General features: G+C 40.4%; 8 protein-coding genes across 9 annotated transcripts; 6 read left to right on the top strand and 2 right to left on the bottom strand.

Moving 5' to 3' along the window:
- The first annotated feature begins 278 nt into the window (after positions 1-278).
- On the top strand, positions 279-49952 carry LOC129101794 (phosphatidylethanolamine-binding protein 4). The gene is made up of 7 exons (XM_054611720.1): positions 279-395; positions 3909-4012; positions 4303-4435; positions 23394-23492; positions 42569-42614; positions 43666-43782; positions 49861-49952. The coding sequence occupies exons 1-7, from the start codon at positions 279-281 to the stop codon at positions 49950-49952; spliced, it is 708 nt and encodes a 235-aa protein (XP_054467695.1).
- Positions 49953-56186: 6234 nt separating this feature from the next.
- Positions 56187-61651, top strand: egr3 (early growth response 3). Its single transcript, XM_054611312.1, has 2 exons — positions 56187-56349; positions 58884-61651. Exons 1-2 carry the CDS (start codon positions 56196-56198, stop codon positions 59960-59962), a joined length of 1233 nt encoding a protein of 410 aa, XP_054467287.1. The 5' UTR covers positions 56187-56195; the 3' UTR covers positions 59963-61651.
- A 4520-nt stretch (positions 61652-66171) lies between these two features.
- On the top strand, positions 66172-94718 carry bin3 (bridging integrator 3). Its single transcript, XM_054611712.1, has 9 exons — positions 66172-66288; positions 72559-72607; positions 73779-73819; positions 78718-78779; positions 80426-80562; positions 84638-84678; positions 89481-89622; positions 90713-90847; positions 93235-94718. The coding sequence occupies exons 1-9, from the start codon at positions 66212-66214 to the stop codon at positions 93379-93381; spliced, it is 831 nt and encodes a 276-aa protein (XP_054467687.1). The 5' UTR covers positions 66172-66211; the 3' UTR covers positions 93382-94718.
- A 128-nt stretch (positions 94719-94846) lies between these two features.
- Positions 94847-107171, bottom strand: acsl2 (acyl-CoA synthetase long chain family member 2). Its single transcript, XM_054611711.1, has 20 exons — positions 107133-107171; positions 101927-102177; positions 101713-101827; positions 100965-101029; positions 100758-100859; positions 100016-100115; positions 98996-99174; positions 98853-98885; positions 98612-98663; positions 98380-98453; positions 97976-98053; positions 97763-97897; positions 97535-97669; positions 96853-97021; positions 96677-96765; positions 96483-96599; positions 96246-96389; positions 96049-96150; positions 95886-95957; positions 94847-95784 (listed from the first exon to the last, which is right to left on the bottom strand). Exons 2-20 carry the CDS (start codon positions 102173-102175, stop codon positions 95644-95646), a joined length of 2151 nt encoding a protein of 716 aa, XP_054467686.1. The 5' UTR covers positions 102176-102177; positions 107133-107171; the 3' UTR covers positions 94847-95643.
- A 1133-nt stretch (positions 107172-108304) lies between these two features.
- prkg1l (protein kinase cGMP-dependent 1, like) lies at positions 108305-114924 on the bottom strand. The gene is made up of 19 exons (XM_054611327.1): positions 114735-114924; positions 114514-114637; positions 114153-114319; positions 113657-113770; positions 112399-112504; positions 112113-112176; positions 111706-111783; positions 111416-111510; positions 111202-111267; positions 110400-110477; positions 110197-110293; positions 109943-110082; positions 109769-109858; positions 109435-109576; positions 109190-109353; positions 108972-109094; positions 108645-108707; positions 108485-108551; positions 108305-108388 (listed from the first exon to the last, which is right to left on the bottom strand). The coding sequence occupies exons 1-19, from the start codon at positions 114922-114924 to the stop codon at positions 108305-108307; spliced, it is 2052 nt and encodes a 683-aa protein (XP_054467302.1).
- Positions 114925-116891: 1967 nt separating this feature from the next.
- On the top strand, positions 116892-121175 carry ubl4a (ubiquitin like 4A). The gene is made up of 4 exons (XM_054611108.1): positions 116892-117069; positions 118957-119062; positions 119190-119398; positions 120487-121175. The coding sequence occupies exons 1-4, from the start codon at positions 117022-117024 to the stop codon at positions 120592-120594; spliced, it is 471 nt and encodes a 156-aa protein (XP_054467083.1). The 5' UTR covers positions 116892-117021; the 3' UTR covers positions 120595-121175.
- Positions 121176-121359: 184 nt separating this feature from the next.
- Positions 121360-128579, top strand: si:dkey-32e23.4 (dynamin-1-like protein). 2 transcript variants are annotated; one of them, XM_054610508.1, is made up of 17 exons: positions 121360-121448; positions 121900-122017; positions 122187-122328; positions 122886-122932; positions 123032-123103; positions 123199-123285; positions 123451-123613; positions 124255-124375; positions 124519-124857; positions 125222-125342; positions 125491-125646; positions 125753-125842; positions 125937-126035; positions 126238-126354; positions 126447-126556; positions 126675-126834; positions 126972-128579. In XM_054610508.1, the coding sequence occupies exons 2-17, from the start codon at positions 121916-121918 to the stop codon at positions 127026-127028; spliced, it is 1983 nt and encodes a 660-aa protein (XP_054466483.1). In that variant the 5' UTR covers positions 121360-121448; positions 121900-121915; the 3' UTR covers positions 127029-128579. The 2 variants fall into 2 exon arrangements, with proteins under 2 accessions (XP_054466483.1, XP_054466484.1); XM_054610509.1 differs by having other exon boundaries at positions 121430-121482.
- Positions 128580-134095: 5516 nt separating this feature from the next.
- disp3 (dispatched RND transporter family member 3) lies at positions 134096-141510 on the top strand. The gene is made up of 20 exons (XM_054611579.1): positions 134096-135083; positions 135193-135412; positions 135574-135710; positions 135819-135953; positions 136191-136351; positions 136527-136666; positions 136785-136876; positions 136998-137162; positions 137514-137675; positions 137768-137914; positions 138004-138140; positions 138254-138423; positions 138523-138653; positions 138948-139132; positions 139245-139371; positions 140033-140178; positions 140279-140438; positions 140575-140688; positions 140816-140988; positions 141154-141510. Exons 1-20 carry the CDS (start codon positions 134096-134098, stop codon positions 141508-141510), a joined length of 4047 nt encoding a protein of 1348 aa, XP_054467554.1.
- The last annotated feature ends 2669 nt before the right edge of the window (positions 141511-144179 follow it).

The raw sequence follows: 144179 nt of genomic DNA, 5'->3' as shown, positions 1-144179 counted from the left end.
GGCAAAAACAAACCAGATCACTATTCTTTTTTATGTGTTGCTTGATGAGGCTTGTTAGCACACATGTTTCCTGAGTCCCTCAGTTTTATGATTCCATCAGCTTTATCACTGTCATCCTGAAAAACGACACACGATGGATCTTAGAGCCTATGGCAGCATTTCCAGAGCTGAAGCGACCACGTGTTCATCATGTGCACCATTCATCTGTGATGGTGTGTTTGACGTATCTGACACTAGTGGAGATTTGGCCAGGAGATCAATCTAAACCCCCTAACGGCATGCAGGAGGCCTCCTCATGCCTGGGTGAAGTCATCCCTACTCTTCTACACACCTCAAGCACCTTTGGACTCTTCTCCACAGAGACAACCACAACAACATCCACTAGCAGCATTCTGGTAAACGGCACTAAAGACAGTATGGTGTCATCATGGCACGCGGCGGCTGCAGACCATGATATTTGAAATGTTTGTAAAAAAAAAAAAGATGATTTGTTTTGCACACCTGAAAATATATGTTAAAGATTGTTATCTACTGTTGTACTTGATTGTAGGATGGACTCCAACGTTATTTGGATTTGTAAGCATGGTGCTCAGTGAAGATTGGTAGTATTGTATAGAAAATATCATATGAACTGCAATCAACTTGCATCACTCTCATGTGCTGTTACCTTATATTGTGCACTGCAGGCAGTGAGCAGAATCGTACAGTATTACTGGGTAATACATACACTGAATATAGACTTGACTTGCATTTAGTTACTGTGCAGCTACATACTGTTTTTGAAAATATCTGAATACTCATTGTGCTGACCTCCAGTTACATCTATTATATACTGCACAATAAATGCAAATTACAGGCAGTTCAAACAAACAGTTGACTTTTAGCGAAATAGGATTACAGTACAAAGTAAGGTAGACACATGTTTGTGTAAATTATATAGTTAAGAGTTGGTACATCCATGAGACATGTCATTGTTATCAAAAAAGTCTGATGGCAGCATATGATAAAGGAAGGCTAGCTTTATTCCTGCATATGATTGGTTAGACTTTTCCAAACAATTAATGTCGAGACAGATATTTGAGCCCAACGAAGAGCTTAAAATGATTAAGTCGTATGAATCAATTCAGAGACAAATTCAGTTTCTGCTTGTTTTAACTGACCTAATTACTACACTGCATGAATAAGGCTTGCCTAATTCTCATTTAAAGTGTTAGATATAGATATAGAGTAGTTGAGCTGGTGCTCTAAGCAGTAGCTTTGACTTGTTGTCAATTACATTAACTTTGGTCTATTGGTAAGTAATCATGATAACTGACATTTTAAATATCTTAATTGTTGACGCATATGATCAGACATTAGGCCGAAGGATGAGAGCCATCCTAATTCTGAATGTTTTAATTTATTAGACCATCTGTCTAATAACTAATAATGTCCAGTTTTCAGACAAAATTCCTTTTTTTCTGATAGTTTAACAGCAGGAGGGTGTATATTGTTACCTTAGTGGTGTGATTGATACATTTCATAGACATGCATTTCATTCCTCAGTGCATTTCATTTCTCACGAGTCCTCTGCTGATGTTTTGCATCAACAACACCTCATGCCTTAATGTACAGTGTAGTGTATGGTATAGAATGTATAGTAGTGTTGCTGTGGTCACTGGTCTGTTTGCTCTATGTTCAGTAATCATGGTGCTCTCTAGGCTATGTGTTTATCTGTAGATGTACATAATCTTTACATAATTTGGACGTAATGCAGTCGATGTGTGATCGATGCGATGAGTGTGCTTAACTTTGAACACTGCGGAGGGTTTCTGCCCTTTTAAAGCTGTAAACACAAAACTAATTAAAGACTCAGACCACCAAGGCCACACTAGACTAACATAATGACAAACCATCGATTTCTGACATTTATCATGAAATGAATGCAGGGATTTCAAATCTGTTCCATTATTTTAAAGTCACTTTATGCTAATGATCTCCAATTTTGGAGTCTGTATTATTACAAAATGCTGAGACAGGGTGGCATTTGGAAGTTAGATGTAACTCAAACATGTAAATAGAAATTATGGGATGACTTCAGACTTAGCATAGCAATTGCTAAAAGCTATTGCTTAGTTTAACGTATTAAATGTTTTTGTACTATGCATATTGAAATGTCTGACTTTGAAATTACAAACTTGCACTGCTTTGTAGCACCAGGTTCTATTCAATTTGCATTAGATGGTATAGAAACATCATTATTAGATATGTAGACAACATCAGGTAAAAAAAAAAGAAAAATAATTTGGTCATAGATTACAAAGAAGTTGTCAGTGGAGCCCTTTTCCATATGTTTGGGTGCTAACTTCACGCTGCAGAGAAGCACAAACCAAAGGGAGCTTTAGCAGCACCAGGAATATATTATATGCTGCACAATCACTACTGCATAGTTTAAGAGGCCTTGTTCAGAAATGGTTGAAATTAAATAATTAAAAAAGAAAAAAATTATGGAAAAGAAAAAAAACTTGAATGTTTTCTCAGTGTCCAAAACCTGGATGACGTTTTCTTTAGTCATCAGGTGTTTCTGTTCTCAAGAGCTGTTTCTATTGTTTAGAGCTGTCAGTCTGGAATCCTGTAGCATGTGTTCTTGAAGATGTGTAAATACTATTTACTAAATAAAAGAAGGAGCAATGAGTGCAGAATGATGTGTGCAGTCTTTTTATAAAACCCTGTCAGTCATGTCACATGAAACGTTTGCGGAGAGGCGGCCGTGCACCAGAAACAGAAACCTGCAGCAGAACACAAGAGGACAACTTCTGAGAGATGGTAATGATTATCACAAATTAATATACCTAAATGTACCTAAATGTACCAACGTTACCTACGAAGACTGCAGTGTACCTGCAGCAGCAGTGTGTAATGTCTGGAGGGACACCTGCTATAACGCTTCTGTGTGGACGTGTAACGTGTAACTTGTAACTTGTAACTTGTGACTCTGGATAAATATAAACACAACAGGTGCAGGGTCACTGTGAGCTGAGTGAGTGGTCGTTGCTTTATAAACGTTTCTTTTCACTATAGGTGGGTTAGTTATGGGACATAAAATAAGCTTAATGCAAGTAATGACGTAAGAAAGTGCGTGTGTGCATAACGTTATGTGATGGAACGTCCGACAAATGGGTTTATGCAATGTCCAGACAGTTGAAGTATAATTAAGCATACATATTTAAATATTGTAATTTAACAGTGACATTTAACACCAATGTTGTCAAGTATATTAGTATATTCTTTCATTTTCATTTGTCTTTTAAGGAAACCTTCCCTTATATGTTCTGGCTCCAACATTTCAAATGTTGAGATTCCCTTCCCCTTTTCTTTGACTTATATTATTCATTCATTATTATTGTCAATATAATTACATTTTAGCATTGCTATTAATTAGTTCAGAATTGCAGTTCAGACTAAATAGCATCTTTAGAAAGGGCATCTTTAGCTTAGACATTTCTCAATTAATCAACAAGGTAATTCAGCCGATAGACAATTATGAAAATAAATAATTGTTAGTTGCAGGCCTACATTTAAGCAGTAATTAAGAGCTTGGTTTCAGTTATTCTCCACGACTTGCAAACACAATTTTTATATACCATTCAAGAACTATACTGCTGATTGACAGATGATTGACATGTAACTTAAACTGTTACTAAACTGTCTTTCATTAGAAACGACACTGCTGGGAAATACTGTGACTCTCTTCCCAAGCTGTCAGTGTCGACAGGCCTCCTCTGACCTCAACTGTCAGGACATAATTAGCTCTTTTTCAGACTATATTATATACAATTTGAATCTAACAGGTAAACATAAACAAGCTAAACTCATTTGTCTGTTGAAAGTAATTACTCCATGACTAACTGAACGCTGCTGTTCTCCAGGCTGTGCCGGCACCGTTTCTGGTGTTATGTGCCTGTGTTTTGGGGTTTTATCATGTGGAGGCCACACCAGACAACATGAGCTCTCTGGATTCTTCTTTCTGTCAGTAAGTAGCCCATAATGCATCAGAGAGCTGTGATCATAGTACAATTGCAATGATGGGTAAACAGTACATTAAATGATCACGGCAAAGACAGAAGTATCTGAACTGAAGCTTAATCTGCTCACTCAATGTTGCACTTATGCACTTTTTTTGCTATTAGCAGTACTTTGACCTTTTTAAAAAAGCTGGATATGTTTATTTCAGGATGTGAGCGTGTTCACTTTGCTCTCAGTACAGAATATAACACAGAACTGTACAGCCTGAGTTTCATATTTTATCTCTCTTCAATAAAGTGGTGAACTAGAGGTCATCTATCCACAACTGGACATTGACAAATGCCTCGTAATTCCAAAGGACCTGAAACTCAGAGAAATGGTCAGCACAGTTTGGAAAGCACCAAATATTTCCTTCTCTGGAGCACACAAGGTAAGAGATGTGTGTGTGTGTGTGTGTGTGTGTGTGTGTGTGTGTGTGTGTGTGTGTGTGTGTGTGTGTGTGTGTGTGTGTGTGTGTGTGTGTGTGTGTGTGTTGTGTTGCTTGGGGGCTGTTAGAGTAATTATATTGTTCTAGTGGGAAGGTATTTACGTGTGCTGTGATTTTAATTCCACTACTATGGTTTATTAAATAGTTGACTGAACTGGCACAGATCACAAATATTTTACGTATTATAAACGAATATACATTGCTTTATTGGTACGTCTTTGATACTAAAGCTACATGCTGCAGATCTGAGTCAATTTTTAATATAGTAGAAAATTGTCTTCTTATCATCCCCTTCCGTCAAACAAAAGCAAATTTCTTAGACAAAGAGGTTTGAATATTTCTTGTTTCTTGGGATTTGTTTTTTCTTTGTGTATTTCATGTTCTATGTCATTTACATGCAATGCTTTTTTTAACACTAGAGTGCAGTAATGAATAAAGCCAGCTGCATCTTAACCTCAAGAGAAGAGTTTTATTCACAGCATTGTGAAAAAAAATGATAAGCATGAAATACAGTTTGAGTAATATTTTAAACATGAGGCTGCTCTCCCGTTTTGGGCTTTTATGTGACTTGTATTATCGGCATTACCTGTGCTGATTACACATACACTGTAGTTGTCTTTGTCACCAGAGGGTGGTGCTAGCACTTCATTCTTGTCCTTCAATGAACAACTGAAGGTAATGTCCTATCGATAGTTTGTACTATTCAGAGTGTCAGATGATATAAATTGTAAAGTAGATAATACTGTCATTGAGTAACTGATTTTGACTGATAGATCCTTTAATCTCTGTTTCATTCTATTGAAGCTACAGACATTAAATCTCCATCTTTGATATGGTGTCATTGAAGATGTGAAATTGAATTGCTGCAAACAGCAGCACACACTGCTGTGCGTGCTTTAGAGGACCAGTTTATGAATCAGTACCATTAAGTAGTAACTCACGTTTAAAGAAAAGTACCTGCTCATGTTAACAACTCAAACCATGACCCTAAGACTAAAATAGAGTACTAATTGTAATTTATTTATTTAAAGAATCTGGCTGTAATTGAAAGTAACACAGTAAAACTACAGTTTGAAGTTTGAGTGTTTTGTAGATTTTGATTAGATTTAGTTTAGACATTCATACCAAGCATGTGCTCAATATGATTAAAAATATACACATTGCAATGTCAGAATGATATTTGCTGATGATAAAACAAAGGAAATGTTTTTTTAGAAGAGATGACATCAACATTACAGTGCCTGAATTACTTTTATACCTCATAAACGGAAAAGAAAAACATGTTTAGAAAATGGGTCGACATTACATGAAGTAGAGCTTTAATGACATTTGATACGTTTGTCCAAACAAACTCACTCTTGTTGTCATGCCAGATATTAAATTACCAAAGAGATTCATTCAGATGTCTAGTATATTTTTATTTATATGTTTTTTTCAGTGGATCTTGTTCTTTTATGGTTGAGCGACAAATTGAGAGAGACACAGTTCCCAACACACAGAACCTCTGCTGAAGTTGACAATGAAATTGCATCAGGCGCACACCAAATCCTATATCTGTAAATTGAAAACTTAGATTGAAAGCCACCTCGATTTAGGAGGTAGTTTATGAATTCCAGAGCTAAGCAGTCTGGCTTGAACATGATCTATTGCCCTTCTCTTGCCCAAACTCCATTTGATCTATGGTCGTATTATCTATAATGCTGTCTTACATGATTCTCTTTTATTGCCAGAATCAGTGTCAGACAGCAAAACAGATTACATGTTGGATTAAATCAATACAAACTTTATTTACTGGGCTTTGAAATGTAATTTTTCTGTTTCTCCTGACACTTAAGTAAGCACGCACTATTGAAGGATGATCAGATTGTTGCCTGTGGTTCTGTGGTTGTTCTGTTGGTCCACCACGCTTTCTGTCACCGTGCCACGCTGCCAGAGCTGCTGCTATTCTCTGCCACTCATCACTTGTACCCAGTAGCAAGAATACAGAATAGTGGCCGCTCAGTTTCAAATCCACCCACCTTAACACCCACTTTATTACTGGGACGGGATGCATGCCTGCTGAGTAATTGTGATGGAGCGCAACGGGCAGTAGTCCCATAAACCCGCCTCTAAATAGGTGCTCATAACCAAAACAAAGGCAAAGGGCAACAGAAACTTCAGACCGGCTATTCAATATTTGAACTTATGAGTTAGCAAAACCTGAAGCTATTTTAGAAATCTCAAAAGCCTCAAAAGAAAAGGGGACATGTTTGGGTAAATGGGACTTAACTAAAACACGACTTGGTTACAGTTAGTCTTATAAATAAAGTTAATGCAAAGTCGTAATGAGAACAACAGTAGGAATGTAACTGTTGTCTTCATTTCCTGTTAAAGGTTTTTATATACTGTACCACAATTGAACAATAAGCTTTGAGCCCATCCAGTTGAAAATCTCTGAACTTTTTCAGAAAGGTGCTGTCACTGCTTTTCTCCCAGAGAAAGACGCTTTATGGACACTGAGTCAAAGAAAAGTTTTGCACTTAAGGATAAAGCCTGAGTTTCAATGAGTCTGTTTAGACTTTAGCTTCACTAAATATTAAAAACCAGTTAATTCTCTCAAACACCAATTAAATGAGTTATACCCAAGCAGAGGAACAAATGATGACCATCAAATGTTAAAATGAGACCCAAAGCTTTTCTTGACTTTAGTCCTAGGTTTAATGTCCAACATTACAGCGACCTCATGATTAGTTTCTTTGTGGAAATTAAGGTAAATTCTCGAGTTGCAAAACTTTGCCTTTTGCTTCAGTCTCACAACCTGATGCATCAGGTCTCTGAGGTCAGTAAGTCAGCTCACCTTTGAATCACAGAAACAAAACAATGCTCATCACTGATCATCTCAAATTTCACTTGTGTTAAAATCCTGATGCCTTTGCAGAATATCTTTTTATACGTTTAAACCACGTTTCTGCTGATTACTAAATTGTTTAGTAAAGATGCAGATAAATATTGACTACTGAAAGTAGTTTCTAAATCTGTAACAGACTTTTGAATCCACTCTTTGTCCTGTTTAAGATACATACTCTTAGTTTCTCAGTTCAACATTAATATCTACTGTAAGAGCCAAAATGCTTTTAGGATTTTTTTTTCATGGAAAGGAAAAGCTACATCAGTTTTTTTATGTTGGTTGAAGCTCTTTGGAAAACCAACAAACTTGGCTACATGACAGAAAACCTGTCAGATGCAGCTTTGCCTGCAGAAAAGAATAAAAGAACAGTGAAAATTAAGACGATTCCAAAAATAACCAAAGAACTCTGAACTAGAAAGGATTAAAAAACTGTGTATATATTTGGCTACATGGCAGCATATCCAGGTGTGCTTTTGGCAAATCAAAGAATGTTTGAGTGAATTTCCACCTTCTTAAACCATTGTGATTAATTAAGCTCTTAATTTACTTTTAGAGCAGCCCGATTACATTTTTTTTTTCACTTTCACTACATGCTAATAAGATAATATTGACTTTATTGTCCCAGTGTCAAATTTGCTTTGGACATCACAGTTTCCGCAGTATAAAATCACAGCAAAACAACAGTGAAAAAGACCTTCTCCTCATTGAAAAGTGATGTCTCTATTAGCCTTTTATTAAAATAACTTCATAATTAACCTGTTTATTTCAGAGGGCAGAGAGTTGGGTCTCATGTGCATCCATGAGAACATTGTTATATTTGAATTCTCAGCTCACTGACATTAATTTAGGCTACAGAGTCTTGATTTTGGTACAGGCATGCTGGTCATTCCTCGATGCAGTCGGTGTAAACAACACAGGCCACAGGAGCTATCTTTACCTCATAGTTACCTAAAGTGGAGACACTTTTGGAGTTGTTGTCTTTTTTTGTTTGTTGTAAGGACCGTAGCCATAGGGTACATTCTTAGACATGGGGGATTTCAAAACCTTGTTTTTGGGTAGACATTTCTTGCATCTGGTGGATGGAATGAGGGTTTAAACCATTACTGCGATTAGAGCTGCCTCACTATGATCTCTTGAGCTTGCTTACTGCTGCTAATAGCTGTTTCCTCTCTATTTCCCTCTATCTTTTTCTTTTTCGCTTTCTCTCTCTCTGTGAATGATTTTTATGCTTTGCTAAAACATGTGGGGGCGTTGAGAGAGGATTTAAATGCAACGATCCCCCTCCTCTTTTTTTTGGTGAATCTCAGCGTTCTTTTCTGCAAGCCTCTGATGACGACAGGGCAGCTTTAAGCCTGGCAGTGCCCACGGCAGGCTGCCGTCTCAGCGCTGCCCACTCTCCTCTGTGTTGGCATGCTGGAGAAAGCGAGGGTGGGGTTCCTCTTTAACAGACCCTGTCATTCCTAGGAAAGCCTACATGTCCACCCATGCAGGATTCCTGATGGGTCTTCATGTTGGGGATGTGAGAGTGCAAAGATAGGGATTTTATTTTCAGTAAGCGATGGTCTTCACTCAGCAAAGAGTCAAGGGTGTATATTTAGATACACAGACAAGGCACTTCCTTGAGCCTTTCCATGACAGTGAGGGTCAACAATTGAAACATGTTCTGTAATATCCATCTAATTGCATATTCAGTGTCATCAGGTGGGTGTTGTTGGCTCTGCTGGATTAAATAAGCGTGTTTGGCCGAGATTCAGGGAGTTTATTTCCTTAGCTAATGTTCCCCTTTGTCATTATAACACCCTGTTAAGCTGACCCGTGTCCCGATTCATTCAGTCATTGCCCATTACTACACAGCATATGTGATTCATGCAAGCCTCCTGAAGAGGAAAGAATTACAACCATCTGCTACCAGGAAAACTGGATTGATTATGCATATTCAGTGGAGTCAAGAGAGGCAATAAACCTCCTAAGCCACCTTTCCACACAGTAGAAGAATAATTTGCGCCTTATGAAGCATTGCTGTGGCAGGCTGACCACCGCAGGTGCAAGAAGAAGTACTCAAACAGATGAATGTGCAAATATCTCTCATGCTTAAGTGAGATTGCGCCCGACACATCTGTATCTCATATCATATCCTGACCACTATTTTCCTCATTTCTCTCACCTCCTTTTCCTGTTTTCTTCTTTCCTCCACTCACCTTTGCATCCACTTGTATAATGACAGTCTATTTTATTTTTTTTGGAACCGTTTGTACCCTTTTGTTGCACTAGCACAGTATTCCTTCACCTTACATTTGGGTGAAGAGCGTAGGCAGCAATACTTTTTACTCTGTGGCTGTGAGTAAAATATGATTTCAATTACCATGAAAATGTATTGTATTATCAATGGGAGGATAAGAACAGATTAAGGAAGCTCGGGATGCTCTTACAGATGACAATGGTCAGGTTTTCTATGCAAGCAGCGGTATCGGAGAAAGTGATAGATTTCCACAGCCTCACAAAAGCTCAGAGACAAGGAGGTGGTTGAACGTGTAAAGCCGATTCAACAGACCCTGGTATGTTTAAGATGAAGTTATTTGTTTTAATACATGGGAACTTTTTTTTAGTATTGATAGAAAGGTCAACCTCACTTACAAAGCCAACTAACGTTAATTTCCACATGTTGAAATGGGGCAAAATTTCCAACACGAAACAGTACATGACAATTCTGAAAATTTCAGCACAGAGGCAATAACAAAGAAAGGCTTTAATAAAAATACCAACTGAACCTGTGCTTCCTGATTATTATGCAGTATTCACACAGAAATTCTATCTTGTCAGTTCATATACATTGACGGCAAGATTGTTCAAACAGAGATTCATAATCTGCATGGGAAGTGCATCTGCTGCTGTGAATACTTAGACAAACATACAAGATTAAATTTCTATTTATATGAGCCAAGGAAACCTAACATTTACTGGGGAATCGTTGTAAGATCTTGAGAAGACCCGGTCGCACTTTGGCACATTGAGAAATTTGAATAATTTATTAATGTGATATGTCCAGCAGGGAGATGTCTGCAGCCTCGTGATCCCAAACATATCACCTCTAAAACATATTGAGCTGCTCTTTGCCGCTTTTTGTCTTCTTGCCTTGAACAATGTAAGAAGTTAAAAGTTTTTTAGTTTTTCTCTTTGTTTTCAAGCTTCTTCCTTTTGTGAATAAGATCAGGACAGAATTCAAAATGTTAATTTTCCAATATATGCTATAATTTATCTTCAATAAAAAGAGCTCACTGCAGGACTTTACGTGCAGGATTACTGTGATGCTTATGTTTGAAACTGAGGTAATTTACTTTTTTTTATTGACAGCCTCTTTTCTTTTACAGTGAAGTAATCTCAAAGTTAAAAGTGATGATTTTGAAGTTTACTTAAGACCCAGATGCTTGGCTTAGTGGCATTTTGCCCAAAATGTTTTGTGCTTCTCATTTGTGGTCCGGTGCAGGGTTTAGTTACAGTTGTGTCCCAATCCTCTGATTCACCTTCTTTAGGAACAGCTTCAGGGCTGCTCATAATGCTTAACTCTCTATAATGCCATCCCCTTCATCTCCCCAGTGGTCTTATTGTCTTAACTCTGGAGAGACAGAGTGTTAAGAAAAAAAACAGGTTAATACACGTTTGGCAGAGTGAAAGTAAAGTATCTTTTCAAAGATGCACACAATTCAAGTTTTTCTTTGGAGAATGCATTTCATCAGATGATGCCTGTTTCTCCCAACTTGTTTAGTTACCTCGTGGGTCTGTTTTTACAGTTGTTTTAAAGATATATTACCAGTGATTCATTTTGCTTTTGACATTAAAAGCTTGTCGCTCACTAATGGTAGCAGCAATCAGGTCCATTGATGCTTGATTGATCTGAGAACAGGGGATAATAAAACTGCCTTCCTTGTCATTTCCCTGATCCTGTAGTTTGGAAGCAGAGAAAATCAGAGAAAATGTTATGCAAATGATTTGTTAATCCCTTTACATTATTTGTTCCATTTCTCCCTTTCGCTTTCACACTCAATTTCTAGCACAGCGAGCTGACAGGCGGACACCCTCAGATTGCTAATTCTTAAGATAGAAAAAAAACCTCACCCATCCATTTTTCATTTAGAATATACTTCTACTATTAATTAATTTGATTTGTATAATTTACCTGAAAAATGACAAAGAGATCCTGAAAACCTTCAAGTACTTCACTTTAGAGACTTTCAACTTTAACCTCTATCTCTTCTTCTTTGTGTTTGAGTCTTAAGTCTAAGCCGAGAAAGCAGTGGCACATGAAACTGTGACCAGTGTTGTTTTTTTTCTACAGTTTTGTTGTCCCAAAGGTTGGTGTTAAAAATAATAAGAAAGAGGTGGGATGGTCTTAGATTCAAGAAGCTTAAAATGCAAAATCTCAAATAAGCCCAATTTCCCCCAGCCAATCGCGTTGCATTTCGGTGGGCTTGTGTTGATCGTCTCAACTGACTCACACACCGCCCCTCCCCAAATAAAAACACTACAGATTTACGTGGCTTTTCAAAAAAAATTATCTAGACATTTATCCAGCTTAATCTTCTTAACATATTAAAGTGATTTGCTTTACCCTGAAGTGGCTGAAGCTGCGAGCTCACCGCCCTTCATGGCACTAAGACCTGAGAGGCATTGTGGACATCTTTCCTTCTTGAATAAGAGAGAGGTGGGCAGAAGTCAACCTGCTTCTCAGCTGTGGAGCTGTGGCTGTCCCCACTGTGCGTCCATTTTACATTTTTTTGTTCTGTTATTAGTCCAACTGTTGCACTCAGTCAGTGTTCTTAGGCACATGGCTCTGCCAGAACTGCCCACACTGTGGTGTGGAGGTTTGGAGCTCTCAGCTTTTGAGCTGAACTGAAAGAGCTCTCTCACAGAGTAGGTGTTGGCAGGATGCTTTGTTTCTTTCTGTGAATGTCATGAGAGGTATGGATAATGAGAAAACTGAAGCGCAGTGATGGCAGGATTTATCTGAGTGCCAACTTAATGCCTGACTGCAGATCTGGGCATTTTCAGATAGATGATGTGCTTAACCTTTTCTTCACACGGGACACAAATCTGAGAATCAGTAGTGACGGTTACAATGTGTTTTATCCTTAAAACACCACTTCACAGGCCGGGCAGCTAAAAGGTCTTGATCAAACTCAAGCACTGCTAATGTCTTTATTTGGCATAATGCTCTATGGATGTGCTTCAGGGCTTTAGTTTTGCCAGATCGCATCAGTAGAACTGTTAGTGTAAAAGTGGAGACATTCATTGTAGCTGAAGCCTGAGTCCATTTATTGTCTTCGTGGTATTTAGCTTAATGTTTGTCAAACTTAATTCTCACATGAAATGTTCAAAGTAAGTGGTGATGTGCTACAAGTAAAATTTATTTTATTTGGATAAGAGCTTAAAGAGCTGCCTGAAATATAAAGGTATTTTTGAAATTATCTTTAAAATGACCCTGTAAATCAGTTATCGTTTGTTTCGTGTGATTGATAAATCTGTTTGGTTTAAATTAAATTTTTTGGTGAAGCAATCATTCTGACAAGTCAAATATTCACATTTATCTTCAATGTGCAACGTTTCTTGTGTTCAGTAGCTTACTCACCACCTACTGCAGCTGTTCATAGCAGGTTTTCTAACTTTTTCAAGATGTTTTGCTCGATACTGAGATATTATTCCACTAGCGCTCTACTTAGTGGCTTTAAAAAGCTGCAGGGTCAAACCAGACGAAGATCAGAAATAACATAACAGAGCAAAATATTTCAATAATACAGCTGTGAATTTGCATACTTAATGCATTGTTTGTCATTGTTTTGTCTACAAAATAATGCTATCAATCCAGAAAATCAATAAATTGACTTAAAAGTGTACTGTGATTGTTGTCTTGATTTAAATCAATAGACTTATCGTATCAGCTCTAATTTATTGCACTGACTCGTCAATTATGTTTTTCTCATTTCATTCAGTTCCATCTGAGGCTGTTTTGAAAATACATGTCAAAAGAATATAATGCTGTCAGCATTTGACTAAATAATTGTAGTTGTTTTATTAACAAATAATTAAACAAAATGACAAAATGAAACAAAACACATACTTATAATAAAAACAACAGTTATTGAAATGTTTTTTCCACTCGGCATAGAGGATAGTCTAGTCCCTCACTTGTGCATCACTAAATCTAAAACTGTTTATCGGTAATTTATTAAACCTTATAAGAAAAGATCATTTACGCAGCATAGCTGAGTTTGCATAACATATAATATTGTTTGCAGTTATCCCTGTCCTATATGTGCTGTACCATAATGTTTTAAAGGTGCAAGATACGAAGGGAGCATTTTGATTGCCTCTAAACGGCTCTCAACATGGAGCTGCCGGCACACAGCTAACAGTGCTAACAGCTAACAGTGCTAACAGCTAACAGTGCTAACAGCTAACAGTGCTAACAGCTAACAGTGCTAACAGCTGTAGCCTTTGTATGAGAGCAGTGCAGAGCATCGGCCGTGAGCTAACCAGTTGGTTTCAACAAAGCAAGGAGAAGGTTGGATAAAACAACACAGTCAGAAGGAGAGGGCCTTCATTGTCTCTTCAGGTTGACATTACCTCACTATATCTTTACATAGTGAATAGTTGTTTGCTGCTATATTAATGTTCAGAATGTGAAATAAAGTTCCTTTAAATATGATGTGTTTCTGTCCATGTGTACGCATACGAGCATACCTCATGAAATGAAATGTTGTGTTTTGCTCTATCCCTTCTCAAACTGGCAGCTACTTGACCTCTTGTACTTGGACTGAATGTCTGACAGGTGTTAAAATCATACACTGAGGCCGTCCATACAGAATGTTGTTGAACGCAGCACAGCTCCACTTCAAACAAACTATGAGTGGTTGCTTCTTTTCATATCACAGAGAATAGGAGAAATTGATTGGAACTGGGAGGCTTAGGACTGGATTTTCCTCAACCATAATATTTTTTCTTTAACAACTGCAGCTTAAATTTAGATTTTTTTCTGGCTTTGTTTTTTATTTCTTTGTCCAAATCCTATCGAGTGGTGCTTCAGGTTTTTCCTTGAGTAAAAAGTTGATATTGTTGTGGGGAGGGAGAAAGGACTTTTTTTCATGTGTGCAGGAATGTAGATTTCTTCCCCCCGTGAAATCCTAATTGTGCCTTGGAGGGCTGGTAGGGTATCTCTGCTCGGCTCAGCTCAACAGGATTTGTGTCTGTGTATGTTAGAGTATGTCTCTTAGCTTGAATGCGGATATAACCCTTTCATTGCACAAGCTGCTGATTTTTTAAATTTGCCGATAGGCTGATCCTGTGCATCTGTAGCTTTTGTAGAAAACATTCAAAGTTTTTGTTTAGAAAGCTTACATATTTAATTTCCATTCCCTGAAATATTTGATATTTGTTAAGAGTTAAAGCAGATAACAAGTGGACCTCTTTCTGTGGATCAACCGTATATGAAAATTAAGCTCCTGAGTGCAGGTCTTGTCAATAGTGTATGGTCAGATTGAGAATATATCTTGGGTCAAAACTACATCTGTCCCGTGTGCTTCTTGAATTATTGCTGTGCATTTATCTATGCAAATCCAGGATAAGATCCTATCTGCCTGCAGCGACATATCCCCCTGGATTTGGTCTATGAGAGGTAGGCAGGTTATGGTTGACAGTCAAAAAGGAATTGCAACAACATATATGCGAAGATTATTGCTGTAGTCATTAATTGTTGCTTGAAAAGGGATTAGGATTACCAGTCCTATAGAGCACTCTAACACCTGTCCTTCCCCGTATCTAACAATGTTTCTTCAGTTTTCCTTATTTCAGTATCAGTTCAAGTTGGCAAAATAAAAAAGGCTGATTTATTCAAATGAATCATCAACGCTGGAAATGATTCAATATGTGCCACATTCAGATGGGTGATATATTATTCCCTTGGGGAGAGGCAAAGATGGAGCTGTGGAGCTGTTTTATTTGTGCTGTCTTTATCAGTGTGTCAGGCAGAGAGGCTGAGCTTGTTCTCTATGAATGGACGAGCCCTTGAACCATAAACCTGTACCTCCTCTGATAACAGTTTTTGCATTGTGATATAAGTGCCATTCTCTGTGATGTCCTCTCTGACAGCGCTAAATATATCAACATATACAAAATGATCTGTCAGACGAATTATTTTATTCCAACCACTTCTCCAAAACTAAGGATTTTCTGTGCTGCGTGCACCGTGTGTGTTTTTGAGGGCATATTGTGGATTTTGTTAAGGATTCAAATCAAAGCTCAGCATTGTGGTTGCATTTCTCCAAGCTTTGCTATTCATGCTCTTCATGTTTTGCCTGTAGGTGAACATCTTAACTGTTCTTTTTTTTTTTACTCCATACCTTGTGCTGTATATCGTTTTATACTATTTCTGCTGCTGGAACCTCAGACTGCTCTGACGTCTGAGATTGCCACATCTTCTAAGGTGATAAGAGTGCTCCCTGAATTACTCAGAGCCCGTGTGATGACATGGCCCTGATTGTCAGACGGGTGGGCTGGTGACACTGGAACACAGACGGTGCTTGTCTGTTTGAAATATTCTGCTTCAAGCTTCCAAGCCCTGGGCAGTCCTCTCTCCCAGCCTCCCAACACCCAGCTTCGCCCACTGAAACAAGACTTTTCCATACTGGAAAATCTGGCCCTGTCAACTGGCAGTCTTCACTAGGTTCAGCCCACATGCCAAGCACCCCCCCACCACAAAATCCACCCCTTAATAGGCACTAGAGTTTGCCACCCCATGCAGATGCCTTTTGGTCGCCATCCATGAATGGCGTCAATAGCATCTTCCTACACAACAGTGACTGAACGGAGGGCACAAGAAAATGTGGGAATAATTTACACTTTCTCACTGTACTACCATCAGAAACCATAATTAATCATGATAGAAAAAATGTGGAAGCCATCTTGGCTGGTGAGACACACAGTGCCTGTGAACAGGCCTGACACCTTTAACAGCTCTGATGGCCAGATAGGAATGAGTGTCAGAGTGCTTACAACTAAGCTCCCGTCATGGCAGCATGTATCCCGTCGTCTTCAGAATTGTGTCGGCTGCATGATGGTTCTTCATGAAGTGTAACTGTTGTGAGCCTTTCATATATGATATTATATTATAGGCAGTCCTTAAAGTGTGGCACTAAGTGTGAAAATACATCAAAAATGTTATAATAAATATGTCTTTCAGTCTTATCACTCCAAATAAAAAAAACCAAACAATTGGTTTCCACAACAATGAAATGGCTGCCAAAATAACATGTAAAGACCCAGATAAAGTTAAATGTGAGCTTTAGCGTTGTGTACAGATTTGAAATTTCATGTCAACTTGCTGTTTTCAGTTTCACATACTGAGTTCACTAACCAAAACATCCACTAATCCCAATAGATCCTTAGTATTTCCTCTCTTCACTCCGAAATTACCCTTAGTACTTTTAGAATCAAAAATAGTTGATTTAGATCCCCAAATGCTGGTGAAGTAATTAGAATGTGCTCACCATTAACTTTTATAGGCTGCACTTGGTGGTGGAAAAAAAAGCAAATCTATGACTTTCAGTCTTTGACATGCTTGACAGACTAATTATGGATATGAGTCCAGTGCTGCAATTTGCCCTGTGTGACTGTGTTTGTTCTGAGCAGCCAAACTACATGACAAAAATATTTCCCTCTTGCCTCATTTAGCCCGGCTGCATGCTACTTCAGAGTACCTGTTAGCGATAGTTTCTGTGTTTGAGCATGTGCATTTGCAGAAATGCTTTCATGGCAGTGAGTAGGTGTATGTGTGTAAAGCCACCACTAGAAAGTGTTGAAAGCCTCAGCTAGCAAGATCGCATCCAGGGTGACTAATAAGCTTAACATGAGCACGGCTGTGTTGCAAAGCATGGTGCGGTGAAAGAGGTCTTCAATGTTGAGAGAAATGCAGAAATGCTTCCTTAGGCTGCTACTAATTCCTTCACCCCCCTCAAGCTTCAATCAGACTGTGAACCATCTTACTGTTAGCTATGGCTCCATAGCAGCTGCAAACTGCACCACGGAAGAACAAGGCTTTGCAAGCAGAGTTCAGGACAGACTGTGTTCAAACAAGTTTATCAGAGAGCTGTTTATTTGTGGTTCTTTTTTGCCAAAATGAATGTCTGTTTCAAGAATTTGCAAGTGACACACAGATTCATATTGAATGTGCAGAAACTATAGGGAATGAGAAAATATCGCCTTGCCTCATTTTAGCATCATGTGTTATTTTGATTAAAATGCAGCATTGCAATCCATGTTTTATATGTCCAAACCCCAAAAGTGTTGAAGTGATAATTATGTGTACTTGCTGTGATTCCACTTCCACCGCTGCGTCCTCATGCCGTCGCTCACTCTTGTGTTTGTCTACCTAGCGGGGAACTAGTAGCTGTGTTGTCTTTGGGCCTAGAATATGCGTCTGTATCCACATGTGACTTTCCTTTGACCATGAGGCTCCTCGAAGTGTGGATTTATAAGCCACTTCACACTCCACTCCTGTGTGGGAGGGAGGCTGAGTTAAAAATAGGCAGGTTTGGAGGTAGTGAGCAGACTGCACTGTGTGAGGCGCTTAAGAACACACTGAAGAGTATTGGCATTCTCTTTACATATCATTTATATGTGTCAATAATCAATCTGAGTGTTAAACCAGTAATTGTAGTTGTTACTGGCTCTGGTGAAATATCCCAAATCATCCTGTATAATGGTCTCAGAAGCATCAATAGCTCGGATGCTGCTACGAAGTGACAAGAAGCGCTGAGATTATGTGTTGTGGGGATTTTTAATACATAGAGCAGTGTTCTCTGCTGATTTACACAGAAGATATCCAGTAGCTTCACTTAAAAAAACACCATCTTTGACCTGTTGACCTTATGTGCATTTGTTTGTGTGCTACTGTACAGTATGTGTCAATGTATCTACATTTCTTTCAAATACCATCTTAAAGGGCATTCCAGCCATTTAGTATTTGGCTTTTTGTGAAGTTGTGAGAGAGTCTGATTTTTGTGTGTGTGTCAAAATCAAAGTAGGTGGTTTGGGTGGATGATTGGCCTATAAAGTGGAGGACTGCGACTCTGGAGACTGCAGTTAGTATCCTGAGCACCTTGTGTGGTTAGGTTTAGACAACAAAAAACACTTTGACTAAAGGTAGCTCAGTGAGGTTTCAGTTAAATGTTGAGGAAGACCTTGAACTTTCCCGAAACTTCACCAAGCGCTTTGTGTGCCGAAACGTAACCGTAAAGGTACCCGTTGGATTTCAGAACCACTAGTAGCAATGTTTAGCAATGATTTAACGAGTGGATCCCTGTTTTGTTTGTATCGTGCACGCCCACACAGCCGCTGCCTGCCATTGGTTTCACGCTTGTCTGATGATTGACAGTTCCTGGTGATAGAGGTACAACAGCAATATCGCTGTAGAAGAACAATGCTACCAAGGAACCATGGATGTCAACAGTGCACAATCTGAAATATAAAAACATCGGCTTAGCAAATGTTTTAATAAGAAGGAATGCATTCAAAGTGTTTGTTCGACCTTAATGATGCACAAGTATTTTGGTGTGACACATGTTATGTAAACAAGAAAACTCCACAGCAACAACAGTCTCAGGCCGAGATTACTCAAGTGATTTCCTACTATCATTGTTATGTTATCACTTGTTTCACAGGCTGAGTAGTACCCCAATAAATTAATTTTCACGTGTAAATGTGGTGGAGCATCATCTCCCATTACATGTTTTGCAGGCATAAAAAGCCTTCCTGCTGTCTACATTTTTAAACCTGCAGATCATTCAACAGTAGTAGGTATCTAAGATGACATTTGTATCTATGTCTCTGTAGTCATAAAAATACCTTTTTATAAGATTTAAGTTTGACAAAATTCTTCTTTTCCTTCACCCAGTCCCTCTGTGGCAGAGAACCCATCAGCCCTCTATGACTGCCAATGAAGAAGGTTTTATAATGCTGCTTGCAGTGCAGAACAGTGGGATTTCATGGGGGGGGGGCGACTATTATAAATGACCAACAAGGACCTCCTCACCTGTAAGGACGGTGACCTCTAGGTGAGTGCCACAGACCCCCTTCCATCTCCATTTCATTTTTGGGTCCACAGCCCCCCACTCTCTGGTCAGGATTCAATTACTGCTGTCTGGCTGACCTTTGACCTCCACTCCAAAAGGATGAACCTCCTCCTCTGACCCACTGTTTCGCTTCATATCACTTGCTCATCTGCCCCTCTCGCTGCTATCTGCCTCTGAAATGAGACCTTATTACTCTGTCCTTAGTATTAAAGTCCACATGTCTTTTCTGTATGAATTCACTTGATAGTAGATTATATATTGAGTTTCATTTTGAATCTTTTTTAAAATACTGTTTGGCTGCAAAAACTATTTTTCAGTATTTCCAGATCGATCTTTCAACCTTGTTCTAAGCTGCAGTCGATGGTTGTTAAGCCATCGCCGTGTCTTAATCACAACACAGATACCTGTTAATTACCAAGCGAGTTCAAGTATTTTTGCTACTTAAACAGGGATTTAGGATCGATGCGTTGCTTTGCCCCGGGTCGAGCGTTGAGCACAGTTGACCATTTAATGAAACGTTGTGTGTTCTTTTGTGCAGAGTCTGAAGGAGAAGAAGAACAGGGAGGATAAAGCACTGGGTATATTAATAGGCAGCTGTACGGATGACACTGTTTGGTATCGGGTCAGGGATAAAGCATGAACTTGTAAACTCACAGAGGGGCCTCTCCTCCCTCCCTCCCTCTCGCTAACTCACTCTCGCCCTTCGTGGTGTCATCAGTTAGCAGAGCTGGGCTCGATAGCCCGGGCAGCTCTACGAGAGCAGCGATAAGACATCTCTCTGATTCTCATCCCCAGCAGAGTTCACTCAAAGGTAAGCCAGTAGTTTACATCCTCAGAGACACTGGTATTCCTCCGCCTTTGTTCTCTGCCGTCTTCTGTTTTGCAAAAAGTGTATCTCCTCGATGCTATTGGCATGTTGTGGGAGTTTCATGTCATCTCTTCAAAATACACAATATAAAAATGTTGTTTTTTTAAACTGCACCTGCATTTCTATCATATATAATCATGAAGAGGTTTTTAGTGACTACCCCATCAAACTCTATAGGTGTCACTGAAGAGAGCACCTCCCCTTCCCCTCCCTTACCACTGACCAGTAGCCATGACAGAGACACCCAGTCACCTGAAGGGTTTATCCCAGCCGACTAGCGTCTGCGGTCTGGTCCCATTGGGCCGTTTTGCTGTGATCACAGCAGGCTGTGGGAGGTTAATCCCAAGAGAATGCAGGCTCAATCTTCCCCACCTCCAGCCTACACCCAGGAACCTCCTGTATAAAGGCCCTATGAAGCTCGGTGGTCTGTGACCGACACCTACCCAGAATTTCTGTTCCGAGCTCTCTGATCGTTTCTGACTTTAGTCCTTTAAATATCATCACAGAGCGCAAGAGAGTGGGCAGCTGACCTCTCGTCTCTTTTACAATAATGTAAATGAACTAGATAATAAAACATTAAACCCAGTGTGTTTAAACAATTCCTCAATATTAGCTTTGTGTGTCCTCCATCAGTGAGAGATTTGATTAGCTGCAGTATGAAGCAAATCTGAATTTCAAATTATCATCAAGTCTCAAATGTTGCAAATACCTCATTCGTATTAGCAGTAAAAAATGATTTAACATATTTTTGGAAAATGTGTTCCCTCCAGTATCCAGCCATGAGAATTAGCCACGTTAAAACATGTTTTGATATACATTTAGTTTGTTCGAGCCACGATAAATTATTTCAGATGGCACAATATGCATCTGTTTTTCCCTGGAGTCCTTCACACATATCTGTGCGTAATTAATGTGGATTTTGACAGATGGAGAAAAAAGTGTTCTCGTAAGAGGGAAGGGTACATGCCACAATGTGTGAAGTGCAAGCATGGAGGGAGCCTCTTGTATTATATGCTGCCCGTGCCAGCTGGACCAGCCAGATTCTTACAGGTAGAAATCCGAGCACAAATTATGTGCAGAATTCATGGAAATATGGTGCCCACCATAAATGGGCCATGTGTTGGTTGTTACAGTTAGAAATGAATGTGAAATTATCTCAATGTTGTTATAAATTTGGCTTTAGGAAAACTAAGCCTGTCCTATACAGTGTATCTCCATCCATGGTAACTTTCGTGAAATATCCAATAAAGTGCTATTTCTTTCAATGATAATTGGGACTGGAGGTGATTTTTAATTTAATTGCCTTTTAGTTTGTGTGTGTGTGTGTGTGTGTGTGTGTGTGTGTGTGTGTGTGTGTGTGTGTGTGTGTGTGTGTGTGTGTGTGTGTGTGTGTGTGTGTGTGTGTGTGCTGTTATTTGAAACCATGCTATTTCTGAATGCATCAGGGTCTGACTTAAATATTAGTGTAACTACATTATCACAGTGTTTTTGCCTGGTAGCAAACATGTACAAATGAGGATTACAACTCTTGAGAAGGCAACAGGTCATGGTTGGTAAGCTGCCCGGGGGGGTCACTGATATAGAGTCATTTTTGACAGGCTGTGGAGGAGGCTCTATTGTTGCTGGTGTGTCTGGATGTTACCTGCAGGCGCTATCGCTGAGACTACAGTATTATCCTATTATTAGGCTTAGTTGTTTACGCTTATTACTGCTTGTCAGGTAGGCAGAGAATCCTTCTGAAAATGAGCATCTGCAGAACGATACATGACTACTTCTTTATCTCATTCAAGTACATGGGCTTACGATAATTTTCAGAGGCCTTTAAGAATGTATTGATAGGACACAACAAACAGAAATGTAAGGTTTGTGTTTACATGCGAGCATTTGATTCTATGAAATGTTTCGCTGCACCACAGACAGTGTTGTTTGGCAGTCGGTGTAAGAATGTAAGAAAAGCTGCATCTGTTTTATATGTATTAAGGCTGATATCATTATGGTCTTGCTTCAATTGAAAGTACATACACAGTAAGAGGACATCATGGATTGAAACACTCTTGATTAATGTCTCTGTTTGTAGAGGAAGTGAACAAAATAAAAAAAGCCCATCATATGGTCTGGCAGATTTTGGGCACAGGACCAGGGATGACAAATGTGCTCTTGCAATAATTCAATCTGCTCTCATAATTCTCTAACTTTTAGGGACAGACAGAATGAAAAAATCTCCGGCAGTTTAGCCGCCAAGTCAACGTCCAATAACTGTGATCGAGTGTTAGTTAAGATGCTTTTCCTCTCACTTTATCTATTGACAGATTGAGGGGGTACAAAGATACTGGGTAAGTGGCAGAAAGTTAATGTGAATATGTTAACGAGAGGATTTGGTACCAGATCCAAAAATGAAAAAAACATTTTATTGATGTCACAGGAATGATATTAAGTTTAAGGAAAAACCGAGCTGTACTTTTGCAATCAGAGTGTACTGCAGTAGGTGATTAGCATGGCTACAGACATGTTTGCATATAAATTGCTGCCTTTTATAACAGTTTGTCTTGTGTAAAATATATTTTTCTAACGAACATTTTAGCCTTGACAGCTGAAGTAAGACTGTGTTAAGATTATGTGTTAAGCCAATAAAAGGAAAACCCGACCCTCTGGTATGAACTGTGTTTGTCAGCTCTGTGTACGCAATTAAGTAACATTATAAAAAGTAAAAAGCTTTTTTTATGAAAAGAGTAAAATAATGATCAGAATAAAATGAGCTCTTTTTAGGTACAGTAAATTAAGTATGAAAGTAAAGTGAAGATTCTGTTTTGAAGTATTTAAACTAAGTGTTGTTAGCTGCAGAGATGGCTGTCAAGCCTTGGGCAGTTTGATGCACAAACAGCACATGGTTGCATTTAGAAAGCGAAAGGGATCAGGTACCGCCGCTACTGGAACTGCCTCTGGGCCAATCTCAATGTGTGTGGTACTGAAGTAAAGCACGTTATCTGTATTAAAATAGTAATATATGAATCCCCTTCTTGTTTGCAGAATAAGAAGTATGTTCTGGTGATGGTTGATCCTGATGCTCCAAGCCGAGCCAAACCAACATCCGCTTACTGGAGACACTGGCTGGTCGTGGACATACAGGTAGAGTAAGTCTGCACTAACCTCTGCTCTCACTTAAAAACAGCTCCCTGTGTTTTAGTGATGGGGACACAGACGTCATTTGTTATTGGATTAGGAGCTCGTATGGTACAAATTTATGAAGGAGCGTTTGGATTTTTTATTTTTTTTTAATTGTGCATTTTCATAATCTCGGGGTCTCACTTGGCATGTCATGTGTTTACATCTGCACTGGGGCCGATCGCAAGGCTGAAAAATTATGAATGGTTTTAAAGCCTAACTTGGTGGAAAAAGGGATGCCAAGTTCAAAAAATGTAAATTCTTCATATCATGTATCTTGTGCAATAAATGCCTGTGACAAAAGTGTGGGAGTAAGTCTTTCTAAATGGCTGTGAAAGTTTGCAAGGCCCTGTCAGCAGCAATTTCCCTCTGCTGCAGAGAGCCTGGGACGTGTCAATGCAGGCGTGTGAGACTGAGATTGAGGAGAGCAGCATGCGAGGCGCACACTCTTTCTCCCATAGAGCTCCAGTCCCTCAGCTCCCCCTCCAGTGGAGAGATCTTGGCAGAGTGTCCTCCCTTCATCTGTTCCCCCAGGCAGAGCAGCTCCCCCAATGATCCACACTTCTCCATATTTTACACCCCCAAAATGGGCACCGCTCCGATCCCCTTATTTCTCTTCATATTTCACTCCTTTTTATCCATTCGTTTGTGTGTTTTCACATTCTTGCATTCTAAAGCCAAATGCGTGTTGAGTTGTTGATTGCCTCAAATATTTGGAGGTTTGCAGACAATTTATAATCCCGCGGGAACCGGGAGATCAACCCAGTAGATTAAGACTAGTGGTCTGAAAAACAACGACACAAAGACGCTGCGGCGATGTATCACTGCTCCCGTTTCCATTTTGTAAGGCGTAGTTGTACACTAAAGTAAATGCCACATTGATTCGATGTGATGTATCTGGTATATATATTTTAGTAAACCTTTCAATGGGTATGAATTCAGGATTTTGTGATTCAGCTCATCGTTGCTGCGCTTTAGAGATGATTTATGCAACCACATTCCTGCCTGTAAGGATGTTTACCTCATATCACTCGCATCCATAAATGATATACAACAAAACAAGTAATTTCCACTTTCTAAAATTGCATTAGGCATCACCTTTGCTTCTTATTTTTAAGCCCATAAAGTCTGTCTGGTCATGGGACCAGCTGTAAATAAACAAATGTCTTTCAAGTGCTCAGACACACCGCATTCTCTCTAGCAATTCAATTTCCTGTCACTCGTGTGGGTGTTGACCTGCGTTGTTCATGTAGGGATTGGCCAATGTGATGGGATGTTTTTCTGATTGTGACTGGTGGTTGGTCAGAAGGGTTAATGAGCCTTTTGAGTGATGCCAACCTGTAGTGGGAGGTGTTTAATTGACCAGGGTGACTAGGTCACATCACACAACCTCAGTTTTGTTTTTTTCAAGTGTCATTGTGAATGTGTTGGTTTTTGTTTCAGGGCAGTTGTGATTTTGATAGCAATGTATTTGAATTCAGAAATTCAAATATATATATATATATATATATATATATATATATATATAGCGTGAGGGGGGAGAGATAGAGAGAGACTTAAGTAAGTTACTATTGTAAGTACATTTAAATAGCTTTTTCTGGCAGTGTGTTTGATGGTAGATTATTTGTTAGCCAAGTAGTTTCTTTAGCCGAGGTCAGAGGTCAAGCCTTCAAATGTCAAAGGGATCACTGTTTTTGAACCTCATACGTCAAACCGCAGGAGTTGCAGCAGCCATATTCTTGTTGTATATATATTCATTAGTCCAAGGTCATGCAGTCTTGCCCTAGTTTGTAGATGTGCAATAATTAGTGTGTATTCTTTATCCGTAGCCAAAGCTAAGAAGGTAAAAGATTTCCTTAATTCAGCTGAGAGTGAAGCGAGGTCAGGCTGGACTGAGCAACGAGGCACCATAGATTTACACTGATTCTTCAGCCGAGGTCTCATTAGAGAAGTGATGGCAACAGAACAAGGACACACTGGGCTACCTTGTTTATTATAGACTCATCATTCACCTTGCTTTGAGCTGAATTATGTATCTAGCTCTTCACTTATCACAACATGTGCTGAGGATCTCCTCACAATGAGTCAGCCATGCCAAAACCCTCTTTAACCACAGAGAGAGGTGTTTGAGAGCCTGATATTTGTAGCCACACACTGTACAGTGCCACATACTTATAGTATTCCTCCACAACTAGTGTGGAGCCTTATGTGAAGCCGAATTAAGCATTATCTATAGAAACAGGCAGGTGTATTGGTCTTCCTGAAGAGAAAAGGCTTTATTTGTTACGATTTTAACACTATCTAACAATGATTATGACAACAAACATTTTGTTTTCCTAATACAAAGAGTATAGTGCGCCTTAGCCTGAGCTGTTGCAAACTTTGGGGCTAACCCAAGCCCCCAGGAGGAGAGCCAGGCTTTGAAGCCAGTTTTACATAGTGGCCAAACAGAATGGAATTACAATTTATGGGTCCGTCACGTGATGCCATAGGGCCCAAAAGAACACATGAATAGCCCTAATTAAATCATTAGTTCCTTAAAGTTGTAAAATGCACTAAAAGCTGAATCTTTTAGTTATTTCCTCTGTTTATTTGAATCGGACTGGGAGCTTGGCTGGACCAAGGGCTGGGAGGCGGGGTCAAAGGAAACACCAATGCGCTTGCTCTTTGGGCCCCAAAATGCTGAAGATCCAGGGATTTTCATATTCATTTTATACTCGGATGTCGAACATTTTTTGCTTCACCTTCAGCACCTTTAATAGAAATGAATGTAGCGCAGCCTCCAACGCTGTAGTATGCCAGACAGTTTTCAAACTGAACAAAGGATTCAATGCCTTCATTGAATGACTTTTTAGAATGATTACTTTCCAACAATAAATCACTGATGTAACTACGACCTAGTTAGTTTGTATCTTATTTATGTGGGTTAACAAACTAAATTGCAATTAAAAATGGTGGTTCATCAAATCTACATTATTTAAATACAGGAAACCGCTACAGCTACTTCTGTAAGGGTGGATATAAAGTACATTTAGTTTTATCCATGGCTAGCGGTAGATGTTTCACCAGAGAACTTTAACTGGATTTTGCTTTCTTGCTTGCTTTTGTTTTTAGACGTTTACTTGTTATGCATTTCTGTGGCAGAACGTTTTGGTCTCTTATAAGTCTTTGTGGGTTCGGCATGCATACCGACTAACTTTAACTAACTTATTAACTATATCTGTGTTCTTAAGTTCATTCATGTAAGAATCAACACGTTTTAAATATGCACACTAATCACTCTACTAGACATGTCAAACAATTGTATTTTATAGTTATTGTCCAATGTGTAATCTTTGATTTAACGGGCTATATCATTTATCACATAATTTTATTCGACTGCCATGAATAATTTAGTCCAGCAGTTAAGTGTAAACTGTGTGGCTAGGTGTCTAGTCTTCTCCCACCAGCTGTCCACTTTCTTTTAAAACTCACATTATTAGATGCTCTTTGTGCATTTTCATCGCAACTGCCCATTTTAACTGACCCCACGAGCTACAGAAACAGTCATTAAGAATCTTCTCCAACACACTCTGTGTTTTACATCAATTATGGACAATTACCAAAATAAGCATCAACAGATTGTTGTCTAGCTCTCAAAGTCAAATTCCAGATTGTGAGCCTCTCCCTCCCTCTCTCTGCTCTCCCAGAGTCTAAACCAATGCAGATGTTCTGGTATGGTCTCGCAGCGATAATTACTGTAACAAGCAAATCATTAGTATCTGAATAGAGGCAGCTTATATAAATACAGCACTGGGTCTTACTTTTACTTGCTCATACTTATACGCTCATTATAATTTTAGTGGTTTGTGAATCGACATGATGCAATATGAACTTACAAAAGAGTTCCCCAGCTAAAGCTCTTTCCTGCTCTGAGAAAAGCCAAGGTGTTCATTATCGCTATAAAATCCCATTTAAAATAGCGAAGTATAGCTTTAGGTTTTCTTGGATTTGTTTTTATGAGTATATAGGATGTTTCTCTTCCCAGGGTTTATCTCAATGATAGTGTCTGTACCTCAAATTATTTTATTTCTAAAATGATTCTATGAAAAATGAATTTACACAGTATGTATATATCCATCAGATGCAACTGCATTTAGGCTGTCAGCTTAATGTTGTTTGATTTGATTGGATAGCAGTTTTCTTCTTGAAAAACAACATTAGGTTAATTTTCAATAAGACCACACATTGATGATCCATCAGTATCCATCTTCATGTCAGGACTTGTTCATTTCCAGATTCACTTCAATAAGGTCTTTGGATTGGAAGCCATCATGTGTTTGGTAACTTCCTCTCCCTGGCTAATTGAGGGCCAGTTGGACAGTTTAGCACACAGTGTGCTGTGCTCATTATTATGGTGCATGAGGGATATGCATGCTTTAACATCCATCTCTGTTGTAGCAGCTCCCGAAGGGGAACAGAGCCTGTGTTCTGCTGCTGGTCAGGCAAATACAAACAGTGAAGTATTGTGACTGTATCAGACCAGCTGGCTTTGTGTTTGTGAATTCTGCAGCCTGCAGAGATCGTCTGCTCCACACCTCAAGATGTCCTTTAACTGCAAACTATGAGGCGTGTAACCCCTTATTGCATTTAAGAAAAAAAATGTTTTAACACTGTTGTTATTTTTTCATTGTTATTATTAACCACTTACCTCAGACAGACCAACCCCCCCCTGTTTTTTCCCCATGCAAACAGTATCTTTTGTGTAGCTTTGATCAAAATGAAGAAATACAGGGTGCCAATCATTGTGATGATATAGCTCACAGGAAGAACAATAGTGCATGTTACAGGGGAACAAACTATATCAGGTTGTCAAGTCAAGTTCTACAAAAACTGTCACACAAGCCATTAGTGTCTGAGCTGCAGTACATTATAGTACTGAGTGCTGAAATTACATTTCTATGCTCTGCAAAAGTCAATATTCAATATTGCAAATAAACATACACAATTGCATTGTTCTTTATCCTGTAATTATCCCAACTGTGGCATGTTGTGATTTAAGCATTTCTTTTTTGACAGACAGCTGCCCCCATATGGAAGCCAAAAACAATTTCCCAAAGGCCAGACAAACCATAGCTAGCTTCATTGTGAGAACAAAGAACCATTGGTATTATTCATAATTAAACTCTTATTGTGTACTCTGCTGAATATTTCCATTCTTCTGCCTCTCTCCTGCTCACTCTCGTTTCCCCTCACCGTACTTTGCACCTCGTGCTGGGAACATCTGTCTGGCGTCAGAGTGGAGCCTGGCTGTGCAGATTGGAGCAGGTAGAGGAGCACATTGTAGCCTAGCTAATGATGAGAGTGTCTGCCCTCTCTCTTGGAGGAGACGCAAGCTGCTGCTTCACGCTCGCTCACTCCACTCATACGCCCAGGGAAACAGATTTCCAAACATATGCAGTATGTTTTTAATCCAGTTGAGCACTTCATTTCCCAGCAAACACAAATAACCTTACGGGACATCCATATCTTATGACAAGGGGGTGGGCGCAAAGGAATTGAAAAAATTTCCTTTTTAATGTGACTTTTTTTTTTTCTCCAAAGTTGCTAAACATGCTCATAACCCAGGTTAACAGTTTGCTTGTTTATGGTTTCACAAACTTTTACACAGACGTGCCTCCTGGCTCCAAGTCATATGAAGCAACTTTATCCAATCTCAACTCCACTTGGTGCACCTGTTGTCATCCTTTGTTTAAACTTATACTGACAGCATAAACACATGTTCTTTGTGAGGAGTGCCTTAAAGAATTTGAACAGATTGGAGTAAGTAAACTAAGTATGTGATTAAGAGTTATGCTAGAACTTATAGAAATGTTTTAGTAAATTACGAAGTCAGAGAACAGCGTGTGTTTTGTATTACACATTTCATATTGCAGCTGGAATTACTTTGACCCTGATAAAGTTTCCATGCAGGTCATTTATCTTTTTTTTCCTAAATATCCAAATGCTCCCTCAGTACAAGTCAACAATAGCCCTAAACATGGAGGCTCAGCTGGAGGTGCTTAACATTTAGAGCGGCGCTCATCCTGCTGTCAGCTACAGCCAGACAAATGTCAGAGGTGGTACTACATGGAGTTCAGCGTGTGGAAGTCATTCCCTCACTAAACCTCATCAGACTCCCCTCTCAACCTCTCAGCAACATTAGGATGCTATTGTTTGTTAGTTTTGCTTTTTTAGATTTAGCTTCTTTTTTTTTTTTTTTAAGCTTTTTGACCTTTTCTAAGGTTTTCCACTTTCATGTAGGTTTGCGTGTGTGTGTGTGTGCTTTCTGCAAGCACGGATGTGTGTGCATATGTTAAAGAGTTTAAAAGAGGCTCATAGAACCGGTACCACTGATTAGTGGGGCCCACTTCAAACCTGAACTTGCTGTCACTGTGGCTCTGCTACATCTGGACCCCCCCCGGTCTTGCGTGCAAACACCCTGCAATAATACGATCGATCTTGTCTTACTTTCAGCTTATTAACAAACACGCTCTTCTTCTTCAGTGTGGGCTGCTGCTCTCACTGTTCTCCGCCACCTAAAGGGAGAATTACATAAGAATCCTCCGCTCAATTGTCAGCTCCATCCCCCGTCCACATATAACAAACACACATATACACACACACACACACACGCACACAATACTGTAGCTGATACCCTACCAAGCCTTGCCATCTCTATAACAACTGACCTCCCTGCTGTGGTTGCCGTGGTGAGATGATTGAGGAGGTTTCACTGCATGAAGAACGTGAGCTGCTATGGTTTCCTATCAGAAGCTGTGAATGCTGTTGGGCCAGCGAGGGAATTATCACCCATAAATTATAGTTTTCACAAGTTGCTTAATAGTTTTTCTAAGAAAACTAAATTCCTATTGATTTTACCACATGACTTTAGTCTCCTTCTTGGGGAGAAATACATTCATTAACTTACAGATTTATTTTAGTAAGGAGGCCTTCTGTGTGTCTGTCTGTGTGCTACATTAATGTGTTCCCTGCACACCGTCTTGGGTAAATCATGATTAGTCTCCAAAAAAACAAGGACAACCTGGAAAGTCCCCTTTGATCCAGTCTGTCACACTATAGCCTAGAAGGAAGAAAAAAAAAGAACAGATTGGACCTTCTCCATGCAAATGCTGTTTAAAACCAGTAGCTCTGCACACATAAAGGCGCTTCTTTTAATATGTGCCCCCTTTCTTCACACCCACGACCATTGTGTATAAAATCCTGTTTTTCCTGAAAAGATTTCTAGTCGCAGCCGCAGACAATGTTCCCCCACACAAGCTGTCGTCTTTGTCATACACACACCCCCCCCAACACACACACACACACACACACACACACACACACACACACACCCTCCACTTCAGTCAGTAAAGCAGGATCTCTGGCAGTCAGCCCCGCGTGCAAATTCATGTGTTTCAGGGTACAGGTGGGGGGCTTGCCGGAGTCTGCCTACCTGTTCCCCTGTAAACTGGTCAATTTTGACAGACATGGAACAGGGGGAAAAAGCAGACATGGAAACCAGAAGGGGGGAGAGAGGGGCGGGTAAAAGAACAAATGTCAGGGTTAGTGGGGGGTTGCTCGGGCCGCGGCTGTGGAAAACGCTTCCTCTTAGGGGTGTCTCCTGGTAGGGTGCAGTGAAGGGGAGTGAGACATGCTGATAAAAACAACTCACTAACAATTATGCTCACCTAAAATAGCCCTTATTTAAGTATATAGCATGCTTGCCAGTTAATTGTACACAAAAACAAAGACTTCACAAAAGACCTCCTGCAGCCAATGTATTTTCTATTATTTTGGCATGATAATTAAGTGTGACAGCTATGAATGCAAAGTTGGCAGATATTATAGTGGCCTGTCTAACTCTACGTGCTGATTAGAAATTGTTTGAATTCCAAAAGTTATACCAAACTACAAAATTAGAAAAACTGCAGTATAGGTCAAAGAACTATATTGTGTAATGAACAAATAATTAGAAATGGTATGGCATCTCAGATTTTGCATAATAAAATAAAGTGCCCTCACATACCAGAAACAGAGCAGGTGAAATCTATCATGGTTTTATAAAATACTCAAAAGTCCGGCCATCATTGTTACCAAAGCTTAGTGATGGAGGTTTGGCAATTATATGTAGATGTGTGCTCAATTTATTATTTAATAATATTATTTCTGTATATTTTTCAGCACTTGACAATTACAAAAATTGCACGAGGGATGAGTCCATTCTCTGCAGATTACAGCCCATATCTGTTCCTAACCAAGCAGCTGACTGCATGGGATTTAATGACAGTGTTCCTAATATTCCCAGGAGATAATTCTTTTCATAATGACAAGCGAAATGCCACCATCAATACAGTGCTTTCAGTAGAAGCCAACATTTTATCCGTGTTACACTTGAATAATTTGTGTACCATTACTGCATTTCCTCTGAATTGTTCTCTGGATTTGTTCAACTTGTTCTTATTGATATGCTGTAGGACTAACAACCATAAAATCTACCAAGACCTCTGATCTGTACTATTGACCATTATCATAGCCAAGAGGTTTGTTACAATGTGGTATTTTTATGCTACACTTGGTGAGAAACCTGTTTACATTCCAGGGTGCTGTATAGTTCACTTCTCTCCGCAGCTCAGTCTGATTCCAAAGCACTGTATAGATTTCTTTCAGCTGATGAAATTAAAAAGACAGCAGTGTGTGTGTGGTGTGCCTTCCAGCAACGCGATTTGCCTGTGAGTTCATGATACGGGTTGAGAGGGGAGTTCCTTTGGGGGGGATTAAATAGCTCCCTCTCTTCCTTCCCTCCTCCCCTGCCCTCCATACTTGCAGAACACAAACAGCTTGCAGGGCTGTACAGTACTTGTACAACATGTTATCCACAGTGCTGCTCACAGGTAACAATAAGCCAAGGTCAAAGGTTAAGAGGGATTGTGGAGCTCAGATTCTTGTGTGTTCCTCTGGCAAACATTGTGCGCACAGGAACAGGAAACAGTGCCCATAGTATTGCTGGGAGAAAGAAAGAGTGAGAGACGGAGAGAGCGAGTTGGCTCAGAAGAGAGAGGGGGTATCAAAAGGAACAAGACCAAGGCCGGTTTCATGAAGATATGTTAGACTGGTCTATAAGATAAGGACAGTCTTAGACTAGTCAATAAGGTTAGGACAGTCATAGTTTTGCTTTTTGAATAGTCTGATACCAGTTTCCATTGTAACAATCGCACCTAACCTGAACACAACTGAACTATGGAGTTTTCTCATCAGCTAGTATGAGTTACCTAAAATCAGGAGTGGAATATGTATTCCAATAGCAAGACCACAATGTAAAAATAGTCCCATCATAAGCCCTGCATTCAAATTGTACTTTTTTCGTGGAGTAGTAGTATAAAGTAGCAGTAAATGAAAATACTCAAGTAAGATATTCATAGCATTAATATAGCAGCGAGAAAAAGAGTTGTTGAAGATGCTTTGATAAATCAATTGTCTGACTCTCCCAGAAAGATTTCCATGTTTGTAATTTAGAAGAGTCATAATGTAGCAAGTTTTACCGATAAAAAAAGAGAAATGTTTTCACCTAAGACCTTTGAAAACGACACAGCTCTGAGCAACTGATGAACTTGGCCGTCTATCTGAACTGTTGGTTAGATTTAAGCCATGGTGAAAGTCTATCTCTGTGAAACCAGATCCCTGCCTCCGTCAGGCTTTTGAATAGGAAGGAGATTATCCATTTAATCTCTTAATCATGCATACTGTATACATAGTTGGTCCTGTGCCTAAAACCTCTGTCCTGGTGTATCAACGCCACCTTTTGCGTTGGATCCCTCTAACCCACAGGCCCAATCAGGTTAGCGCAGACACTGTTGCACATGTTTCTCTTCAGCTGTCAGTATATTATACCCTTGATGCCCTGTTAAAACGCTATCCAGACCAACGTTGCATAAAATGGATTGTGGAAATATGTAGATTTTAAAATACAGCTTTTTTAAATCCCTCATTGCCACAAATGTATTCAGAATAAAGGCAGATGTTTCATAACATGAATTAGGTTACTGTACATTTTGTGCAGTATATGTTCCCTAAAAGTAGGAATTAATCATGAAGATGCTTTTTGGCCTGAAATTGCTATTCAAACAATTATGTACTTAGTTTCTTCCAACAAATGCATTCCACATTATTGTTTTGCCTCATAGCAAAGCACCCAAAAGACTAAAACCTTTCATTTCAGCAAAGGCCGCTATTGGTCACCGTCAATAAAAGCATAAAAGCATTTATTTCCCACGTTTGTCAAATTAACAGCATACTCCATCTCCCATAGGACTTGTAAGGTTCATTAACCTTTCTGTGAAGTGGGACAGGTTTCCAGCAGTTACCATAACCTCTGTCTCGCTCCTACCTCAATTATAATAGAAGAATTAAACATCCAGCGATTCAAAACAGTAATGCTGCCTCTTAAATCCCTTTGTACCAGCTCTCAGTTGTTAATGACTAAAGACACTGAATGAACTGTAGAGTTATCAACAGACAGAACGGCGGACAGAAGCATGTGAAATGGCTGCTCTTAAAAGCAGGGATTACTGACTACAGTTTTTTTTCGATGGTCAGATTTGACTGTTTTTAGAATTAATATTCAGTTTTTAAATGGTATGTTGCCTTTGTTTTCTATGAATAACACCATATTGCAGTAATGGTACATAAAACAGTTGTACATTTGAAAAACTATGCCATGTCTGTGTGGAAACACAGACATGGCATAGTTATGGCATGTTAATTAGTCTATTAATCATTGCAATTTCAGGATATTTCGGTCAAATTTTGCAGTTTTGTTGCTCTATAGCGCACCGTCTTTTCAAAGTCAAAAGAATAGACTGACCTTGAACTAATTAAGTGGTCAATTACACGCCTGTTGATCTCTTTTAATTTCTTAATAATTAGATTAATTGTGTGGGCAAAGAGTTCGTTCTCTTGTCCACCTACTCCTCCTTCATCCTCCACCTCCATCTCACTTTTCTTTCTCGTCCTCCATGTACGGGCCCACAAGGTTTTCAATACTCATTTATTTTGTGCCACCGTTCACACTTAAAAAAAAAACTGTTTTAATTCTATGCCATTGACTTTATTAATAAGCTTAATCTTCCTCTTACTCTCCCACCCCCTTACATCTCCCCCATCCTCTCATGTATTAATCAAAATTCATAACCTGCCTGGATGTATTTGTCTATTATAACCTATTCATTTACTGTCTCCACTGTTTTTCTGTTCTTTGTAGCCATGGAGCAGCAAGGCCTCGTGTTTGTGTGTGCGTGTCTTCTGATGCTACTTGTAGGCAAGCTCAGTCTGGGATTTTCCAGTGCCACCCCCGTCAGTGGGAAGCCCTACATGGGGACATGTCAGCGCCTTGTTTGCTTGTTGTGCTGATGAAGCTGGGGGTGGGGCGAGTGGGCAGTCGTGTTCAGGTTCCAGGATTCCCTTCAAATGAGTCAGCCAGCCCCCACTCAAACCGACTGTTACCTTGGGAACTCACGCTTGGGCTTCCCTCAACAGTACCAAAGTACAGACTCATCAGCACCCATACTCACTAACACACACACACTTACACAAGCTTGTAAGGGCTCGGAAGCAGCATCCAGGTTGGAGGAAATTATCTTATTAAAACGCTCTCACTGTGGCCTCCACTCTGCCCTGTTAGGCCCAATCTGCTCTATGAGAATGAGATGACCAACCCAGCACGGCCGCTTTGTTGAGGCAGATTTGTAATTTATGCAAATTAGACTGAATAGATGAGTGTGATAATGAGTTTGGGTGGCTAGTTTCTTAAATCAGTGATTTGAGTAATAGTATGCTTCCCTACTAATGAGCCCGACCAGCGTAGTGTAGGTTTGGTGCATCACAGTGTGTCGGCTGATGTCACTTAATAACTGGACTGTTTATGTTTCCAACTCAGTTCATTACCAAAGCCAAATGAGTTTCCTTACTAAAGCCATTAGTCCAGCAGGATATTGATAAGTGGGTTAATTTTTTCATGCAATGAAGCAGATCATGGGTGACTCCCCCACTGGCTTTCACCCTGTCCTGCTGAGGCTGATCCATCCCGCTCAGCTGATCATCATTAGGTTGCTCTACCAACCAATCAACTCAGACTCAAGCCCATTAGGCTTTTTCAAAACACGGGCTCATTGACCGTAGACTCCAGCAAAAAAATATTTTTTGCGTTGTGTTTGATTTAATAGGGGTCAATATTATCAGTTTGTTTGTTTTTTAAGGAAATGTAGCTGTTTATTTTTATGATTAAAAAATCACATTAACAAATCTGTGATAATCAGAATCAAACCAATAAAGTATCAATAATTTTATGTGTTAACTGTGGAAATTAACTATATTTGATTCATTGATATTATTATTTTCTCCCTATTTTGATGGGAGGTGGTAGTGGGGGGAGCAACTACATCAATTCAGTACTTTGCAAAACATGAAAGAAACATACCTTGTGCATGCTATAACTGGCATACACATCGACAAACTGCTCAACCAAGAAGTAAAGTTTGCATTGCTAAAAATACAGCCTGACATTACTCCCAGTTCAAGTAGCACTGCGTGTCATCTTTAAGAATATGGCAGGTCCCAGCTCGACGTAGGCTGCAGATCAGCTTTTGAAGGGAACAGGTAGAGGAATATGATGTAGCTTGAGTTTGCAGTGCAGTTGAAAAGGTGAAGCCATCTGTTAGCTGAGCTCTGATGCCATTCATCAGCACCTGGTTCAGTCTCCTTATATATCTATAGAAATGGGCTTGATGCCCCTTTCCTTAGTGAACCCACAGATGAACTGTGGGCCGTTTTGTAATAAAAATCAGCAAGCGACCAGTAACTTGAGGAAGTTGTGACCAATGCTGGTTGAGTCCACAGAGATAGCCTCTATGAGTGAAAGTCATATACCGACCACCAAGTGGTATGCTACACCACAGAGCTCCGTGTAGATGTGGTCTCTGAAGTGCTCCCAGGTCCTGGCTGGTAGGAAGGTGGCTCCTAACAATATCCTTAACGTGTCTTTACCACACAGTTGAACCGTTTGTTCAACTTTATGATGCCTTGGTGACCCTTGTCAGCCATGATTTGGATGCATGCTTGTCTGCAGCTGGCATCAATGGTGCAGACTCACTGGGCCATATAGATTTTACTCCAGCTTGATGTCTCATGTCAAACCTGACTGTCAGCCAATGTTAGGGAGGCCCGATAGACCATAATCTGACTGTGGACACTTATTCTACCTATAGCAACTGCTTAATAGCAGAACTGCAGTTTCACTGCACAAGTCGTTACTTGCAAACATACACAACATCCATAGCAGTCGTACTGTACAACAACCATACATTTAAAGGGATCACTTTTTTTCTGTTTAGGACAACTCATACTGTTTTTTTGGTGCTTTAGACGAACCAGCGTCTGAATTGGAGCACAGCTTGAAATGTTAGACGTGATGATTGTGACAAAACTGGCGGATGGCATTCATATGACAAATAACATATGAGGAAAATAACATGGAATCATGAGTAACTAAGTATTCTCAGTTGTGATATAAGTAGATCAATCTTTTGTCAGTAAATTGATGCATACTATGTTTTTGTTGCATACTTTGTAAAACTCAAAAGTAAGGTGATCTCAGGTGGTCTCTTTTCAATCCTTTTACTAGAAAATCTTTTCACCCACTCATTTTAAATTCTCGAGTGGCAGATTTACATGGAAATCCTAATAGAAATTAGGTCGTTACGAACAGAAATTCAATGTCTTTTCATCCTCAAGATAACTGAGTCTACTCGTTGAACAGTGATGTGATTCTCTGAGATTTTTTCTTACTAGAAAAAAACTGTGTTTAACCTGTAAACGCTGAGGTTCCTTGTGAGACACAGACTTTTAATTCACAATAACCCTGCAAATGAATGGGCTGATTACTGAGGCGAAGATAAGGAGGCAGTCATAAGCACTTGGCTTGAGTGGAATAGGCGAGGGGGTGGGGGGATGGGGGGGTGGTGGCTGTGGCAGTACAAGTCCAGCCTCAGAAATAGAGCTGTGAACACCATCTGTCATGCTCTCTCTCCCCGTCTGTTAGCCTGACTGCAAGTAAAAGGGAGAATGATGCTCTCAGAACTGCATTAGAAGGACGTGGGTGCTGATTGTCGTAGGTGTGGGTTTACAGGGTGTGCAAGGGAGGAGGAGGGAAGTGGTGTATATACAACGAGGTGCATGAGTAACTGACAAAGGGAAGCACTCACCCACACAGAGAAGGAGAAGGGTTGTTGGACAAGTGGGTATTCCTGGTGAAACCGCACCCCTGCACCTTCTCACCACCTCCTCGCGGACTCCTACCTCTTGTCAGAGGATTCCCAGTGGAAGTTATGTAGACACATTATACAAACACACTGCTCATTTTCTCCTCTAAGGCCTAGAGGAGTTAACAATTTATGTATAATAATAAGCTTGATTTCAAAAGTTTAGCAAGTAGTCCTATCTGATACCTGGCCACTCTCCGATCCAAAGGAGGTGCAGGTTGTCCCATCAAAAGGCATGTTTTTATAATGCTGCTATAAACTCCAAAAAAAATCCTTTATCTGGTTGATTATGATAAATGTGTTGGTCTGGATAAACCTCTGGTGTGTTTCATTTGGAACTGAGAGCAGGAGTTGTTTGTGCTGAATATTGGTGGTTGGAGTGTCAGGCTATTACGTGACCCGCAGAAAAAAGCTCTGGTGCATTGCTTTTTTCCAGATTTTCAGAATTATTCATTGCTCATAACGTGTAGGTTGTTCGGGATCCTTTCTGCTTTTGTCTGAGTCATAGTGTGAAATAGAGTCAGTAAAACATGAAGGCAAGCTGGGCCACGATGAACAACAGGGAGAGGCACGATGAAATGTTGGTAACATCGCAGCTGGACTAACGTTAGTTAGATCTGCCGTCTGAAGTGGTGGATGGCTGCTACATTTGAACAGAGCAGAGATACATGAAGAAACCTTCAGTGAATATAGTTTTGTTAATGTTTAGGAACAAAGCAAATATTTAGCTGATTGTATTGAAGGATTATGACATTTAAATTTTGATATGTAAGGGTGAATGAACAACTGAAACCAAGTCCGGTCCTCCCCCTATTTCAGGTGCCTTAAGTCCTCTCCCACACTGGTTCTTAGTCTCTTACATCAATTGCTAAGCTCTCCTCTTTAAATAGTGACAAACCTTTATGCTTCCATGAGTATGTTTTTCTTCTATTCTGTTAAGTATGGAAAATAGTTAACATCCGTTTTGATGCTCTCAGTTTATTTCACTGTCAGTTTCTGCCTCTCCCACACTGCTCAGTGTGTGATTCATTATCACAGCCACAAGAATGGGTATTCCCCTTGTATGAGATGTAAAAGACTAGTCTCATTTTGTTTGACTGAATAACTCTCACATGAACTCAAACCAAGTAATTTGTGTTATTCTCTGTTAATTGTTATAGAGTAGAATTGTTATTCTAATTAACAGTTGAATAAAACACCTATTATTGTATAATGTGACCTTGGTATATGATACTCTGTTTATGTTTGTATGTAACTTGTATACCTATCAAACAATAAGAGTTTAAAGAGCAAACATTCTACTTTTGTAAATATTTGTGTTTGGTAAAAATATTAAATCAATATGAATAAATGAATATCAAAGAATAGTGCAGAATATTCCAAAATATCCAATATGATCACAACATTAGGCGGTGTTGTAAATATTCAGCTCTATGATTGAACCTAGAAGACATTATGTGACTCATAGGAATTTAAAATGTAGCGCCTACATGAGAAAATATGTAGAAACACTGGTAGTGGGTTCCTTGGTAACTGCATAGATAATGAATCAGTTCCTAGTGTTTTTCAACTTTCAGCTGTTGAAATGACATAACTTGCACATTTCCAACAGTTGAAACACTGACACAGCAGCCGTGAGTACTCTATTGGGCTCTCGTGGTAAAGATGCACTTTTTAATATTCTGCCATTTTTCACTTGAGTACTTCAGATTAAACAAATTACTTACAGAGACAATCCGTGAATAGTGGATCTATATCTTTATATGCTATGCCTGCATCTCTGTTATGAGCAAACAATAACATTACAATCGTCCAAGATACTGTTTTCTCTGACATCGGCCTTATGTAATGTAACTTTTATCCTCAGCTTTAGGCCAGCACGCATGATCCAAAAATAAAACTGTTTACGGTTGATCAGTACCTGTGTGCTGTACTGCAAAAGTCATACTATTTAGTGTTTATATGTGTGATACTTTCTGAAACGGATGTATAATGTTATCTTCTTTATTATATATGTATTACATATATTTATTGAACCATGACTTAATAAATCTTTTTTTTATGACATTCATCAAGTTAAATCTTTTGGAATGTCTATTGTCACTAGACATTGTATCCATTTAAGATAGTTATCCTTAGTGTATAAATTGTTGAAACAGTTTTTTTTCTTTTAATCGGTAGCTTAACATAGTGTGGGGTGATGAGTTTAAATGATTTTAGCTAGGAGTTTCATCCTAGCTAAAATTTCATTGATTACCTTCATCAATGCGCTATGTGGCTTTTGATTCCCCCTAACAAAGCTGTAATATATTTACCATTCTGATTCTGATTCTGTTATGAAAAACTTTTTTGGGGTGCAAGCAGCCACGACATCCATCGTCCATGCAGCAAAACTGTCGTTGCAATAACATAAATGAGAGACCATAGCTTGTTTACCAGATCATTGGTGGGTACAACAGACAATGTGTGAGCCTTCTAATCGTGTTATAGCATTAATCTATGACATCACCATTCCCAGATTTTGCAGGGGTGGGGTTAACAAGAAATAATTTACGACGATCGGTTTGAATTACATATATTTAATTAAGTCAAACTACAATAAATTCAAACCGCTCAAACGATGTGCTGTTGTTGCTTTTTATTGAGGTCCACAGATGTTTTTGTGAAACTTAACATTTCAACTTTGCACTTGGATTTCTAATTATAAAAAATACTGCAAGAATAGAATTATACACATATTAAAACCCACACTTAAAGTTGAACCTTTCTTAATACAAAAAACACAATTAACACAGCGAGCGGCTGTCAATCATTTAGTGGTCAGAACTTTTCACGCTCTGTGTCCCGCCCCCACAGCAGGGTCCCTGAGGGAGGCCGCCCACCATGTGAGAATGTCCTTTAGATTAGTGTGAGCAAGTCCGTCACTCCCCAGTGAACACCAGGAGTCAGCGACCTCACACTGCCCTGCCCTGTCACAACTCCTGTGATACCAGCTCTGCTCGAGAGTAGTTAAACCTCCACAACCACTAAACTGATTACTTTTTAAATGTTTCTATCTTGTGAGTATTAATATATGTTTTTTAATGTTTGGCTGAATTTATATTTTGCATTCATTTGCTGTTGTTTTTACTCTATGCATTGTATTTAAATTAAAAGGGCAAAGGGTGACATGGAGAGCGAGCGAGAGGCGAGCGTTAAGATGTGGGAAAATGTTGCATGCTCAAATGTTGACTACCTGTTGCTATGGCAATGGGTTTGGATCCTGCAGGCTGCAGGACTCTTGCTATTTCTAAATAAAGCTTTTTTTCTCACTGATCAGTGGATGAAGAAGATACTCACAGTTGAAACTAATCTTCTGAATTTTACCAGGCTGTGTAAACACTGGTGCTCTGCACTCTTATACTTACTGCTAAACCTGCTAAACAGCAGTTACAGAATTATAGATACGATTATGTACAATCAAGGACTCATGCTTGGCTGCTGCTACATTTATTAACTAAAAGACTCAAATATAAATGATACAGTTATGATTCATTACAAATTGTATCACAGTCATTCTGGAATGGATTTATGGACACACTATGTACTTAAGACAATAGAGTTGTAACATTTAATTGGCACTATGTATCAAGATCAACTCCAAACCACATTTGTGATCCGTCCAATTTCCTAAACCTCCACATATGACTAGAAAGCAAGATCTTCCCATTTCCTTGTCAGGAATATAAACTAAACACTAATACTGAAGTTATTTATTGAATTCCTGAGAAAGGGGGATCAAGTGGTCTTTTCAACAGTGTAATATTTTCATTCCCTATTTAAAAAAGATCATAATTGCTGAGTGAAAAATGTGTTTGCAAAATCCCCAGGATGGTACTTTACAAGGAAAAACTACAACATACCATCATACGATCTGAGTTGCTTGAATCCACATCCCTGAAGAGAATGTGGCTTAAGGTTTCTACATCACTATTAGCTGTATTTGATACATTTGAGAAGCAAAAGGATGGGAAAAAAACTGTCCTGCGTGTCTTTTGTCCTTGCATGCTGTCTAGTATCACAGTACCTTCGTCACCCTGTGGGGGGAGCCTGTGCGTGGAGAAAAGGAGGACAGAAATAGGTGCTGAGACCAGATATTTGATGCTTTCGATGGGGACTTCCATGCTTACCTCAAGTGGGTTTTGGGCCATTTCACAGACAACATATTTAGTCCCTTTCCTCCCACTCAAGGATGCAGCCTTCTTGCAATAAGCAGCCAAGTCTATTAAACAAACATTCCTGTGTGCAATTTGCAGTGCGCGGTACTTGACTGTGTGCTTCCTGGGGATGAGGGAGTTTAACCTGACAAATATACAGTAGAAAATGCTTATGAAAATATCTGCGCTTCACATCGGGTGACATGATGTCTGTTTCTAGGCAACAGGAAGTTAATGTACAATTAATAATATGGGGAATTGCTACCTGGAAATCATCTCAGTGGTTTAATTTGCTTGGGAACTGTCTTTTTTTATTTTTAGATACTAGCGACAAATAATGTCTTTTTCCAATCATCACCGACGTCTCAATGTTTTTATGGTCTTTTTTCTTGTCAAATTGAGTTTTATTTTAGTTTGTTTTTTTATACCTAACAGTGAACTGACATTTCTATCCATCATTGATTGATGTCCCACATGCTTTGCCTGACAAGCTCTGTGTCTGAATTCCCAGGGTAATGCACTGAAGACAGGACATGTACACGGGAAGACCCTCACTGGTAAGTATGATTTTCAGTTGACCATTCAATATATATTGGTTTACTTTAATTATATAAGCTTGTCTTAGTCATTTGTGTTGTTTAAGCTTTATTTTTGTTTGGTTAACATTAGTTTTAATTTCACCATCACTTTCAGCATTTTGCCTTAAAGTTACTGTGAGGAACTTTTAACTGTTTATGTAACAGTCTCAATTTAATACTGGGGCCTCTTTATGAACTACCCGAGTTAACAAGACATCAGCAAGAAGATTTTATATTTATACATAGAGTTATTCTTAATGCCTGTCATTGGTGCCACCGGGTCATATTCCCCAAAAAATCAAATGAAATCATGCAGGTTCACTATAAACTTCAGCTCAGGCTCCAGGCCGTATTGCTTGACCTGCTGGAGGGAAGAGAGGCCAAGAGAACCCGAGCCGGGTGTGAGCAGGGCAGACTGTCAGGCCCTGCTGCAGTAAAACGTGGTGTTTGGAAGAAATACCACTGCCGAATATAACACAAATTGAAAATTGCTTGTAGTAGCTTTGAGAAAAATGTTTTTTATTCTATTTGTTGAAATCAAATGATGTGACAAAAAAAAAAATCTGGCATCTGTGGTTCTTGTAGGACTCCAATAACCCCGTCCAATCACTTCATTTTGGCTGAATTCGCATTTGTGAGGGAGTGTAATGGGTGGAACAGCAACAATAGTGTTGAGAGTCAGATTTGAACCCTGACTGACTGATTTGGGATGCGTTATCTGTCCTTCAGTGTCAGTGTTGATTAAAGAGGATTTATCCAAAGGAAAACTGTATCCTACAACCCATTCCTAGCGTGGCTGAAGAACGCTAGGAATTAAGGGTTACAATTTTATGGATCTACAGCTACCATTGTTTTTTGTAATCTAGAAAAATAACCCAGATGAATGCAGAGGATGAAGAATTAGGATTTCAAAGATTAAGCCCAGTGTTATATTTGAGTTGCATCATTGTGATAATCGTATACTGTATATTGCTATATAATATCACCAATCTCTGCTCTCCTGATTGTGATTCTTTGTTTTTCCACGCAGACTATCATCCTCCAACCCCGCCACAGGAATCTGGTTTTCACCGCTACCAGTTCATGTTGTTTGAGCAGCTTCCAGAGGCACCAGTGTCACTCAGCGAGCAGGAGAAGTCATCCCGCGGTAATGACTCACCGTCACCTTGAGTTCACAGCACTTCTGGCCCCTGCAGGATCATCTATCATATACCAACACTGATCAAAACAACTGCCAACAGTTAGTTGTTGAATCAGCAATAGACAGATTGCACAAAGGAATTTAAAATCAAGGCCCCAACATTTCCTCTCAAATGAACCACATTCAAGTTTTTTGTGTTTTGCCGACCTTTATAGGCTACTGCAGGTATTTGGGAGCTTGAGCAAGCTAATGATTCTAGTTCCTGACATACAGTAGGAAGTTTTGTCGTTTTACTACATTAGATTGATTTAGACATTGCATCATTTGTTTGAGTGGGCTTAATCGTTCATTTAGGATTGAATGTTTCCATATTAGGAGACTGAAGCTGCTAGTATTAGTGATTTGATTTATTATATAATGTCCCAAGACACTCCAGCCAGACACCATCTAACCACCTTTAAGCCCAGGTTTTGGTCTGTGGGTGTGTTTTCTCAGGACATATCATTACGCATAATTCTAAAAACAATCATGAGCATTTAATCAAAGCATTTGGAGTTGCTTTAGAAAAATCATTTTCTCCAAGTACTTGAACTTAACAAGGGAAATGTTAATGAGGTTAGTGCGTAAGTCCGCTACAGTTTTAACGCCTGCGGGGTCAAGAAGACAAGTACAGTTGGCTCCCACGCACACCTGCACGAGTCTGCCCGACCTCGTCTTGTTAGCCTAGTCAGTACACATGAACTGTGTACCTCAACTTATCACGTTGATTACTGTTGACGTTATCACCAGATCATTTTCTGTTGGTCTTTCAAAAGACGGCACTGTTTGTCTGGCAGAAAGCAGAGCTATTGTTTTCTTTATACTTCATGTTTCCTGACTTTTCCTCCCAACTGAAGAAAAGTCTCTTGGAGGTGGGCAACTGCACTTGGGTGTACAGTCGGTACTTCACAGGGGGGCGTGCTCGTCTGTCTGTTCTACTCGGGTCACAGCCAGTGATTTGAGGGGAGATCGGGGCGGTGGGAGACTTCAAGCGTTGTGGCCGTGAATGAGTGGAGCTGCCAGTCTCTACTGTTTGAAGTTTTGACAGCTATGTCAGCAAACAATCAGGGCACATTAGGCTGAGGTCTGTTTGATGTTGAAACCTCTGGAAAAAGAAATGTCAAAGATGTACTTTGGAGTATTTTACATATCCAAACTCAGATTTGGGAAGGTATTGTTCTAGCATTCACTGTGTCAGAACGAGTTAAGCTGAAGTAATGGAAGCATGAATAATAGCCTGCTTTTTGGAATATTTTAATATATTTTATTGTGCAAGATAAACTGGAGCATACTGATTTTCTGCAACCGGCTCCAATACAGAAGTTGCCCCCACATCATGAAGTGATTGAAATGAGTGGATCCACCCATCCTTAATCTACTGGATGAGTTTAACTCCTGCTGTTGCACATCCTCTCTATGGCAAACTGTTCTGTCTATAATTCAATTAAGAAATTCACTCTTGGATAATCAAATGTCTCTTTTGATGGGTCAATTCTGGAGAGGATAACTGTCCTTGTAAAGAGGGTTATTATGGAAATAGACGCCGTGCGACATATCAAGAATGAAAGCCTAGCTGTGGTTTATGAATAGAAAAACATGACATTTTACAGTTATTATTGGTTTGCTTGAAATCAGTGGTGTACCTGCTGTATTATGGATGGCCTTCACTTGGCCATGAGCACGGTATTCCCGCACAGACAAGAGGAACGGAGGGAATCCCATGTCTCCCCACCTCCTCCGTTAAGTATGTTCACTTATTAGCGTCTGTCCTCCCTCCATGTGGTATGACACAGAGAGCATTTTTCATAGCCCATGACATTAATTGATGTGATTTGCAAAGGGAGAGCATTTAGACGTGGGTGGGAGACTCCTAATGATCGTTTTCCACTTCCAGTAGCGCAGTCATTGACTCAATTTGATCGCAAATTTGACGTCTTTTTTCTTTTCATCTCTGACCATCGCTTAAATAGTAAAGGGGCAGAACAATGAGAGGTGGAGCGGGGCTGTTGTGCAGAATTGTGGGAGTCTGCTGTGCCTCCTGTGATAAGGTTATGAATGTGGGTCAGTGAACTGATGGAGACAGCTGGTTTGTTACACAAGGAACTACAGGGGGGCTGCGCTCTTGGCACCAGGCACAGGGGCGTGATCGTAGGGAATCCCCTTCACTCTGGTTGAGGAAGGCTGTCCCTGACTGGAGGCTGCCCCTGTGCCAGGGTGGGGGGCAAGCGTGGGCACACAGACCCTTGTGATACTTGTCAGCCACTTGGCAAGCCCTCAATATGTCCTGCTACTGTTCAGTGCCGCCGAGTCAGTTTGTCAAGGGAAACAGTGTTAGCGTTTTCCGGGCAGGGAAACTGAGGCCTTGAGAGAGGCCATCTAGTGTTGTTTCAGCCTACACCGTCATTGCACATGCACTGTTCACACATCCAGGCCCTTGTCTCCTGAATGGGACCTCAACTCTACGTTGATCAGAAACAATGGTCACAAGAAGAACAACATCAGAAATATTGGCTAAAAATAAACAAATTATCAGTTCTCCTCTTTTTTTTCACAGTTTGTAATTACAAAGCAGAGGATGTACACGATGATCATGTTGTGTGAATGAACGGATCACAGTGCAGTTAGCTGCTGGATGGTGTATGTTGCTCATCTTGCCTCCTAGAGCCCCTACTGCCAGCTCAGCACACTCCACAGTAATTGAAGCCATTTGCAATGTTGCAGTGTGGTAATGGGCAGATCCATGTCTACCACCCACCCACAGCCTCTACCATTAATCAGAGCTGCGTGGAGTCAAGAGAGCCAGGATTTGGTTGCTACAGCAGGCCTGAGCTTCAGCCAGGAGTCGGCTGCCTTAAAGGAACACTTTGACGTTTCAAATTTTGGCTGGTTGTGTTTGTTGTTTTTTGAAACAGATGCTTGTTGGGTCGAGGTAAAAGTTTCTTAATTTTTCCTCAACTTCGATCATCCATGAATAGCTTTATGTTATTATTCACTGATCAAATTAATAATCAAAGAGCTGAAACAGCTAATCAATTAGTCGAGCCGCAGGGAAATATCAGATTCATTCATTTACAAAAGAGACCAATATTTTGTGGTTACAGTTTCTGTTTTTTTTTGTTATATGTGATGGTAAACAGAAAGTAATTTTGTTTTGGACTGTTGGACGGATAAAACATGGAATTTGATGACCTTTGACTTTAGGAAATTGTGATCATTTTCACTATTTTCTCACAATTTATCATCCAAATGATTACCAGTATTGAAAATAACCATTAGCAGCAGCAGGAGCTGAAACGGTTAGTTGTTGAATCAATTAGTTGATCAACAAAAAAAGAATCAACAACTATTCCGATAATTGATTAATTGCTTCGGTCATTTAATCATTTATCGTTTTATTCCCTACTATGTGACACGTGATGAATACTAACCAATTAGAAATCAACATGTGATATATCTCTTTAAGATTGAATATGCAGTCCTCGGTTAGCTGGCAGTATTTGGTAACGAGGTAGGCTGCTATATTGATAGCCGGCTGTGAGCTGAGAGCGTTTGCCAAACAGTGTGACACCGTTCGTCGACCCAGGTCCTTCCTCAGCAGTCATATGCCCCGCTGAAGCATCTCTGAGTGAGACGCATCTCTGCTCCAGAGGCACTGCTATGTGGCTGACCCCTGACCTCTGACGCCCACAAATAATTTCCCTCTCATGACATTAGGATAGCATAATTATGACTATGAATGTTCAGTTAAGCTCTTACCCTGATATGGCTCCTCTTACTCTACTGCGATGAACAGGATCACTTGGTTTTGAGTATTTTCGAGACACTATAAGAGGTTTAACAGGGACACCGCCCACACCACTAAATGTAGCAGTTCTGTGTCACCTCACAGCAGTCCTGATCTTCCTGCCATACCCAGACGGAGAAGCAAGGTGGAAACAAAAGGGGAGGCAGGAAGACTTTAACATCGCCCTCAGGTCCCACACTATCTGTCCTTTCCATGAGCAGGCAGATGGGAGAGGCAGAAACGCGTTTCTGCACTACAAACAGACAGACACCAGCCTATTTTAAGGTCACTTGTAAGTCTAGGCATTTGCAGGGTTCCCAGCCGGCGTGATAGCACCAGATATTGTGAATTTGCCTCACTTTGGATTGCGCCCAATGATTGCACAGCTTTAGACAGGATTATCTGTGTAAAGCCTTACAAGCGGCGCCTGGTTTTGACTCTCCGTCTGATCGTTACTCTACAATAAAATGATCTTCAGTGTGACATTCTCCATTGGAGGAAATGTTGCCGAAAACTACTATACGGTTGGTGCTTCCTCTGAAAAGGGAAAGAGAAAGTTTGACATTTAATGCATGACTGTCATGCATTTCAAATCTGCCACATGACTCGTGGACTTCACCTCTATATTCAGTATAAAGTTTGTTGCCTCAGCCCTCAGTTTTCCTTAGAGGTGCTGCCTCTATTGGGTGAGGGACCTTGTTCTGAACATGCAGGGGAGTTTGGGGATCTGCAGAGGCGGTACATTATCTCCCACTGAGGCACAGGCCAGAGGGGCCACTGGGGCCATGCCCTATCATACAGGCAGGTCACTTGACTCCATTGCCCTCGCTTGATTATTGGAGCCCTTTTCTGCAGGCAATCCTCATTCACAGAGGGGACCTGGCAAGATTCAGGTACTCATCTGCTCATCTCCCAGTTATTATTCATCATCTTCCCCAGCTGAGCTCAGACCCTGACCCGACCTCATGGCAAACCCGGACACACCGAGGTTTCAGTCTCATGAGCTATACATGTAGTGAGGATCAGGAAAGGTGCGTGAGTCCTAAAATAGTTGAGTAATGATTTGGTAATACTGTAATTTTATGTTTCAAACGCTCTAATAATTTCATGCGCTAAATAGAAACTGTAGTTTACGATTTTATAGGATTTAAATACAATAATATCTTCCGAAAATAGTCGGAAAAATGATGGCCTTGAATAAGACTTTTTGCCTGAAATGTAACTAAATCCTACAGATTTTTTTCTGCATTGATTGGAGGTGCACTTGATGTTAGTGGTGGCGGAAAAGTGTATTTCTTCTCCCAGATCCCCTCCACGATACTGCAGGATACAAAATGTGTCTCTCTGATGGCGAAAACAGCTACAACAAAGGCCTGTAAAGCAGCTGCAACGAGAGGTGAAAAAAAGTAACGTTTCTATCCAGGCAGAGTCTGACTCAACGTCAATGTGAGACAATTCTCTCTACAGATTTGGACCATTTTAAATAGTTGGCTTTCTTTTCAAAAGATTAACTTTCCTACCCTATTCTTGAGCAGCTGTTAATATATTTACTCCACATACGGAAATACCATAATGTCAGTGATTCCTTGGATTGTGGAGCACAGCATTGTGGTATGTACAGTCTAACATGTGAAGACACAGACGGACAGATAGACAGACACTCGCTCTCTCTAGAATCTGTTGAAGTTTGCAAGTTTTAAGCACACAGGGTTTTGTTGCCTTGGAATCATAATTGTGAATTTGTCTTTTTTTTGTAAAGGGAGGGGAAGCTGCAGGGAATCAGCGGTTGTCAAAATCTTAGAAGTGATATTGTCATACCAGCCGGATGGCCGTCTGGTGTTTGTTTAAAAGGGGAGGGAAGAAAAAAAACGGTCCAGGCGATTGAATCATATCTTCTTGCCAATACGTCCTTGCGTTCCCACCTCCATCATTACAGCAACATGTTTTATTTTCAGCAGTGCTGTTCTCTGTGACTCACATCCCAGAGCCATGTGCTGCTCAGTTAGGCCTCAGATCCCTGAAACATGGGCCGAGCGGCCATGAGAAACACTCTTGTGATGCACCAGAGATTGCTCTCAGTCTGTACTAAATTTATGTACGATAAAAAAACATGTCTAATACATTTGTGAGGTTTAACTGCTTACTTATTTTGATTTATCTGCAAAACTATTTTGTATCAGACTGAAAACTAACCTGTGTTTTATGTACATTTTATTTAAATATCTGTAAATACTAATACAGTTTTTTTGCTGCTCCCACAGGTAAATGGGATCTTCAGGCCTTCATCACAAGGTTTGATCTGGGGGAGCCTGTGTCCACTCTGCAGTTCCTCACCCAAAACTACAAAGACTGAAAGATGCTCAGATGCCTGAATGAAGAGTCTGTCAGTACAATAACAATAAATAAGATGTTTAACACTTTCCGTGAATTGAACAGCATCATTTCTTCAAAGCTTGCAACAGGTCAGCCCCTCTTTGCCTCTATCTTATCGTTCAGTTAGAAAGAGATTTCCTCTTTGTGTTACACCAGCTGTTAGGTTTTGATGTTGCCCTGTATCTCTGTCACGTGGTCTGAAGCGAAGGATATGGGAGATAGATTTTGACCTCACTGGGGATTTCTTATTAGTTTCCAAACACTGTCGGCAAAAGAAGGAAGACGGCCTGATATCACAACTCGTTGTGGAAAGAGTTTATTCTAATTCAGGCACAGAAACACGTCAGGGCCAAAAAAAAGGAAGTGGGAGGTGAAACCGAGACCGCAACACAGCCGGATGCTGCAGTGGAACTTGAACCAAAATACTCTACAGAGACAGGGCAGGGGGGAGGGGCTGCAGAGCCTGTGGTGTGATGGGTGTAGGGAACTTGCTGTTTGTGTCATTGTTTATCATATTTCCATTGACCACTCTCACCTCAATTGGAAACATTGAGGTGCTTTTCAGGTCCTTGATTGTATTTTTTTTTTTTTTTCAAAGTAAAAGCTGCTCTAACAGTTACACTGAAGTGTCCTTGAATGTAACTTTAGGACAATGAACCCGTCTTGAACTTTGTACAGTTGCATAAGAGGCCTACCTGGCAGGTCTGTAGAGGATTGGTGTGGATAAACTTTTCAACCCGTTCACGAGGAGATACTTAGATACTTTTCAGACTTCACGGGTCTTTGTAGAGGGTGGGTCAGAGAACCCCCCATGAGGAATATTGGTTTCTAACCAGCAACTCTCCTCTGGGAGGGGTTTGTATCAATACCCCAGATGTCTGGAAAAGGCTGGATTTACATGAGGGACTTTGATGTTCTGATGATCAATCTTTAGTTGGTGGTTTCATTGACCCTAATTTGGTGTCTCATCAGTGGGCTAGGCAGGAGTAGGTAATGGAGGTTTTTGTTCCTTTGGTGGTTAAGCCCGCCTTGGTAAACCCCTATGTGCCCTCCCAATGAACTCTGGGAGATCATTGATCAAATTGTCCTGCATCTGCTTTGTTTGCTTCCCCGACTTAGCAGTCAAAGCAGCCGCGTCCACAAGCAAAACAACCAAAACAATGCACATCGGCACACAGTTAGTCAGACAGTCCATTGCTTTTGATAAATGTTAGTATCCGTCAGTTGGAATATCGCACTTGACCTTGATTTACTCATCTTATTTGACTTATGAAATCACATTTTTAACAATTGGCAAGTGTAGTATAATTCCACACTCATTGTGAGGCATGCCAAGTGGGAGAGCATTCTTCCAAAAACCACCTACATGAATCCATCAGTACACCATTGAAATGCCAAGATTTGTACTTCCAAATACACTGTGCATTTTGTTTTTCCTTTATATCTCAGAGATATCCTGCCCAAACAGCTGGGTTTTGCCACTCGGCTTCCTTGAATGTGTTTATTTTTACTCCAAATGTCAGGAGAGTTGAAATATTCTGATTAAGAAAACTGACAGCTGTAGTTCAACTGTGCACAGTATATTGGCTTATCTGAAAAAAAGCAACCGTTCACATCCCCTGATAATAAGGGAAAGGCATTTAATATTTTCTTAATTTATTCAAACTTACATTAATTAAAAGGAATGTGTATAATCAATTCAATTGCCTAACCGGCACTACATGATCTGAAATGCATGGCGACTGGAGTTTTCATTCTTCTTTTCTTGCTGCTGCTGCTGAAGGCATATTTATTTCACTGGAGACTTCCTGCCGTTTATCACTTGTTGTTAGCAGTGGCAACATGGATTTGAGTGGGACATCTGTCCAATGCATGTCAACAGTGTGCTCTGCTGACCACTTCGCACATGTGTTTCTATTGGCAGAAATGGAATATCAAATTAATGTTTGTTTTTTGTAATGTACAATCAGCTTAAAATAAGAATATTGTTTTTGTTACCTTAGAATGAGCCGTTTATTTCTACCTACAGAGCGGGTCTTCTTCACGGAGTCCGTCATGTTTCTACAGTAGCTCAGAACGGAAAAGAACAAACTTTTTGGCCTATTGCATTTTTGTGTCAGCCGCCATAGTTTAATTTAGATCTGTACCCTCACTGCTAGATGTCCAAAACTGCACCTTTAAATGCTTCAGGGCAGTGATTGGGCAGAAGCTTAATGATGTTCAATTTGAACGATGCAAACTACCGGACTTGATAGGAAACTGAGGAAACATAACTTTACAGATGATTTGTTGATGAAATGCAACAGAAATCGTCTGCACATTTTGATGATCTGCAACTCAGAAATGTATAACCATTACACTTTTTAGTCAAGCATGATGTCATGTGAAAAGCATGTTAGTCTTACTTTAATTTACTTTACTTTGAATATTCTAAACTTTATGACTTCAAAATTTGATGCTGGTCACCTGAAATTAAAAAAAGCTGTTGATGAAATGAGGCATTTTTGTTATCATGCCGGCTGATTTAACCTTATTACTAAACCTAGATAAATAGAAAATACTTCTCAAGTTATGCTGTCAATATTACAGTTAACTCGCTCGTCATAACAAACGAGGCATTTGCTTTAAAATTTTAATGCAAAAAAAACAAAACATGTTCAGTTACTGTTGGTATAACTGGGAACATTGTATCTCTCCAGATCTCTAACAAACAGCCAGGAAAAACAGCAGTTGTAATCTTCCCCGTTAAGCCTGGAAAAAACAAAACTAATTTGACTATATATCCAAAGTGCCAGGGCAGTTTTCCACTGTGCTTTAAAAAGATGTGCTGCCTTCCATGGAATCCCCGTATGCAAAGGAGCCTGGACGCTGCAGTCAATGAGATCTACCGCCGCACGCTGTCGACAAACACTGCAGGCCTGCCTCACAGCTCACAGTGGAGGAAATAAGCCTGCAACAGGTAGGTGTTCCAGCTGGGCTGGCCCAACTCTCCAACCACAGAGCCACACTAACACTTCCTCGAGGAGACACACAATAGCACAGTTAGTCCTCAAACTGACCTACGGGGATTCTCTCATTTGTTTGCATTCATAACCATGACAGTTACACAACCTTTTCCATGGTTCTTGCACTACATTGATCAACCTGTGCAACTTCATGGGCTGGACAAAATAAAAGGAACAACAGACAATATAACCCAATATGATGCAATAACCCTGCTATAAATACTGCCTTTTTTAAGCTTATTATAATCTCTATGTTTAAACTGTGTCATTCATGAGGCCATAGGTCACGGCATCGTTCTGCATTACATTAAACTGTAGTCCAAACCAAATATATCTAATCGATTCCTGGGTTTGTTTAATTATTCAATGGTTAACAAATAAGGACTGGATTCACATGTTGACACATTCAATCTCCAGAGATGTGGTATTTGTTGCTGAAGTCAATTCAGAAGGCAGCTCACTATTTAACATTTAAATATTCATTCTTAACTATGTGAACAGCTCCAACACAGGGCAGTGCTTTATTCATTGATGGTGCCTTTGACCTGGACTACTGAGCAAAAAGTTAAACAGAGAAGTCCAAGTGAGTCAGTATAAGGCAGATGATTAGGTCAACATAGAAAATATATCTTTGGGCGAACACAACAGTGTTAAAGTTTGAATTAAGTGCAGCAGGATCATTTTTGTCTATTTTGTGGATCCAAGGCCCAAGTCAGGGAAGAAGCCAGAGAGGAGGCTGTGCTGCCCCTGGTAGACTGCTGCTCATGAAACACATGCAGACACCCGGAGGAGGACTTGTGTGGCAGAGACACAGCATCGAGTGGCTGCTCTGTTTGTGTGAGCCCCTGAACACAGACCATGATTCAGACTAATTCTCCCACACACTCTGTTTACACTTCTGGTTCATTGAGGTACTATTAATTTCTCAGGTCTGAATATTCTGGCACTGACATTTCATTCAATATTTTCTGTGAATTTTGCAAAGGCCTGTGTGTTTTCTTTAGTTACAGCTTCAGCAGAAAACATAAAGGACATACCCAAACTAACCAAACCCTCACTGCACTGTAAGTAAGAAGAGTAACTCGGCTATTAATATGATGTGAAGTAAAGGGAATGACCCCAAAGGCTCTCAGCTATTCTTAGCTGATTGTGTAACCAGCCAGATCATAAAGGGAATATTTGTGAAACATCATAAGGTAACCACAGTGTATTTATATTGTTCACAGGTTGGCATGTTGGCATGTTGGCAGGTTGGTAACCACAGTGTATTTGTATTGTTCACAGGTTGGCAGGTTGGTAACCACAGTGTATTTGTATTGTTCACAGGTTGGCATGTTGGTAGAAGCCATGACGCTGTCCGCTGACATCTCTCTGAACGTCTGTGGCTTCCGATCACTTTTCCACTTCTACTTCACCCGGAACTCACATGTCCAAATACAGACATGAAGGGGCGTGGCCGGACACTGCCTTGTTTGGAGTTTCCACTTAAGCGGTCACTTGTGCTCCAAGTCAAAGCAAGTCTGGTGGATTTACCAGCGATTAACTGCGATCACTGTGTTTGTAAGTGTTGCTGCATGAAACAGGGTTTCAACCAGAAGAACATTAAAGCAGAAACGTGGTTTTCTTCTGTCTGAGGTTATTCAGACGAAAAGTAAAGAAAAGCCACAAAAGAAACATTTTTATCAGCATTGGTAGAATGTGAATAAACAACACTCAGGCCTAACTCGTGAAATAAAGGAACCTGTGTTCCGAGAGGCAGCCACCTTCATCCAACACACTTTCTCTCTTTCTTTATTTCTCTCTTTCTTTCTTTCTTTCTTTCTTTCTCTTTCTTTCTTTCTTTCTTTCTTTCTTTCTTTCTTTCTTTCTTTCTTTCTTTCTTTCTTTCTTTCTTTCTTTTCTCTCACTCATTTATTTCTTGGTCTTTCTTTCTTGTCTGATGGTCCACTCATCATTGTCTGATGGTCCACAGTGGACATCACATTATATCTTATTGTCTGATGGTCCACAGTGGACATCACATTACATCACATTGTCTGATGGTCCACAGTGGACATCACATTGTCTGATGGTCCACAGTGGACATCATATTACATCACATTGCCTGTCAGTAACACAGGTAGGACGCTGTGGAATCAGTGTGAATCTTTCCATCAGGACAGGACGGAGGGGAACCACGGCTGGTGGCTCCCGATGGAGCAGCTGGAGAGAGCTGGAGGAGCTGGAGGTAGATCTGGTGACTTTGTGCCGTGTATCTGTAGATCTGGTGACTTTGTGCGTGTATCTGGTGTATCTGGTGACTTTGTGCCGTGTATCTGGTGTAGATCTGGTGACTTTGTGCCGTGTATCTGGTGTAGATCTGACTTTGTGCCGTGTATCTTGTGCCGTGTATCTGGTGTAGATCTGGTACTTTGTGCCGTGTATCTGGTGTAGATCTGGTGACTTTGTGCCGTGTATCTGGTGACTTTGTGCCGTGTATCTGTAGATCTGGTGACTTTGTGCCGTGTATCTGGTGACTTTGTGCCGTGTATCTGGTGACTTTGTGCCGTGTATCTGGTGTAGATCTGGTGACTTTGTGCCGTGTATCTGGTGTAGATCTGGTGACTTTGTGCCGTGTATCTGGTGTACTTTGTGCCGTGTATCTGGTGACTTTGTGCCGTGTATCTGGTGTAGATCTGGTACTTTGTGCCGTGTATCTGGTGTAGATCTGGTAACTTTGTGCCGTGTATCTGGTGTAGATCTGGTAACTTTGTGTTTCTCCTCCACTGTAGTTTCCACCGACTGACGCGTGGAGAGCCTGTGCTTGGCGCTCTGTCCATATATGGTCATCTACGTCACGCAAACGTTCCATCCCCCTTTTGAATACAAGCAGGCTGGAGTCCCCCATCCAGCTCCACCAGCTCCACAGAGCAATAGAGCTGCTCTGTGCAACCAACACCACCTCCTCCTCCTCCACTGATTCACAGACTTCACATTCCCCCACAGCAGCCCCTCAGCTCCAGAGAGCTCAGATTAATAACACACAGGAGGAGATACCTGTCGGGACACTTGGATATCTACAGCAACAGGATCCATCCTGCTCCTCTCTCCTCTTATTGTTTTTTCTTTGTTTTTCACGCCACACCTGTGTTTTCCCACTTTGAGAGCACGCTGTGTTTGTGTAATCCTTGGATACCTGCGTTGTCCTGTTCCTAAATGTCGGACTGAATATAAGTGCTATGACAGGGAAACTAGCGGAGAAGCTCCCTCTGACGATGAGCAGCTTAATCAACACGATCCCCGACAGTCTCTACCCAGAGGAGGACATCCCGACGTCCATGAACATCTTCACCAGTACGGAATCTATTAACCACTACTCTCAGATGAACACAGGTAAGACTCTCATCTTCTTTGTGTTTGTAGTGTGAGTTCTGTTAAAGTGTTCAGACTGTGAAGCAACAGTTGTGTTGCTCAGCACCTGTTCGCTGCACGCTGTCCACGGAGCTCCTCTTCTTCTTCTTCTTCTTCTTCTTCTCTCAGGTGAAGACAAACACTGTCCTATGAATGAGATCCGTCCTCACAATGAAGACCTTTAGGTCGGCAATGTCATTGTGTTTATCTTTTATTTTATTCCTTGTCCGTTGCCCAAAAGTCAGGATTTTAAACACAACGCGTAAAAGGCGACTGTGCTCTATAAAATAAAACTTTTTTAAGCCATCAGCTAAGATATTATATATATATAATGTGTAGTGGTTTTAATTCACCAGATCTGAGGCGTACTGGAGGAAATGAACGGATGAGGAAAAAAAAATCATTTTTTATGCAAAGTCCACTTAAAACGCAACCGGCTCCGATTGAAACTGAAATCTGGAGGTTGTGAGAAAATCTGTCCATTTAATGTGTTTAACTACAAATGCCAGTGATTTAATGATGTGACAGATATAAGATATAAGGGAAACTTCTTCAGACAATGACTTCCATTCACACTCATCAACATGTCGGATGGTTTAGTCTGTTTAGTCCCCGACGTGATGCTCAGAGGAACCAGTTTCTGCGAGGCCGGAGATATTGATCGATTTGTTTTCCACATTAATGTATATTTCTGATTATTCAGACGCCTTCATACAGATGAGCTGCTGGTTCTGCTCAGTGTTAATAAATCAACCACTAATTGTACAGACTCACCTGCTGAGCTGATGGTCAGTGCTGCACGGACACATAGCCTACTAAATCTAAATCTAAATACCTGCGTGGTGTCCATATGATGGAGTCCATATGATGCTGTCCATATGATGGAGTCCATATGACCGCAATTTAAATTTTGTTCATTAATCAGGTTTTTATGTTCAAGTTTTTTGTTCACAAATTTAAAATATATTTCAGTTTGAATTTTACCCGAAATATGCTCCCCTTCTTTACCCAGGAAGTGTGCGTTTTTTATTATCCCAGGTCTCATAAATAGTATACTTCATTTTGTAAATACGTGAATTAAATATAAGCAAAACATATGTGACAAAAGACATTTCTCTATAATCACGGCCACAAAATGTATTTTATATGATCTCTGAGAGAAAATATTTAAACAAATGAAATGAAGCTGAATAGAAAAAAAAAGGTATTGCACTACAGGTGTGCGTTGCTGTTTTAATTATGTGTGTTTTAATTATATTGCTCATTATGAACTCTAAAATTTGTATATATGTTGTGTTTGCATGTTTGCTATTTTTGGGGCAAATTACAATCGTACATTTTAAAGTACCATGCTGTCATTTTACAGGTGGAGCAGGTGTCTGACCTAAATGAAAAAAGGGATGACTTTATGTGATGCCCCTCATTCAGTTTAATATCCCACAGTTCAATTTACCTCCAGAAAACTATAGATTTAGAGTAAAATGCATTAATATCCACTCAGGCTAGCTTTCTAAATGCCATACCTCTCTCATAAAAAGCGTGCCACAAGTGTCATTGTTCCTATGTACCGTGTGTCACAATGCTTCTCTACGTAATTTAGCTTTTGTTGTTTCATTATGATTTGCCTTTAGCCAAATTCCAGCAGGCTGCAATTTCTGGGAGTGAATATTTATACACCTCGAGTTTGATTTCCTGCAAATGAAGAGAGCGGTCTATTTTAACTTCTCCTTAAGAAAGAATTCTGTTCATATGTCTCACATTAAGCCCTCAGAGCACGATCAGTACATAAACGTATCTCCATTAAGCACATCTGCTTGTGATGTTTTTATGGCATCTTTGGAATAAGTTAAATGTGTGTGTGAGTTTGCGTGTTCAGTGTGAAGTGTACAATTCTGTACAATTAAAATTTTAATCTCACTAACGCTGAGATTGGATTGGAAACACTTAAGATTTTTACCCCCGTTATTTGCAGATGTTCTATGCTGCAAATGTGTTTTGAATCCTTGAGCGTGATAGATGTGGCGTCTGCCTCATAATCCTCCCTGCTGTAAAGAAATCAGATCTTGCCATTCAGTTTGGCTGTCCTCCTGAGGGACACAATGACTGGATCAAAGGGGGTGTTTAGGTCTTGATTTATGAGAGCTTGTGGGATCTGAGAGAGAGAGAGAGAGAGACACCACTGTCTCACATGCAGCAGTCACTCACTTAACTTACAGGTCTGACAGTGCTCACATTTCTTCATGAACTGAAGTGGACTTCTTTTATTTTTGATCACTTTTTGGCAAACTATTACAGAGATATGCAGAAAAGCTGAATTTCGGATCAACCGAGGACTGCCACATCAAAGTTCATATAGCTTGACAGAGTGAATTTTCTAGATTTTTTTCCTCAACTTGTGCCACATAATCAATTTTGCTGGCTTTTTTCCCCCCAACTGATTGCATTTCATATTTGTGTTTGTGCAACCATGTGGATGATTTGTTCATGATATCTGTTTTTTATTTGCGTTCATCCAGATAATATCATGGATCTGGGCATGGGAAGCGAGAAGGCATCCGGAGAGATTCAGTATGGATCCAGCTTCCAGTCCAACCGCAGCGGGCAGACGGTCACTTATCTGGGAAAGTTTGCCTTTGACACTCCTCCGTCAGGTGGCATCGGCGGCTCTGGCTGGTGCTCTGATAACAATATCATCAGTCTTGTCAGTGCGGGGATCCTGGGCGTTTCTCCATCCCCCGGCAATGTAACCACACAGACATCATCCTCTGCAGCCAGCATGGGCGGACAGACGTCAGATATGGAGCAGGTTTACGGTCCCCCACTGCCTGCCTACTCCACCTGCAGTGACCTGTACCAGGACCAGGTCTCCTTCCACCACAGCCCTGCCACCAGCACGGCTCTAGCCTACCCCGGCAATGACTATCACTCCACATCCAAAGCCTCCATGGATGGCAGCCTCTTCTCCATGATCCCTGATTACAACCTTTTCCACCATCAAGGCGAGGTTGGCGTGATGGAGCACAAGCCCTTCCAGACCATGGACCCCATCAGAGTCAACCCTCCACCCATCACACCCCTGGAGACCATCAGGGCATTCAAAGACAAACAGCAGATTCACCCAGGTTTCATCGGCGGGCAGCAGCATCCTCCTCAGCACCACCCGGCACCACAGACTCTCACCCTCAAACCCATCCGACCACGGAAGTACCCCAACCGTCCCAGCAAAACCCCCGTCCACGAAAGGCCGCACGCCTGTCCAGCGGAGAACTGTGACAGACGCTTCTCACGCTCAGACGAGCTCACACGCCACCTTCGCATCCACACAGGTCACAAACCCTTCCAGTGCAGAATATGCATGCGCTCCTTCAGTCGGAGTGACCACCTGACCACACACATCCGCACACACACAGGCGAGAAACCCTTCTCCTGTGAGTTCTGTGGACGCAAGTTTGCCAGAAGTGACGAGCGAAAGAGACACGCAAAGGTTCACCTGAAACAGAAGGACAAGAAGCCAGCTGACAAGAGCAGCGGGGCAGCTGGGAGCCACAGCTCGCCACCCAGCTCCTGTGGGGGGCCAACAGTGGGAACGTCATGACCGTCACTACGTGCACTTGGACTGGACCCTCACCATGCCTCATAAAGAGACTAAGGAAGAAGGGATCACATCCACTATGAGATAAATAGGTGACTCTTTTCTTCTCTTTTACACCCCCTACTCTTTTCAGTTCCTTCTATTTACAGACGGATGCCTTTAGTTTAAGTAAGAGGGGAAAGGCTTCAACGCCTTCTCTTTCAAGTAACTCAGAGCCTCAGCTACTGTAACTCAGTGCCCGCACAAAGAAGGGCACCACGGCATATTTTGTCCACAAGGTCACCCCATAGGTTTTCGGGGTGGATACACTTTTGTAAATTTTACTAAGAATTTTAAATTGGAAGGAAGCCAGAATCCATCATTGGAGTCAAAAACAGACACAATTACGTTATGGAGTTTAGTTAAGGGGCAAGTTGTCTGGGATGTATGCATTAATTTTATTAGGCTATTTAAAAGTGCAATTGGTTATATTTGTGTACTGTCATGGATACCTTATTAGTGGCACTTGGCTGTCTTTTTGTTGTTTTTGTTGAGGTGTCGTGTTTTTTTATTTTCTATTTGAATGTTGTTTTCTCAAAAGAATGTGCCAAATGTATTGTGGTGATACAGCCAACCTTGTTCTTATTATTGTGCCTGACATTTGCCAAACATAGCAGTGGTATCAGCTTAGCACACACGTTGAGTTAAAGGAAAGATCAGATTCAAACAGCGGATTTCAGATTTAGATTGGTTTGGTCTAGATAATGACTGAATGGGTTACACAAAGCAAACCGATGTCTTGTCCTGTTACCTGTACTTATAAAACAAACATGCCTGCAGCAATCAAGGCCTTTGTCAATACTTATTTATTTGCAGTCACTGAGAGACACTGTGTATTTTTTTATTTTGCCTTTTTATATGGTGGCTTTATGTGGTGTTACCAGATATATTTCAGATTTTTTTTTTTTTAAAAGCTCACCAATACTGTTTACTTTTCAGTTTTCTTGATTTCTGCAATTATATGCAATATATTCGGGACATATGCCACCAACCCATAAATAAAATAACTAAGAGCACAGTTGCGCATTCTAAATTACTTACAGTAAATAAATGACACTGGGTTGCAAACCAGCAGTATATGAAAGCAAAGATGAATGAAGGATACACAGTGTAAAAGGTCTAATCTATGTGGTTTAAATTACCAAACGATGAGCAGCATATGGTGGGAGAAAAATTAAAAATGTCCAAATCCATGTTTACATCTTTTCTAATACAGAGGGACTGAGACTGAGTTGTAAACTAAGGACTTGTTGTTTTTGTACAAACATGTATGCAGGTAGCTACAGTAGAAGTTACACTTTTGTACTCAAATGTCAAATGCACCATAATTCAGTATTAAATTGTGCATATATGTGCATGCCTTCATGCACACTATGTAAATACAAAATGTCTGCATAAACAAGAACTTTCAATTGACTGGATGCTTGTGCAGAATGTGTCTTAAAGCTTTTAGTATTGTAGTTATAATACAGAATTTTGTTGTCATAGGTCATTGCAAACATTTTTGCAGCACTGTAATGGTGCCAAATATGGTGTATTATCTTCCATAAAAGAAAATAGAATAATAGCATTTGCACCATTTGTACATTTTTAAAGTGGTAACTGGTTAAAGGAAGCACTAATGTGTTCTCTGAATAAACAGCAAGATTTTTTACATTTTGTTTATCTCCATTATAGTCGCAATCAGTTATTTCAATTAACACATCTTCCCCATTGCAGCGATAACTCTGTTTGTTCTCCGATAGACAGGACACTAAATGATTTGATGCTTTCTTCTACTAAATATATTTCAGACATATGCCCAAATTTTTCACGTTCCCTATTGATCTTTGTCCTGATAGAAAGAAATGGTTCTTATTTCAACGATTAAATATTTTGTGTAGGCTCATATCCCCATTAGCTTCTATGTGATCTTAAATGTGTCACACCAATGACCACATTTGATTTAACTTATATTCCCATTTTTTAAATAAATATATTTGTTTTAACTAATATCAGTAAGGCAGATTCGCTAAGACTGCATAATGGCCCCAAAGAGCGAAATTTGAGGTGTAATTACCATGTCAATGTGCTAAGATAGTTTCTGATTTTATCACTCTAATAGACGATAAACCTCTCCTTCTTCTTTGACTGGCAGTATTCCTGGTAATTGGCTGTGGTCTCTGAATATTAAGGAGTGTATCCTGTATGCGAGGCAGCAAATTTATAAAACAATGTTTTCAGCTGGAAAAAAACATATTGTACATCATATGTCAGAAGACACGGCAATCAGACTTAAAGAGAATATCGACTTACAAATGCAAAGGCCAAAAGAAAGGTTCAGAAAACAATGCCACAGAGAAAACAGAGCATACACAAACAAGCTTCCAAGGCCACGCTTTCCCCTTTCCTGTAACAACCAGTTTTCACTGCTGAGCTTCCTGGCAAGTGTCCACTTATTTTCCAATTAATTTGGCCTCAGAGATTCTTTTCTCAACTCATCCATGTGGTTAAATGAACAGACCTCCTTGCACTTTTTCAGATAGTTTAAAGATCCACACACCCTGTAACTCGATAGTTTTATATCATTAAATACAATATTTTATTGCATGGATGGTCATCAACAAATTAAACTTTTCTGAGCTTATACACTAAAATGCATATGACTACCAAACTGGAAAAACTGAAAATGTAACTTCTTACATATTACATTACAAAGCATTCCTCAAGCTTGATCCCAGATAATTAGCTCGATAATAACCAAGATTCAAACATTATATTTCAGTTTCACAAGTTAAATATTGCTATGAGTAATGGCCTCTAATGTAAAAAATAATGTAGCAGACAGCCTCATTGAGTCAACACAAAACAATATATATAGTATATGACGTGATAGGAAATAACATTTTTTTTATCTAGAATAATTTGATGTTACCCACAGTTCATTATAGACTCTGAATTACTTTTAATTTATTTGACCAAAGTGGTGCTCTGTGTGCTCTTGATTTGACACTTTGTTGGTGAGAAGGGACATATTTAACTATAATATATAGAATGTGGCCTCCTCTGAGAGAAAACTGTGTCTATGTTTGCTTTGTGTTGAGGAATGATGCAGAGTAAGGCGGAGACTACACCAAACTATTTCCATGTCTAAATGAAGCCATGTAATTAGAACTTTGCAAACATATATATTTCATCAGTCATATCCTCTAACTGTGTTTGTCACTTTTGTTCTGTGACACTTTTGTAATGGACAGATACATTTTGTAAAATGTATCTGATCCCCTGCATCTCACTCTGTCAAATAGTTCAGTGGTTTAACAACAATACAGGCTGCACCATGTTCTGCTCAACAATAATCCTTCTGTGTAATGTGTGAATGCTATAGATATTTGTCAGTGACTTGTTATACAAACTCGGAAATAACCCCCTCTTATAAATGCTTCTCCAAGAATAATTTATTTAATGTTTTTTTATGTTTTATTATCGAGGGGGGGGCTGAATGCTCTGAAATTGGAATTTGCCTCATCCTCTCTCTGCTCCACGTTGGATCTGAGCCAACATCAGCAGCCATCTTTGTGCCAAACTGGGTTGCAGGGCTGGCTGATCAAAAACAATATGAGATGAATACTCCACAGGAGTAACAAATCATAAATGTGACCTCAGTCTGCTTGCAGTTGAAGGCAGCCCTGTGCTAATGTTTGTGTTTAACTGTTCAAATTAGTCTCCGTGAAGTTGGCCTTGGGCAGGGCAATAGGCTTGGGCTCTTTTGTGACAATAAATAATTACGAGATTGTTTTTTTAAAACCCTCATGTTTGAAGAGATTTCAATAATGTGTAGATATTATAGGCTACTTGTGTCTTCTTATGGACTACATGGTGGCTTCAGGGATTTTGTGGTCTTCAACGGTGACACTATGGTGTTCAGATGGAGTCGATACACACTGTTTTCTGTTGTGTTGTGTTTTTATTTTCATTACAGTATATCCTCATGTTTGCATGTGCACGGAAATGCTACCCTCAGATGCTGTGGGTGGTGCTCATTTCTTTATTATGCATGAAATAAGTCACATTGGGTGAAATGGGATAAACCCAACAACAATTCAAGATAGATGATTGAAAAACACACACTGGGATAACTGTTCTGTTTTTTCTTTCTTTTCTTTCTTTTTTAAAGAAAACAAGGGGTCTTGTTTAAAATGTTGTGGATGTCTTTAGCCTATTCCATGTTTTATTACCTTATACTAAGGTAACTCTACGATGAGCTGAATATTGAAATGAATTCTACTATATCCTTGTGATGGGGAGATGTGCTCCCGTTTACTTGGCACTTCAGTTTGTTGTAATGCAATTGTTTTGTTATTTCTATGTAAGTACTTGAATAAAGAAAAATATCAATATCAGCCTTCAGTTTCCTTAGATCTCGACGTGCACACACACACACACACACACACACACACACACACACACACACACACACACACACACACACACACACACACACACACACACACACACACACACGCACACACACACACACACACACACACACACACGCACACACACACACACACGAATGTTTCTGCATTTAAAACACACACATTTTACATTAGAATGTTTAGATAATAACATGAACGCTTCATGACGCGTGTTAGTATTTATTACTCTTGTTAGTATTTATTACTCTTGTTAGTATTTATACTCTTGTTAGTATTTATTACTCTTGTTATATTTATACTCTTGTTATATTTATACTCTTGTTATATTTATACTCTTGTTATATTTATACTCTTGTTATATTTATACTCTTGTTATATTTATACTCTTGTTAGTATTTATACTCTTGTTATATTTATACTCTTGTTATATTTATACTCTTGTTAGTATTTATACTCTTGTTAGTATTTATACTCTTGTTAGTATTTATACTCTTGTTAGTATTTATACTCTTGTTATATTTATTACTCTTGTTATATTTATTACTCTTGTTATATTTATACTCTTGTTAGTATTTATACTCTTGTTATATTTATACTCTTGTTATATTTATACTCTTGTTATATTTATACTCTTGTTAGTATTTATACTCTTGTTAGTATTTATACTCTTGTTAGTATTTATACTCTTGTTAGTATTTATACTCTTGTTAGTATTTATACTCTTGTTAGTATTTGTTAGTATTTATACTCTTGTCAGTATTTGTTAGTATTTATACTCTTGTTAGTATTTATACTCTTGTCAGTATTTATTAGTATTTATACTCTTGTTAGTATTTATTAGTATTTATACTCTTGTTAGTATTTATTAGTATTTATACTCTTGTCAGTATTTGTTAGTATTTATTAGTATTTATACTCTTGTCAGTATTTGTTAGTATTTATTAGTATTTATACTCTTGTTATATTTATACTCTTGTTAGTATTTATTAGTATTTATACTCTTGTTATATTTATACTCTTGTTAGTATTTATTAGTATTTATTACTCTTGTTATATTTATACTCTTGTTAGTATTTATACTCTTGTTAGTATTTGTTAGTATTTATTACTCTTGTTATATTTATACTCTTGTTATATTTATTAGTATTTATACTCTTGTTAGTATTTGTTAGTATTTATACTCTTGTTATATTTATACTCTTGTTATATTTATTAGTATTTATACTCTTGTTATATTTATACTCTTGTTATATTTATTAGTATTTATAATCTTGTTAGTATTTATTATTATTATTTTTATTATTTATTTATACTCTTGTTAGTATTTATACTCTTGTTATATTTATTAGTATTTATACTCTTGTTATTTATATTTGTTAGTATTTATTACTATTGTTATATTTATTTATTATTATTATTTATATTATTATTTATTTATACTCTTGTTAGTATTTATACTCTTTTAGTATTTGTTAGTATTTATACTCTTGTTAGTATTTGTTAGTATTTATACTCTTGTTAGTATTTGTTAGTATTTATACTCTTGTTAGTATTTGTTAGTATTTATACTCTTGTTAGTATTTGTTAGTATTTATACTCTTGTTAGTATTTGTTAGTATTTATTACTCTTGTTATATTTATATTTGTTAGTATTTATTAGTATTTATTACTCTTGTTATATTTGTTAGTATTTATTAGTATTTATTAGTATTTATTACTCTTGCTTTAATAACAGTCCTGAGAGGAAGCGGCTAATCCCCGGACTTCCTGTTGAATCCAGTGTCTGCTGGAGGGGATGAAGATCACAACACGACCAGAGACCAGGAACACAGGAACACAGGAGCTCAGGAGCACAGTCCTCAACATGAGCTGGTACGTACCTGCACACGACTCACCTGGTGTGTCTGATGGAAGCTCAACGTGAGAGGATCTAGTCTGAGGACACTGAACGAGGAAACAAAACACGGGCTCCGGCTACTTCCTGGTAGCGCTAACACAGCAGCAGCTTGTTATTATATATATTAGTATATATATAATAATATATAATAGTAATATAACCTCGACACGGGTCACAGCTGGACAACGTGTCTGTGGAGTAAACAGTAAGTTGTTGCTACAGAGAGTCACTGGATGAACTCCAGGTTAACTTGTACAGTAAGTCAGGGCCCGTCTGGTTGCTGGAACAGTAAGTACACAGAGGCTGTGGCTATAGCCTGGAGAGTGTAAGTAGTGAGGTTACTGGTCAGGTACACTGAGGCTGTGGCTATAGACTGGAGAGTGTAAGTAGTGAGGTTACCGGTCAGGTACACTGAGGCTGTGGCTATAGCCTGGAGACTGTAAGTAGTGAGGTTACCAGTCAGGTACACTGAGGCTGTGGCTATAGCCTGGAGAGTGTAAGTAGTGAGGTTACCACTGAGGCTGTGGCTATAGACTGGAGACTGGAGACTGTAAGTAGTGAGGTTACCAGTCATACACAGAGGCTGTGGCTATAGACTGGTGACTGGAGACTGTAAGTAGTGAGGTTACCAGTCAGGTTACTGGTCAGGTACACTGAGGCTGTAAGCTACTGGAGTGAGGTTACCAGTGGTCACACTGACTGGATAGCCTGGTGACTGGTGACTGGAGAGTGTAAGTAGTGAGGTTACCAGGGGTCAACACTGAAGCCATTTAATTTAATTAATTAAGCCTTTATTAGTCCCACAATGGGGAAATTATTATTTCTCTGCATTTAACCATCCGGACACAGTGGGCTGTGGCTAGCGCCCGGGGAGACTGGGGTTAGGTGTCTTGCTCAAGGACACCTCGGCATACCAGTCAGGAGAGGCTTTGAACCACCAACCTTGTGGTTACGGGACAAGGTTACCAGGGGTCAACACTGAAGCCATTTAAAGGGATTTGTAGTCCTCTGCTACAAGCTAACATTAGCATTTGTACATGCAACAATAACAAACACAACCACTGTTAGTTGTTGCACTGCTGTGTAGACAGACTGTTGGATACTAATCTACAGGGTTGAAGGTCTCTACTGGAAGCCGGTCCTTGTTTATGTTGGTGATTGTGAGGTTTGGGTTAGTTTGGTACTGTGTGTGCAAAAATATTCAATTTTTGAGATGAAAAAATGACAATAATGGAATCAACCCTTATCAGCAAGGAGTATGAAAGTGATGACAGTTTCATATATATAGTATTATATAAACAGATGTACACCTTGAGACCAAATTGCGTCCCTTTTGAACATTTGGAAGTTTTAGTCCTTTCTAGTGCTTTGTCATTTTCTGTGGAGCCACCGATGATTGATTGTTGGAAGTACAATAAATGAAGAGCGCTGGTGTGAACAGTTGGTTTTATGACATAGTCTGCAAGTCTTGTCACCAGAGCTCTTCCATCCAGCTGGTGACGTCCCTGAGAAAGTAAACAACAGCAAACAAGGCTGTGCTATCATTTTCAGCCAAATGGCGATAAGAAAAAGCATTCTTCTACAACAGAATATGTTTTGTGCATTTCTGATTCTTGACTTTTCTCTCAGATTTTTTCCAATAATATCTCTATATGATACACAATGTATCAACGGGCCTTTCAGGCCCTCATCCTAGTTCCTGACCCGACCCAAGTTCTCTCAGAAGAAGAGGAAAACAACTCCCCAACACCTTTGCTTGTGATAAAAAAAGTTCACTCAAGGGTGTCTTAGAGTTTATTTATAATTTTCTCTATGCTTTTTGTGGAAGTAGCTATAGTTTGAATCTGTAGGATTATATACTGTGTTTACGTTTTGTTCACGGGAAAATATAGAGGGTTCAACCATATACAGTATATGTGTGTGTATATATACAGTATATATTGTATAACAGTATGTATTTATTTTCTTTTGTAAGCCTTTGTTTTGTGGCTGTAAATTTAAATTGATATGTTTCTCAACATTGTCAAACTTTTTGTTCATTTTTGTTAGTCATAACTTTTCAGTTGTTTGACAAAAACTCGAGACTAAAACTGTTACTACAGTAATAACACATTCGACCCATCGTCCTTACATTTTAGGCCTTTAGACTATGAAATAAATAAAGCTGGACTGTTTCTCTTGTACAGATTCTAAGAAGTTTGCAACCCAATAACATCCATAATGATTGAATTCTGTCCCGTTCTTTTAAAAAATGTTTTGAATTTCATTGCATCGTTCAGGATTCAGTTCTATCTATCATTGATTTTTATGGGAATATAAGTCTGGGAAGGTTTGTCATACAAGTCCTCGGTCGTGTGTTGCTGTTCATGAGCTTAAAAGAGGCCTGAATAGATACAGAGCTTGTTTCTCACAATTCTTGACTGCAGTTCAAGATGAAATGCGGAGAACCAAACTCACATTAGGTCTACAACAAACTCTTTCAGTACGTCTGTGATGTGTATGTACATTAACTGCCTTTTGTGATATGTTACATATCCTCAGCGTCATTTTCAGGGAAGACAGTAATCTAGGAAGCAAAATGCCGTCACACATTTCAGTCAGACAGTTAATAGCTGGCAAGCGACGCTTCTACCAGCACGCACCGCCAAACACAAGGTCAAGAGTGGGGGGCTCGACCAGTGAAAAGAGTCCTTTATGGGCCCTGCTGACTGATGCATTCCAGTAGGGCCTGCACACTTGCCTCTATGACGTGAGAGGTTTGACTTTGGGGTCACCATCAGAACAATTCCACTTCCCAACATCTTCAACTAGCCCTCTGTGCTCCATGGAATATCCAAGGTTGAATGATGCACTATCCCTCTAATGGCGTACACATTTGCAGTTTTACTGAAAAGCCATTGGTTCTTCCAGTCGATGCATAATGTGTCCCGGATAGAGAAGACTGTTGTGTCTTTGTTCTTGCCTACGTGCATGCTCGATGGCAGTGATGTGTAACCTATTACAGCAAAGATCAGATAGCCCTGTAAATGCAAGCTGACCGTCTTGCTGATGATGACAGCAAGTGTGTAACTTTTTCTACTGCATCTTGGCCTCAAACTGGAAAATGACCAAATTTGACCATTAACCTCTCTTGTCACTGAGATGCTCCAAAATCATAGTTCTTGAAACTATCCCATTAATGTATCACTTGAGTTATTGGTTCCTATGTACTTGTGTGAGTAAACGTTTATAGTTTATGTGAATCTTTGGATTTAAGTACTGTATATGTACAAATACAAATTATTACTTTAAATAACTATTCATCAAATTGTAAGTATTTTGCATTAGATATCAAAGCAATATTCACTCAGTTCAACTGCCCACTCCTGCCATCACTAGGCTTAGATTTCTTTCAGAAAAATTTGGACCAAAGCTGGTGTAACACATACGCTTTCTGTCTTCAGCTGTCTTCGGTCAGGCCTCTGCCATGTCAGACGCTAGTTCTGGGTTCACAGGACCCAACTTACCAGTGTTTATAAATGTGACAGCCCCTACAGAAAGATGGCTGTGAGAAGAAACATTAGAAATTATTCTCACAGTGACTAACATCCTTCCTCATTTTCTGTCTCTGGTTGCCTGCTACATTTTCCCTCTCCCTTCCCGAAGCACACTTCACTCTGTGCTTGCCAGTTCCCATGAGCAGTTGAAGAGAGTGACCACTTTCCTTTGGCTCTTTGTAGAAGTGGATACTCTCTGAATCTGTAACATTAAGGACTCGCTTCAGTTCCCCCCCCAAATATAGCGAACATATCCTTTGGTGCATTCAAGGGAAAATCCATCCTAAACCAGTTACACTTGGACGGGCTCTCTTGATGTCATCGAGAAATTAATTCTGTCATGGTCAGCTCTGACAAAACATGATAACAGTGAACATTGAAAGTTAACATTTAAATATATGTTGCATGGCACATTGATGGCTGTTTGGAACACTGTAATGTTTTAACTTAACTCTTTCATTGTTTGTTTTTGCTTTGGATGTCATGATTTTCTCACCGACACACCCAGCAAATGCAAGAAAACATCAAAAGCTGTTTTGCAATGTTGGTAGAAAACCGATTGTCCAACCAGAAAAAAGTAAACTATTGCGAAACCCATTTAAATGCACCACATGTGCTCTCTATTTAGAAGCGAATTTATAACAGCAAATCACCAAAATGACAGTATATTTGTCCATTTGTTTTCTTTACATACAACCATATTGGCTGCGTTTTAACACTACAAACAATATGTGTCTTTTTATTACGTACGAGTCATTTTATGTACCCTGAAATTTCAGTTGTTAATTGTTTATTTTCAAAATGAACTCTCACTGCTATTGCATGTATTGGTTAATTAAGTTTGAATTATTCATGAAGTCTCTTTGAGATGAAGTTCTCTTTTACAAAATAGACCTGAGACAAAGTAGTTTTAGTTTTTGGCTGAATAATATCGTTATCATTCATAAATACTGGAAAATGATATCGGTTAAGTTCTCGCAAATCATGAGGGCATATGCCAAACAAAGTAATGCTGCATTAGCAAAAGGAACAGTTGTGAAAAAAAGTAGGTGCTCACAACATTAGATAAAAGGTTCATGGAATATGTAAATTTCACAATACACTAGTGTTTAGTGAGGCAACTTCTGGGTAATGGTTGGTACGAGTTTGACCAGGCTAAATTTAAAATGTATTCTAAAGATTTTTTTAGTTAAATCTCAAAATCAAAACAGTCGTCTGTGTGAGACTGGTTCTCGTTTTTTGTTGCATTGAGAGAGCACTGATCTCCAGTTTACATTCAGTTAATTCATTTAATCATGCTGCTGTTGTATTTTGGAAATATAATTCATACAATTTCAAAGACGGTTACGTACGTAAGTTCTGTACTTAATGTGACGTTCTAGTGATATGATCAGGTAATTGAAAGGTGAGTCACATAAGATGGTGGTGAGTAATTTCTGTGGTTATTTTCCGTGTTGGCTCACCCGAATGATGACACAGTGGGTGAAACTTCTTTCCTGAGCCAAAAGCAACAAAATATTTTTAGGCATTAGTAATCGGTAAAGATAAACAAAATTATTTGTTTCAAACTCCATTCAAGAAGGACAATTGGTACTTAATACAAACTAAAGCACAGCACAAACACAGAGCCAGCTAATCAAAATAAATCTTGATACCACTAGTGAAACCTGTTTTTTTGGGGGGTTTTATTCGAATAATCCTGCTGTTATTTGACCATGTTGAGTTTTGTGATTGAGCTGTCATCAAAAGGATCTTCCCCACACATCAGTAGCATTCCCTGGTTGCACAACGAGGCCCTACATCACACCCTCTCTTTTCCATCTCATTAGTCTACACACCTTTCTTTTGACGCAGCTGCTGCCTCACCCTGCCTGTCAGCAGCAACTGTCCATCATATAGCTTAGATTTCAGGCTATTAGTTCCACATCAATGACAACCTACAGCCCAGCACATTGGAACGGCAGTTTTTTTTTCTATCTTATGCTTTCCCAAAGCAGTCTGATGCTCGGCAACAACTTATTAAGGCAATGGCAAGGTTTTGAAATGTGGATAAAAGATTGTGTTTTAACTAAGAAGAAACAGGTTTCTTTTTCTTTTACAAAAACTATTGTCAGAAAGTCAGTGTATTTGTCTTTCACGACTGAAGAAAAGTTTGTATTTCATCCTGAAAATAGGGGGCAACTACTGCACTTACACTAAACCACAAGACACGTTTTGTTTTTGGATTAATTTGAAGCAGTGGTCTGGAGTTTAATTATAAAAGCAGGTCAATGTCCTGGCTGTTCCCTTTTGAGTCCCAATATATCAGGGTGTCTAGGCTTACTTGTTTTTCCTGATAGACAATAAAGCCTATGCATCTGTGTTTGATTACCAGCTGGGGTCATGCAGTACAGCCACTCTGAGAAGAGGGACAACCACCTCTGTTTAGTGATATCCGCCTGCAATGGGAGCCAGATGTGTTTAGTGATGACATGTAGTTAATATACATGGCTTTGAGCACACACTCCAGAGAAGCAGGAGTTAACAGCTCCAGATTGTTGGTGTCAGGGATCTGAAAGATGCGCTTGTTCACCTTTGCACCTGTGCCAGCCTCTTGTCACCCATCATGCAACTGATGACAATCCAAGCATTCAGTAGTTCCACCTTTTAGGTATTTCTTTTCTAGTTGCTTATGTCTGTCACCTGTCATTTGCTTTTGTGTCATTTCAGGATTCCCTTCAAGATCGGACAACCAAAGAAGCAGATTGTCTCTAAAACGGTAAGTAACTGACTAGAACAAAAGTTGACTGAATTCACTCATTAATGAGAAAGGTTTAGTGCATGAAATTCAACCAAGTCTATTTAAATGAATAAACGAAAAACTTCCTTAAGCCTTTAAGGAAGTTTTTTCGTTTATTCATTTAAATAGACTTGTATGAATTATTTGTAAAAAATATAAAACAAAACAAAAAACATGTTTTTGTGAAGGTTTAACTTTAGTTGTTGAGCTTCACAAATGGTGTATACAACAGGAATAGAAGTCTAAATAATGTCATCAGAGTGCCTCACCCAAAAGAGTGATGTCCAATGTTAGGGTGCAGAGGTGGTTACCTTGAAGTGACAGTGAGTGGGTGATCTCCTGGCTGGAGAAAACCACTTCCTCTGTAATGGGTCTGTGGCCCGGTAGTCACTGTCGGACTGGGTTTCCAGCTTCCTGTGCCATCTAGGCAAAAAACAGTGAGTGGGATAGAGGCAGCCCAGTTAGATGATCCGCTGGTGACAAAGTGTCAACTGCCCTCCTCGTTGTTTCAGCCACTGTGTTTACATCCAGGAGCCCACAGAGCCGCAAGACAGGAACCAACGCTGCCTCTGTAACCTGCTTGGCATGTTTTAGAGACATGGTTAGACAAGCTGTCTTAGCCCTGGTTGACCCCCTGGGAACTTGGGCACTCAGTATGTTACCCGCATTTCAACCCCTGGAGCCCACTTGAGTTATAATTCCTTAGCTGTGGTCTGTGCCCCCCTAAAGTTTCCATTCCAAAGAAAGCACATGGCCTTGGAACTATTGGCATAAAGGTAAAGGGGTAAACCGTTGAACCGTGGTTTAGGGCTAACGCAAGCCTTGAGACTCCAACAATTTATGTACATAATTGAATCAAACTACGAACAAGCACTCGTTGTTGCTAGTAAGTGTTCATCTGAAACCATGTTGTCGCTTCTTAATTGGTTATCAGTCTCATTTAAACTAAACTTTGCTTTATTCTTCACTTCAGATGATGCGAAAATGTAAACAGGAATCGTGTTCCAAATTTTGAGAACATGTTTTTCCTCAGATTCTGTATGATGTATGTATACGATTATCGTGTGCTCATACCTTGTGATAATCCAATTGACACAGGTTGTACATTTTGAAGTCACAGAATTTTTACATGAATTGTTTTCTTTTTTAGGTTGAAAGAGACTTCGAGCGAGAATATGACAAGCTCCAAAAGTAAGTCTTCATTTTGAACCAAAGTCTATATTATCATAGACGATGAAAGAGTTGTCCTATATGTGTTATTCCTGTCTCTATGGAGGTTTTGTGATATAGGATTATAATGAACTCTAAACGTACTTTATGTTTTGTCTTCTAGAGGTCCCATGCATGCATGTGTGTAAAAAAAGTGGTCCTTTAGTGCTTTCACTTTGAAGAAATTATTCGTTTATTTAAGTTATTTATAAATCAAATGAAACAAAAGTAATAACATGTGAAAAAGTGTTTATCATTATTTATCATAAAATTTGGAATCATTATCGTTCATTCCCTAGTCAGAGAAATATGTACCAGACACACTGTCAAAAAAAAGCTGTTCCAAATTTTGGAAACATTGGAAGATCTTTTCAGAAATGTTTGCACACTATCCCAAATTAGATAGTTGTTGTGTATTATACAATTATTTTATAAGTTTACAAGTAGGTATTTTGGCTTTACGTGTTTACAAAGCACTATGAGAAACTCAGACTTAACATGCTCCTCATTGTACTCACACAGTTTCTTTGTCCCACACAATTTGCCAATCCCTGCTGCGTTTGGCCACCCTTTTTTCTCAACATTGAACTGTGAAAGGACCCACATTTGAGCTACGATGGTGTCTGAAGAAAGAGAGAGCTTGCTTTGCTTTACATGTTTCCCTCAACCACTGATTAATTCAAATTAAAGCTTGAGTTAAGGTTACAATCTTATGAAATTACCTGTATATGTGCCATTAGTGTTCATACATTCATAAATAGTCTTAAATAGCCTAATATTTCATTAATTTGTGGATGTAGACATTCTTAAGGCCTTTTACAAGTGACTCAAAAGCCTCAACTAAAAGTACACTAAAAGTACAACAGTTGACTGTTATTATTTGATGAGCCTAACTTGAATTGAATAACATGATATCAGTGTTTCTATGAAACAAAGGAGAGAGGGGTTCAGAGCTCTTAGGCACCCAAGACCAGAGAGCTCAGTACATTGGGGCCTTCTCTTACTGCAAGGCTGAGGTTATAGAAACTCCCTGAGGGCCCTGCAGAATGAGTGGGAGCACCATTTTCCTCTCAGGTTTTGTTGAGTAGGAGGGCCCATTATCAGGAAGGTGTGGTGCCAATAGACCTTATAGATGAGTCAGAGCAGCAGGCATGTACAGACTTTTAGGTTCTCCACCCTAGAGATCCATATCAACACACTGTGGTGCATCTGTGGACTAAATATACTTGGTAGACTTTACCATGTTCCTGTTTTTGAATTAAATCTGCCTGACAAAATATTTTGTGTTGCTTTGACTTTGGAGTTTGTTGGATTGATGATATTGAATCTAGAATAAGTAACCTTGCCTGACAGATACAGGGTTTTGGAGACCATTCTGATATCAATATGAAGCCTGATAACAATATCTTAGTCATTTGTTTTTGTTTTTTTACACAAATGCATATTATACAAAAACATTTTTGATAGAAAACCCTTCAATTTCTTATGAATAATTTGAACCAAATATGTAGGGAGCTAGACACTATAGTTTTGAAAACTACACTTGTTGGTGATCTCTCGATGACAAGCTATGTACCAGCATGATTTTTTTAAGGAATTTTCTCAAATGACTATACACTGATGCAATATATCTGCAATTTGCATGTATCCCCTGATCCTTTGGCTATTTAATTGGCTTAACTGCATTTCCTGACCTGGGGTCTCATTTATAACTGTTGCGTATGCACGAAAGAGGGCCTGAAAAAGGCGTACGCCATTTCCAATGCAAAAGTTGTGATCTATAACGGGAGAATGTACGGAAACCCATACGTATGGACATGGGACAATGCAGATGGTGAGGTGGTAAGAGAGATTAAATGTGAGAGGAATCCTTATATGTACATTGATTCCTCTCACATTTAATTTCCTTCCTATCAAACCTACTTAGTTTGTTTTTATAGAGCACAACTTTTGCATGGAAAGTAGCGTACGCCTCTTTCAGCCCCCGTTTTGTGCGTACGCAACGGTTAGAAATAAGACCCCAGTATTTACCCATAAGGAATCTGGTGGCTATGGTCAAACATGGTTGTAAGGGGTTTGTGAGTGAAAGTCCTATAAAATGCAGTCCTACCAGTTTTCAATGGGCAATGTGGCTCGATGATTGTGGGAGCACAGGACCAACGTTGGGGTATTGGAGCAAGGAGCAGCAGCTGTTCCACTAGGCCGCTCTATTAGCACCTTTTGGAAAGAGACTCCAGGCTCACCTGGCACTCATCCAGGATGGCTCTCCCACTGACAGTGCTGACTGAGTAGGGAAGATGCAACCGCATTGTGCAACACATTTAAAAGTAGGAGGTACTATCTGGAACAAGAGTTTCACGTGCACAAACGAGCACTACAAGAACACACCATGAGTGTACAGGCGTTGGACTGAGTGCGTGCTAGTTTGTTTACATAGTGAGATGCTTTCACCCACCATCCTGCAACCCGTTCTCCATGATTGGCAGGGTTATACTGTTATTTTCCTCATTCCGTATTTGCCTCCTTTCATTACTCTCAAATGTTAACTGTGTCAGCCAATTTACAAGACTATTTATTTTAGTTTGAGTTTGTTTTGAATGATGCCCTCAATTGACTCCACTGGCATTCATAATTGCATTCAAAACAAAGTTTTAGTTATGTAGTATGTTTTTTCTCAACGGATTCTACTTGCTGGCATCACACAGACAAAAAATATTCTACACTGACCATATATCAGTATTTCCAGATGTCAAAGGTGCATTAACATGGACACGATTAACCTGCTAATGATCGTTATTGGCTCTTTCGTTGCCAGATTTTTTTTGTAAACATCACTGTGTCAGACAGCGCAAATAGTATGCAGAACTGAGTAACCAGATTACTAGCAGTCTATTTAACATGTATGTACAGGTTACTCATGTCGATGTTAACAATTTGTTATATAAAAGCTGCATAGAAATATTGCCTCTTAGGTGACCTTTTAAATTCTCTTTAGATGTTGTCAACAAAATAGAAACGCTGTGATTGTCTGATCATACTCTACACAGCACATTCATTGTCCAGGCCGACGTGGAAATGTATTTACTGGGCAACCTATGTTATGGAAAAAGGATAAGCCCTCTAATTATTATACTAACTAAATCCTTCCTGAAGTATTGTCATATTGACAATAATTTGAGTATGCATTTGCTGCATTTAGAAATGTCTAATGTCTTTCTAAATATCTTTAAGGTATTAAAATATTTTGAATGCTTCAGAGGACGGCTGATATGGATTATGAGACCCAGTTACATCTTATTGGCAAGAGAAATGAGAGAAGTTACTGTGGAGATTGTTCTGACAGAGTGCTTTTTTAATGTGGTGTCAACAATAAGGGATGAAGTTACATCATTTACTGCAAATGACATTTTTGGAACAACCTCCATCTGGTCTATGGCGATTCAGTGCAGAATCTTAAAACACGTCAAGACAAACAAAAGGAAGTAGAAGACAAGTTATGATAGGAAATAATTAATGATTTTTAGTTACCCTTAGACCCTACATCCTCACAGTTTACTAGCCCTTTGTGAGTACGACAAACAAATGAATAAATTACATTGCAGTTACAGATCGTAGTCTAAAATCAAAGCTATTACAAATGCAATCTGACATGGCTAATACCATTAAATGTTTCTACTGCTGTTGTTGACAGTTGCCCAGAACACCACATGCTATTTTACTGTATGTGATTCAGAAGATTTATAAAGTTACATAGCTTCAAATCTCTTTGGATTATGTTGCAGAAGCTGTTTATTTTAATTTGATTATAACACAGTTCAATATTTCCTTAACTGTCCTGTCACTTTTCTTTTTTTTTTTTTTTAAATGAAATGGAGCCATGTCATTGTGTGTTCTATGGATATATTAAAAAGTTTTATTGATCAGTGAATAATAATAAATAATAACACTTTTATCATGCATTATTCCTTTAAAGCCAGACTCCTTAGGTTTAACAGCAGATAACCAATCACATTCATGTTTGGTTTATGTACCTGTGCTTATACTGCAATAACCCACTATTAGTTCATTTTCCAGCTGCTGAACAATAAAAAAAAAACAGCCAAAACCCTTTATTTGGAGACACCAGACTGCCATTTGTGGGTTACCAGTGTCCTAAATCTTATGGCCAGTGGCCATAGTGCCCCCACCAGAAATCCTTTGGGATTACACGGCTATTGTCTTCCTTGTTAGTATAATCCCTCAAAGCAGAGAGGGAAATGAAACCACCACATTCCCTTTTTCATCAAACAGGAGAAATGATATGACAGCAGTCTCAGGGGAGATTCTAAACCCCTCGTTTGCCTTAATTGATGTAATGAATGGCGTGTGTTTTCAGCCTCCATAGTCGGGTAATTGCCATTTTTAACACCCATCAATGGAATATGAGCAGTGGAATGATTGAAGACATTAATGCTTTTCAGAGGAAATGTAGTTGACAGTAACAAGAAGGTTTCCCTGAATTATTAATTAGTTAACGGATGTTGTAATAGCATTTTATGTGGAATCAATGAAATGTGTAATTCCTTCTTGAACCATGTTTTTTATATATACTAATTTCCTTTTCTAGATTTTTGGTTTGGATGTTTTCTTGTCAACACGTCTTGAATGGATGGAATAGATTTCGAAAAATAGATAGATTTGATTATGATTCATGATGTAAATTGTGGCGACCGTGTATCATTTTGCTCAGTTTTATTTTTTCCTCTTCTGTCTCTGTCTAATGGCATTGTTTCTTATGCATTTTAGCCCATCTTTCCCATTGTTTTCTCAGTGTTGCTGATGCTTTACGGTATTGCTAGACCAGAAGCTGGCTTATAATCATTCTCCTTCTTGTCTTACAGGCTGGAGGATCAGACGAAAAAGCTTCACAAGGACATGAAGAAAAGCACTGAGGCTGATTTAGGTGTGTTCTACAACCAACGTGTGTGTTGCCGCCTGGTGCGCCATTGATCTCCACTTGTTCACCAACATACTTGATGTTGCTTGGCAGGTTTTTCAGGGCTAGAAAGACTCTTTGGTTGTCTTGGTTGTTTGGTGCTGCATCAGTTCTCTGAACGACTCGACAAATGAGACGAGACAGTGCAGGCCTTTGCCTCAATCTTTTATAGGTTTTTCCAGGCTATCATAGTGTGGGTTTTGGATTTATGAGTGTAGGGCTCAATTTGTCTACCATCTCTGCGCTCATTTATTCAAGCAGTTGTCGGCCACAGAAACCATGTTTACTCTACTTTTTATTTGCTTATTTGTTGGTTTTGGAGTTGTGTACTTTTGGAAGCAGCAATAGACATGGCCTGTGGTAAGTAGTCAGTTGTGGGGGTGGAGGAACGGGGACGGATGGAGGAGTGAGAGACTTCTTCATTTCCTCTCCTTTGTGCTCTGGAATATGGATGTCTGCATCATCAAAGTGTCGTAGCTGTCAGGCCCTCATTATCGTTAATGGATTCCATCTGTTGCACAGGTCCCGTCTCCAACAACTGCTTCCAAACAAAGAACTGGACCTACTCTGCATGTCAGCACTGCATTTAATACACTGCTTTCTATATCAACCGTCATTTATCAAGTCAAGGGTGGTGATTTGCAGAACTCTATTGAACTCACTTCCAATTAGCCGGTGAGGGACGATAATATCTTTTAAGGCTTGCTCTGGTTCACAATTTCAATTAGACTAAGTAACAGAAGGCGAAGAAAGTGGCAGGGATAACTGTGCTTTGCATACTGACGGATTGTTCATTTGGTTTCAGTCCCATGTCATTACAAGAGACTTGAGCTTCACTTATTTGCACCTTACTAACACACATAATTAAATCACTACCCTCAGGTCACCTTTTGCTTTTCATGACCCTATAATAAACATGTCTCTCAGTCACATATCAGACAGGGCCAAATCAAGCAATTTGTTACCTGTCAAATGGAGAAAGATGCAGAAGTGGCACACAACTGTAATTGATTGGTTGAAAATTGGTCTTGAGAGAATCCTGGGGGAGTGTGAAAAGAGTCCAATGACTGTTCCAGATCTCCATAAAGCTCATTTTCACCACAGCCTCTCCTGTCAGCTTGTAACTCCTCAGTGAAGCTCATTTATCTTGACTGTGAAGCCATAATCTGATATGTGCTCTGTGTCTAAACAAAGTGGCATGTGTGCAGATTAACAGTAATTGGTGCTGTCAGGATAGAAACATTGCAAAGATTTTTGGTGCTCTGGTGAATATTCAACACTGCAGCCAGCCCCACCAACCCCTCAGACTTTTACAATGTGGGCAGCACTGTGCCAATTTGCTCTTTAGTTCTTTCCCAAGAGCTTACTTTTAAAGACCCCTCCACAAAAAACAAAGATACAGATGAAACATTTAGAGTAATCCACAAAAAATGTTTAAGAAAAATACCAAACATCTGGTTGTTAAATTGGATTAGAATATGTAGATTAGGACCTCCTCCGTAACCATTTATATGGCCTGTAGTCTGCATGATTGTCTTTTCACCAAGTTGTTTAACTACCTTTTAACAATATCCTCTGACTTGTGTCTGCGTTTGTGTGTGTCTGTTTCCCAGCCATGTCCAAAGCAGCAGTGAAGATCTCTGCAGACCTGCTGAGTAACCCGCTGTGTGAGCAGGACCAGGCCTTCCTGGATTCCATGACCGCTTTAGATACAGCTATGAAAAGGATGGACTCCTTCAACCAGGAGAAGGTAAAACCCATTCTCTCACAAATCTCTCACCCTTCTCATTTTTAGTGTGTTATCTCACTCTTTTGCTGTTTTTCTCTGCTTTGTTTCCTTGGCACTTGGCATTGGCACGGATACTATTATATTAGTATCGGGGAGGAAATGTCTTTCCTCAGACATACAAAGTAGGAAACTAGACGGGTTTTTGTTGAAAATGCATGTTTTCATATTTGTCAATATTGTGCAGCCTGTGGACTAAAAACTATCCGTATGCCTTTCCTTCTGCTGTTTTTGAAAAAGCATCTGTGGCATCATCCTCTATAAGCTCAAGCTACTGGTTATCAGCTGTGAAGATTGATGCATTTGTGACTCACTGGTGTCTAAAATAACTCATACAATGGAAAGGCCTTTTTTTTAACAGGAAAAACTGTATGTCTTACCACAAAATCTATAGAAGGGAACAAGTCTATTGTATTTCTTGCATTGCATATTAGGCAGATTCTTTCTGTCATTCCCATCCAGAGCCACACTGCCAGTGTGGCTAGAATATGGTCCATAACTTCCTTTACTTGTGTTTTTCCTCTTATTGCACTTTTTTGTGTTCTGATATTTAGAGTATTTGTTATTTGCAGTGTTTTTCCTGTAATCTTTGTTTGCTTTCAATCTTGCATTTTTATATCCTAAGGGGCAACCGCAGATAGGCAGACAACTCTTTCCAGGACTGGCTATCTCACAGCTGTACTTTGTGAAGATCTTTTCTTTGGCTATCAGGCCTCTTCAGATTATTTGCCGGGTGCACTTCAGGTTTTTTGATTAGAATCATTGCCACGGGTAGTTATAAAGTGAATCATAGTGGCAACGCATGTGTGCATCCTCAAGGCACTACACTGTGAAGGGTAGAAGAGGTTTAAAGAGGAAAAAATACAGGAGATCACACTAAGGCGTATACCGATTGACTTTTTTCCATCTGTGTTTTCTTGACTCATTGCCCTGCTGTTTGGTGTTTTGGGCTTTTCACATTTGTTGCCTTAAAAATCCCCTTTTATTTTTACATTTAGTTGTACTAAAATGGTTTCATAAGTCCACAACAATGATCTAACATGGTGAAGAAAAGGAATACATATATTTTAAAAGTGAGTAATTATTTTTATTCCTTGGTAAAATTCAATTTCGTACCTCTGGAAAAGCACACCATTTAGATTTGTTAATCGGGTTGACTTTGTTGCGAACTTTCATCAACTGGACTCAGGTTACATTTTCTATGGAAACTAACACATCACCAAGATATGTGAGTGAAGCAGTGACCACACTACAACCACGCTACAACCACAACTCCCACAGAAATGTCTCATTATTATAACTTTTGCCACTTGGATTAAAATTATATTTCAAAATGAATGTTATGAGTTAGTAAGTAGAATACTAGATTTCGAAAATGTGCAAAAAAACCAGAAAGAAAATCATTGGATTGAATGTATATAATATGCATAACGTGTTAAGTGGATTATAAGCAACTATGCTGCAGCAGTGCTGTCACTTTTTTTTCTTTCCTTTCTTCTTCAGCTAAAACATACCAGTCTTTCAGACTGCCTTTGCTCACAGCTCATCAAATTTTACAGGAGCCATTTTGAGTGACTAGACAAAGTAGAATGTGGGTTGGATTGAGCGTGTGGGTTTGTGACCCGGGATGTTCCAGGACTTGGCTTGGTCGAGCGCCCAGGAGAGCAATCGTGCCAGTTTTACTGTTTTCAGTATAGAGTAACTTGTACATTCTTCAGATTTTTATACTATATCAAAAAGAATTTGGAACTGAAGAAAATGTTTCACCACTGCTGCCACACACACTTGACTGTCATTGGATGAATGATGTTTGGTACTCTAAATCCTCCTCTTTCTTTCCACTTCATTTGCAGACCAAGGTTTGAAGAGAGACTCTTGCTCTTGCTTACATTTTCCTCCTGACTAAAACTGTAACCTTTATCGTAACTCTCAGTCATATCATGTGATTTGTATTTTCACATTTTAAGCAGTTTTTAGTAGCAAAAGGCATAACATGTCTTTATAGTGTATAGTTTTGGCTCCATGGTGTGTAATTTTCTTGTTTGGCTGGGACGTGTTTGACATTGATTCAGCTAGGCACTTTGATTCCAACACAGTTTTCTCTCATGGAGGACAACAGTCACCAGAGTTATTGACTTGGTTGTATGTTGTCTTTTTTTAAACACCCTTTCATCCGGAGTGGATTTTGACAGCTAGGTCACACCTGATTTTCCCTGCACATCTTTCAGTCTTACTAAATAAAAATCCTTGGCTTAACACAATGTTCAGTTCCGGGTTTGGGCAGGGCTGTGTGGCTACAAGTGAGCTGAAGGCTAGATAGTGATTGTGAGCACTTTTTGGTCAGCCTGCTATGTGGAATATCACCCCAGGTTTGCTAGGTGTTTTTAAAATCCAGCACAGCTCACTGGAACACTACTGGAGCTTCTCCCTTCAAGCCGACTGTTGATTCTGACGGCACCAACAGCAAACCCTATTGCTCCTGCAAAACAGACACAAAAGCATCCACCCTTTGCTCTTCTCTCCGCGTTGAGACGAGATGTTCTGCCGCGGGGCCCGCAAGTGAGAGAGCCAGCAGATAAAACGTGCAGCGATAATGAAGGCAGCAGTGGCCCAGGTCTGTGTGTTTTATTTCTGGGGCTGAGGAGGGCGCACAGCCCCGCCGGCACACTGCTGTCGAAGCTGAGCCCCAGTGTAGATGGCGGCAGCGCAGTAGAGGATGCTCCGTTTGGAGGGATATTGATTTCCTCTGCGATCTGTGTGTATTTTTGGGAGGCCTGTGTGCCGGGATGGCCTCTGCCCCGTGACTCACTGATGGAGACTACTGCTTGAGCGCCGGCCTCAGGCTCTGCAGGGCCTCCAAGGAATAGCTCCCCCCCCCTCCCTCACTGTGGGAAGGGGCAGAGGGTAGAGGGCACCAGCATGCTTAAGCAAATCTGCCGCTGTTGTTCTCCCTCCTCGCTGCATGCTCTCACCTTAGAAGCAGCGGCGCAGCTCAAGTCGGGGGGGGGGAGGATGGTGTGAATATGTAAAACAAAGAAAATGTGAATTCCCATGTACTTATTTGTTATTGGCTCTCTGTTTTCCCTCAAACCACAATCAACCATTTTGTACTTGGAAATGTGCCTGTGTGAAGCAGTGAGTGCTGCTGTATGTTCTCATAGATGGTCAGGGCATTTTTACAGAGCACAGCTGCGATCTTGCTTCCTTGTTGTTGTGTGATTGACTGTCCTTCCAATAGCGAGTGAACATATGATTAGTGGAGCCGCTCACTGTTTATAATGCAGCTGTCACTTCATATCTCGCTGCTTTAGATTCTCCTTCACTGTTCTTAGCATTTTGCCCTTCACTTTACTCAATTGCCTGGTTAACTTAGACATTCTGTCATGCGCGGAGATCTAGTAGTAACAGTCATTTTGAATCTGCAATGTAAATGACGCTGGAAACTTTATTAATTGTGCGCCAACTTCTGTCGATGAGACTTGGTGCCGGGGCTGGAGGCCTCGGGATGAGATGTTCGTTTACTTCCATTTAACACCCCCTTTCCCCTCCTTCCCTCCCCTGTCGGTTCTGGCAACCAGAAGGAGAATGCAGAGAAAAATATAAACTGTTATTGTTAAAATGTTTGTTTGCAAAGAACTTTCATCTTGTAAGGCAGCCCACCCTTCACAGGATTTGAAATCAGTTGGGCTTTGCTTTCATGTCCGTCCCCTGACAGTTCAATCCTTTTGTATTGCAAGCTCAATGAATATTCAGGGTTTTGTCCTTAGGGCTTGTGTACAATAAAAGAGTCAACGTCACGGAAGTTTCTTTGCAAGCCCCCCTCCCATATTTTCTTGAGTGCTCTGTTTGAAATATACACAATTGTTGATGTTTGTGCCGTGGCATTACTTTGCAGCTAATGAGCATGCGATGTAGATGCTATTTTGTTTCGAGTTTAGTTTTGATGTAACTCAATTTGACAATGCATAACAATTTGAAATCTCTCTATAGAGGTGCTTATTGCTTATGTTGATATCTTTTTTTTAAATTTTTATTACAGGTCATTCAGATCCAGAAGACAGTTATTGACCCTCTGAAAAAGTAAGTGTCTGTCTTCATTTCTTGTACTTTGATTTTTGTTAGTTTCTTCTATATTTTAAGGGTTGGCGTTAAATAACTCTCTCTTCCAGACCAGGGTCAAATAGTAGTTGCTGCTGACAAGTTCAGCATTTGTTTGGATTAAGGTTATAGAGTTCTTCACATGCATTATAAAAAACACAGGAAAGTATTGTAAAGTTGTGTTTTTGTGGCCTAATGTTCCTGGTGTGGTAAATCTATATGACACAAAGGGCAGATAAGTCCAGTGCCTTGTAACGTTTTTATTATTGACTCTGCTCTTTTACACTGGTAGAACTGGACCACAGGAAGCCCTGAAGTGCAGTACAGATTGTAAAAATGAACTAGGGAGTGAGTGGGGCTGCTGTGATGGAAGTGCGTCTGGAAGGTTTATTTGGTTCTCATTCCTAATACTCGCCCCCTTTTGAGAAGGCGGTGAATGCTATTCCATTCCTTAAGCCTCACTTTTACACACACACACACACACACACACACACACACACACACACACACACACACACACACACACACACACACACACACACACACACACACACACACACACACACACACACACACACACACACACACACACACACACACACACACACATGCAAAGCAGAGGTACTGAAGGGAGTGGTTTGACTATCCCACCCTTCTTCCGGAGCGCTTGTTAAGGTTTTGCTTCCTCCTCTTGGCTCCTCCCAGGAGATTGATTGTACATATGCTGGTTATGAGAGTATGTACATATGTTTCTTTTGCAGGTTATGTTTAACCCTAGAAGCTTGTTAGTTCTTTTTTTTTTTTTTTTTCTTTATAAATAACCAGGGTGAAGAGATCCCCTGTTCAACAAATAGGTTGGGTTAGTGTCTGTTTGTGTGTGTGTGTGTGTGTGTGTGTGTGTGTGTGTGTGTTAAGCCCCGTCTTCCTTGTGTGCTCTGGTGGTGGAGCAATGACAGGATGGAATGGTTCTAATTTCCTCTTCCTGGTGGGCGGAAGGCGGACGTGTGGGCAGGCTCAGAATATGGCAAAGGGCCCAGCTTCCTGGGCCCAGAGCTGTGGATTGGTTGAGGAGGGGAACTGTCTCAGGACAGTGCACACTCTCACACAAACTACACACACACAAACACCAACCCAGATTTTGGAGGGGGTACAAATATGGTATTTTAGACCCATAAAGTTAGGAGTTTACATGATTGTGAAATAGAGCACAGGAATTAAGTGAGTTTTGAAGCCAAGTTAAACTGGCCTCTATATTCACTTTTTTTCCCCTCCTTGAAAACACTGCACTATTAATTATTAGTTTTATTACTAAGTGTCTTCTATAGAAAACAGAGACACAAAAGCTACTATACTTTAAAGCTTCCATTAAGATTCCATTAGTCCATCACTAATGAATAGTTTTCATTGTTTACTTAGTCTCAAAATACTCTATTGGTGATTTTTTGTCATCATGAAGAGAATTAGAGAAGGAGAAAAGGAGAACGTTAATGTTAATGGAAGACCTTGAATGGGTTGTGTGTGTGTGTGTGTATGTACTTGTATGTATGTGTGTCAGATATGCGCTCGTGTCCATGTGTTATTGCCATTTAAAATTTTGGCATTCTTAATACTTGGTGTGGTCAAATTTACAGTAAACAGACAAAAAGAGGCCCCCACTTCTCCCCCTGTGTCTCTTCCTCTCTCTCCGGCTCAGTCGTAAGTTTTGTCCACTCAGCGGGGTCACTCAATGACATCACTGTGTTTATGTGAGGGGAGGGGAGTGCGTGGGCATTGAGGCATTTGTGTTATCTAGGCCTCCTAACCTAGCCCTTTTCTGCTCCGTTGCTCTTTTGGGTGAGACGGAAGTCAAGCCTGTTTGGAGACCTCTGCTCTGGGTCGAGCTATGACTGGTGAAGTCACATGATTCACCCCTTTCAATCAGAGGAAGTCTCCCTGGTGAAGGTTGAGCCGACGGGACCAATTGTCATTTTGGTCTGATTATATTTTTGGCGGGTGCAGTGATTTAATTTTATTTAACTTCTTATGTTGTTGAATTTTTGTAATCAAATTTCAATTTTGTACCCAGGATGTTTGCCTGCTGTGAGGTTATATATCTTTCTCTCCTCCTATCTTATTTGGTCTATAATGTTTCCAGGCTGCCTGTGTTTTGATCAACAAAGCAAAAGGCAAGTTGCTGCAGATCAAGCTCTCCTTCTGAGACAAAGGCGGTTCTGCTGGCATGTACGTCACACACTCTCAAGTTCCCATGACCCGCTGCTCTTAAACCAATTATACAGGTGGTAGTTATTTTACATTCACAGCAAGCATAACTCAACAAAACTGGCCAAGTGATGTAACCTCGTCAGACACTCTTCAGTCTTCATCTGAGATTGTGACACTTTGGAAGTGGGAATTTACACACAAACAATTCCCAGATTTTTAGTGGTTTGCTGTGTGTTTTTTGGAGTAGGGAGTTATGTGATGTTGATAGTGAAAAAAGACAGCCAGCCTCCTAGACTGAGGGTGTCTAGACCAGACTTGGGCTTGGCCCGTGGGTCGGACTGGCCTGTCTGTGGATTGGCAGCCGCTCATAAACAAACTCTCTGGTCCAGATGCTATTTCCATCCAGCTTTTTCACCACACCCTGACCTGTCACATGTACAGTGGAGAGCCATTGGTCCTCGAGTGGCCCTCAATCAGCTTGAAACCTCATCCAGACAAGGCTCACCGCAGATGCAGACCTAACCAGCTGACTGGTAGTTGTCCAGCCATGATCAGGACAGGAGGGAAATGTCCAGTAACTATTGTTACAAATATACAGTCACCTTCAACCAGGGCCACTGCTGCACATTCTTGTGTGGGAGCCTTTGACACAGCTGAGTCACTATAACGTCTGGCCACAGAGAGCCCTGAATGTAAGTGAGACATCAACATCTAGCATGGATAGGACAGGAATGGGTTAACAAGCAATTGGCTTTGTGTCTAGCTCTTCCTCCTCCTTCAGTGGCCCTTGAGTCTCTAAGTGTACGAAAACATAGTAGTTGCTGGCAGTGTTGTCCCCCTTTAGAGCACAAACGGCACACCATCATGATGCGTCATGAGGAAATTGCTCCGTGCCTGTCAGGTGAAGTGCGCTGGTGAAAATGCGATCAGCCTTTGTGTCATTTGAAAGCTGGTTTGCTGCTGCGTTGTCATCAGCCAATAGTGTTGGAGAGCAGTCATGCCTCGAGGGCAGTTACATAATCCCTTGGCACTTCATGCATGTGTACACTGGAGCAGATAGTAGACTTGAGGATCGGCATCCAGTCCTGCCATAAACTGGGCCAAAGTGGTATTTTATAAATAGCGGTAGAGCGTGGGTTGCAGGGCTGGGCTGAGCTGAGCTCCGTGATGTCACTCAAACGCTACAAGACCACTCCTTGCCTAACTTCCTGTAGGAAACAATCCTTCCTTGTCTGAGACTAAGCTTCACTTTCTACGTCTCATACCCCCCCCCCACCCCACCCCTCTTGCCCTCTGGTAAGGTACACAGGCAGACACAGGCGCAATCTAGGATTTCACAATCAATCCACAAGTTCTCAGTGGCTCCCTCATCTGCTGCACAGAGCAGGGCAAGGGTTGGCATGAAGAGGAACGTAAATCATGAAGCCCACACATTTTGTGGCTAATAACGCTATGGGCGGCAGAGACTCACATAATAAACTATTGTAGTAGTGTGCCTACACAGTTGATAAAATGCTTTAAATGAGTCATTCAAAAGAGCTATATCTCACTCTTCATTACAAGTGTTTTTATTTCTGACTCACATGTAGCAGACACCTGGGTGAATGATCTTGATGCCTGCTTTTTAAAAACACTGCCAGTGGTTTGTGTTTACATGTTAGAAAGACTAAGAATTATTTTCTTAATGTTTGTCTTGTTGAGTCTACTTTTGTGTTAATTTGTTAATGACTGCTGGGATATTAATAACGGCCAATGATGCTGTGTTATTTCCCCTTCACATACACACGCGTTTGTTGTATATTCTTTGAATTTATTTCTTTTACTTATAAAATGAGGCATTACTAACTTACAAATAATGCTGGGAAGAGACTTTAATCTTGTTGTTTGTATGTTGGCTATCATCCAGGATTGTTATTTTTTTTATTAATATTTGAACATTAAATACTTGTATAATAAATATATATAAATAATATTGGGTTGGATATTTACTATATACAGTATTCCTGCTTCCCATTAAAGCAGCCGCAAAACCAGTGCAACAAGTCCCAGGATGAAGCTCAGACTCCTGTTGCTAAGTTACAGATGAGTGTTTTCCTATTTTTAGTGCTGAAGACTAGGATTCTCGTTGCAAGAATATATTTTCATTTGGAATATGATAATTGTCACAAAATGAATTGTTTCATGCCATTTTGAACTGCAGTAATTAGATAATAGATTAGACGAAGCTTAATGCAGAGCTGTCCTCTGGGGTTTGAGAGTACCGCTACAATAAGATGTTGAGGAGAGGGATTTTATTAATTTATAATGACTTTTATTAAGATAGGATGCCATGCAGAATGTGTTTCTACAAATTTCATAGAGCAAGAAAAGCAGTTTTAATGATTTCAGTAACTTCAATTTCTCCGAGAAAATTCTGGGATTGTTTTCTTTTTTTTCCCATTTGAGTACTCTGATGTGAGTGTCTGGGTATTTTTTGCTTGCACAAATGCAGGCTTGTGTGTGTGTATTTTGTGTGTTTTGTTTATGGCCCTATTGGTTGTGTCAGAGATGTCTAAAGTTCTCTGTGTGCTGGTTTATCGCAGGTACAGTGGCGTCTTTCCCAGCCTCAACATGGCAGTGAAGCGCCGGGAACAGGCTCTGCAGGACTACAAACGGTTGCAATCCAAAGTGGAGAAGTATGAAGAGAAAGAAAAAACGGGGCCCGTTATGGTCAAACTACATCAGGTACTATGAGTTTAAAGCTTGCATTGGTGCATGTGTAGGTCCACTCCAGTGCTCCCTCTATCTGCACAGGGGCAGAGTTCACTGGCTCTTACATGCTGCACATATTGTGAATAGGGACGCAATAAGTGGAAAAAGACACAAATGCTGACTGGATATGAACAAAAATAGTTGAGCACAGGCACACTGTACATGTGCGCTCCTTCACCCACGCAAGCTACCAGGCTCTCAAGTAGTGCCTTTTCAAAAAGGCGCTGCTGCACATCTACAGGCACGTAATTGAGAATTGTAGACACACACATACACACACCATGAGGCCACTACAGAAGCGCACACATTCACAGATAGCGCTGCAGTGCTGCCTATGCTATTGCCTCTAACACATCCTCACATGGCGAGCCACCCACACACATTGAGAAAAGCACTGTCAGGGGAACAAAGCCTTGAAGAGGCCCCTACATCCCTGGCCTTTGAATCCCTGTGCACTTAAAGAAATGATCCTGACAAAACACTTGTATGCCATTTCAACTGGCATGTGCAAAGAAAAAACTAACTAATGTGAAGAGACCATAGCATAATGCAGTAGATAAACAATATGTTGTCGTTTTAATAAAGCAACACCCCCCTTCCCCTTAATAAAAATTCTCACCCTCTCACACATATTCATTGTGCATTCCATAACTCCATGCCTACAGTAGACTACCCACTAATACATTCACACACAGATCAGTGGTGCTGGAGTCCACTCACAGCCAAGTCTGCCCACATAACCCACTCCTCCTCACTGTGGTCGTGATTACAGCCTTTTTTTTTGCACTGCTTCTCCGTGGGAATTAGGCAAATATCTCTCTGAACAATAAGAAAGACACCAAAGATGGCTCCATTGCTGGAATGCTTTAAACTACCTTGTTTCTATTTGTGGGTATTTGTTTTTCTCAAAATCTGCAGCTCTTTGCACCAGTTTATGTGGAAGAATGTGTAAATAACAGCATGATCTGACATGGTGAAAAGAGGGGATGTTATGCAGAATTAGAAGTGCTAATGACCAATGTTGAGCTGTTCTTTTGTTTCCTCTCTCCCCTCCACACCCCAGGCCAGAGAGGAGCTCCGACCGGTCAGGGACGACTTCGAGGCCAAGAACAAGCAGCTGCTGGACGAGATGCCCAAGTTCTACTACAGCCGCATCGACTACTTCCAGCCCAGCTTTGAGGCTCTCATCAGGGCGCAGGTTAGTGATCCCCCCCATTGTTTGATACACAAACAACAGGGCGCTTCTGCATGCACGCACACACACTCTCCATAGTGTCTGTTACGCCCTCTGATTGTTGATTAAACAGTGGATAAAGTGTCTGATGGAAGGGAGTGTATAATCCTGGCAGTCTGTCTCCCTCCCCGCTGTCCTAATGTGATTAACCCCCAGCGACGGCCCACACTGCTGTGTTTAGCCCAGGAAGGCCTCATCTGTCTGGCTCCACTGCAGCCCTGCAAGTCGTCCTCTAACCTGAAGCTTCTCTTAAAGCAGCTGGGCGTCTCAATGTAGCGCCGCCATGTCCCCCTCCCCCACCCCAGACCTGCCTGGCCATGTCATTTCCTCTTTGGGACGGTCACTGGCACACTCCTAATTAGTAAACTAGATTATCCTAGACCTAATGCCAATTATGGAGTTCTATGTTGTACTTTGAACTTAAAATTAGCAAACTGAACAATCATCTGACCAACATTAGATATTTCCACAAATCTGAGCTCAGGTTTTTTTCTTCTATTTAAGGTTAAATCATATTTTTACCTGGCTGTGAATTGTGTAAGGGTTGTTATAACTACAAACTTGTGCTTTTTTATTCAGTCTACATTATTTTTATTCATGTAATTCAAGCACATGAATGAGCATTTATACATGTTTACACATTTACACATGTTTACACACACACACACACACACACACACACACACACAGACACACACAGCCACACGTGGGTGGCCAGTGGACCTCATCCCCAGCCTGCGAGTACTTGGTTTCATCCTCCACTCCCTTCTCTCCCAGCCGCTGTTGCTGCTCAGCTCCCAGCGGCAGCAGGAAAAGGCACAAGGCTGCTTTTGTTGTGAGCCTTCAGCTTCACTATCACAAGTCCTGTCCTGAAACTGTCAGTGGGACACTTGGCGTGACCTGTCCACCTGTACAGATGTTGATGAATTGAGACATTGTCTCAGTTTTGCATTCTCTGCTGCATGTGTTCTTTGAAAAAAAGAAAAAAACAAACCTTTGAAAGATGCTTTCTTTGTCCTTTTCTCAGTTGATTTTCTTTGTTTCCTGAAACAGTGGTCACACAATGTTTTAGGTCTTACTGAATAGAATGCAACATAAATTATTCATTAGTATTGTAGGCTAAGAGGTCAAAGTGTACCCTCTCTGTATACATATTAAGCAGCTAAGACCGTGGCATGTTAAAATGTCCAGACACAAGTCATGTAATTTCAAGCTCTGCTTTACCCAAAGACTCCTTTTTGTATCGTAGGTGGTCATAGGCTGTGTTTACTCCTCGTGGTGACTGGACTAATTGTAATAGTTGAGTGTCTTTGCTACAGAGGGCACTCAAACGCTGATCTGGTGTACATTATCATCACTGGTCAAATGGGCATTTCCGATGGCCCTTTCAACAAGCCATTTTGGGGAGAAAAAAAAATATCCGCTTTACCCCCACAAACAGCAGTAACCCAATACTTATAGCCCACTCATGTGGTTTAGGTGGCAAATGTTGGTATAAACATACAAAGGTCTTTCAGGCTGAGCACTTAAAAAGGCTTGTACAAGGTGGTTCAGAAACTTGACTTTTTTTTCCTTTGGGTCTGATATTGTTAAATCTGTTCATGACAGTGAGACAAATGTTGATTCTGTTTAAGATGCATGACTCCTGGTTATTTCCAGCTTGACCTAGCCCTTATTCTGTTGGGAATGAGCAAATCAGTTAGCATTTCTCCTACTGGTTTCTTGGTCTTGCTGTTTCGGCCTACAATAAGACAAACGAGCAGTTTCAGAGAAGCCAGTGGTGCCTCGTTAAAAGCATGGTATCGTTTGCATCGCTGCATGAATAAATATTGAGATGTGTGTGTGTGTGTGGGTTTCAAGGGGTTGTATTTCCCAGTACTTTCATTCTCTGCCTACTCTTCTGGAGTCTTGTAATGTGATTAAAGTCTATTAATCATCAAAGCAACTCTCTAGGGAGCCTGACTCATGAACTAAGGGGAAGAAGCAGGGGTGGGAAGTGTCAAGAAAGCTTTCAGTGAACACTCTCTATCTCTTGTTCAGATTGGGAGAGAAAAGCAGGGTCACTACCCACTGAAGTGCTGGGGTTTTGGGGGCTTTGTCAGAGTTGTTTGATATCTGTGGGCTCCCTCTTCTCCTTTCAAATCACTTCTCATTAGCAGAGTTGAAGAGGTATGAGACCAGCAGCTTCAGACTAGTGTGAGGAAGAGCAGAGTTAGAGCGTGCGAGTAGAGCAGAGTCTGGATATGAATTTGTTGGAGTTTTTCCCTGAGACGCATCTAAGAACGGTCTGTGGACCCTCTCGAGTTTCTATAAAACAGGACTCTAAATCAGGACTTTTTTCTTCTCCCCAGGTTGTCTATTTCACAGAAATGTACAACATCTTCAGCGAGTTAACAGACCAGATCGACCAGGCCGGGCTGACTGATGAGCAGAGGGAGAGGGAGACCGAGGCCAAGCTCAGCGAGTTGCGTGCTCTGTCCATTGTCGCCGACGACTGAGGGAGGAAAGCCCGAAAACCGGGAAGGGCTCCTTTCATGCCTCTCTGAATGGATTGCAGTCTTTTCAGCCTCCTTTGAGCAGTTCAAAACAGACAGCAGTGGCTTTAACCTGATTATCAGATTGTTTCCTTGCGGCCTCATCCCCCCCCATTCCTCTTTGCACTACACTCCCATGTTTCATTCTTCCTACAGAGACTCTCTGCAACTCAAAGCAGCTGAAATGCCACATTAACTAAGCCATCAGCCAAGTGCAGCATTATAAGCCAATATGTTGTTTTTTTTTGTAGAGGAATCAAACAGTTCTCGTCAGAACTAATTAACAAGGTTACACTTCGGGGTTTCAGAGATGTCTATAAACATTTGTTCATAAAGCAGGAAATGAGCAAGGAAATGTTTTTATTAGTCACATTTGCAATGTTACTAACACACTTTTTATCACCCAATTTTAAAATGAAAAAATACTACATGTACTATGTTTATATATACTGTAGGTTACCGGCAAGAAAATGTAAGTCTGTGTTTTGGCCTTTTGCTGGTTATCTCTAAATTTAGCTTTGTGCCATGTTGTGTGAGGGCTTTTTATTGGGGTTTACAGGATGATATTTGTAACATCACCTGTGCATTAAGTGCCTACTTTGTCCAGGCTGTGGATGTAAAATGAAAACTATCGCATGTGTAGTGAGATTGTGTCCGTGCAGCGGTGTTGAAAGGTCGACCCCTCAGACTGCGGAGAGAACAAGTTGCTGTTGAAGTCTAATCAAAAACAAAGGCTGGTGCTCCCTCTAGTGGACAATACTAATCATGACAGTTCTTTAAAACAAACAATCCATCCTTTGTTGTATTGTGGTTCAGTTTGTAATTTAGCAACAGTACTCACACATTGTTGGCACTCTTAAAGTCCTTTCTCTGTAACTGCTCAACCAGGGTTGGAAGCCTACTTTTTTATTTTTTTTTAGCTTTCCATGATTTTGGACCAAATCATATTAAGTCATTGCACTCCTTTGTTTCCACTTTCATCAGGTTCTGTCTCAGTACGATCGACACATACTACATGGTGATGCACATACACCGACTGTTCAATATCATGTTAGTGGATTTTTTAACAAGGTGTCGTACCAAGAAGTTGACTATTTATTTTCCGACGTATTTTGAAATTATTGAAACAAATGCTTAGTTGATTGACTGTCTTTGAGTTCTGTCATGTTTGACTTAATGAAGGTTTTTCTAAATTATACATTTTTAAGTGGTAGAATTTTTTTTAGAGTGGGTTTATAATTTAGGTTTTTTTGAATGCATTAACACCATAATCTGTGAAATAAATTAACTGAGTTTAGCAACCATGTATACCATCGTACTGTTGTATTGTTGAAGTTTGGATATCACTGCATATTTCTCTCTCGAGTGTAGGAGTTGTTATAGAATTTAAATCACACAAAAGACTCATTGGTTAATAATCTTTATTTCATCTTGCGTTTCACTTTACTGGAATTAGTCAGTATTGTCCTGTCAGCAAATGTCATTATAAGCAGTATGTACAGTTCAGCCATTTTATATTTTTTTTACAAATCCTTGCTGGTTGAACCCCTCATAGTTTTAATGGTTTAAGTTCAGGTGAAGGATTACATGCTCACACTGGTTTATGAAATCTTTCAGAACATGTAAGAAAAATACACAACCGAAGAGCTACGATCAAGAGTGTTGATGAAAAGCTTATGTCATGGTGATACAAGGACCCAACAACTGTAAAACACAAACCTACACTTAACGCAACTTCTATGAGCAACAATGTTCCGCGGACAACAGTTTCCCTTTTTAAAAATCAGGGTGGTTTGAATTAAAAATCTAACTTAACGTCTCTGCAGGTCGCTTCTTAATAACCTCTGATTTTTCTCTCTACAAATATACAATAATTTATGTATCTGTAAAATCTTCTGGTGAATAACAACTCTGAATTAGGGACAAAGACAACAGTGAGATTGGAATTTAAAACTAAAACAAGTGGTTTGGTCCCAATCTTTTCTATTATTCATGTGAAGTTAATATATTGCACATATTGGCAAGAGGAGGACTTGAATTAAAACTTATTTTAAGCAAAACACCAATATTCCAAATTATATTTTGTTGTATATTTTAAATTAAGGCACTGCTGGACGTAATAGGATCAGATTTTTTACTTCTCCCGGGTCCCTTTCCCATGTTTATTATCCATTATTGGACACCAGTAACCTTAGTGTGTTTCCGTGAATTACTGTCTGTTGTCCCTCAAAAGGCCGTCTTGCTGTACATGCTTGATATTTGTTCCTGAAAGGTTCTGCGGATGTCGGCGCGTCTACTTTTCAGTGTGGGGGTGAGAAGGCCATTGGCGATGCTGAACGCCTCTGGATGCAAGTAAAGGTCCTTCACCTGAGAGAGTGGTAAGACACAAATGAACACCAAAAGTCAGTATTGAAAGGTAAGTTGTTTGCAAATTTGTACCAAACCCAATGTCAGCAGAGACTCCTCACTTGTTCAAAGGACTTCAGTCCTGCTTCCTTCCCCACAGCTTTCATGTCCTCTAATACTGCGACCTTCAAATCCTGTCGAAAGACAATAAAAATGTCAATTTTCCCGCGATTTATAAAACAAACTAAAATGGTAACGTTATGAAATGGGGTTTAGATGACATACAGGATTCTGGCACAGCTCTTCGTAGGATCCCACAAATCCTCGGCCTTTAGCCCAGTCAACAAACACCTCAGGGTCCGGTACAACTATGCCTATGAGAAAAGACTGTTGACACAAAATACAAGAGAAAATCAAAGCTTGATCTTGAACCACAGCAAATGTTTTGAATACTGATAATCTGAACATGAATCGCATTGTACCTGCAAACTATCTCCGTGTATGAACACCTGAAGCACAGGAACACAGCGCGTGTAGACATTTTCTATCTTCTCTGGAGCGATGTACTCTCCCTGGGACAACTTGAAGATGTGCTTCTTCCTGTCAATGATGCGTAGTGTCCCATTCTGGCGGAGGAAAAGTGGAGACACTTGCTCTCTTACAGCAGTCTATAAGACCATATCTGTCAACTTTAGGCTGATTATTGTGTCTAATCTTACTGGGAGCCACTGGCCCACGTCTCCACTGTGCAGCCAGCCGTCGCTGTCCAACGCTTCAGCCGTCCTTTCTGGATCCTTCAGGTAACCTCTGAACACACTGGGGCCACTTATACAGATCTAACGGGACAAAGCCGTGATAAGTGTCAGTCGATCTGTTGTATGTATAATATGATGGCATATTCAGATTTCCTCACCTCTCCATCTCCGTTCTTAGCATAGTAGTTCATATCAGGGATGTCTACCAGCTTCACCTTGGCACAGGGCAAAGGAGCACCTACATGACCTGACAAAGACACATCCGCACACATGCTTAGGACGAGTTTAAGCAGCACCGGCATTTAAAGCACAAGCAAATCAGACTGCCTCTTACCCGCGCTCCAGTCTCCTGGCATGGAGAAGGTGCAGCCTGCGGTGCACTCTGTCTGGCCGTAACCCTCAAAGATCAGACAGCCCAGAGTGGCTCTGAGGAAGGACAGTACAGTGGGGGAGATGGGTGCTGAAGCAGTCAGTGCGAACCGCAGGTTACCTCCTAAACTGGCCTGAAACACAAGTGATGCAATATTTACGTACAACGGTTCAAATGCAAACATATTGGGTACTAACAGAATTCAATCTTCAACCTACATCATATTTTCCCATCTGCATTGACCCTACGGAGCCTAAATCTGTCAGTGTGCATGCTTCTTCAATACACTCCCACAGGACCAATATGCTCTGGGTGAATTTGGCATTGACTACTGGAATAGTTGTGCTCCTCTTGTGAAGTTTGGATACAAATGTGTTGACTATTTTCATGGCTGCTGGTCTACATGCAACACTGGTTAAAGTGCTGTAAAATATAGACGGTGACAAATATGGAGTCCTGGATTAACAAAAAGTATGTCGGACTGAAAGCCCCTCTGTAGTTAAGGGAAAAAAACAGATTTCTTTTTGTCTGGGGGTTGGTTTCTGAGGAGGCCTGTAATTCTTCACTGGAGACCTACAGTAAATGAACTGAACACATGGGAAAATATGATCCAGGTGGATATAAAATGGAGCTTCCAGCAACTGACCTGAATCCTGTTGAACACCAGTTTGTCCCACAGACTGTTGTTTCGTACAACGCCACTGCTGAGCTCAGCCTGCTTTCTCCTCACGGCGTAGTGAAGCAGAGCCCGTCGTATGGGAGAGGTCACAGAACCCAGAATCTTTATAGAAATCAGCAAAAACAGAACCAAGGTTAAACATTACCGACTGAGAGGTGCTAGATAATATATCCGAATATATATATATGTGCTGACCTTGTCATAGATGCGATTGAGTAAACGAGGCACAACAGGAAAGAAGGTTGGTTTGAGAGTTTTAATGTCATCCATGAGAAGAGAGATGTCGCCTTGGTAGAATCCTACTCTGGCCCCGTGGCAGAACATCGAGACCTGTGACATAAATAGAGTTAGCTTAGCGTTGACACAGTACAAAAAAAAGAAAAAAAGTCTGTAAAGAGCAACAGCTACCTGAATCATCCTCTCAAACATGTGGGCAAGCGGCAGGTAAGAGATCGACACATCCTCTTGTCGGATCACAAACGAACCCTGAGAGAAAATGAGAAAATGAGAAACAGAGTGAGCAAAGCACAGGGGAGAGATAACGTTGAGGCAGCAGACACACGGTGAAGCCCCGCAGGCAATCAAACACGCTGTACGGCTTTTTCTACTGCAGTTAGATAGCACAATCTTTATGAGGGGGCAATTAGTTAAAGTACCTTGCAGCGTCAGGGGCAATCAAACAGCCAATTAATCATACCATTAAACACAGCAGGGAGAGGGACAGTTTTGAGATACAGAGACAAGAAGGTGGGAAGTGATGGTAGCTGTGAGGCTGTTCTCAATTAGACAAGGAGGTGGAAGTGTAGACAGACCTCCAGGATCTTAATGACAGAGGAAGTGTTGGAGGCGATGTTGCCGTGGGTGATCATGGCTCCTTTGGGCTTCCCTGGATAAATAAACAAGACATTATTGCAGTGCCCAGCGCAGCAAAAGGAAACTACAGCGGTGCCATAAAGAAAGGTTGTTGGTGGGCACTGAAGGACACTTCTCGAATGATGTGACTGAAGGATAATCACGCTGAGACATATGAAATCAACTCGTTACCTGTGGTTCCACTGGTGAAGCAAACCACGGCCAGATCCTGAGGCTGGGGCGGCTACAGCAGGCAGCAATGAAAAATGAGAATATGACAACAGGCTTCCCCCACTCCTACTTTAAGTGCTGTTTACAAGTGAGTGTTAATGATATCTTAGGGGACAGGAGCAATGGTAAAACTGTCATCCTAGCATTTAGAGGGGGACTATCTATTTACTGAAACCAGTTTGATGCAAGAGGATAAACTCACCACAGGATCTTTGAGGTTCTGCCTTCCCAGGTCCTAAGATGTGGACAAAGAGGAGTTATGCATATCAATTTACATATCACCATTGATGACTAAATTAAAGGGGACACATCTAAATTATTTAGTACTCCCGCCCCTCTGCTCACCATGAGCTGCTCCAGTTTCAAAACCTCCACCTCGCAGTTCTTTGCCCTCTCAACAAACGCATCGCTGAAATCGTTGAAGAGAACCAAGCAGGAGAGCTTTGGAGTCACGCCTTTCTCCTTGTTCTCCAACAAAGCTGCAGCCTTCTCCTCCCGGTCGCAGATCACCAGAGCGATCTCCGCTGAGAACGCCACCAACATGAATAGTTAATAAAGAAATAAATAGTACAGTGTGTCCACTACTGACATAGTTCATCCCAAAGAGATAAATCAATAGTTTTATAATCAGCTTTAGTTGTAAGTGCAGTGAAGCTCAAAGATGCAGCAGTCCTTAAAAAAAAATCTAATTTTAAAATAAAAAACGAATTCATTTTTCAAACTTGTGTGCAATAATTTAACAGTTATTCAATCACATGACTGCAATTTGGGTCAGTAAGTGCATTTACCTGGGTAGTATACTTCTATATTATATTTCATCTTTCTACTCCATTGCACTTATGACTTTGCAGATAAAGATTTTAAATTAAAACATAAGATTATAAAATACAATACATTGACAAAATTTGAACTAGTGTTTAACAAATATTTTGACTATTAATATTTTATTTAAAAAAAACCTGGTTATGAGATGTCTTTATTATTTTCTACAGAACTGGTACCTTTCCTTTTTATACTTCAAGTACATTAAGCTGATTATACTTCTATATTTTTACTTTAGTAGTACATCAGCAAGATTTTGAAAGCAGGACTTTTACTTAATGAAGTACTTTTGCATTTAGTAAAAGGGTCAAAGTACTCAAAGTAATACTGCTTACCTAATCATCTCTAAGATGTTCTAAAATGAACACAGTTTGCGTGACGCTCAGTCTCAAAAACAATGAGAAGGATCACGTGTAATGCTCACAACTATGGTATGGTTTGATTTGAATTGATATGGGAGACTTGCAGATGAACCAATAATGACAGAGTTTATATTTGTTCAATAAAAGTCCATTAACAATGCTCTTTTTATTATTTCCTTACCCAGGTTGAGTATGTGGACCATGGCCTCCAGCCCGAGCGTGTCATACAGAGGCACCACTGCCATGGAGTAGGTGTAGCAGGCCAGCTCCGAGATGATCCACTGCCGCCAGCAGAGGGAGACAAAGCAGCACAGTGAGACTCATGTTCGGCCTTCACACACTGAGTGAGTGAGTACCTGCTCTGTTCGATTTGGACAAACATTTGGTAGTAATGCAGATCATAATAACAATAATAATAGCACTGTGTGTGTAGATGGGTCTAATGAGAGGTTACAGGCTCTGATGGAGCAGAACATTATTTTTCACTTTCAGTCTACACAGGAGTGACAAAAGTGGCCTTGCCTGACGGATATATTACAAAATGAAATTGGGAGTAGACATGCTCCAATATTGGCTGCCCTGGAGACCCACATTTACCAGCCGCGCTCTGCTCTCAATATGAATTAAAGCAAACACACTTTCAGTACAGACAAAAACAAAATCATATTTTAATTTTCATAGAGGATATGTGAACCTGTTACGATTTAAGTGTATGAGCAAACCTCTGTGGAGATGAGAATATCTACCCAGGTGAAATACAAATTTGAACCATTTGGCTTTTGAGAGGTTCAAGCATCAACAACCTTGATTTGAGGCAAGAAAAATCCTTGCCAGAGAAGTTATCTAAGCAATTCTAAAGCTCACGGGTAACCAAACAAGTGCAGGAACAAACAAATGTCTCCAGAAACAGCGTCCGGTCATACCTCTGGTCTGTTTTGTGCAAATATCCCAATGAATTGCTGCGGGTTCGGCTGGCAGCCTTTGGCCAACAGACCAGAGCCCAGCACCTGCGCCTGCTCAGCCACCTGAAGAAAATTAGGACGCTCAGTCAAGCAAACAGCAGAAAGTAACACGATGCACACAGAACAGCTCCGACGACTGGAGCATTTAAATCCTGAAACATGTCCGACCTCAGTGTAGGAGATCCACTGGTAGGGCTGCCCCGGCTTTCTGAAGCCCAGACACGGGCCGCTTCCTGGAGGTCACAAGACAGATGTGTCACGTGGGTTCAAACATATATCTAGAATTGTAAATGTGGTTTCTAGGATATTATACTTTTTTACTTGAACTGCAAACTTCACATCTCGAATATCAAATTTCTAATTGTGACTCAAATCAAGTAAAAGTTGCAAACATTTTTACAGTCAATATTTTAAATGACTTGTGTAAACAAAACTTAAATAATATAATGTATCGTGTACCAGTGGAATTACACTGTGCTGTATAACCTTAGCTCTTAGACTACAGTTATGTGTTTTTTTATGTGCGCGCACACACACACACACACGCGCGCACACACACACACACACACACACACACACACACACACACACACACACACACACACACACACACACACGCACACACACACACACTTGCATTTAATATTTCGTGTACAAAATAGTTAACATTTATCCTTTTTTATTTTTTGTTTATTTGTCTGTTTCTGTGTACCAGTGAGCGTGGGTAACCGGAGTCAAATTCCAATAAATCTGATTCTGACTGAATCAGTGCCCAAAAGCTACTTTTTGAACACTTCACTGTCATGTGAATGTGTGCAATATGAGATTTACTTTTTTGTCACTTCTTTGATACGATTACACAATCAAACATAGGATTAAGTAAAATGAAATATGTTAAAGTGTTCCTTGTCACCACCTGCAATCCTCAGTCCTCTCTGGAACATGTCAAAGGCCGTCCTGGTGTCATCGTAGTAAAACTCCATCAGTGAGTCATCTTTAAGAAGAGCTGATCGCCTGCAGCTGGGATCTCCCTAAAACAACACCCTTATCAAACACCTTTTGTAGGCTCCTACCATGCTGACGTATGGTTCCACAAATTATGATGCAAACAGAAACCATGAGCCACTCACATTCACAGCCACAGACTGGGCTTGCAGATCACAGGGAGGAGGCATTGGTCGAGGTCGTGTCACCAGCCAATAGGCAGTGAGAGAGGCCAGGGCTCCTAGACCCAGCAGAGAGGAGGAGGACAGAGACAGGGAGGACAGGGAGAAGGAGGACAGGGGCAGAGACGGCAGAAGACTCCACAAGTCGTCGGATTCAGAACCTTTGAGTCCAGCACTGGAGCGAAGTGACCGTAACCACTCCTGGAAATGCATTACTGAGAGAAGAGGACAGAAACAAAAGAGTGAAACAGGCGGAAATGATATGGTGCGTTTACATCACAATTGTTTCATTTTGGTGCCATTTAAAACAATCTCCAGCAGAAGGAAGCACAGTAAACATGTAGCAGACTAACTCAGGTGACAGATTCAAAAAAAAATCTAAAATCTGAAAAAAGCAGCAAATCCCCAAATTTGACGAAGCTAGAACAAGTGAATGTTTGAAAATTTTGTTTGATAAATTACTTTAATAGTTGAAAATTAGGGATTTTCTGTCAATAACGAATAAATTGATGCACTAATCATTCCAACACTGCTTTTATCAGTAGATGATGGACCAGTAGATTTATCTTAAACCGAGAAGTTCAATGCATTTTAAATAGAAGGAATGCAATGAAGGATTTAGATATTTTATCATTATTTTAGCATAAATAAAATAAACTTGCTACAATTGCAAATAAAAAAAATTGGATCAGTCCTGGAAAATAAAGACTTGAGTATAACATAATCAGACTCACAATGATGGAGGGAACCAGAGATATTGTCTTTTTTATTCCACATTCTTGTTCCTTGGTGCCTACATTACCAACAATGCACCTCAACCACCAACAGTCTGGGTCAGAGATCTGAGTTGTAGTGCTAGCAGTGGGCTACAGAGGTCTGGTAAGACTCAATTCTGTCTTGATTTCACTCTGGGATTTCTTTCATGTTCCAACTTGTAGTCTTCCGACTCAAGTGACATCACTCGGGTCCATTTATTAGATTTTGTCACAAAAGATTTTATACCACATTTGCACAAATACAGCAGTATTCCCAACGACCTGTAAATGTACTTTTATGTGTAAAATGGGCGGAGTTTCCCTTTTTAACATCTTCTTACTATCCACCACAGTAAACTCTGTTCATTCACGAGGATCCAGCTTAAACACAAAACGCCACAAATCCTTAAAGATAATAAAATTATAAAAACATCTATCCACTTCTGAAACTGTTTAAATATCAGTCTGAAAAGTCTGGTTAAAAGGCTGAACTACACCGGGCCACAGGCTTGGCACCACTCAGAGAGAGAGAGAAGAAAAAGAGAAGAAAAGGCATAGGGGGGGGGCACCAGGAAGTAATAACGATTGGCTTAATAGAAACAGGCACTGAGGTTACTCTCAGTCATGTTGTGCACTCTTTCATTCATCAGGGAGGAGCGAGAGGGACTCGGGATGCTGTACAGTAGTGAGGGGCTGGTGGGGAGATAGGGTGAGGAGGAGGACCCACTAAGTCCTCCCCCATGATACCCTGCTAGACACTTTATTGTTCATGTCAAAACTGAATGAAAGAGGGGAGCAGTGTCCCAACACAAACTGAAAAACAGCACTAAAACTGCTCATTTCACCTCTCTAACAAACCACTTCATCTTAAACCGGGCTTGGAATTCACCTCACTGAATGAATCTCTGCTTTCCCACATCCCCTCCCCTCCCCCAACACCCCTCAACCTCTCACCCACTTTCTCCCCCAGGGCCCAATAAGAGAGGGGATAAAGAATAATATACCCCTCCCTCCTCTTCAACCAGGCTGCTCCAGCACCGTTTCCTTTCCCTGCATGGGCAAAGTGATGCCACACTCGTCCTTGGTGGATCCGTAATTTACTTTTAGCAGCATCAATTAATCTGAATTAAAACTGCTCGGTTGCCACTTCACACCCGCTGGAGCAACAAAACCAGACGATGATCCCTTAGAGTCCTTTCACTGGGTAAATAAATGAGAAACAAAAATGGCTTTATGAAATGTGACACATCAAAAGAATAAAAAAATGTAAAAAATAAAAAGACTGTCCACTGTGAAAAGAGCATCCTGGAGCCCCTTTTCTGTCTCTCTCCATCGTTCCCTCCTCCCTCCTCCCATTCATAAGGGCTATTGTCAAGGCCCAGACAGGGACCATTGTGCTCCCAGCCTTTACTCCCTGGCAGACACGAGACAAAAGAAATGGCACACACACGTGAAAATAAACTGGAGGAATATAAACGCACCTCCACAGCCTGTGCCTGCTGGGGGAGAAAAACTTGAATGTTGTGGCGGTTCACACCTGAATTTACACTCGGAGGAGTGATTACATAAAAGTGCACACATGACAACATCATGTGGACCATTGTTAAAAACAATATTGGTGGATTCAAAGTATTTTTGGGGCAAACGGTGTTTGACACAACAAACTTAGTTAGTTTAAACATAGAAGTGTATTGATATCCTGCTGCGGAGTGCACACAGAATGCAGATGACGGAGAGCCTGGGGCAGTCTGCATGTCCGTGCACATTCAGCCCAGATGACAGGCAGAGACAGAGCTGAGAGATGTTCTGAGCCGCTGCAGTGTGAATATAAAACGCGTGAAAACAGAAACCAAAAACTGTTTTCGAGAAAAATCTGACATGTAATCAATGATGACTATAACTTACATGGATCAAACTGTCAAACATTGTTTGAAAGCCACATTTTTGGGGGGTACCATAGAAAGCAATGAGCCTCACACAAAGTGAATTATACTTGGAAAGATGACAAAACAGTTACATTAAAACGGGAGATTAAAGAGTTACAAGTTTAAGGTGCTTACAATTTAATTATTAAAGTATTAATAGTTAACTAATCAAATAAGATCAGGGCTTAAATGTAGAATTTGAGAGTTTATGTGTAGTTGGTGTAAAGAGACGTTTTTCCAGGGTTTAGGTTAATAAATGCAAAAGGTAGCTTCATCATGAGTTTTTGGAACATTAATAGGTAGAATGACAGTTAGTCAGGAATGTGTTTTGGCAACATCACCATCAGATGAAGACGACTTGGGTTAGGGTTAGGTTACAGTATTAAAGAGGAGAGAATTTATCTACATTTCTTGTTCAATTTAAAACTCTGGCAGCAAGACTCTGTTTGACTTTTAAATGATTATGTAGAGGGCATTAATAAACATTTCATGTCATGGCTGCTTTAAAAGCAGACAGAAAAGGACTGACCTTAATGATGTTGTTTCAGTTATAAAGAGTTTGTTATTTTCCTGTTGAATTAAACTTACAGTATGGATTTGGTCTACAGATACAACATTAAGTCTCCTCAAAGCAAAATTCCAGCATAGATAAAGTCCATGAATTATAAGCAGAGTGAGAAGAGGCTCTGCACAGTGGCCTACAGAGCTTCTGTGATGATGAAAGCATCCCCCCCCCCCGACCCAGAAACTACAGGAGGTGACATGAGGAGGGGGGGAGTTTTTAATAGGGGAGAGAGACGGCAGCATTTTATAACCAGCAGCAGCAATGAACTCTGCACACTTCCCATGTGCCATGAGAAGTTGAATGGTCTGATGGAGGGGAGATGAGGAGAGAGGGGGGGACACGTGAGGCTGGCCGGGCAGCGATGGGGGTCGGTGGGGGGACGGACATTCAAAAGAGGAAAGAAAGAAACGCTCTGGTGTTTTCCGGCTGTGATTCCCAAATGAAGCGTGAAGAACACAGACACACACTTGGTCACAATGAAGTTTTTCTGGTCGAAAGGGAAGTTGGTGAAGAATAAATGAGAAAACCCCACGCATCCTGCACGTAGAAAACACCTTCCCTTTCCTCAAGACGCTCATGAGTCTCCCATCGGCTCAAATTCACTTGAAACCAATCAGGATTCTCACAGACAATGCTACATTTGTGTCTTTTTTTTCTTCCCCCAAACCCTGAAGTTTCACGTTACTAAGCAGCACCAGTTTCAAACATCACTATGCAGCAGTAATCTTCCACATTTAGCTTTCCTGGCACCTCACCTCATTGGTCACTTTTGAGCGTGTTTTTGTGCACCAGGGCGGATCATCCTGCCCTGCACAACCTCAGCTGCTTTAGCACAAATCTAGACTCTACACTGTTACTGTCACTCACTTAAGAGCTGGCATCTGGCCATGAGCACAACTTCAAACATGTTGCATGCTCCGGAATATGTAGACGGAGGTAGGCAGGTTAAAACAGATACAATACTAACAGAAAGTCTCTCCTTATCCGAATAGAAGGTCAAATGATAGACATTGCTATATTGTGGTGGTATTGGGCTATGGACTTCACATGGACAGGAGTGTGATTTCACAGAAAAGTTAAGGTCTACAGTTAAGGTCTGAAACTTTTCCAAACAGTTTTCATGCTAAGCTTGAATCAGGGACAAAATACCACAGGACTGTGCTTTAAGTGCCGGTTACACATAAGTGAACAGCAGGTCTTGTAAAGAATTTGGGCAAACACTGCAAAAGTATCAAGCAAACTTTAAGTCTCTGCACCATGAAGTCATTCTACAAATACTACAGTACGTGAAAGCACCATGAGGTCAGTACAGGTCAACTTCAGCTGAGGACACATTATTCATCAAATGTGTTTTTGAATGCATCAGTACTGAGAAAGATAAAGTAAAGCACGCATCTCATCTCCGGGTCTTTCAGAGGCACATTCCTGTAAAAGCTTTCTGTTACCAGTCTGTTACCAGTTTACCAGTCTGTTACCAGTTTACCAGTCTGTTACCAGTTTGTTACCAGTTTACCAGTCTGTTACCAGTCTGTTACCAGTTTACCAGTCTGTTACCAGTCTGTTACCAGTCTGTTACCAGTTTACCAGTCTGTTACCAGTCTGTTACCAGTCTGTTACCAGTCTGTTTACCAGTCTGTTACCAGTCTGTTACCAGGTTGATCATCTCCACAGCCCTGAGGACATCAGCAGTCGGCTCCGCAGCCTTTAACGTGTAGATAGTGATAATAGTGATAATAGTGATAATAGTGATAATGAGTCGTGGTGTTGGTTCGTTTCTCAGTCTGAAGCGACCGTAAAGGATCTTTCTTTGCTCACAGCTGAACAGAGAAAGATCAGATTAAACTAAAAAGATTAAACTAAAATCAGATTAAACTAAAATCAGATTAAACTAAAATCAGATTAAACTAAAATCAGATTAAACTAACCTCTGAAACGCCTCCTGTTGCTCCTCAGTTCGGCTCCAAAGTTACTTCAGCAGCAAATCATCGAGATGTCTGCTGGTCAAGCTGCAAACAAGAAGCTGTGTTTCCGGTCCAAACCTTCAACTAACGCACCTTCTGAAGTTTGATATATGAATATATATATATATCTATATATATATATATATATATATATATATATATATATATATATATATATATATATATATATATATATATATATATATATATATATATAGATATATAGATATATATATAGATATATAGATATAGATATATTTATACGGAAAGAATCATCCAGACGGATCATTTTAAAAGAGACGTTTTGAGTTGTTGTTTTTTTTTTTGCAGTACTAATTAAAATTGCATTCTAACGTAATGGCAAACAAATAAAGAAATTGCAGAAGGATAAATGACAAAATGACAAAGTTAAAACACTTTAGTTTGATTGCTGACAGAGCAGTTTACATGGAATGAAAATGATGCAACCACAGAAAACTAGAATTTGCAAAATATCATTTTTTGTTTTCCCTATTTTCCTACTTTTTCCATTTATCATTCACTATTAGAAATGTTAGTTATACAAACAATCAATTATAAGTATCTTTTGTTTCACTTTGTATTCCGGCCTAATGTAATGATGTCAGTATATCACTCTTGTCATTTCTCAACAATTCAACAATTAAAGAAATGTAAGACGACTACTTTATTTTGAAGTTATATCACACAACTCCCTGTGTTTATCTTTCTAGCTTTCTGAAGCTCTGACGTAACTTCTTAATTGTATTCAGGCATTTTGGGGGTGACAAATGATGACAGGGTTGAACAAAAAGAGAAACTCAAAGTGAAATTGCAGTTTTAAGAAGAAAGAAAGAAACAGTTTGGTTCAGCCTGTTAGTTTATTTGGCCTACATTAGACTTATATTTTTATAAATCTGTAGGGGTTGTAAATCAAAAAGAGTCTGAGCTCAACACAGTAGGCAGCATCATGGTTCATTTATAAAATAATATCTGCACTTAGTTATACTAAAAAGAATTGTGTCTAAAACATAATTAATTCCTGATGGCAGTAAGACTGAGGGACATTAATCATTCATGAAGACAACCTGAAAGTGATAAAGTATTGAGAGGGTTTTTTCCAGTTCAGAGCTGATCCATCAGAAATCATCCCACTTTGTGCTCAAATCCACTGAGCCCTCAGCATAATGACCACATGTACTGCTGTCCAAAGCAGCCTTAACCTGAAACACAGCGTAAAAGGGTAAAAAAAAATCACTGCATTATTATTATAACAGTTATCAAAAAAAAAATGATGAGCCAAAATGAATGTGTCTTACTTCTGGAATAACTGGAGGGTTTAATGTGCCATTACAGAGTCCGTCCCAGTTTAATCCTTCAAACCATCTGAACAAAAACAGAGCATCACAACCTATAAAACCATGTTTCCAAGCAAAGGCCACTGTGACTTTCTCCAGTATAATAAATCTGTCGTCTTACTTGTGCTTCTGAATGTCCTTGGCTCTATTTCTCTGACTGCCGAGTCTCTGCGAGGGATTGGTCCTTGGCGATGGAAAGGAAACAAGAACACACAAAAAAATAAAGAATGAATTACAATCAGATTTCTGTCCTTTGAGAGGGGATGTTAGACCACAGGTCGTGTCCGCACACCTGTGTTGTTTGTTAATTTGCTCCTATCTATTTGTGTGTGGGGGTGCTGGAAGAGGGGAAATATAATAGGCCTATAAAATACACAATGGTGGCATAAAAAAAATATTAGCTTTCACATTATAATTTATGGTGTCTAGTCGGACAAATTGACAACACCTGCACAGTTTCTTTATGAGACTGGAGGCACTTTTGCTGATGGTTTTTGGAAAGTCGATCTGATCGATACCACGAATGGTTGTGGTGAGAATCTTTATCGGGTCAGCATCACTGATTGGGAGCCTGGAGATGGAAACAAGAGTCTGTTACCATCGCTTCAATCCACAGCTGGTGAAATAACCTTAACAAATAGGGCCGCATTAAACTGTGAAACCTACCCACCACTCAGAAGTTCAAACACAAAAATGCCCAGTGACCAGAAATCGGCAGATACGCTGTGGCCTTTGTTCAAGATGATTTCAGGTGCCATGTAGCCCAGCGTTCCGCAGAACGTCCAGGTTTTCTTACCCGTTTCAACCTTCTTTAGACATCGGGAACCAATCTATGAAAGGAGGATATGAGTTCACGTCAATAAAACCCCCAGAATACTATGATTTCATACTGAGTTTGTAGCCAATTGTACCAGTTTGGCATAACCATGCTCATCCAGAAGAACATTTTCAGGCTTGACGTCTCTATAGATGACACCTTGACGATGAAGAAAGGTCAAGGCCTCAACAACACAAGCCGTGTAGAATCGTGTGCTGCATTCGTCCAAACATCCCCTGAAACAGAGCAGTATGCAGAAGCGCTGGTTTAAGAACGCAGCGAACAAGACCATTGTGTGATGTAGACAGATGTAAGACATCAAATCCTGCTTTAAATTGCATTGTGATGAAAGCTTGGTTGGACTATAAATATTTAATCAGCATGATGACAAAAAGTGCCTTGCATCCTCTTTAGTCCAAAATACTTACTTATCTTTGAGTAGACTATATAAATCCCCACCAAGACAAGCTTCTGTCAAAATGTACAAGCACTCTGCGTCTCTAAATGTTTTATGCAGCCTGGGATCAAAATGAAAATAGAAGCGTGTCAAGATCATGATGTAATCAAAACATCATTAATTGATAACTGTTGATATCAGACACCTGGCTATGAATGGACAACAAGCCTCCATTAGGATGCGCCCTTCTCTCAGGGTGTGCTCTTGTTGACTGTTGCTGAGGATTAGCTTCTTCTTAAGGACCCTCATGGCATAAAGACACTTGATGTTGCTCTTTAGTTGCACCTGACAGGGTTGGAAATCAATAGATTACATTATAGAAACATGGAATCTGGGGGAGGCAGCTGCACGGGGATCTGTGTCATTGTGTGTGTGAGCTTCCATAAGATCAACCCTCACCAGGTCTACGTGACCAAACTTCCCAACTGCTAGAGTGCAGATAATCTGGAAATCACTTAAGGTTGAAGATGAGAAGAGATCAGCATCCTTGTCAGACCTGTTCAAGAGCAAAACACAGGTGAGCCTATACCTTTTGTATTCTACAGCTTGAAATTACATGTAATTATTGTAGAAAATAGCATCGATAGCCTAATGCTACTCACTCGATTTTGGATTCAGGGCTTTGCTGCACCTCATGACTGCAGTCAAATACCGACCCACCAATGACGTCTTTGAAGGTCCTGAAATACAGAAGAAAATAAATATTCTCAGAATCTCTGGCTAAGCACATACATTTTTTTACCAGCTTTGACTATAGCGATTCAGATCCTATAGAGTTTGGCTATTGCTGCATGTGTTTTTTTTGTGTTTTTTCAGAAGTCAGAGATATATCCTTTCACATGTTTTATTGGTTTAATCCAACCAATCATTTATTTTAGAAACACAAGAGTTTTTTGATGTACGTTGCACCTTTTGTGGAGAACTCGGAGAAACGCTGGTACATATATTTTGGTCTTGCTCAAAACTACTGTGGAGTAAATTGTCATGATTTATTGCTCATTGTATCAGCCCTCCCTTTATATTACTTTGGAAAAATGTATTGTTTGGATTAATCAAATATAACTGGGATCTCTGTCCGCAGTATTATTTGATTAATTTGCTTATTATTTTTGACTACATTTTATATTCACAATTTTAAGTTCTTCTGTCTATAGCAAACAATACATTCCCTCTACATTTGAACATCAAAGTTGTCAAAACATATAACCACTGGAAGCTTAACAAGATATATATTTGTTTACAACTTATAACAACTTTTGGTCCCTCAAGTTGTAAATTGAATACACAAGGTGTTGTGAAATTGTTGTATAATTGTCTCAATAAAGTCGCTAAATAATACAAATAGAAAGAATCAGTTCCTGCTTTCTATGCATTACATTTTATTAACACAACATATTGACTTACTCCCTGTCTATGCCCAAGCATGTAACTTCACCAGCAGCAATAACATTCACAGTCCGAACATCCTCTCTAAAGACAGAGTGAAGAACAAAATCATAATGTTACCAATGCAAACAAAAACATTGATATTATGGTGGCACAAATGTCAGTTTTAACCATCATGTGCTCCTGTACCCTTTGCAAAATGTCCTCTGAAAGTGCACTATCTTTTCCTTACCCCCACAGAGCTTTCTCTCCAAACCACTGTCTCTCAGAGAGCTTAGAAAGAACAACTTGCTCTTCATGGTCTGGCTTCTCCTCTGTCACTTTCACCTGGCGAGCACAAAAGAGGGAGGTAATGAAAAAGAGGTAATGCTGGAGAGCAGTGCAGAAAGCGCCAAAGTCAATTACCACCATTATAATGCAATTTCTAAAACTGCACTGACATTTGCACTCCACAGTCTAAATCTTTTTCTGTCTGAAAGCCCTATCTCATCTGTGCGGCAGACAGAGAGCATGCGACTTTACCTGGCCTTTGCTAATGATGTAAAAGGTGTCTCCTGTGGCCCCTTGTCGAATGATGTAGTCACCCTCACTGTAGTGTGTCTGTGGAACATTAAATTACAGATTATAGAGAAAATGTTTTTAAATCAGCAGGAAAATACAGCGAGGGAAAGAACCGAAAATACATTACAGAAATAAAGACGAGGGTCAGTAATAATGAAAGTCTAATTATAATTCTACCCCAGCATCTTCTTGTGTACTGATGCAAAACAAAGACAGTTGAAAATAAAATATAGTGGGCCGCTTGTAAAATATCATGTTTACATGCGTTCCGTCTGTGTGCACCTAAAATCTATCAGCTGGATTCTGTTTGAACAATGAGTGATGGTTACACAAAGCTGTGCTTCAGGTTTTAAGAACTTAATCTGTACCTCGTCCATGAGATCAGACATTTTCATGATGACATCCTCTGGCAACGACTGGAGGAAGGGAACGCTGCAGACACATTGACAATGGGTTGAAAGGGTTTAAGTTTATCCCCATAAACATTTCATAGGAATGTTGATATTTCGGTCAGTGTGTTCTAGGCCTTAATGCAGCATCGGGGAGACTGACAAACAACATGACCCTGGTGATGTTGTGCCGAGGGTACTTGAATACAAAGCAGCTTTCCGGGCATGCTCTGTGTCAAATGAAGTGTATCGGTCCGATGTTCACCTGATAAGCAGCTCCATTGAATGAGAAAGGCTGTTGAGACCACTCTGCATAAGAATAGTCTGGTAGCTCTTGCGGTCAATAACCCACAGCTTGCTGTCCGTTTGAGCTGCAGTTCAAAAGACAGAGGAACTGATGAACTCAGGTGGAAACATAATCAAGAAGTATTGCAACATCTCTTAAAGACATGTGTAGTTTGTGTCGGATGTGGATTGAATGCAGGATCAGCTACAGCCTAAAGAGCAGACAGTAAGAAGGCCAGGACTTTCTTAGAAATGCTCATCATGTAGAATAAAAAGAAATGTAAGTGCTTATTTTCTTACTTAGAGGGACTTTTAATATAAATCTAATCTGATTTCCTTAACTTTTATCCCTCTGTCTTTATAAAAGAGCTTAAATGAGGGTGTTTCAAATTAACAATGACCCATATTGATTGGTGAACTGAAGCTTCCTGCAAACGGAAGTAGATGTCCTCTAGACGGTCTAATTAGATCCATGATCTGATAATATGGTGCAGCCCTGAAATCTCAATTCCCCCCATTTGGATATTCCCAATCAGTTTTCACTTTAGTGCCATATGACACACAATCAATAGAGGATTTTCTGACATTTTCTTCAATATATAATTTGCTGCCACTTCTTTGACCTGATGATGAAGCAACGTTTTCACCTGCGACACTATCAGTGTCACAATGAGAATGACCACATGAGCAAAACCCTATTGATGGTCTCAGATGGCAACAATAAAAAAATAAAAAAGTAATTTCAGGTCAGAGAGGAGATAAATACAGTGGGGCCCAGTTAATTGGAAAGCCTGACTGCTCACAGGATAAAGAAAGCGGTACAAAAATGGAATGAGATGCTTAGGAACCAAACAAGGCAAATAAACCCTGTTTTCCAATTTATATTGGAAATATAAATATATATATATTATATATTGCAGGGAGAAGATGTGGCAGGCAGACTTCATGATTATGCAGTAAAGCAGAATATGTTTTAATTCCCCACATCCCTGAGAAAAAAAACCTTTGAAGCTTTGGTTTTGTCTAAGATCTCAAAAGCTCTTTGATTTTAGATTAAAAAGACGTCTGTCTTAGACCAATGGCAGAAAACCGCCTGCTAGTGCTAGTCTCTCAAACAAGAATTATTTATAACCTTACAAAATTCAATGAACTGTGAGACTCCACCAGTATGTTTTTTTTAGGGATCTCCATCGATGTATGAATGCAAATATAAAACCAAAAACACAATGCTTTGATACCTGAGACAGAGTAGGTGTGGGTGCAGTTGTAGAAGAGAGCCAGCTCCCCAAACATGTCTTCTGGCTCAATTGTGAGAAGCTTCAGTCCTTCTTTTGTCACATCTAGACGCCCTTCTGATAATCAAAACATAGTCAGTGAAGAAACAAAGCATGTACGTGATACCTGGAAGTCTCATATGCATGTGTCAGGATGTCTTTCAGGATGTCTGAGATACACTCTACAAACAACAGATGTGCAATCATGCCTAAGTGGATCAAGGTCACAACCTCTCGCTGGTTAGGATGAAAAGTGAGCAGTCACTCTGCATTAGCTGTCATATCACAAATGCAGCCAAGATTTCTGAAGACAATACAGCACTGATTAACTCTGCAACCACCGCAAAGCAGAACTAATTTTCTCCTTGTCTTTTCTCAAGCACCTGGCATCTCAAAGAAATGTTAATAGATACCCTCAGGCTTGATAAATGCTAGCAATTGTAAGAAGAAAATTATTTACCTTCTATAACATAAGCCTGAGCCCCGCTGGCCCCCTCCTGAATGACATAACAGCCTTGATTGATGGTGGTGGGATACATACAGGCTATGATGGTTCTGATTTCTCCTTGGTCAAGGTTCTTCAACAAGTCATTCTTTAAAAACGAGGACTGGATCAACCTCTGAGACCTGAGGGAACAAAGGTAGGATGGACCACTGATGTCATATTCAAGGGAAAGTTTTTGAACGCCTTGAATGAAGCATTGTTTAAAAAAAGTATGGAAATGTTTAATGATTTATAGTAATGCAGAAAGCAGTCGTTAGCCTTGAACATTTGAGAGACATATTTTTAGTGAAGACAGCTGAGAGAATACTGCTCTTACTCCTGGCTTTTGTCCCAGCTTCTGTGTGAAACCATGGCGAGAGTCACTGGGTCCAGAGTGCAGGGCTCAGAAATGACTGTTCTTCTATTGGCTCGCTGCGAGTCCTCACTTTGAGCTGAGCAGGCTACAGGAAAAAACACACACACAATAACTCAGGTTTAAGGCTCATTCTACCTGTTGAGGCTTTGAACTATGACATTTATAAGCACCATTTTCTGTACCTGCACTGGCAGCAGAGGGTCCTGGGAGGGAGACGGTGGCTCTGTAACGGTCCAGTTCATCCTGCAGCCTCCGAATGAGTTCATCCTTTGTATCCAACTCCAACTCTAACTCATCTATCAGTGTGTCCCTCTGGCGAAGCTCCTCAATCTTTAATTGCAGGGCAAATTGGAGGTCCCGAAGTGTACCCATACCTCCAAACACCAGGTGACAAAACACAGCAAAATATATATATTTTTACACACAAGCAAACATATAATGTATATATACATTGAGTGGGTCCAACTGCACACATTTCTGTCTGATCTTGAGTTGTATTGATTCCCCCTTTGTAGCTGCAATCTCAGTTAACTCAAAGCTTGACATCTGCATCTCTTCCTGTGATAAGATCAGTATCAATATTATTTATAATTTAAACAGGGATCAATAAGGTATAAAGGCTTTAAAAGGAGAGTTAGATATGACCCTTAAACATATTCCCATAAGTGCTTGATATAAAATATAGATAGATAGATAGATAGATAGATAGATAGATAGATAGATAGATAGATAGATAGATAGATAGATAGATAGATAGATAGATAGATAGATAGATAGATAGATAGACAGACAGACAGATAGATAGATAGATAGATAGATAGATAGATAGATAGATAGATAGATAGATAGATAGATAGATAGATAGATAGATAGATAGATAGATAGATAGATAGATAGATAGATAGTTGCCTATATTAATATTTGATTCGTTTGATGGCAGTCATTTGCAATTGGATGAATAGTAGCCAAAGAGACTCAAGTATATTCCAACTCCACAGTTTCCAGTGCAATAAATAAGAAGACTATAAACCTGTCTTTGCTCTATGAGCTTGCAGTACTTGATTCAAGGACACTTAACAAAACGAGGAGACAACAAAGGACAAGAAAGTAGCGGTGAAATAGTAGACTAAAAGAGATGAAACAACTAAGATGAATACAAGGTCATTATAGACTCACTATTAAGCCACACGCACTTTAATAGATAACACATGGATTGTTTTTATCATGCGCCCTGATAAACAGACTTAAATACATGAATGAGTTGGTAAAATGTGACAACAGCGTTATATGTTCTATTATATGTGTTCTAGTAAAAACACACATGTATGCTGTGTCCTGTATTGTAAATAGCACACACTCACACAGATCACTCACCACATGCAGCCAGTCTGTCTCACTGAATATGTTTGTCCCTGTTGAGCAGCAGACATCCATTCGACAGGTGCAGATCTGCTCTCTGCTCATCTCCCCTCGGGTCTGTCCACAGACAGCACATGACGAGGCAGTGGAGCTGGAGGAGAGATGCATGGACTGGATCCCAACTGGGTCAGAGAGTCTTTGGGGTATTCCGGGGAGAGGCGAGCCCCGGGGAGAGGCAGGAGCCCCGAGCCCCGGAGGGAGAGGCAGGTCTCCGGTAAACCGAGCGGTGAGCGTCAGTCATTTTATTCCCAGATGTGTGCTTATGTATTAAGAGAGTTAGGAATGACTGTGCGTTGATAAGTGTTTTTACTCAAAACCCACTGTAGGTTATACCATCAATCTATATCAATCAATATATCGATATATATCCTACCTTAATCCTTAAATGGAGTTAGGGTAACAATTGATTAGTTTAAGTTGGTCTGATGCAAATCTTGGATTTTCACAATTAACATTTTGAAAATATTTATTATGATGATTAGCAAAAGTCACAATGGTTGAATACATGTTGTTAAACCGGCTCATAGGCAGGCGGCTTGTATTTAGAAATGGGTTACACTGTTGGATTGGTAATATTAATAATTCCTAATACCCAGTAATTATGTCATCTTAAAGGTCGCCCTTTCCCACTGTTCCATTTCAAGTTTTCCTTCAGCTTAATTCTTTCCTTTAATATTAAATGATGCTCTAATTATCTCGAGCAGAGGAAAGAATAATAACGAGTCATTATCTTCCCTTTCTTGTGGTTATCCTCCACATAGCAGCAGCCATACACCCTCCCACCAGCGGGGGCAGTAGTGTCACCTGGCAGCAGCAGCCATACACCCTCCCACCAGCGGGGGCAGTAGTGTCACCTGGCAGCAGCAGCCATACACCCTCCCACCAGCGGGGGCAGTAGTGTCACCTGGCAGCAGCGGCAGCAGCAGAAGAAGATGGGCCGCTGACTAGAGGAGAACCACTGTGACCATCCTGAGCCAGCAAAGTCACGTCAACCGACTGTGTTTAGTTGTTTAGCCCGTCGTTTGTGTTTTGTTCTGGTTAGCATTGAAAATGATCCTTACCGTGAAACCACTTCAAGGAAAAGAATGCAGCGTTCAGGTAAGTTAGGCACCGCCGAGCTAGCAGCTAGCTGTTAGCTGCTAGTTAGCTGCTAGCTGCTAGCTGCTACCCCTCCCCACCGCTAGCTAACGTTAGCCTCCACAGGTGAGCTAGCCGGGTAGCAAGAACAAAACGATGCTTCTGTCTAAACATTAGGTTGTCAAACTCAATGCAGTGTAGCTTTAGTTTGAATGGATCTACTGTACATTCACACTTTGTATTAAACATGTTACTGCACTGACAGTAACAGTAACTGTGGATTGTTTCCTATGATCGATGTCCAAACACAGTGGTTTACATTACATTACATTACATTACAGTGGTTTAGTGGGAGCTTTGTAAATCCGTATGTGGTTGTTCTTGAAGGGAATGGACGTCACCAGGTAGATACTTTATCAGGTTAAGTTTCAGCAGTCTGTGGTGCCATAGGTCCTCTCCCAGTGTGTTCCTCTCCCAGTGTGTTCCTCTCCCAGTGTGTTCCTGTCCCAGTGTGTTCCTGTATCATGAGTACAGCCCGTTAAAATAACTTCATCTGCTATATGTGACATACTATATATATGACATATATATATATATATATATATATATATATATATATATATATATATAGGGACTACTACAGTACCAGTCAAAAGATTGGACACACCTTCTCATTCAATGGTTTTTCTTTGTTTTTATTTTTTTTTATTTCTACATTGTAGATTAATATTGACGACATCCAAACTATGAAGGAACACATATGGAATTATGTGGTAAACAAACAAATGCTCAACAAACCAGAATATGTTTTATATTTTAGATTATTCAAAGTAGTTGAATGAGAATGAGTGTGTCCAAACTTTTGACTGTAACTGTATATGATCAGTATGCTGGTGCAATTCTCTGTTGTATTTTTTTTTTAAATGCATTTTCAATACCTAGTTAAGGTACCGTAAAGCATTTGCTGATGTGTTTATCGAATGGGGAAGTCTTTCACATACTGGACTACATTTTGTAAACAGCAGAAGAGAAGTGGATCAAGGTCCTATTCTTTTAATCAAGTGATCAAGACCATGTAATGTTCCTGATTTTGATCTGAAAGTTCAAAAGTACCTGCCCACTAACATACCTATTATTGTGCATATAATAGTTATTACATTACTTTACAGTCATTTAGCAGACGCTTTTATCCAAAGCGACTTACAGTCAGTAGTATGTTACATATCATTCACCCATTCACACACTGATGACAGGCTACCATCAAGGTGCCACCATCAGACTCTAACTAACATTCATCATCCAGTCCACACCGATGGCCTTCAGGAGCAACTTGGGGTTAAGTGTCTTGCCCAAGGACACAGCGACATGGACTGCCGAGGCCGGGTATTGAACCGCCGATACTCTGATTGGAGAACTACCCTGCTCTCCACTGCGCCAATAATTATCCTGTCTATATCTGTATATTTCAGTTATTGTGGATTCTTTACTGTTTTTTATTGCTCATTTGCTTATTTATAATACTTATTTTTATCTTTTTTCTTTTTTACTATGTCTCTTGTTTGCGCTTTCCTCTATGCTGCTGTAATCCTGTGAATCTCCCCACTGCGGGACTAATAAAGGATTATCTTATTTTATCTTATTGGCTATGTCTGCAGTGCTTAAAGGATAAATACCACCACTATAAGCCAGTGACTGTTTGTTTAATTTCCATGGCAAGAATGTGCTAAAGTGGCCATTTACCAAGGTAGATGTGTATTTGGTTCTTGTGCAGGTGAATTCCTCATTAATAATTGGTTATATGTAAAGTTAATGACATTAGAGTACTCTTCAGCCTAACGGGAGGAGAAAGGAGAATGCTTGCCAAATGTATTTTAGTGTGACTAAATAACCATGTTGTTGATCTTCTAGGTGACTGAAGATGAAAAGGTCTCCACAGTGAAGGAACTTGTGTCAGAACGTCTTAACATACCAGCAAACCAGCAGCGGTTGCTCTATAAAGGGAAAGCGCTTTCAGGTAGATTTGCCAACAGTCAAGTGTTTTGTTATCTTTATGCAGAATTGTAATTGCTTGATTCACCAATCTTTTTTTTTTACATGAGTCAAGTGTTTTCTGAATTATTGCATACTCTTGTTTTTTTCAGATGAACACAGACTGAGTGATTATTCCATTGGGCCAGAGGCTAAATTGAATCTGGTTATCCGTCCAGTGGGGGAGAGAACCGGAGCGTCAGGGACAGCAGCCAGCAGCAGCAGCAGCTCACAAGGAAGAGTGTGGCAGACTGTGTCCACTATCCTTGCTAGACACTTTAGTCCAGCAGATGCGGCAAAAGTCCATGAACAGCTCATTAAGGTATTAAATAATACTACTACACTACATTGTAGTCTCCGTGGGTAGAGTGGGTCTCCCTTTAACCACAAGGTTGGTGGTTTAATCCCCGGCTCTGACTGTCTTATCTTTACAGCAGACAATTGCTCCCTAAAAATATAGGATTGGTTATATGCAGAGGTGAAATTTCATGTATGGATGTTTTTGTACATGACAAATGTAATACAATGGAGACTTAACACATTAAGAAGGGCAACATCAATTACCCATCTAAAGCTGCTTGGCCCAACATATGTTTAATGAACATGTTGGATGAGGGAAAAAGATAATAATTTTATATTTTCTGACATGTTGACAATGTCGATGATTAGACAGGGTTTTTTTCAACTGACATCAAATCTTTTTCCTCTCGTTCTGTTACAAAAAGTGTGCTCCAAATATGGCAAAAAAATGCAGCCTTCTTCTGCCAAAAATGGAAAACACCAGTTTATCCTGTGAAGCCCTCTAAATCCTACAATCCATTGTGGGGTGGTCAGTTGTTTTATAGAGCATTCAGGCAAGCCGGTCAACTCATACAATTCTAAAATGATCATATCATCTAGTACTCATCTATCACAGGATTATATATCTTAAATGTAATCAATGTAAAGGTACTGCAAGGTTTAAATAATGAACGCCAGGTCAACATTTTTGTTGTTCTAAGCACAAATTGTATTGTTTTGGTTTTCATTTTGCCATACATTTCTTCTCTTGTTTATCAATGTCAAAAATGCTTATTACATTCACTGTAAATACATGAATGGAAGTCAGTATAGGGATATATTAAAAACTTTACAAGTTGATATCAACTAGTGTTTTGAATTGTAGTCTTTTCGTGTCAGCTCTCTGGGGATAGACTTGAAAATGTTGAACCTACCAAATTAGTTAGAGCTTCCCTTAAATGCACCATTAGGTTGTTTTTGGCTGCATTACTCAAGATTAAATAATCCTTCCTATCTCATGCTTCATTTCAAATAGAACAATATCACCCTACACACAACATTGTTAAAATAGATTATGGAATATTTTTTAACTTGCTCTTCCTCAATATTTTTCTTTTCTTTTTCTTCAAGGACTATGAACGTTCACTTCGACAACTTAGTCTAGACGACATTGAGCGTTTGGCGGGAAGACTGCTTCACCCCGACGGCGAAGGCATGGACACCTCATACATGGACTAAGCCTAGCTGGAGGTTGTTTATTGTGATTGTCTTTGGAGATGTGCTCAGTTCTTGGAGGTGCATACAGTGTTTAGAATGTGAGACATGGAAAACACAGTATCAGTTTTCTTGCGTTGAGCTCCCCCCCCCTAATCATTGGCAGTTTGAAGACAGATAACAGTGACTGTTGATTATCTCAGCAATAGGGCTTTATTATCCATGACCAAAGAACCTGGATAAGAAAACTTGGCAACTTTTAGTTGGTCACTGCCGCTGATCACATAATATTTGAATACAAAGGAATCCATTTATGCTGTTGGTTTCACATGATCTCTGGCTGCTACAACTCTCAGCAGACAGTAACGTCTACTGGAGGGTATTTGTTAGTAATGTCTGTGTCTGATGATGACTTGGTGTGTTCTGTTAACCGTCCTTGAGAAGGTAATACATGTTTTATTGTGTAACTAACTGATGTGCATTGAATGATTTGTAAATATCATGTTTATATATACAGACATTAAACCACAGAAAAAAAGACGCATTAATGTTTGTTTTGTTGAATGCTAACATTTTATGTGAATGTCAAAAATTGTAAGTAAATGTTGACTGGGAAGGTTTTTTTAAACCATTTCTAGCATTGAAAAGGAGAAGTGTTGAACATTAAAATGAAAGGAGATGTTGAGCCAAACAGTGAGTCTTGAGCCTGTCGACCAATCAGGTAACAGCAATGCGTAACAGTTATTTTACGACCAATCAGATTGAGGAAGAGAACTGCGGGTACCGCCCATGTGAACAGACGGGTTCTCTCCTGCTAAACCTGGAGAACAACGGGATAAATGAGACGTTCTGACTCTCACAGTATGACGGGCAGTAAGGTGGGTACGGGCGGATAACGTTGCTTGGACGTCGGTGAGGTCACTGAAGGAGCATCGGTCGTTCCCATGGACTGTGTTTGTACCATGGAGGAGCTACTGTTAGCACAAAGCTAGCAGAAGCCTTTTACTTCCTGTATCTACCTGATAACCCTCCGGCCTGTGCTGCTGCATCATCTGTTGCCATGTCGGCCTTAAGTGATGATTGATTGCCAGTTTTCTGTGGGCATCTTTCTTTAGTGTGTAATCCCTCTCATCAGGACCACTCTTCCCTTTGGCAAAGCAAGGCATCATTCATTCAACACAGAGTTGATGCTTTCTTGCACAGAAAGCATCCAACTGCATTTTTTAAAAGGATTGTTTTAGTTTCAGTATGATTTTAATGTGCACTGAGCTACTTTGCTGTCCCTTCTTTCAGTCCATTCATGTTTGCTCTCTCTTTTACCGTGTTTAGTAAGTGTATTGGGAGGATGGAGACTCTAATTCCCACCATCAACCGGCTGCAGGAGGTCTTCCTCACTGTGGGTGCAGAGGTCATACAGCTGCCGCAGATAGTCGTCGTTGGATCTCAGGTCAGTAAGGGGGGAACCACAATGAAAAGCTTAGTTGTAACCTTAATAAGTCCTGCAACACTGTCAGGTCTTAGTTGAGGTAAGGTTGTGATTTGATTAGAAGTTGAATACTGTATGTATTGAAGTGAACTCTGATATAGACTGCCTTTCTCATTATGTGCCATAACAGAGCAGTGGAAAGAGCTCTGTGTTGGAGAGCCTGGTTGGACGGGACTTCTTGCCTCGAGGATCAGGAATAGTAACAAGACGACCCCTCGTGTTGCAACTTGTTAATGTTGCCCCACTGCAGGAGAGAGTGAAAACCGAAAATGGTACCTTCAGATTTATCAATTTATGCATATTTTAAATAAGAAGGAAGTTGTTTTGATTGTCCTTGAAACCCACAATCAAGCTTTGGAACGAGTTATGATACACTAAATATCAGCATATATATATCATATATCATGGTTTGTTATATCTGTCTAGGCATGTTCTGCTAGAAGTAGTTTGTGTGGTTAGCACTTTGGCATGACACTTTCACTCACTGTTTGAATCGTAAGCTACTTCTTGCACAGCCTCTCTTTGCTAACATTTAGTCTTTCTTCCTCCTCTTCTTTGCTACATTTTCAGGAAATGGGGTTAAACAAAATGCCCAAATCAGCTACCAAGGTCTCTGTATATTTGGTCTGCATGGACTTGTCTTTGTTTTAGCCACGTCATTTCTTTTGTGAACTTTCCCAAACATTTTGTTTGTTCTTATCGTCATCTGTCAACCATGATATCAGTCCATTTGTAATCTTTTCAGTTTGCATTATTTCTCCCCAAAGCGTAATTTATTTGCAAACATCTCTGTAAATGTACATGAGCTCACTCTTATATGTTTGTCCAGGGGTCAAAGCAGAAGAATGGGGTACATTCCTGCACTGCAAGAACCAGGTACACTTAACTGCACATTTCAAATGATGTCCTTGCTGCCGTTGTCCTGTGTTATGTGCTGGGTTTAGTTGATGCATCGTTCTCACACCTTTTTGACAGATCTTCACAGATTTTCAGGAAATTCGTCGTGAAATTGAAGCAGAGACTGAACGCAGTTCAGGTGACAACAAGGTGAGAGAAAGCATTGATGTTAAATCAGTGATGCCTTAAATTGAGCTTTTTACACTGCATTCATAAATTGCACTCCTTTTTTTCAAATCCTCAAGGGTATCAGTCCTGAGCCCATATATTTGAAGATTTTCTCCCCCAAAGTCCTTAATCTCAGCCTGGTTGATTTACCTGGAATCACTAAGGTAACCTCAGCAACTTGACAAGGATGTTGATTTTGTTTCACATGTGCAAACATAATGGCAATAGATGATGAGTATCATCATATCTGCAATCATCACACATTTACAGCAGAAAGGCATCCGGGCTGTGCTTACACTAACGCTGACTGCTCATTGTTTTTGCCTTAGGTTCCTGTTGGGGACCAGCCAGAGGACATTGAGGCACAAGTACAAGAGATGATCCTGTCCTTCATCTCCAATCCAAACTGCCTCATCCTCACAGTGTCTCCTGCCAACTCTGACTTGGCCACCTCAGATGCTCTGAAATTGGCTCGTGAGGTTGATACAGATGGTAGGACATTTTGTAAACAGACGCCTCTTCTCCTCTGATTTAATTTAGATTTTCTTTCCTCTTCATCGGTGCTTATTACATAACCTGCCTCAAGTAGAAGTGCACTTTGAATTATTAAATGTGCAGAAGAATGTATTATGCTCAAATCATTTCAGGCTATTGGACCTGCCTGTCTTTACTGTTGAAAGCATTCTGACAATTACAGTTCCTTAGAAAATGATGTTGCTCTTATAGTGCACTCTGAATAATAGATTGATGGATGATGTGAATCTGCCTGTTGTAATTGTCTGGTAGGTATTCAATATGGCCTTTCAGTGCCGGTTGTACACTGATAGTGTGCAAGTTAGGATATCTGTAGCTGGGTCCAAATGTTCCCCTGCTGGCCTCATTCCTATCCCATAATAGAGCCGTTTCCTTGCTTTCTTCCAAAATGTCCTACTCTAGGATACTGCAATATAAATAATGAAAAACTAAATTTGGAAGACTGCCCTTTGAAATAAGTGTGTGTGTGTGTGTGTGTGTGTGTGTGTGTGTGTGTGTGTGTGTGTGTGTGTGTGTGTGTGTGTGTGTGTGTGTGTGTGTGTGTGTGTGTGTGTGTGTGTGTGTGTGTGTGTGTGTGTGTGTGTGTGTGTGTGTCTCAGGTCGTCGAACACTGCTGGTGGTCAGTAAGCTGGACCTGATGGATGCAGGGACTGATGCTCTGGAGGTCCTTTTGGGTCGAGTCATTCCAGTCAGACTCGGGATTATCGGTGTTGTTAACAGGTTTGTTGTGATAAATTGTTGATTTTTTCTTTTAGTTGAGCTATGTCATGCTTTTAGCTTCACAATAAAGCAAGGTGGCAAGTTGTTCATGTCCTTATTACACTGAACATCTGATTACTCTCCCCAATTGGTAATCCTCCTAGGAGCCAGCATGACATCAATACCCAGAAGAACCTCGAGGACTCAACGAGGGATGAGCAGGCTTTCCTGCAGCGGCACTACCCCTCGCTAGCCTCGCGCTCCGGCTCACGCTATCTGGCCAAAACCCTCAGCAGGCTGCTCATGCATCACATCCGGGATTGCCTGCCGGAGCTCAAGACCCGTGTGACCGTGCTGAGTGCCCAGTACCAGGCACGGCTCAATGGCTATGGCCAGCCAGTAGAAGACCACAGCTCCACCCTGCTGCAGATTGTCACCAAGTTTGCCAGCGATTACTGCAACACCATCGAGGGAACTGCCAGATACATCCAGACCTCAGAGCTGTGAGTGTGGTTGCTTTATACTTGCACTATCTTTATTGAATAGCAAATGCTTTTTCTGATGATAGCAGCCTTTGTTTCATGTATCTGTGAATTTCATTATTTTGTTGCACGCCGCATTTTACCTGCATTGGTTCATAATGTATATCATGAGGGTTATTTTCTTGTGGTAATGTTATTGTAAGTTGAGGTGGTATCAGCATCTCCTTTCTATCTTGCCACAAGGTGAATCATTTATGTAAATAAGTTGAGAGCAAATATTGACCTTTTTTGGTTGACTGCATTTAATTGTGGAGCGATTAACATTGCTGACACGCAGCACTTAGAAACAGCGTTGGTGTCACAGCTGAACCCATCTCTTCTACAGCTGTGGGGGTGCTCGGATCTGTTACATATTCCATGAGACCTTTGGGCGCACTTTGCAGTCCATTGACCCCCTGGGAGGATTGACTGAGCTTGATATCCTCACTGCTATCCGAAATGCTACGGTGAGCTTCTCCTGACTTCTCTTCTTGTAATTAGTTTATTTCAAATTCTAGTCAAGTTCTCTCGTTTGAAGGAATAGCAGGTAAATTATATAGCCTGTGTGTGTGTGTGTGTGTGTGTGTGTGTGTGTGTGTGTGATTTGCCCTGCAGGGTCCGCGGCCAGCACTTTTTGTGCCCGAGGTGTCCTTTGAGTTGTTAGTGAAGCGGCAAATTAAGCGGCTGGAGGAGCCCAGTATGCGCTGTGTCGAGCTGGTTCATGAAGAGCTGCAGAGGATCATCCAGCACTGCTCCTCCTATAGCACACAGGTTAGTCAAAACACATTGACGCTTTTTTCTTTGATTGAATTGTTAAAACAGATTTCGATAATTATGACAGCACCATGTTGAGAAGCTATGTCTTTGTCTTTGCAAGGAGCTTCTGCGATTCCCCAAACTGCACGATTCCATTGTGGAAGTGGTGACTGGATTACTAAGGAAGCGCTTGCCCATTACTAATGAAATGGTAATCCACGGCTTTGCTGAGATGATCTTTTCATACTAATTGTAATAACTAACAGCCAAGTCCTATTAAGATTTATTCCGTTTTTTTCCATTAGGTGCACAATTTAGTATCAATAGAGCTCGCCTACATCAACACAAAACATCCAGACTTCACGGATGCAGCGCAGGTCTGTGCATCTGTCAACAGTCAGCAGGTAGTTATTTGTCCCTTACAGCAGGAACTCTCATTCATCATTTGTTCTGCTAGGGTAAACAGCAGAAATCAAGTTCTGTAAAGCCTTAACCATTACGTCTTACATCCAAACAGTAAAGCCCCTTTCAAAGATTGTAGTAGAGTTCCTGACTCAGCCCAAAATAGTCTTGACCCCCTGACTTCCACAGATTTCTCTCTGACAGGCGGAGGCCCTTGATGGAGGAAAGCGCTGGAAAAACGAGAAGGTTGCGGAAGAGAGAGTCCCAGCTGCAGGCTTTGGCAGTCCCAGCAAAGGCCATGCCATTAACCTGCTTGACACAGTGAGTGGTGGGATTAGTGGTGAAACAAAACACTTTGTAGTGAATACATTGCAGACTATCAACATTTCACTTTGCCTCTCTCTCTCTGCCAGGCGGTGCCAGTATCACGCAAGCTGAGTTCAAAGGAGCAGAGGGACTGCGAGATTATCCAGCGCCTCATCAAGTGCTACTTCCTTATTGTCCGCAAAAGCATCCAGGACAGGTTCGACTGGAACAAGTCCAAAACATCTGGGGGGCATTTCGCCTTCTTTCTTCTATTGTTGAGTTCAGTTTTTTTTTAGTGATTTCCTAACTTTGTCTCGTGGGCTGTGTCTCCGCAGTGTGCCCAAGACAGTGATGCACTTCCTGGTAAACTTTGTGAAAGAGCATCTGCAGAGTGAGCTGGTGGGTCAGCTTTACAAGCAGTCACTGCTGCAGGAGCTGCTCATTGAGTCACAGGACACGGCACAGCAGCGGACCGAGGTTGCTCAAATGCTTGAGGTAAAATTGGCTGATGCTTTTGTGTTCTGAATAGGTTTCTGAGCATGAAAAACAGAAAGTCCTTTCTATTTCTCTTGTATCTACTATTTTAAAGCCAGTGATTTAACTGACCTCTTTGTTTTCTTTGTCTTTCTCAGGCTCTCCAAAAAGCCAATAACATCATCTGTGAGATCCGTGAGACACATCTGTGGTAGCCCGAGGAAAAGAACAATTCCCTTGTCATAGGACAGCTTTGAGAGTATGAGAGTGTATTTGAGTTTACACAGAGGGGGAGAGAGAGAGAGAGAGAGAGAGTGTGTGTGTGTTTGTCTATGTGTGGCAGCACCCACATTTTCTCATGGGCCAATGACCATAGCACATTTAGATCTCCTTTTTCCGTCAGCTGTCGCCCTGACCATTACACAAGGGCTGTTGCTTTTCACTATGGACGTTGTGTAGCGAAGCAAATAGATTAAAAACTCAGGCCGAAAGTGTTACTGCAAAGTTGAAATGTTTAACACACGAACACAAACTAAATCTTTTTGCATAATTTGTGACTAAATGTTTTGTTGGGTCGTAAGATTGTTGCTGTAAATGTAAAATTAAGATTTTAAGTGTGGTTGTTAAGTTGTTCCCTAGGGTGTTTTTTTGGGGGTCAAAATGTGTTTGCACTGTACCATTATAACAAAACTGTCCTTCCTCTGAGCCCCTTTAGCTGGTGCTAAAACTATGCTAGATTAGATTTTTTTTCTAACTTTAATTTCCTTTTGTTAGTGCACTCAGAGATGGAAAACAAGTGGTAATCCAACTAAATTAATGCTAATTACAAGGCAACACTGAAGACAGACCGCAGCCATTTGCAGAAATTACTGGATGAATGCAGATTGTTTTTCCAGCTCTGTAGTGCTAATCAATATCAGGTTTATTTTCCAGAGCCAGATTTTCATATCAGCCCATTTATACTGTTGCACTGACTTTTGAATGCAGTCATAAACAAGGAGACCAAATATTAGCAACATACATTTTCCTCTGAATATATAAGAATAGTCAGGAGATTATGCTATACTCCATCATATGATTTAAGATCCAGATGGTGGGGCGGTAATGTTCTTTAGCTTCTCTTTATTTCCTCAAACCATTTGTTCACTGGGTTCCGCTGTTAAAGATACAGAGAGATAAGATAGTTCCCTATTATTGTCCCTGTCCAATAGTAAGGACATTACTAAGTAAAAGAGACTCAGTGTGCATGCAGAGCCATTTGCTTCTGTGCCAATTATAATTGAATTGTGTAATATTGTTAGATGTGTAAAATTATTCATCTTTTTCCAATTTCTTCCCAGTTTGAGTTTAGGTTGTTGTTCAGGCAGATTCCTCCACCAAGTGCTATAGCCATTAATGTAAATCTCCTTTCATAGCCAAAACAAATAGTTATCCTAAAATTAGGGCTTTTTCAGGAAGACCTGCGTTAACAGGGACCATCAAACAGAAACTCTTCTGACTTTTTCTTCTGTGTGACCATGGAGCGGACACCTTATAGGTCTGTCTTTCTGAAAGCCCTGTGTAACTTTGCATGTGTGTGTGTGTGTTTAGTATGCATGTGTGGACGTATGAATGGCTGATTTATGTATATTTTTCTATTATTTAAATGTATTTTATTATCATGTGTTATGTATTATCTGCCTATGAGTTCTTGCCTGCCAATATTTGTGATACATGTTTACTGAATGAAGTCTGCTGAGATGGGAGGGCCTCATTAAACCCTAAAAAAGGACACTGTATGAGGTCTTTGGGTGTTATTGACAACATGCAGTTCAAGAAATTGTTCTGTTTTTTTACCATCTGTTTGTTTGTCTTCCACAGTGAGATGTGATTTGACTCACTCTGATTCACTTTATTGATCTCAGGTGACTAAAAAAGTCTGTTCAGTCAGATGGATCTGTCACAGCTGCGCCAATAGCATGAAGACAGTCTCCTGAAGGGTGCCAACACACACACACATACAAACTGTGAGATGAGCAGCAGACTAAAACCTATAGCGCCACTTGCTATGGAAAGAGCTGCATCTGGTGAAACTACAGATTTAACCGTTCCCTTTTTAGGTAATGGCAGTATTTTTATTGCCAATGCAATCCCAAGTCAAACCTGAGTAGAGGTTGAGACGTGAGCTGATGGATGAGTTAAATGTGGCTGTGAGAGTGGAGAGCTGGTCATTAATTTTAGATGAGCAAGGGCACTATGGTCCATGAGAAATCATTATTTGCACAAGGCAAACACGAGTCAAATAAGATTTGATTTTATGAGCCCCACAAAAAATGTGTGTACTTATACACACAGATGTTAGAACAGAGAGGCAGATTAGATGGTTTAAGATTCATGAAGTGTGAGAGCACCATGCTCGTAAAGGAAAATGTACCACAAGCTAATACACTTTTAATTCAGGCTATTATTTTGTATTAATATTTACTTTTTACCACCATTGTAGCAAGTTTTGTGATCACCCTCTTATAACACAACCCACCTCCCCACCAACAAGACTAGACTAGACCATACCAACTCTGACAGCATGGGAGGGTGCTCAGCTACAGTATCGTGACAACTGCATCATTTTAGTCACCTAAATCCTGCTGAATTAAAATGGAACCAGCCCAAGGCATGTTTTGATTCATTTATAAAAATCCTCCAGGCTCTCGTGCCATCCTCCAGTGATTTACAGAAGGTTTTCCGGCTGCAATCCCCTCCACGCCTGTCCTAAACCGGTGAGCCAGTCAGCAGAGCAAGCTGAACAAAGCCATGGGAGAGGGAGAGAGGAGCTTCTGGGAAGAAATGTCTCTCACTGACTCTGTCGCCTGGACAACCGGGTAAGAGAGGAGGGGAGGGTGCACGAGAAAGAGAGAGAGAAAGGACAGAGGAGCATAAAAGGAGAGGAAAACAACCCATTATTAACTGTTGAGATTAGAAGATTCCTGTAGAGTGAGGGGGGAATAGATTTGTGTCTGTCATTCTCTTGTGGGGGGTTCCCTTGGTGTATCTCTCTTGATGAGTTATTAACTATGACAATAAAGCAGTGAAATTTTTTTTTTTCCACACAAGAGCATGGAGGAGATGAAATCGCAGAGCACAAGTTCAGCACAATACAAGTGGACCCAGTAGGCCTGAACGCTCCACCTGTAATTCTCAACTCATCAGCCTCAGGTAAGACTCTCCTCAGTGCTGCAGGCGTTTGCTCTGATAGGGATGCTTTTGTTTGTGCCTGATGTATTGATACAAATATTAATTCCTGAAGGGAGTTAATTGTGCAATTATCTTGGAAATGCAAGATAAAGTCCAAATATTAATTAACAAATCAATAAAAGCTTATCATACCTGCTTGGAGTACAAGCATTTTTTATCAGAGTAACTCTGAAGCAGTTTTTCAACATGTATTTGAATGTGTTGTTTTTATGCTGCTTGTATAAGAAACTACCCTCACTGTATTATGTGGATTATTAATAACATTTTAATTTCAATTTCATGGTACAGCACCAGGATTCTTCACACTCCGTACACCTAGCTTTGCGCACCCTTCAGTGTGAGCATGAATTCATCGACAATACAATGAGAAAATGAACTGCGTTGTTAGGTGCAAATAAATCTTGAGAGTTTGACTTGAACCACGGACTCCAGATTCCCAGTGCGTAAAGGATTGAAGGCATGTCTGTTATAAGCATACTGCTGAGCGCTCATGCATGAGGAATGTATTCATAGAGCACTCGTGAAATCAATGCCTCTTTAAATGAGGTGGTTTGCTTGCTGAGTTTACACCAGGCTGAATTTGTGTGGGGCAGCATGTGATATCCATATGTGATGAGATGGAGGGGAGATAAAACTGAGGAAGGTGGGGTTATTTTTAGCTGCTGTCAATAATGAAGGTTACAAATCCCTCACCTTGGTGCACGAGATGGAGAAAATGCGGAAAGACTGAAGGGAGGAAAAGAGCAAGAGAGTGAAGGATGGTGAGCACAAGGGGGGGGATGAGAGAGATGTTGAGACAGATGATTGGAGGTGAAGGGTTCAGGCTGGCAGCATGCTGGGATTGCTCAGAGCTCCCACCTCAAGTACCTGACGCAGTCCAGAGATGGAGTGGAGGGTAAAAACGCTGACACTCAGCTTATTCACGTTTTTATAGGAGAAAAAATACATAAGAAAATCTGGTCTAGTGAAGTTACACCCTCCTTTTTCTCCTTTTTGCTCGCAACTGGCTGAACATGAGACAAATACAACTCTGTGCTGCATAACACAGTCTTTCAAATGCTTCTGTACAAGCATGCAGGTACTGCATCAATACCTGGGCAACATTTGTTTAAAAATATCCAAGAACAGAAGTTACATAGAGAGTTCAAAATTGAGTCTTATTTGAGGGATGGCAAGTGATTTTCAAGCGATTAATAACAAGATCTCATACCTCAAAAGCTGCCAATAGATTTTCACTTCGGGGCATTTATCTCTCAGTCTTTGAGTCTTAAACTACATTATAGAAAAAGAAACACAACCCCCTAATATAGACCGAGCCATAAGGGAGACAGCATTTATTCCAATAAATACAGAAAGCAAGCTGCCAAATTACACACTATTTTTAATCCACACCTGCGCAGGGTGCAGATCGACTGTGTTCCCTTCATTTTTGCAGAAAGATAGTGGTTTTGAACATTTGTCGGAGCTTGTAAACACATTAGTCATACCAAGCTCTGCACTGCTCGCAGTGCTTTACTGCTGCACAACACTCGGAATTATTGTACATTAGGTGCAATGCTCTTGGATGCAAAGAAACATCAGACTGATCAAGAGGGGAGAAAAGGATGTTTCCCTGTGGCCGTGCATCACTGTAGTTATGTTTCCTCCACTGTACCTGTATGCTGTGTGTTGCTACACACAGTAGTCGACATAGGGTTAGCATACAGCACAGAGACTGCATGTCAGTCACTAATGAGTTCGTCAAACTGTCAGACTGTGACATCTGCACCACTAATCAGCCTGTTTTGACGTTGAAACTGAAATAGAAATATAGCTGTGGATATCTGCCTGTTGTACTCACATTTAGATTTCTTGCCATGCATATTAATTAGCAGAAAAGCAACATTTCTTTTCACAGATGTCTGAGGTGCTGGCTGTTTGTTTGATGGGTGACGGCTGTGGTGTGTGTGTGTGTGTGTGTGTGTGTGTGTGTGTGTGTGTGTGTGTGTGTGTGTGTGTGTGTGTGTGTGTGTGTGTGTGTGTGTGTGTGTGTGTGTGTGTGTGTGTGTGTGTGTGTGTGTGTGTGTGTGTGTGTGTGTGTGTGTGTGTGTTCAGTCTTTCCCCGGGCTTTTCTTTCCCCCTCTCCTCCATTCCACTTCTCTCATCATATTTCTGTGCTCGTCTGAGTGTCTCCTCTCATCTTCTGTTGATGAAAGCACCATCATCAAAACAAACTGGAGAGGCAGAGATGATGAAATGTAACAGGATTGTAATAATCTAATAACCAAATCTGTACTCCATTTTATTAACTCTAAATGTGCAATTATATTTCACATATTTCTTAAGATTTGTCACATAATTGGTCATATTATGGACAGAAACCCATCTGAAGAGGAAAAGTGGCTTTTATTATAGCATTACAGAAAACAACATATTGGGCTCATTTTGAAATAACAGCCCACGATGGGCGCAGATGATGACACCAAAATACAGTGTCTGAATTGGAACAAATGACTTTCTTTGTTCTTTTAGACAAGGCACTGAGATCCAATAGTAACTGAAAATAATAATAATAATAAGATTTTGTTGAGATAGCATATTTCATTCTTTGTTGTCACAATTTAAAAACAAACTTGCCAAGATCTTTAATTCATTTGTCATCTAAAAGAGCAGGTGCACATTAACAGTGCGTGGGCACTACTCTCCCATTAAAAGCTGCACCGGTGTCCTTGTCTGTGCAGTTACATGAGTTGGTGATTAATAAAAGGAAGTATTGTGAGGATTATAAAAATTGCAAAAATAGGCCTTTTCTAACAGAGTACTGTACAGGAGTTATTGGTTTTCAACTGAACAGTCTTTGTTATCTCTTTCATGAAAAGAAAAATCCAGCATAAAAATGCATTAGCATATGTAAATTCTGTGAACATTAGAGAACTTTAAACGCGGTCACTGTCAGAAAGTGACAGAGTGTAGAGCTCAGGCTGTTAATGATGTGGCTATGAAACACGTCCATGAGCTGCTCCATTATCAGTGAGCCATAGGCTTTGTGGACACAGTGCCTGCACAGCACACAAGCTGCTTTTCTCCAGCAGGCATGAGCACTTTTTTTTCTTTAGCCCTGCCATAAAATAAAGTTTATTCAGGTGTAAGAGCACAAACACAAATCACATAAATCAACAAGCCTCCAGTTTATTTTCAGTCCAGGGTCTGTCTCTTAAAAGTCTTTCTTCTCTGTTTTCTAACCAAAGGAGTCTTAATCATTTTTACAAATATCGATTACATGCTGTAATTTGTAAAATCTTATTTTCTATGATGGATTTTTCACTTAATCTACAGAGCTGAGAGCAGCTATCTTTTACACATAATAAAGATTCACCGTCTTACCTGGCTGACCTTAAAGCACTGCTCTAAAGAGAATAGATAAATTGCTGCAGTTAGTGGGCTCACTGCCACTTGAATACAAATTGCAGTATCTTGTGTGTAGAGGACCTGGAAAAAAGTGGCACCTATTGACACTATTATCCAAAGGCTGCCCATCACAGGAGATAAACCCTTTCTTATTTCACAACTCTGTCTAATATCCCACTCGCTCTTCTTGTCAGTAATTAGACAAGTGAAATGATTTAATTTGCTGCAGAGCAGACATCGCTACTTGTGTTTTCGTAGACGGCCACCAGCAGACCCTCTCTGGGTGATAATCGCTTCCACACGCTGACAGAGAGAATAATTAAATCACAGCTTTTAACCTGTCTCACCCCCAAGCTCTTGTGATCAGCATCTTAAAACAGGACTCAGCCAACCATTTTATCTCATAAGGAAACAAGGTCTCCCCTGCTCAATTTTCACCATGTGAGCTGCCAGTGGAAGCTGCTGGTCGACAGCTGCATGAGGACACACTTAATTCTCACATCCTTGCTTTTAGAAGTTACCTTGTCCTTCGTTTGGTCTGATGCTCATGTCAGCTGCTGGCAGTTTAAACATCTATTTTGTGCTCCGGCCCTAAGAGAGAAAGGGGTGTTACTTTAAATGAGCGATGATCAAGTGGTGTTATGTGTCCCTGACAGGTGCCAGCATGGATGTGGAGGATGAGCCGCTGCTGTTTCAGACCAGATGGGGAGGGGAGGAAGACGAGGAGGAGGAGGAGGAGGAGGAGGATGGAGTAGCACATGCAAGAGGACAGAGGTGTTTTTCTGGGGAGGCTGGGGTGTGTGGATTTTGGAGGGCAGTAGGATGGGTGTACACACAGCCCTGGGCCAGTGGAGTGGTTTTAGGGATAGTTGTGTCACTACCATGCGCCCTGTTTTCCTACATGCTCCTCTACTGCCCTCCTCTGGACATAGACCTCTCCTACAGTGCCTTTGAGGTCCACAGTCACTTCTCTGCCGAGCGCTTCGATGCCCTCACCATTGCTGTAAAGACTCAGCTGGGGTCCTGGGACAGACGTAGGCGAGACTTAGATAACAGCAAGTCTGAGTCCCTGAGGGAACTTCTGCTGGAGAGGCTGAGCAGACAGGGAGCATTCAACAGGACAGATAATGAGGGTGTGAGGTCTTCCAACCACCCTTTACATGCAGGAGATGATCAGAAGCGAGGATCCTCAGAGAGCAGAGATAAAAGGACAGCGCTTGATTTGGGTCTGGATGAAATAGGGAAGCACAACAACTCAGATCACAGAGCAGCGGAGGAAGCAGAGAGATTATTTGATTGGGATGAGAATTTGACTCTTCCACTCGTTAGGAGGAGCAGGTTTGCTCCCAATTACTACTTGCAGAGCCAGGCTCTGTGGAGGATCGAGCTGGTATTTGTGGCTCAAGGGGAAGGCGATCGCAACATCTTCACCCCTGAACGTCTGCAGACGATCCACCACGTGGAGCGCCTGCTCATGCAGCACCCACAGTTTCATCAGTTCTGCTGGAAGCCTCTGGAGATGTTGAGGGATCTGCCACTGGGACCGTCCTACTGCTCTCCACCAAGTTCACTCCTGTCTTATCTATACCCCAGTGAGAGGGGAGGCAAGATATACTATGATGGCATGGGCCCAGATCTAGCTGATATTCAAGGTGAGCCCACAGTGAAGAAAGTCAGAGGGAAATAACAGCCTTCAAATATAAAAGGAATGCTTATAAGAATCCTCCCAACAGTGCTGATTTGCCATGTATGTATTCCCAGGTTCTCTGAGTCTGGCCATCACCCACCCACAGTTCTACTGGTACGTGGATGAGAGTCTGTCCCCTGAGCACCTCTCCTCCACCCTCTTACGCAGTGAGATCCACTTCGGAGCTCCTCTTCCTTCCTACTACTCCCCGCAGGACCGAGCTCACGAGCAAAGATCACGTTTCAAAAACTTTGTAGTTCAGTATGCAGAAATCCTGGCAAAGCAATCTACCAGGTCAGGAAAAAAAATCACTGCAATATTTTCCATTTATTACAGTACGTAATCATTCCATTCAGTAGTTTTGCTGCATAATAGTCACAGTATTGAATGGTGCTACACATCGTTGCAAACAGTTGAAATTTGATGTTATTTTGTATGTGCCCTCCTTCTCACAGCCAGGTGAAGGTGCTGTATGGGGGAACGGAGCTGTTTGACGATGAGGTGAGACACACCTTCCACAACGACATGATGCTGGCTGTCATCAGTGGAGCTTGCATTACTGTGCTCGTCTATGTCCTTACCTCCTTTTCTGGTACAGTATGACCTCCCACTTGCATTGATTCACTCACCTTTTTAAGTCTGTTTTTTGGTACCATATACATTTTAACGAGCTCTTTGTTGCTTTGTTGTCTCTCTGTAGTGTTTCTGACTTTCTTTGGACTGACTAGCATTGGGCTGAGCTGCCTATTGGCTCTTTTCTTGTACCATGTTGTCTTCGGCGTGAGGTACCTGGGTATTCTCAATGGAGTTGCAGCCTTTGTTATTATCGGTATTGGTAAGGGAAAATAAAAAAATGTCATTAAAGGAATAGTTTGATATATTTTGGAAAATGACGATTAGCAGAAGTCATGTCTGAGAGTGATATCAATCCTCTCATCTAACTTTGAGCAAGAAAGTTAAGTGTGTTTTTCCAAAATGTCAAATTAGTCCTTGAAAAAAACTTTATTTACAGACTGTTTGCCATAATATGGGTTTAAGGAAGCTTTTTTTCTGTTCCCTCACTGTTGCTCAGGGGTGGATGATGTATTTGTGTTCATTAGCACCTTCAGACAGGCTTCTCATCTGCGTCATCCACAGCAGCGAATGATCTACACAATAAAAACAGCTGGCCGAGCTACTTTTCTCACCTCCTTCACTACTGCAGCTGCCTATGCTGCCAACACCTTCTCTCAGGTAATCATAAAAGAGAAATTCAGCTGTTAATAGGATCTGTACAAGGAGTATAAATGACTCACCTGCTATGGATGAATAGAAGTGCCTCTCTCAGCAGACAGTTTTTTGCATGTGATAAGCACAAATTAAATGTTTCAAGGTCCTTTACACTGTGCTTTGTTCAACTGACACTTAGATTCCAGCCGTGCATGACTTCGGCCTATTCATGGCCCTCATTGTCAGCTGCTGCTGGCTTTGGGTATCCGCCCTGATGCCCGCCGCCCTTTGTATCTGGACTGAGTGTGTGGAGCCTCAGGAACACGCCTGGTTGAATCGGTGAGACATTGCTTCCTAACTTTTGCGTGTGATTTATTTGTGCATGCTGTGCGACACCACAGGCGCGTTGTAATCCCTTCAGCTGTCTCTCTCCCTAAACTGCCTCCTCCCGCTGAAGCTGGAAGCTGTTTTCGGGCCTGTCAGCGAGCCACGGCCCTTTGTCGGATGAGGATGATGATGTGGCACTTCTGTCAGTGGAGATGGAGCCAGGTGAGATTATTATCTCCCTGGCATTGAGTGAATCATGGGGAAGGGGGAAAGGGAATGAGTCTAGGTTGTAAAATGCTGCTGTCCAGGCATCACTAAGCCTGCTGTCTTCGTCTTGGCCCAGGCTCCTGTGACACAGACGGCGACACGTCCATTCTTTCCCTGTCAGTGGAGACACCTCTGTCACCTCCAGGGCAGCAGCATGTGGGTGCTGTGAGCACGAATCTCCGGAGGGCTCTAAAACACTTAGTGGCAGAGCCAGTCGTGGTGCGACGAAAGGCCGTTCTAGGTGAGATTTGATTTAAATCTCTGAGAACTCTCTTGACATGGACATTTGTAATCTGTAACACTTACAAAGATCAGGGAGACATTTCTATCGTTTGATTTTCAAAGATATTGCCAGCCAAGGTCTTGATCTATGATTTAGTCGTGAGAGTAACCTTCAGCTCATATCTATCTGGCCTGAGGGGATTTAGTCTGTCAGAGGAAGAGCAAGTGCCTATCAAGAAGTATTTATCCTCCCTCTTTTAAGGAGTGACTGAAATTGATTCTTGCTCCTGATCTGTCTCTCAGCTGCTCCATCTACTCCGTCAGTACCTCGTCTCTGGCATCATTTGTCATTATCTTCCTGTCGGCCCAGGTGTCTTCCTCCTGGTGCTGCTCTTGTCTGCCGGTTTCTGCTGTCTCCTGAGGCCCGCCACTCACGCCCCTCTTCTTTTCCGCCGGGACACAAACCTCCAGACTCTGCTGGCTCTGAGGAGCAACCTCAGCAGCCAAGGCATCTCCTGCCCCATGTGCTCAGGTGAGACTGTGGCAGTGAAAGACACTCACCAGTTAACCTCACAGATCCAAGACAAAAAATGATTGGACTGAATTGCATGTTGTGATCTGCAGGTGTGTTCATGGAAAAGCCACATTCTTTGTACTCCCACGCTTCCTCATCAGCATTTAAGTTCTCTACACATCAGCAGACCAAAAGCACAACAACCTTCTCTTCTCCTCGGAGCTCAGTAAAAACAAATTTAAGCACCAACCAAACAGGTGAAATTCAGCACATAAAAATCCTCTCCGTCTTTATTCATAACCTCTCCCACTATTTAAAAATATTTGACTTTTTTGTTTTTTTTCAGGCCCTTTACTTACAGTGTTCATATCAAAATTGGAAGTCAGAGCCTCTACAACCCTTTATCGCTTCTCCCTCAACACCAGCACTCCCTCCCCATGGAAACTGTGCAGCACAGAGCTTGAAGAGGTGTCATCATTTCAGGTTAGAGAGCAAAAAACTAATAACAATTGTATAATTAGACGTAATGCTATGTCTCCCAACTGCGATATGTGCCACTAAAGCGGCTTATAACTAATCTTGTTTTATCTGAATAGGCTTATAATCAGCCCCGCGGCAATTACACCACCAGAATGACAGTGTGTGTTTCCCATGTGTACCATCCGTACCCCAGCTGGATGATCACATCCACCTCGTGTGAACCCCGTCATGGCTGGACGCCAGAGTTTTCCTTTTATGTAGCGTCGTCTCTGCAGAAGCACAGCAGGTGAAAACACAGATAAAAAAAATCAAAGCGTGAGTTAGATGGACTGTCATGTCGTGTTAGTGGACAATCTGTCATTGCAGCTTTACTTTGTGCTGTTAGGAGACTGTGCTTTGCCCAGTGCCGCCTGAGACCTCATCCCAGCCGCGTGTGTGCCAACCCGCCTGGCTGCGGCATAAGTTCTGGGCCTGATGGACCCACACAGGGAACCTTTTACATTCCTCTTCCCAGTGGTGAGCGAGCTAGTGTCAGAAAGCATCATTAACATTGAGACAGTTTGTTAGCTCATCATGAAAACTATTTTCTCACTGCATGTGTCACAAGATTAAATGTCTTTTTTTCATTCTCATGTTTAGCCTTAAAAATAGAGAAACTGCGAGATAACATTCTTTTACATATTGCTGCTTAAAGTGGCACCATCTGAACCCGCAGGAGGATTTTTCCACAGTACGCTACTTATACAGATATTTTTACACCGTATAAATAAATGCCTCTTGAGAGATTTTCCTCTGGTTCTATTTTCAAAGATCCCTCTTCTGCTGCCAAAACGAAATCATCAAAAACGTTTGGTTTCAACCCATGCAGTGGTGGTACATGTGGCCATCCAGCGGTTCGTCCTCTGGTCGACACCGGGGCGATGGTGTTTGTTGTGTTTGGCATCTTGGGAGTCAACCGAACTGAAAATAGGGACAACCACGTTATTGGTGATATGGTGAGGGTCACATCTGTGTCAGTGTAACTTAATAATCAACAGAAATAAAGCAGAGACAGATTTCTTTATTGTATTATCATGTGGCTGACATGGTGTTTAATTCTCTCCAAAGGGCAGCATTATATTGGACCCAGACTTTGATATTTTCCAGGAAATGGGGCTTCTTTGCAAGATCTGTAAAGCTATTAGTGCAAACACACAACTTGTGAAGCCAGGAGGAGCGCAGTGTTTGCCTTCAGGTAAAAACCAAACACAATTCAGAGGGAAATCTTTTATTTTACCATACAATGTCATAGAACAAAAACTGTCATTTATACGCAAGTGAAGAAGCCAGTGTGCGGGAGTTTTTGTTCTATATTGTCTACCTAAGGTATTCTCTTACGCACCTGTCGTCCTACTGGAGTGCAAAAGTTTTGCTCTTTTTACCATACAATGTCATGAAACAATTATTTGAAACTTATACAGCTGAAATGGTTTGTTGATTAATTAATAAGTTCATCTCGAATTAAATTGTGGCAAAAGTGGCAAAAATCAACTGGTTTCATCTTCTTAAATATGATTATTGTCTGGTTTTCTTCCTGTTATTTATAAAGCTAATGGAATATTTAGGGTGATTGGACTGTTTGTTGGTCAAACCACAAACTAATTTAATTTGGGTTTGGTAAATTTGCGAAATTAATCAATCAATGGAGGAATGATAATGATAAGATGATAATGAAAATAATCAGTGGTTGCAGCACTAAAACCTTATTTAGACACAAAACCATTTTAAATAGTGCTTGACAACTTAAAAACACAAATCCTGAACAAAACCAAGTCGACTATAGCATAAAATTCTAAACAATAATCAAGTATAGAGAAGTGTGTAAAAGCTAATGTCCTGTCTTCTGTTCTCTTCAGGTAATAAACTGTCGTCTATTCTGCCTCTACTCCATCCTGAATGTCACTCTCTCCCTGAGCCCAACCTGCTCCCGGGGCAGCTCTCCCACGGAGCCGTGGGAATGCGTGGAGGCAAGGTCCGCTGGCTGTCCATGGCCTTTGAGTCCGTAAGTCCCTCCATTTTTCAGCTTGTCATGTTCTTGCAACTCAGAGCAGAAACTTTTCCAGTTGGTGCCATACGTAATGGCCTACCTCTCTTCTCCCAAGACCACATACAAGGGAAAATCCTCCTTTCAGACCTATTCCGACTTCCTTCAGTGGGAGAACTTTATCCAGGAGCAGCTCGCCTCACTCCCGCAGTCCTCCGCTCTGCAGCGGGGTTTCCAGACCTGCGAGCACTGGAAGCAGATCTTCATGGAAATTATAGGTGAGTGAGAGGTGTCACTGCATGTCAAAGAGATGTGTTTATTTCTGCAAACTGGCAAGGGATTAACCGGGAGGAGGAAGTGAAGCCAGCAGCATGCAAAAATCTGATGTTCTACTGCTCTCTGGTCTGTTTATAGGTGTGGAGAGTGCCCTCTGGAGTCTGCTGCTGTCTCTGGCCATCTGTGTGGCAGCTGTGTCCGTGTTTACTGCACATCCTCTGCTGCTGCTCCCAGTACTCATAACCATTCTAGGTGAGAAAAGGAAATTTGTATTTTCAAGTGACTCACGTTTAGACACTCAGAAATCAATTTTAAAAATGAATATTCAGCCCCGGGTCAGGATCACGTGTGTAATTTTGAGCTTTTTGGTCTTCAACAGGAGTGATCTGTGTGGTAGTGGCAGTCATGTATTGGCTGGGCTGGGAGATGGGAGGAGTGGAGGCGATTTCTCTTTCTATACTTGTGGGATCCTCAGTGGATTACTGTCTGCACCTTGTGGAGGGATACCTGCTGGCTGGGGAGGCCACTTCCTCTATGCCTGGTCATAACTCAGTATGGGAGTGTACATTTTTTTGCAATTAGTAAAACTTTCACAGCATGTCTTCTGTTTACACACCGCTAATGACTAAGATTTTGGATTTAATAAGGCAAGAAGTGCCCTGAAGGCCCATGAAAAAGAGAAGCCGCTCCTCCTATTAATCTGTGCTTTGTTTGCAGGAGTCTGGAGCCGAGAGGCAGAGACGGACCTTGGAGGCAGTGAACCATGTGGGCGTTGCCATAGTGTCCAGCGCCATCACCACGGTGATCTCCACAGTCCCTCTCTTCTTCTGTGTCATTGTGCCTTTTGCCAAGTTCGGCCAGATAGTAGCCATTAACACTGCTGTCTCCATTCTTTTCACCCTGACCGTGACTGTGGCCATGTTGGCGTGTATGGCCCCCGCCCGCTTCAGCAGACCGCCCGGCGCAGTGCTGAAGGCCAGCCTGGCCGTGATGGCCGCGGCAGCCTTGGGAGCGGCTCTGTGCTGGGTGGGAGGACAGCTGGGAGCGATGGCCTGGCAATCAATCAGCACGTAAACACAACTGTCCGCTTACTCACACTGAAGTCAGGCAGGGGAGTTCCTCTGTACACAAAACTATTAGAACTGAAAGCACTCTATTTTCCTCCATGTTTGGGAGGAATATCAGATCAGTGAATGATCTTGTTCTTTACAGCACAAAGATGTCAGAAACTATTCCATAATTAAAAATCACAAAGTACATGTTTTTCTCTTGTATTCATCAGTGGATTGTAAGGACCTCAGAGTACTATGTGTATATGACTGTGTGACTCACAGTTGTGGGTTGACTTTTCTGGATTGATGATTATTCAGCTGAGGTATTTATTTAATCTGATATGATCTTCAGCCTTTAGTGGAGATAAGTGAGTAATCGTTGGGGAACACTGGCTGAGTCACAGTTTGCATCAGTGTAAGTCATTGACACTGACTGTTCTGTGACCTGCTGTTGCAAACACCGAGAGGGTGCCGCACTCTGACGTCCGTGACGACAAGTGTTGCTGGTTCACATGATTCATGGCCTTCTTGTGAAACATTGCGTTTGTATGATTTTATATTTTTGTGTTTTCTTAGTTGTGCATTGAATGTGTTTTCAGCCACATTTGTAACATATGTTATGATGTCCCGATGTGGCTGGATTAAAAGTTATACTAGTCAAGTTTATACCGTGCACAATTTTGTTAGATGTAATGTGGGATGTTAATGTTTCCGTATGCTGCTCTCACACATTCTGAACTGAACTTTCGATGCTGCCAGCACACACTTGTTCTGAAGAGTTGGGTGTATACCAAGACCTCCCACAAGATATCGTCTTCTTTTTTGGCCCTTTCACGTGTTTGTATCTTGGAACTCAAACTGCTTTAATGTCTCTATTTTGGTCATCAGCACCAACTGAAAGAGACCTCTTGTCAGCTCCTCAGGTGTGCCCTCTACAAGTCCTCCACTGCACTTGTAGGCACTCACTGTAACCAGCTCTGCTCCCTTGTCTGCACTCACCCAATTTAGAGCACCACTCAAACGCCCATCGACACCAGCTCTGGTCTGCAGTGAAGGTGAGGGCCATTTGTCAAACCACATAACACAATAATGGCTCGGGAGAGGGACTGACTCAATTGTGGCAAGAGTTGTAGATTTCTGTTTTGTGTGTGTGTGTGATACTTGTGAATGTCAAATAAAACAGGTGCAGAAAGCCGCGGATATATTTATTTTGTGAAACCTCAGCACGTTTCTCTTTTGCATTCTAATGTAAGTGAGTAGCAGAGCAGAATAAAGACCTGTCACTGTTTGCCTTCAGTCACATTGTTACTGGGAGAGCGACAGTACGCAGCGTCACAACTCAAATTGTCATTAATTATTCATGTGAAAGGGCTCAGATTTTAGATTGAATTGCAATGCATGAATGTTTCATGTCCGTCATGAAGAAAAAAGAACCGAAAGACCGTACTTCACACAGTGGCGCTCCTGCGTGAAAAAGAACAGAACAAATATTTTGACTTTATTTATTTTACTGAAGTAGCAGCATCACATTTATTCTGTTGCAGTAGAAAAAGAAAAGTGTGTTGACAATTTATGGTACATTTACGCTGCCAGTGGAGGAACTTCTGTAGCGTTTAAATGCTGCTAGTCCATTTACCTTGTAAAGATGCAAAGGGGATTTTTCACTGGAGCACTTCTTATATGGAGACCACATTATCTTGCAAATAATAAATATGTGCATCGAGTGTATAAAGAAATATTATTACTTTGAAGAGGTAAGATGTTAAGTTTCCTGCTCAAGAAATACTGAAGTGAATTTTATTTTGATGATTTTTTTTTACTTTCACATTTCATATCGAGCTATGACATTCTATAAGATTACATTTTAGAACTTTTTATGACATACTATGTCTTTTTAAGTAAAATACTATACTATGACTAATGTGACTTATACAGATAATTTTTTAGACATACAAAAATTTGACTTTTAGGAATTTTCATGACCTACTATTCTATTACCTTTTTTGATACACTATACTAAGACATTTTTTTAGGACATACAAACTATGACTTGTTTATGACATACTTAAGAAAGAATTTTACTACAGATACTCTGACTTTAATGACTTTATATGGCATACTACACAATATTTTTAGTTGTGACATACTATGCTATGACTCTTATGTCTTTGTATATGACATACTATACTTCGACTTTTTATATGACATACCTTTTATAAAATACTATACCATACTACAACATTTTAAAACATGCTATTCTAATTATTTATTTTGACATACTATACTATTAAATTTGAAAATTTTATGACATGATACTATGACTGTTTTCCTTTATATCATGATTTCAATACTTTATGTGACAATTTAATGACATACTATACTATTTATACTATATACTATATATATATATATATATATATATATATATATATATATAGTATAAATGGTATAGTATATTCTCTAACTGTTTACTATGACTTTTTAAGACATTTTATTTTGATAGGACATTTTTATAACTTTTTTTTGCCATTTAAGACATGCTACTATGAAGCTCAAGCTGCATTTGACAGGCGGGTCGCAGGGCACAAAGCAAGACTCCGGTACGTCGAGAGGAGGCGGACTCTGTGTTTACCTCAGTAATTCTGAAGTTTTGGACATAATCAAAGTTGATGGACAATGTTTGCCGTTGTT

This window comes from Anoplopoma fimbria, chromosome 13, assembly GCF_027596085.1.
Source record: "Anoplopoma fimbria isolate UVic2021 breed Golden Eagle Sablefish chromosome 13, Afim_UVic_2022, whole genome shotgun sequence".
Classification (NCBI taxonomy): domain Eukaryota; kingdom Metazoa; phylum Chordata; class Actinopteri; order Perciformes; family Anoplopomatidae; genus Anoplopoma; species Anoplopoma fimbria.
The sequence above is the reverse complement of the archived record's forward strand: the minus strand, read 5'-3'. Positions and strand labels throughout refer to the sequence as shown.

Coding starts and splice junctions, on each gene's coding strand:
- acsl2 (XM_054611711.1), bottom strand. CDS start 102,175: ATGCATTTCCAGGAGTGGTTACGGTCACTTCGCTCCAGTGCTGGACTC. Junction 101,030..101,712: donor GAGAGGACTGAGGATTGCAG/GTGGTGACAAGG, acceptor TGTGACCTCCAG/GAAGCGGCCCGTGTCTGGGC. Junction 97,670..97,762: donor TCAATCGCATCTATGACAAG/GTCAGCACATAT, acceptor ATTTCTATAAAG/ATTCTGGGTTCTGTGACCTC.
- si:dkey-32e23.4 (XM_054610508.1), top strand. CDS start 121,916: ATGGAGACTCTAATTCCCACCATCAACCGGCTGCAGGAGGTCTTCCTC. Junction 122,933..123,031: donor TCCTGCACTGCAAGAACCAG/GTACACTTAACT, acceptor CCTTTTTGACAG/ATCTTCACAGATTTTCAGGA. Junction 123,104..123,198: donor GCAGTTCAGGTGACAACAAG/GTGAGAGAAAGC, acceptor CAAATCCTCAAG/GGTATCAGTCCTGAGCCCAT.
- prkg1l (XM_054611327.1), bottom strand. CDS start 114,924: ATGGGTACACTTCGGGACCTCCAATTTGCCCTGCAATTAAAGATTGAG. Junction 109,577..109,768: donor TATAGTCTACTCAAAGATAA/GTAAGTATTTTG, acceptor GCTCTGTTTCAG/GGGATGTTTGGACGAATGCA. Junction 108,708..108,971: donor CTCATAAAGAAACTGTGCAG/GTGTTGTCAATT, acceptor TCCATCGCCAAG/GACCAATCCCTCGCAGAGAC.
- egr3 (XM_054611312.1), top strand. CDS start 56,196: ATGACAGGGAAACTAGCGGAGAAGCTCCCTCTGACGATGAGCAGCTTA. Junction 56,350..58,883: donor CTACTCTCAGATGAACACAG/GTAAGACTCTCA, acceptor GCGTTCATCCAG/ATAATATCATGGATCTGGGC.
- bin3 (XM_054611712.1), top strand. CDS start 66,212: ATGAAGATCACAACACGACCAGAGACCAGGAACACAGGAACACAGGAG. Junction 73,820..78,717: donor GAATATGACAAGCTCCAAAA/GTAAGTCTTCAT, acceptor CTTGTCTTACAG/GCTGGAGGATCAGACGAAAA. Junction 84,679..89,480: donor GTTATTGACCCTCTGAAAAA/GTAAGTGTCTGT, acceptor GGTTTATCGCAG/GTACAGTGGCGTCTTTCCCA.
- disp3 (XM_054611579.1), top strand. CDS start 134,096: ATGGATGTGGAGGATGAGCCGCTGCTGTTTCAGACCAGATGGGGAGGG. Junction 137,676..137,767: donor CTCCTGCCCCATGTGCTCAG/GTGAGACTGTGG, acceptor TGTGATCTGCAG/GTGTGTTCATGGAAAAGCCA. Junction 140,439..140,574: donor GATCTTCATGGAAATTATAG/GTGAGTGAGAGG, acceptor GTCTGTTTATAG/GTGTGGAGAGTGCCCTCTGG.
- ubl4a (XM_054611108.1), top strand. CDS start 117,022: ATGATCCTTACCGTGAAACCACTTCAAGGAAAAGAATGCAGCGTTCAG. Junction 119,063..119,189: donor TAAAGGGAAAGCGCTTTCAG/GTAGATTTGCCA, acceptor TGTTTTTTTCAG/ATGAACACAGACTGAGTGAT. Junction 119,399..120,486: donor TCCATGAACAGCTCATTAAG/GTATTAAATAAT, acceptor TTTTTCTTCAAG/GACTATGAACGTTCACTTCG.
- LOC129101794 (XM_054611720.1), top strand. CDS start 279: ATGCAGGAGGCCTCCTCATGCCTGGGTGAAGTCATCCCTACTCTTCTA. Junction 4,013..4,302: donor CTGGATTCTTCTTTCTGTCA/GTAAGTAGCCCA, acceptor TCTTCAATAAAG/TGGTGAACTAGAGGTCATCT. Junction 23,493..42,568: donor GGCTGGTCGTGGACATACAG/GTAGAGTAAGTC, acceptor CTGAATTCCCAG/GGTAATGCACTGAAGACAGG.